The sequence below is a fragment of the Lepidochelys kempii genome, chromosome 1, assembly GCF_965140265.1.
Source record: "Lepidochelys kempii isolate rLepKem1 chromosome 1, rLepKem1.hap2, whole genome shotgun sequence".
In the NCBI taxonomy this organism is placed as follows: domain Eukaryota; kingdom Metazoa; phylum Chordata; order Testudines; family Cheloniidae; genus Lepidochelys; species Lepidochelys kempii.
In genome coordinates, this window is record NC_133256.1 from 19,105,192 (window position 1) to 19,209,688 (window position 104,497).

Below are 104,497 nucleotides of genomic sequence, written 5' to 3' on the forward strand. Positions count from 1 at the left end.
GAGTTACTCGAATGATCTCTCAGCCACTCATGAACCATCAATAGAGAGCAAGGGTGGCCAACCTGAACCTGAGAAGGAGCCAGAATTTACCAATGTACATTGCCAACGAGCCACAGTAATACGCCAGCAGCCCCCCATCAGCTCCCCCACCCTCACCGCTCCCAGCGCCTCCCACCCACCAGCAGCCCCACCGATCAGCGCCTCCCTCTCTCTCCCCAGACCTCCCGATCAGCTGGTTAGTGGCATGCAGGAGGCTCGGGGGGTGGGAGGCGGGAGCGAGGGCACAGCAGGCTCAGGGGAGGAGGCGGGAAAGGGGTAAAGTAGGGGGCAGGGCCCGTGGAGGAGCCAGGGGTTGAGCAGTGAGCACCCCCCGGCACATTGGAAAGTTGGCGCCTGTAGCTCCAGCCCCGGAGTCGGTGCCTAGACAAGGAGCCGCCTATTAACTTCTGAAGAGCCGCATGTGACTCCAGAGCCACAGGTTGGCCACCCGATAGAGAGGCTTCAGCCAATGCCCCCCAGTCTTATACCCCAGAACTGTACCATCTTCACTGGACAGAAGCCTGACCAGTGTAAGTTCATTACTTAGTTCACCAGTTCTTCACAGGAAAGTGGACATGCGCCAGCCTTTGTAACCTGAGCTGAGATTCCCCCAGTCACTTCAACCAATGCACACTGTTCTGGGTAAGATATAAAACAGATTAACTACAGAAAGATCGATTTTAAGTGATTGTAAGTAGCAGGCATAGAGATCAGTTAGAAACAAAAATAAATCTGCAGCCTAAATTTTAACTTTAACAGACTAAGCAAGATTTGAATCAAGCAACGTCTCACCCTAATAGATGGTACAAACAAGTTACAGTTCCTCTGCATACAAACTGGACCACTTTCCATGCTGAGACCAAACTTCCCCAGTTCAAAGTCTTTTCCTTGCAGACGTTCTTCCAGGTGTTGAGATGGACAGGAGAGAAGCCAAATGATGATGTCACTGTCCCTCTTTTATACTTTCTTCCAGCTGCTAGAAAGATCCTTTCTGTGACGTGGGGGACAGGTTGCCCCCATTGGCCAAGAAGTTTCCACTGCGTACATACCTTCTCTAAGGAGTCTCTGGGATAATGGATTCTTTTCTTGGTGGGCCATCAACGCCTGTCTGACCCTCCTTTGTTGCAACTGAAAGGCTGGCCGTGAGGGTTTCCAACCGTAAAACATATTTCAGTGATACACACAGCAATACTTCATAACTTCACATACAATGATAGCACATACAATCCAACAGGACAGTAATGTTCAACCAATCAAGGCTTTTAAAATGATACCTCACAAGGCATACTTTGTGCAAATCACATCATTATAGGACAGTGGTGAATATGGGGGTTCCAGGGTGCTACTTTGAGGTAAAGTGTCACAGCCAGGATAGCTTCTCCTCAAGATGGAGTTTAGATATTTTTGGTAACCTCTCTGACAATGCATGTTTGACTGTATTAGAGATCTAGGTCAGTGGTTTTCAACTTTTTTTCATTTGTGGACCCTTAAAATAATTCAAATGGAAATACAGACCCCTTTGGAAATCTTAGACATAATTTGCAGGACACCCAGAGGTCCGCAGACCACAGGTTGAAAACCACTGGTCTAAGTATTTAACATTTCCCAGGAGCATAATACACTGTAGACAGCAGCTGTTCAAACTTTCGCATTTCAGTCTGCTTAGTCCTATCTAACTTTCACCTTTTGGGACTGTCAATTACTGCCAAGGATACCAGTGGTTTCCATGATGCTTGTCTATCTAGATACTTACATGGCCCTCATATCAGTGTAGAAATGTGAGCAGACATTTGTCTGTTGGGGCCTGGACTGAGACTAACAAAAACCAGCAATCAGATAGCAACTTTCAAATACTACTCACCTAAGCTAGATTCAAACCAGCAGGCTAGAGAAGAAAGGGTTATTTGCCCATTACCAAGCTCCTGAGCCATCAAATCCCCCAAGCACTGAAGAGTTAAAACAGCTTTCTTATTTGAACCAGCATGGGGCATCTGAACACCTGACCCCTTGGATATTACAAAGCAGTGGTAACTTAACAGTGGCATATTTAGCTCACATTCCCCATCTGTGGCTCAAGCATAAAGTAGAAAAACTTACTTACAGAAATGCTAACAGACCCCAACATCTTTCTAATATCAGCAATCTGCTTACTTTAAAAATGAAACAAGCAACTTCCAGAAATTCACATTTATTTATCTTTAATACTTGTTACAGCATATTTTTGTCATACAGATTTCAATTTCAAAATCTTTTAGCTGTAAGATCCATTGTTAGTGGTTTTTGATTCACATGTCATCAGTGCTACACATACAAATTTAAATTTGCTTTATTTTATGCATTTTTCCCCAAAAAGGCAACATATACTTAAAACAAAAGAATTCACAATACACATGAACAAAAGTGTATCTAATGTATCTGGGAATATCTTCTTGAAGGGCATGAAATATGGTCCTATCATGATACAGCTGAGCATAGAAAGTAACAATCCTATCATGGCTCTTGATAGTCTAACATGCATGACATAAGCAGGGAAAGTTACATTTCAAAATGAGGTAGTCGATCTTTGTTGATGGTCATTCCCTAATGGACAAATTCTTGGACCAGGTCTGAAAGATCCTTTAAGGGAAAGTACATAGATGGATCTACAGTTTCAATGATAAGGATGAAGACCTGTAGAAAGCCCTGTTAAACAGAACAGAACACTGGTCACCTTGTTAAAAATCTAGGAAAAGTGGTAAGGGCCTGATCCATACACTGAAGTGTATGGAAAGACTCTCAGTGACTTCGATGGGCTCTTTGAATCAAGCCCTTAGATACTACAAGAATGGTACAGCATGAGTTCGGCCTACAACAGATGGAAGCAATAACCATCTTCTAGAAGTCTGAGCGAGGGACTGGATAGAGCTAATGGAAATATTTTTTTAATATAAAGATTTGGGGAGCGGAGTCAAAAAAGGGCCTTTTCATAAAATTGTGAAAAAAATATTTGAAATATTCCTTTAAAAAATTAAAACAAAAATGCCACAGAAAATGGCAAAAAGCAGAGATGGAGGGGGAGGGGAAAAAAAAGTTTTTTTTAAAGACAGTTGTTTTTGAAAACCGAAGCATTTTCAAGACATTTTAGTTCAATCATCTTTAGATCTGACAAGTGTTCCCTCTGCAGTCAATGAAAGTAGTTGGATTAGGCCCTTATCCTCTCTCTCCTTGATTATGAGTGGTTCGTGCATTCCCAATGTTTAGATTTACTTGGTCAGTTTTCTCCCTTGCCCTTCAATAAAGTATGTTAAAAATAAACCTAGATGCCATCTTAAAATACTATTGATTGTGTCTTCAAGTTTTAACTTTTGTTTGGCAGTGGACGCAGGAAATTTGGTTAGTTTTTATTTGATCTAAAACGTTTTAACACAAAAAAAATAAGGCCACTATTTTATTGTAACGTACACACACACATACCCCCTCCCCAGATTAGGACACATTTACATCATAATGCTAGAAAATTGACCCATTTGAATGGAGATTACTAACACCTGACAGATTTTAGTCCAGTTCTAAAGAGCTCTTCCCCTTGCACTTCGATGCTTCTCTGGTCTCACTCTTTATAGGCTCCAAAGTGATTACCTGCTAAAGACAGAGCATGAAAGGTCCAGACTGCTGAACCTGAACATAAAGGCCTCCTTGTTCAAATCAACCTTTCCTAGAACACTGGAGCAAAAGCAAGGATATGCCAAGAGCTCTGTCAAACAAGAGAACCGGACATACTGGAGTGTATCAAAAAAATTAAAGGTTCAGAATAAGATCCATTTTGTTCCTAGAAAATGCTGGATTGTGTGGGAATGTAAAAAGCTGTCTGGAGTAAGAAGGAATGCTGTATTTTAGGCTGAGAAATACAAACAAAACTGGAATTTTAAGAGACCTTTGGGTCCATTTGTTGCATTGAGACTTTCTGAAATGAAATTATCTAGTCCCATTAGCCTAGAAAGGGGGCCTTTTGGAAGAAGGCTTTCAGTGTGAACAAAGCCAAAGCTGCAAAGTGAGTGGACTCCCTCAGCCATTTATTAATGTCAAATATGCTGTCTGCATGAATTGGGCAGTGTCTCTCTTTTGGAAGCCCTACAGAAAGCCATCTAATGCACCTGCTCTGCTGAGCACTGCCTCACACTTTGGGTTAATGCTGTCGCAACAGTTTAGCTGCATTCTGAATAGTTTGCCCTGCAAACAATTTTTAAAAGGCCTTTATTGAACCACCATCAGCAACCAGACCATGCAGAATCTCATCAATACACAGAAAGGGGAAAAAAAACAAGGTCCAGCCCCAATTATTTGTCACTTAATACCATCTAGCTAGCACAAGTACTGTGTCAGGTTCCCTCTCTAGGAGGAGAGTTTAGAGAAAAAGTTTCCCAGTGATGATTTGAAAAAAAAACAAAAAACAAATGAAATGTTTGTGGGAAAGACAAGGAAGAAAATACCCACATTTCTCTTTGGCAGCAGCAGATAGCCTGGCCCTGGACCTAAGAGAAGCCGTGTGGGAGGGAGAAAAGTGATAAATTGTGCACAGCCAATCAATTAGAGAATTAATCAACAAAAGTGTGTTCAGGGGCCAGTCCTGGTTGTTTCTATTCTCCTCTGCACAGAACAACCATACAGTATACGACAACTTGCTTAAGACGCTGCTGAAAACAAGAAAAATATTGAGCTGATTCCTACTATTCTGCTTTAAAAGTCTTTCCGCCCATGAAATCACATCCCAGTGTGGTTTTGTTCGTACTCTAAAATAACTCCTCCAGCCCTCACCATATCAGAATGGTTTGTATCCCCATGTAACTCTCCAGTACAGAGACGACAACTGTCTGAAGCCAAGGGATCACCCAAACTCAGCTCCCTCTCATGGTTTTGTTTTCAACTGGACGTTGGAAACAATAAAAGTTCTTGCTGGAAAGCCTGGAGAGACTTGCAAGCAGTCTCTAAAGACAAGGGTTTGCCTGTAGGAGGCGATACTCAGCAGGTCTCCCTCTACTTATCAAGTGAACAGATGTGCTTTCTCACTCTTCGGGTTACAGTATTCACTAATTAGTCTGTGTCTGATAGAAGACAGCGTACATGCAGTTTGTGTTGATAAGGGAAAGTCCTAGGGCAGATCTCAGCTGGTGCTCCTGTCGGAGGTATGGCAATTTACACCAGCTGAGAAGCAGCCCCTGCATTGAGATCCAGTTGAAATCAGTGACAGCTTTGCCATGGAGTTCAGCAGTCCCTGCATTTGGTCGAGCACACACTTCGTTAGTAACTTTGGAAACTGATTTTGTGAGGATGTGTGTGCCTTGTAGGAATCAGGCCCCACGCAAGCATGTTGCAAAGAGGATGTAATGCAGCATTTGGTATTAGCGGAACAGGAAAGCAAGCCACCATGGGTGACTCAAGCCATGTACTTTATTGATTGAGGTTTGCTATTGGAGCAGACTCGCAACTGTCAGCCACCTCCTCTATCCCGCAGTGATAGGCACAGTGCTGACAGCCACCATACGTATAGCTAGTAAAGGACGAGAGGAAGCAAGGGCAAAAAACGTTTTGAATAGAACTCTGTAATAAGGGCCTGCTCCTGCTCCCATTGAAGGCAATGGGAGATAATGACCACCATTATTACAGTACCACTTTAGTGCTTATGCCTGTACTTTTCAATCCATTGCTTCATGTACTGAACTTCCAAGGCCCGGGCTTGCAGCACAGATTTGGGGTCACTGGGATTACTGGCACGCAAGTCCAAGTGATGAGCTCCTTCTGGGATCACAATTGCAGTGAGAGAGTCTGTGATGTTCCGAGTCACTCCACCTCCAGACCATGGGTCCAATCCGCCATTGCTATAAGGAAAGTCCATATAGCCCGTTAGATTACAGTTAATATCCTGAGTGACGGTATCTGTGTGATAAAGCTAGGGGTCACTCAGCAGCCACTGTTATGATCAGAGGCTCAGTATTCAGGATAGATCCAAATTCTACAAAGTCCCCCTGCTCTGTGGTGTTCTGCTTCAGCATTCTGCCACCAACTGGGGCGCAGGCTGTCCCCTCCCACACAAAAAAGCCACGGAAGGGAACGTCTCACAAGAACAACTCAGTGAAAAATTCAGTGCAAAGGTTACCTTAGATTGCCACACAAGGAGGGGGGCCTTACTTGTTGATTCCAGGAGGTGACAAGAAGCCATAGGGAATGACAGGATGGCACTATCTGCCCACTCTCCCAGCGGAAGGGCTCCCTTGGGCCTGTACTTTCACAGACTCCCACCAGACAATGGCAGCTCCTGGGGGCTTTGGCTCCCAGTCCGAGGCTGTATTAACTTTCACCGCTAACAGGGCCAGAGGGGAGGACGATCACGTGTCTTATCCTCATGACCCATCCACTCCACATTTTGAAGGTTTTTTTCAGATTCATAGGAGCTAGAAATGCACAGCCCAATCCTGGGCACAGACGATCCTCAGCTGCCAGGGCAACTGGTGAGAGTTAAGCACATTTCCCTCCCTTGGGGACATTCATCTCAGACAACGTGTCCTGCTAATGCTCTTATGCAGTGGTTTTCATCCAGGGAGTATAAAATTTAAAGCACCGTGAGTGTACGGGTCAGATTGTGATACTTATAGCACCTTACTCCATGAACAGTCCTACCGAAGTGAATGGGGCTACTTCTGGAATAACATACCACTCTGTGGGGAGTAAGGGTCTTGCATGCTGGCTCAGTATGATTTGTATGAACTCCTTGGGGATCCATTTCTGCCCCCACTGAAATCCAGCTCCTCATGAGATAAAATGTGGCCGTTTTTTCATAGAGTTCAGCAACAACATGCGACAGCTTAAACAGTAACTGAAGTAGCCTACATTCACTTAAAGTTACTGGGGGAACTGAGCCATCTTCGTTTGCAAATTCACATTCAAATGGGTAAACTTTTCAAACACACAGATTGCCTTTTCCGTACAGAATAAGAGTGACTGTAGCAGAGTGATATGTCAATATACTTCTATCTTCTCTTTTCCCTTCTGCACTTTCAGTACCAAGCTATTCATTTATTTATGCCTTTATTTTAATGCCTTTTCTGCAAAAATCATGGAGTAACTTCCCTGTTCTTACAGATGGGTCAACTGGGAAAGGTCCAGTTTTTCGAAGTGTCCATGAATTTTGGGTGCCCAGCTAGAGACACCATCCAGTGGACACTTCTGAAAATTCAAGCCTCACAGGCAACAATCTAAACCCCAATGAAATCGATGGGAGGCTTTCCATGGGCTTTGGATCAGGTCCAACGTGATTTACCCAAGTCCATACAGCAAATCAGTGGCAGAATCAGGATTAGCATTTAAGAACGTCTAATTCCCAATCCTGGGCTCAGTCCACTAAAACCTATGGTACTTTTTCCCCCATCCCTTCCATTCAACAAGGTTATCTCTAGTGCCATCTCTCCAGATGAAAGGAGAGACCTTGGACAGCACACCAAATAAACGCATAGTCTCTGGGGGTAATCCTTATTTGTTCACTCCCATTTAAATCAGGGGAACTGCTGCAACAAAAAGGATTATAGCCCTGGGCTTTTTTATTTTATTTTATTTAGAATGCTAGTTTTAAGTTAAATCTTTCAGATACTCTTCCTGGGACACAAAAGACATTTCTATTACATCTGTAGTCACGCAGCTAGAAATATGTTAGGTTAGATCTCAGGCTGTTGCTTGGTCAGCATAGAGGCCACTGAACACTTTGTGCACCTTCATGATGATCTGTCCTGAGCCAAATCTGATGCATTATAGAATCGGATGCCTAGAGGGACAGGGGTCTGTTGATGTCACGCAGCCATCGTGTTTCATAAGAATATCAGTCGATTACACTCAAAACATTTGTCTCTGTCTCCAACTTTTGACCTCGAAGAACTACAATAAAAACTGACTGCGTTTGAACTATAATATTACAGTGTTTGTTTTTCCTCAGTGGAAAATAACAGGAAATCTTGCATCTCTCTCTGTACCTCTAATTTCAATAGATCTTAATATGGCTCGGGAGAAAAAAACATTCTGTATTTGCAAAACAAAAACACAGAGAGAACTGCACAATAAGCAAAATGCATTTGATTCAAAAGGTCTCCTGAATCAGCCCAGTGCCTTAGCAACAGTAGGCTGAGTTGCTGAGAGACCCGAAACGTACATGGACTTGGATTTCTTGGTCCCACTCATGTGGAAATTAAAGCGTGCAGCAGGAAACCACCACCAACCCTGGCTTTCATGGGAGAGTCTGGCTGCTCCATCCAAGGTTCTGGCCAACGTGCCAAGTGATGGCATGGCGGCACTGATGGAGATTGAGAAACAATGCTCAGTAGGGGCTTTATCCTGGAAGGTGCTGAGTGCTCGGATCCTGATCCACCAAGGCAGTTAAGCATGTGCTTAACTAAGCATATGAATAGTCCTATTTACTTCAATGCAGACTCAAAGTTAAGCTTAAGTGCTTTGCTGAGCATCTTGCAAGTAAAGAGTCTGAGAATACAAGAGAATAAATTCAAGCAAACACTCATTTTTATCCAAGTGAAATAATATTCAGGAGTCAGCCATTCCTCTCCATTCACTACATGGTTACAAATGCTTCTTGAGGGACAAGTTAAAAGGAAATCATCATTGACAAGGATCCTGGTGAGGCTTTGAAAAAAATCAAGTTTCCAGTGTAAAGTTCCTATCTCCCACCCCCATCATTAGTTCTTTATCCCTGCCATCACTGCCTAGTACGGACAGTACAAACAGAACTTCCTAAGGGGCCTTGACCCTAAAGAAACATCCCTATGAGAAAACTCCCAACCCATTTTCTCAGAACAGGCCCATCTGTCACCCTCACCCCCAGCCCCTCCTAGGGACCAGGAGAAGCAGCTGGGAGGAGCCTTCACAGTCTGACATCATCACTCAGCTCTGAAACTTGCCACTCGCAACAAAAACTCTACAATCCCATGTGTTAATGGGATTAAAGTATGGTTTCCACCATGATGCAAGGTTTCCATGCCATGCCAACTGAAAAACTGAATAGCTTCCAATAAGACTCTCTGGTATGAAAATTGCTGAGAGTGAAATAGTCACTGCGAACACCAAGCTCACAAAAACTCAAGTTGTAATAAAGGTGCACTTTCCCAGAGAGCCATACCACATCGGCCATGGTCTCAGTAGTGTTCACAAGCTGAGAGAGTTTGATGGAAGTTCCAAGGAGCTACAGAAGTGGTGCTGTGGATTTCTCTGAGTCAATGCTGACGCATCAGCATGGTGCTCTAAGACACTGCTGCTAAGGGTGTCATCTTTTGGATGTCAGGGCAGAAGTCATGACAATTTTTGTTTCTTATGTATCTCAGGGCATTTTTTGTAGGAGTAGAGACATCAGTTCCAATATCCTGGCCAAATTCCAATCTGGGTAATTACATTCGGCCTGAAGAAAATCCACCCAACGGTTCCATTCCAATATAGTATGCTTCACTCATTGTCCTAAAACTGTTGTGAGAGTTGCTTTGCAGTTAAACAGATGTTGCATTTTACTCCATGTGGGGCTGCATCTCCATGGTGGGTGTAGGGATTCTTTGTTGCCCGTCAGGATAAAAGGTAAGATATACCATATATATATATATATGGTATATATATGTATATATGGTATATATATGTATATATGGTATATATATGTATGGTATTGATAATATGCCTGTCCGAAGGAAACAGCTCAGCTTGTGGTCCAAAGCATTGTGTGTAAAGCATTTCTTTTTCACTCATTTGGTTGCTTTCATGCTTTTCTGGTTTCAAATGCCCTGAGCTGGCATAAATGCTTAAACATGCTTTAAATATGTTTGTTTGCTCATCTGTCAATTTATAAAGCAGATTCATACTGTACAATTTTATGGAATCTTATTAAGAACAAGCTACAATTTGCAGGAACTAAACTAGATGGGTTGGGGGGGGGTGTTATTTAAATAAAGTTTCCGTCAAAGCACAGTTTCACACTTTGGAGCAGATACCCTGCTGGGGAAGGAACAGCAAGAGACCAATAAGAGAGCTCCAAGGCCTATTGCTTTTCTAAGAGACCAAAGTCACAGGCTGAAATCCTGAGAATAATCCCTGATTCAAGGATGCCTTACTTTTAAAATACACAGCTATTTACTCGGTCCAAAAGACTAATTCTGACTTTTGTTAAAAAAGTTTCTTTTCTAAAAGAACTTGAACAATTTGAACGATAGCACAAGTCGTCTCTCAGGGAGCTGCAAGCTGTAGGCAATCACTGTGTGCTGCACAAGAAGAAAGACTGATCTCCCTATCAGAGTTCCTATCTTTCTCTCTTTAAAAATAAAGGGGGGAAGAAATCTAGAAAGCTGCTTAAGAAACAATGATTAATAGTCGTTTGCTGAAAGAATTGTCTCATGTGTTAGGAAAGGAGGGCCAGTTTGTGGATTTGGAGTCTATACTACAAATTATATTTATACTCCCTACATTTTCTTATTAAAAGGAGGATCATTCCCCATGTTACAGAGACTAGAAGATGGGCTGTAAAAGATTAGGCTACTGGTTTGTATACTGAGAGGAGACTGTGAAAGAAGCAGGAGGCCCCCAGAATCTCCGCTAAAAGGGCCTGAGAACAAAACTGGTGAAAGGGGCCCAGAAGGAGACCTAGTAGACAGACAGAAGGGCAAGGAACACTGGGAAGGGGAAAGTTGATGTTGACTTGGTGACAGAGATGACAGGTAGAGCCAGGGGCAGGCAACAACCAGTATTCCTGAGTACCCCAACAAGGGGGTGTGTGAGGCTGGACAGCCAACATCCCACAGGGAAATTAAGAGACTCAGGCCTTGGCCAAGAGAATAGAGGGCTTGAGACATGACTGGCTTCCATGTTCAGGGCCCCAAGCTAAGGCTTTCAAAAGAGGCTGGGTGGCAGCTCCACTGCATCCAGCTGAGGGAGGGAAGGTTGCTCCAGCCCACAGCAGAGGCTGTGACTCAGGGTGACAGATTGGGCAAAAGACTCCTGGTGCTGGAGTTTGTGTTTTTTAGCCTTCCATTTACAGGGGAAGGCTTGGCGGTCCAGTTTAGCCGGCAAACTAGATGGCCTTACCGTCCTGGGATACTATGGCAATGGCCACGTTTACAGGTGGAGAGACAAGAGCATTTCCTCACAGAAACAAAGCCACACTCCACAAAGCCATAAGCCAAATTCACCTCTCAGAGGTGCACATGCAACTCCCATCAACTGCAGCACAAGCACCTAGGAGAGAATTGGGGAGTGCGGGGGACTCCTGGCTATGGCTACACATTAGATGAAACAAAAAGTGGGAGAGGCTTGTGGTTTTGGTGCTCAAAGCCCCGGATTCTATCCCCACCAGCAACCCATGCTGGTGGAGGGGGATCGTTACAGAAGCTGAAGTAAGCTCACCTGAAGATGATGTTACTGTGTGAACTGATGTTTTTCCCTCCATACACAGAAGGAATCCAGGAAGGGCGAGGCTTCACTTTCCACAGTTTGAAGCATTCTTCAGAGAACACATGGAAGTTCCATTTCCTAGGTTCAAACATGTCATTGACACCATCTGTGCACATGGGCATCACCATTTCTGTGCAAGCCTGGAAGGCAGAGCAGGAAAATGTAATAGTGGCCTCTGTGAGACACTTTAAATATGCTAGTTGTGGCTATAATTGTACTGTAAAGGACTCCTTTCAATGCCTTACATAACAATAGATGTTTGCTACATATTAAAATGCAGACACTGAGCCACAAACTGCTTGCCTTTCCCATTCCAGTTATCCCACTGACCTCAATACCCCTAGCCAGAGGACACATCAGAAGTGGTTCTATCGGAATTAACCAGAATCAATTTACCCTTGTAAATTTATATGGACTCAAATTATGGGGGTTTTTTTTGCGGGAACTTAATGGTTTGCTTCTAATAAAAACGTTGGTGTGAATCTTAAACCAGTCGTCAAAAGCCCAGGAGCCCCGGGTTCCGTTCCCCGTTCTGCCACCATCTTGCAGTGTGACATCGTGCAAGTCACTTCCTCTCTATATAGCTCAGTCTCCCCACCTCTAAAATGGGGATAATGGTACCGACCTTCCATTGTCAAGGGCTTTGTGCCCTAAAGATGAAAAGTGCTGTAAACTTTCATTATTTTAATTCTTGACAATTTTCCCTACTTCACATCTGCAGGTCAGCAAGACATATTACTCATGTCATTAAAAAGGTTCCACCCTATTCACCACCATACATACAAGCTCAAGAGAACGTTCAGGTTCTGTTAATCAATTTCACAGATAAAGACTGAAGTAATGTTTTAAGATCACAGTCTAATTCATAGAGATCATCTAACACAAACTCCTTTGTTGGGAAGGCCAGGACTGTTCACAAAAGCTACTGATAATCCCTTGACACATTCCTATTGAGTTCTAGACCAGCTTGATTTTGAAAAAATGAAGCCTGACACTCAGCTGGTGCAAATGGCACAGCTTGTATTGATTTCTCAGTGAAGGTCTGCTCATTTACATCAACCAAGGATCTGCACCCATATATTAACACAAGTTAAAAGATTCTGACAGCATGAATTGAGAATTCACAAAGTGCTTTGGCACTTTGGACATTCTGGAAAGGGTTTGCGTGTGTACCTGATAGTACCAGCCCATCAGCCCAAGATTTCTTGTGGCACTCTGAGACGTGTTAAGGCACGATGCAGCTCCTGAGTAGTTGTTGTAGACATTTGCTGCCTGGAAAACATTCTGCAGCAATAATTTGTCTGGCAGTTTGGGATTCTTCAAGAACTTGCAAACTACCTATAGCAAGAGAAAGGGGGAAAATGTCTCTAATGATGCCCTTGATGCAAACAGACCAAACCTGAGAACAAGTCAGGTAAGGTGCACTGCTTTCTTTTGAAAGTTGTGTCAGTCTGAACTACAGCATTTCTTGAACATCCTATTTAATTTTATGGTATATATTACGAAGACAATTATATTAAATCAGAAAAACACAAATATAAACTATTACGTTTAGTACAGCTGAGTTAATTTTGCTGTTAGAACCCAACATTTTGAATTTCCTGATTTTATTTCAGCTGTACAATCTTAATATTGCATTAGAGGTTTCTGCATCCAATTCCCTTGCTTTATAAAAATTGCTTATGCTTCATAATTAGTTAGCAAAGTTAATAAATAATTTGGAGTTCCTTTTGGATGAAAAATGTCTCCTAAAAATGTAAATTCATTGCATCTAGCACAATGGGGCTCCAATCCATGGCTGGGGTTTCTAGGTGCTACTGTAACATAAATAATAAATCAACATAAATTGGGAAGTTTCTCATTTTTAAAGTGATACTGTTTTTAAGCACTCTAGCAGTTTTGTTATTTCTTCAGCTCTGGAAAACCTGTTGGAAGGAGGCACTGTACTGCTGGAGAATTAAATCAACGCTGGGTTTGGTTGGTAGCTCAGGGTTAAATCCTGGGCCACATCACACCATGATCTGCCTCCACACATTCCCAAACAGAAGAGGTATGTGGCAGCTGATTCCTGAGCAGAGCTCCCTTCTTATCTCCTGATCTGTGGAGGGCTCTCAGTATGTCTTGGACCTACATGAGGAAGGGCAGAGACTGAGCATCCCAATGGTAAGTGTGGGGAGGGCCAGGGCACATCCATCAGACCCCAGGCTCCAACCCAGTCCATGGGTGGCCATGGGAATCTCTGTTAGTGCGGATCCTGCCAGGGACTGGGGGAGATGCACCAGGACTCTAGAGCCGTTGTGAAGTCACAAGGATGCTGGTGCAAACAGTTCTGGCCACCTGCAGACCTTCTGGGAGCTACATGGTTTGGGGACAGGCTCCATAGCTCATGGTGGGAATAGGTGTGTGCCGGGGGGAGGAGGCAGTGTGCAAATCCTGTCCCTGTCTCCATCTAAAGATAATCAGGAAGAAACTCAGAGGGGATATTTGTGTAACTTTCCTCTCCCCTTAGCCTCCTCCCACAGACTTATGGGGGGCAGAGGTGTGGAGAGTACCTCTAACTCCCCCTGAAGCTGAAGAGAGTTGCTGGTGCTCAGCAGAGTATAGCTCACTTTATGCCTTCACTAGGAGCAAAGATGTGTTCTTGCCTCCTGGTAGCTAACAGAGGGCCTAATACAAGGTCAAATCCAACTGAAGAAGAGGCAGTTACCAGTTTTAGCACAAGTTAGCAGGTTGAAGTAGGGGCTATGGCTAGAGTTGTCTGTGACCTGCAAACTCAGGCAGCTCATAGTTTTAACGTGAGTGAGCAGGTCACAGTCAACTCCAGGCTGCCCCATGGCAGTTTCAACACAAGTTAGCAGGTCGAGGTAGAAGTTAACTCCTGCTTCGTCTCTAGGATTTTACCTTGTGTTAGCTAACAGGAGGCAAGAACATACTAGTAAAGACCAGGCCTAAGTCTAAGATACCAACTGTTCTGCCATCATCATTTCTGCCTAGGCTAGTTCCAGTGCTTAATTTGTGCCAGGGCTTTCCAGGGCTGAGCCCCGACACCCCTAGACTTGGCAGTTCATAGCCCTGGCACCTCTGGGCTTGTTGCATCAGTTATGAATGTAAAAAAAAATTCTTGAGACCCAGCATCTAATTGCTTGACCAATTTCATTACAAAGGAAGCACTGGCTAGTTCACTAACCAGCTCTGCCTCTGAGCAGTTAAAGGCTCTGAAAATTCACTCTCTAGTGCCCTTGTGCACTGCAGAAGGTAAAGATGAGAGTCTAAAGAGCTGTAGACAACCCTACTTCTATAGATCAAGCATCAGGGTGGAGGCTGAGAGACCAATCACTTCTCAAAGGGCACCATCCGCCCACACTAGAGAAAGGATTATGCAGACATATTCACATTCTAAACAGATTTTCTTCCACTAAACTGTCAATACCATTCTCACTCTCACTCAGCTAATCACATTAGTTTTGTCATTAGAGCTCACATTTGATAGACGGTACCTAAACAGCTTAAACCACCCAGAGAGGCCGCATACATTAGAAGTGCCAAGACAAAAAGAAGGAAGGATTTTCTATTTCATATCTTACTGAGTCACTGTGGCTCACTCAAACCTTTGAGCTCCATCTATCAGTAACAGAACAGCAAATTCAGGGATGATAGTGAGATGATAAAGGGTATCCTTCAAGCTGCATTTAGACAGACAAGAGACTGAAATTGAACTGAGGGTATTTATGCTGATGGGAGAGCAGCAAAGGACAGGTGAATTTCCATTCTCCCCCCCTTTCCTTTCTTTTCCCTTCCACCAGTCAAGTCTATGGTTATTTTTGTATGCATGTTTCAGCTTTTGTTAACAAGCCAGAGCAAGTCAAGCCCACCTATGCACACAACATGACAATAAACAGTGCGAGGACATGACAGAAAACCACACTGAAACACAATTCAGCAAATCCCTTACTCACCTCCAGATTCTGCTTTCCTTGCTCACCCAGAGTAGTACCTCATGCTCAAATCCAGGGGAGCATTCCTAAGGGACTACTCAGTATGAGCAGAAGTCCTTGGGTGTGTACTAGTCCAATTCAAATAAGCCACATTGCTCACATTAGCAAGATTTTTCCAACAGGATCAATCCCTTATGTGGCATATAAAACCAAGACTGCTGTCTAAAGGAGATCAACAGTTTGTCTGTTCAGAATTTATGTTTAATGGAAGATAACACTGGTATTGACTTTATTTCTTTTAATTTTACCTACTGTACTTCACTGGTAATTCATGGTATCTCAAAGTGACTCAAAGGAACTCATTGAGGGGCTAACAGAGTAGAGGCAGGCAAGACCAAGAAGAAGTGGCTCAGAGGCAAGAAGCATTCCAAATAAGTGGGCTAGCAAATAAGGCAGAGGATGTGGAGAGCTGCAGGCAGGAGGTCAGAACACAGCTGCAAAAACAGTCTAGTTCCAGCACTTTGAGCTTTTAAAGACCAGAGGGATTTGGTAAGATCATAAGAGGGAAAGGCAACAGCTGAGGTCACAGCAGATGAAGGTATGAATAAGGAGGAGGGCCAAGGGGAAGTAAAGACCGATAGCAACTTTCCAACAAGATGATGAAACAGGTGCAAACTCCCGGCGGCGTTTACCTCAAGCGGCTCTGCATGCTGCCCCGTCCACAGGGGTGGCACTTGGAGCAGGGGCAGCATGCAGAGTGGAGGCCCCTGGCTGCCCCTACGTGTAGGGGCCGGAGATGGGGCCATGCCGCTGCTTCCGGGAGCTGTGTGGAGTGGCCCCTGACCCTGCTCCCCGGCTAGAGCACCGGAGTGGGGCAACCCCCAGACCCCGCTCCCCAGCAGGATATCGATGGGGAAGAATAAAACAGCTAGCAGGCCGGATGCAGCCCGCAGACCGTAGTTTGCCCACCCCTGTCCTAGATCATGTGGATTTTCTTAACTTTTTAAAAGCAGCAATTTGCAGTAAATCAGCTTGTCCCAGCCTAAAGCTGAATCCAGTTATAGAAGATGTAGACATTCATTTACCTGAATAGGCCAAGCTGGCAGGGGCTGTAAGAAGTCAGCTTTGTACGGATAGTTCACCATTGCCAAATTTACCCATGTTTCACTTAGCCAAGCTTTCAACACAGCAACATCTTGCTTGCTTTTTAATGGGCTACATAAGTGAAATGCACTGGAAAGCCACTTCAAACCTTCATCTAAGCAAGAAAACATACAAATTAGGGGTTAATGTCTCTGGAGTCAATCATACATCATAAAGGCTATGGATGGTGAGGACCCGAAACATGCCCCTGTTAGTGCAGCTTCTCTCTTACCCTTTTCCCTTCCCTCAGCATAATTAATCCACTGAAGTTTCTTCACGTGTACACAAGCATTCCTGAGAGCAGAATCTGGTCCAGCAAGTATTTGTATTACTCAGAGGTACATGGATAGTGCATATCAAGCACATTAGGTTAATGTAAATCTGGCTGGTGTTTGGAGAATGTAATGTCTGACATATCATCACGACCACCACACAGCAAGCCTTTCTTCTCTGAAAGGAAACATCAAACCTACTGGTTGAACGTATGAGAGCTGTCACTAGATAACTCACAGGACTCTGCTTGCCCTTCTCTCCCTTGTTTTGCCTGGTTAAGAATCCCTGACTCAGTTTCCCATTTCTACAGACTAACTTAGAATACTGGTATCTCTAGTGGGGTCCTGAACTAGAACACGAAAATAAATTTTAAAATCCCTGTGCTCTAGGTAGGCTGAAATCCCATCTGATCTCTCCCCCCAGTGCTAAATGATAAATAGTGCAACGGCCAATTCAGATTTTCCCTTCCTCCTTTCCTGTTTATTTTTAAGCTAGTTTAAAAACAAAACCAAACAGACTACCTTTAAGATCTGCTTTCCCATCCTCCTCCCTTCACCTTTTCTCATTCCTTCCTAGTTTGCACCAGGATGGAACATGATAGAGATTCCTTAAGTTATGATATGGAACCAACTCCAGATCTGAAGTTTTCCCAGTGGCCAGGGAGGTTTGGACCTGGATTTTAAACCACTCTATAAAACTTGTACAAACCATATGCTACGCCATCAGCAAGGTCTATTTTTAAGTTACCTTCCCCTTTTTGAAAGGTTGATACCAAGGAACTGCAGAAATAGCATTTCAGTCGTAGCTAGCCTCTTTTCTTTTACCCATTCCAGATAGAGGAAATGGCTGAACTCTCTAGATCTAGACTAAGGTCTGCTATTTTGTAGTCATTTTTAAACAACCTAGTTATTTACTTTGAAAAACTAGCTACAGTACTGAGCATGCAGACATATCATGGACTATGTTAGGCCATTGCAAGGTGTGGCCCTGGAAAAAAAGGTAGATAAAGCTAGAACTCAACCAGTGTGGAAATCTGTTGTTGGTTTTTGGGTTTTTTTTGGTCTGTAGTTTATTTTAATGAAGGTCTCCTATTTTCATGTGGTAAGATAGCATCTTCAACCTGTGTTCGATTCCACCTTCAAAGTCAACTCCAAATGGTCTCATTTAAAAAGTTCATTTTTTAAATGTAAAAGCTAATCCATAACAGCTGATGAAGGCTATGTTTAAAAAAAATTAATTATACACGAGACAATCACTCACACTTTGTGCAATTTTAAAATTTACAATGATTCTCTTTAAGCAAATTGCTTGAACTTTGTGATCCTTCGAAAAGCATGATTCCTGAAAGGTCTTGCCAACTGCCTACCTGTGGAGGAGACACGGTTAATGGCCCCCCAGGAATTCAGGATGCTCTCTGAGCAGCACTGCCCGCTCTTTTTGAAATCATTTGTCACAATAGTGTAGAAAGTGCCACAAGGTACCAAATCTTCAAACTGCCAGATTGGGGCAGAGGCTGCAAGAGCTCTGTGGATTGAGACAGAAAGACAAGATCGTTTGGTGAAACATGTGCATCTAGCACCTCTAAAAAAATGAATCTTTGTCCTCATGGCAACACTTTCCTCACAGCTGCTGTCTTCTAATTAAAAACTTCTAAAAATAGGTGTTTATAATTTATCTGTGACATTCTTGACTGAGAATAACATGAACAATACATACATTTGCAAAAATATTCCACAAGATGGAGTGCAAAACAAGTAGATGTTTTAGCCATGTCAGATGCTAGTTCAAACATTTTTAAAAATTTTGCAGCTCTTAGTCCATGTTTATATTTATTTGTACAGTAGTGTCTAGAGATCCCAACTGAGGTCTCTAGACACTACTGTGTACTAGGCACCATACACACACACACACTAAAGAGACAGTCTGTGCCCCAGAGACCTTACTGTCTAAACAAACAAGGCAGACAAAGGGTGGTAGAATTATTATTCCTATATAACAGATGGGACTCTGGGGCACAGAGAGGCTAAGTGACCTGCCCAAGGTCACATGGAAAGTCACCTGTGGAACTGGGACTGAACCCAGAGCTCCCAAGTCATAGCCAGTGCCATAACCATAGGACAATCCTTTGCCAACAGCTATACAGTAATCCTATATAGGGTCTGATACAATACAAAATAGCAGTGGCTGCCTCGGTCATAAAAGCCACAGAAGGCTATGGATGCTGGCTTTGTGGCAGGAGAGCCTCAGATGCTACAAAGCAAAGTCACCAAAATAACTTTCCCATGATGAACTGTGAAGTTGCCCAAGGAAAGAGCATCCAGTAGTCAACCCTTGGGACAGCTGGGCAGTCTGCTTGCCAAGGCAAAGACCACATAAGTTACAAACAACTCTACTAATTCCCTTGCACGTTTGCTGGAGGGTGATAAGGCTGGCTCAGGCATTTGGAGGGCATATAGAGGAGCTTCTCTTTCTTCTAGACACCAAGAAGAGAGCTTATGTTCACAATGACATTGTGGGAAACCCTTACCCTCCAACACCATAGTTTATCCTGGAGCATCTCTCTTTCCTCATGATGAGAAGAGGAATATAAACAGAGGTGTTGAGTTTTCAGCCCAGTGCGACTCTTTGCTCTTCTCTCTACCTGACCTTCAGAAAAAAGGGGGCCGCCAAGTGAAGTGTCCCAAACTTGGCCTGTCCCATATGAAGTCCTAGCCAGCCTAGGAAAGCTTGCCTGCACTTTAAGCCTTCAGGGGCGAGGAGATTCCCACGCTCAACTACATTTGCTGCGTCAAGGAACGAAAACAGCCATTGTAAAACACATTGCTATTGGTCAGATATTCATTGAATAAGACTTTTTGGTTATGCCAAAAATCCCAATCACTTTTTAAGTTTTGTTAATAAATTTTAAAAGTTACCTCACCCCAGAGAGAGACACAATGTTATCACAGATAAATGGTTGACTTTCCGCCACCTGCAACTTTTAAGGACAACGGAGCCTGAAAAGATCAGGAGACTCAAAAAGTCAATTTTCTTAAAAGGGATCATTTAAAAGTAATTATAACTTAATTAACAGGTTTACTTGAAAATCCTCAGAAAAAAGTCAACACTAGCTGCCAGCTTTCATATACGTTGCCTCCGTTGAATCTTTGGAATCTCTTGGAAGGACAGAGTCACCAACACTAAGGTGCTCAAACAGGCCAGCATACCCAGCATGCAAACACTCCTCAAACAGAGATGCCTCCGCTGGCTTGGACGTGTGTGCCGAATGAATGATGGGCACATCCCAAAGGGCATCCTCTATGGTGAAGTGGCATCTGGAAAAAGACCCAAAGGGCGTCCAAAATTGCTTTCAAGGGTCTGTGCAAGCAAGACCTCAAATAAACGGACCTGGATGTGGGAAGATCATACTCAGGACCGCAGCCTTTGGAAACAAGAGCTTAAAGGTCTCCGGAGTTACGAGAGGAAGCCATCCAGCCTAGCAGAGGAGAAAAGAGCTCGCAGAAGGCAGAGCCCAAAGGGTTGAAACATCACCGTCAAATGTGACAGATGCAGCAGAGATGGTCTCTCTCAAGTGGGTGTCTTCAGCTACAGCTGCCATAAAACCAACTGAGTGAATTCTTTACCACTCAGGGGTGCATACCCATGGCCTCTCAAGGCTGAAGGGTGCCTACTACAACCAACTGCTAGATTCTGTTCTGTAAATTTCGGAAGAGATACTTTATTCTTCAGTCAATAACAAAGAAGTTGAATCCCGGTTTTAGATGAAAAATTTAACCCAATCTTAACTCTAAGCCTTCAAGAGTGCCTCCATGATATTCATAGCTATAAATGCAAATTATAAATGCAAAGAAGGATTAGGTCTTCCTAACCAGTCCCTCTATTTCCAAGTCATTTTTTATGTGCCATTACTGATCTGTGTTTAAGCACAGCAACTGCACTTACCCAACCACCACATGAGGGTATTTCATTCTAAACCAGGCTGCAAGCATCCCTCCATAGGATCCCCCTATGGCAATCACAGGAGCATTTAGGGCTCCTGGAATTGTCTCCTTTAGGTGCTGAATTAGTATCGCAAAGTCTGCCAGAGCTTGTTCCGACGTCAGGTAATTCAGATGTTTGGAATCCTGAAACAAGAACACGTTATATAGTATGGGACAGATTTTCAAACACCAATCTTTGTTTTTCCATTTGCAATTTGTGATCTGCTGAGGATCACACCAGAGGTGACTGCATTTGGGCAACAGGTGAATTGATCTCTGCAAGTGTAGCTTGTAATTCTGGAAATCCCTAGAGGCTTTTGAAAGCAACTGTACAGAATCAATAGTTATAGAAAATGTGACTCTCCTGCCGCAAATACTAGTAAACATGGAGCCAAATCCACCTCCCCATACTCATGCAAGTAGTTACTATGTAGTCAACAGGGTTATTCACATGAGTCAAGCCAGCAGAATTTACACTAGCAAAGAAGAATTTTAAGGAGAAAGGAAGCAGCCAGTTCTTCTCAAAAGCCTTGAAACCAGAGGGTGATCAGAGTGGGAAAAGGCACTTACACTGTAAGACTTGTTTCCGAAGGGCAAGGATTCTCCATAGTATCGGTGTTCAGCAAATATTAACATGGCATTAAGCTCTTCTGCCACATCCCACATAAAACCCTGTGGGGGAGGGGGAGGAGCATTTAAAACAATGAGCAGACACTGAATTATTATGCACTTTCATTTAAATATACCCATTAAACTCATACTCTTCAATAGCGAAGATGCCACTGACTCAGTTACTAGTCACTCAACTGTTGTCTAAGGATAGTAAAAGTAAAGAGAACTAGACAGATACAGAATGTAATGGAGGCTTAGTAAATCACTGAAAATATTCACAGGGCCAAATTTCTGCAAGGGGCAAGTGGGTACACAAAAAGAGAAACATCTCAGGTGAGGGGAAGTGGCACTATTGTGCCAGAGCCAGTTCATGAAATGCTGCCATAACTGCTGTAGCAAAAGGGACGTGGCTCATGGGAAATCTATGAATAAAGCTTATACACATCCCAGGATTCTGATTAAGTTACAGGTGACATCAACGTCATTTTGCAGCAAACACTATATAAATAGGGCTTCTAGTTACGGTTTTAACTGATAAAAACCAATAAAAAGAAAAGGAGGACTTGTGGCACCTTAGAGACTATCAAATTTATTTGAGCATAAGCTTTCGTGAGCTACAGCTCACTTCATCGGATGCATTCAGTGGAAAATACAGTGGGGAGATTTATATACACAGAGAACATGAAAAAATGGGTGTTACCATATACACTGTAACAAGAGTGATCAGGAAAGGTGAGCTATTACCAGCAGGAGAGGGAAAAAAACCTTTTGTAGTGATAATCAAGGTGGGCCATTTCCAGCAGTTGATGAACGTGTGTAGCCAGGGATGGAGGGGTGGGGTAGAGAGAAATAAACATGGGGAAATAGTTTTACTTTGTGTAATGACACATCCACTCCCAGTCTTTATTCAAGCCTAGTGTAATGGTGTCCAGTTTGTAAATTAATTCCAATTCAGCAGTCTCTCGTTGGAGTCTGTTTTTGAAGTTTTTTTTATTGAAGAATTGCGACTTTTAGGTCTGTAATCATAATTCTTTTACGTAGAGACTGTCTGGTTTGGCCAGTGTACATGGCAGAGGGGCATTGCTGGCACATGATGGCATATATCACATTGGTAGGTGTGCAGGTGAACGAGCCTCTGACAGTGTGGCTTTGTTGCAAGGATATATCTACCAATGTGATATATGCCATCATGTGCCAGCAATGCCCCCTGCCATGTACACTGGCCAAACCAGACAGTCTCTAGGCAAAAGAATAAATGGACACAAATCAGACGTCAAGAATTATCACATTCAAAAACTGGTGGGAGAACACTTCAATCTCTCTGGTCACTCGATTACAGACCTAAAAGTCGCAATTCGCATCTGATGAAGCAAGCTGTAGCTCACGAAAGCTTATGCTCAAATAAATTGGTTAGTCTCTAAGGTGCCACAAGTACTCCTTTTCTTTTTGCGGATACAGACTAACACGGCTGTTACTCAAAAACCAATAAGACATCCCTGACATAAATAACCCCCTGAAATCAGCATTCATCCAGGGAACACCAGAACAACACCTGAACTGGTTACTTGTATCTAGGAGCTTGTCTACATGGAGCAGTAACGCATACAATAGGGGTGTGATTTATAAAGCACAGGCACATGTTGTGCATTAATTGGTCCATGTAGTCCCTGCTTCTGCGTGCTAAAGATGCTACGGCATATACTACTGTTAAGACAGGTTTCAGAGTAGCAGCTGTGCTAGTCTGTATCCGCAAAAAGAACAGGAGTACTTGTGGCATCTTAGAGACCATAGCCCACGAAAGCTTATGCTCAAATTTCTTAGTCTCTAAGGTGCCACAAGTACTCCTGTTGTTCTTACTACTGTAATGAGTAATGTATATATTGCAGCATACACAAAGAGAAGGTCCCCAACCCTTCCCCCTCCCCCCCACCCAGTTTTTGAATATCTACATAAAACTAAAAAGTTACTAAAAATAAGCCCTGAAAAACAGAATCCCTGTCTATAATCTATATAAGATTCCAAGAACGTTACTCTGAGGTGTGACATACTGAAGTCTAGATTATCTGCTGAGTCAATGTGAAGTGATGGAAATAGCTACAAGCATGGTTGAAAGCTCTTTTTATTCAAAACATCTCCAGGTTCTATCACCACTGGGATTTGAAATCCGTTACCATCCCATTTTTAAGTTCTCAGACATTTTGACTTGAGGAATTATACCCAAGCGGCAGCAAGGCATGTATCTATGCCATGGTGACAGTCCTAGATATTGGTTGAGTTACCTCTGATATATCACAATCACAGCCTAATTCTAAAGTTAATTTACATGCAACAATTTCATTGCTTGTATGGAGTGCACTGAAAGAGGATTACTTCACCCAACTACCATGTCTGTGTGACAGCATGGATGTTCAGTTACTATTATTATGTATAACAGACTTTCCTATGGTGATCATCAACTTACTATCAGACCACGTCCATGAATCTAGACTCAACTCCCCTAGAGGGCAGATGAGGAATCTAAAGCAACATGATGTGAGGTGACTTACCAAAATCTCCTGACAACCAGTCCAGTGTCTCAACCACAATATCATCCTTCCTCTCAGGATCTGATTGACAACCCTTTGAAATCAATGGAAGTATTTCCATTTACTTCAATGGGCTTTGAATCAGGCCCTAAACTCTTATTTTGTTTATTCTTTTAGCTCAGTGTTCCTCAAGGAACACTATTATTTTAATCAAAATTACTGCAGACTTGGATTTTAAATACGTATTCCGATGCGGTCTCCCACTAATATGCCACATTATAAAGTAAGAGCAATATTAAAGAACAAAAATCTATTTTATATACACCGTATTATTGCAAAACCAGGTGATATCGCCTTCATTGCCAGTGTAGAAGAGAATCGATCCATTGTCTTTTCTCCAATGCTGATCTGCTACTAGGTACCGCTGCTGGAATGTAAGATCTTGATCAAATCCAAAATGATCAATCTGTGGGAATGAACAGAAAAAAAAAACAAACAAATAGTTTCAGAAAGGTCTAATAGGGTCAAGGAGTGAAAGTGTTGACATTCAAGATGAGATTCACCAAGGTTGAAAAACATAATTTAACCCAGGATTCTTTGACTCTAACACACTGAAATTGATTTAAAGTTTTTCCTCTCCAAGAGACAGTTAACCAGCGCTGGATGAAGGCTGTACACTCAAGACGGAAGTGAAATTTAATCTCAGTTACAAAAGATACATGCAGTTTTAATAGCATCATATTTAAAGGTGATGCTCTCCAGGAGTATGCTCTCCAAATGCAGTAGAAACACAGTCTTTGTCCCATATTGCTTACAGTCTTGTGTCACGCTCTGGGGTACAACCACTCACTACTTTGGATTGCGTCACAGCCTGCCCTGTCACCCAGGGGGCCTTAAATGCTCTGCTGCTGTGGCTCACAGCCTGAACAGCAACACCCAGCAGACAAACACGCACTGAGCATCTGTGTATTAAGCAACTCTGGCTCTGCACTCTGATGCCAGCCATCTGCTTGTTACAGCCCAGCCACACACTGGTATCTCCCAAGATTGTTACTATTAGCCCAGTGACTCCAACACTCCCAGTCCCAAGATTTCCCAAAACCACATGCTCTTTAATGTCCAGCCCTCTCCTGGACCATTCAGAGGAATAACAAGGTTCGTTCATTCCTCTAAAGAGACAAAATTCACAGTTGTATCACTTTAATTCAAACAGTGGGTTGGTGTAGATTAAAAGTAAAACAAGTTTATTAACAAAAGGAGGTAGGCTTTTAAGTGAGTTCAAGTATTAAGAATACAGTTAGAAATAGTCACAAGCAAATAAAGGTGAAAAATGCTTTCTAGAGACTAAGACTTAACAAAACTACAGTCTTGATTCAAGGTAAGATTCTTACTGCACGCTCAAAGAGCAAGATGGCTGACTCCTCCCACCCAGTCAAAATCTCTCCCCAAAGACAAAATACCCCAAGTTCTTGTATAGACCAATGAAACTTTGAAATGGATTCTTCTGAAGGTTACTCCCCAAAATAAAAGAAAAGGAGTACTTGTGGCACCTTAGAGACTAACCAATTTATTTGAGCATGAGCTTTCGTGAGCTACAGCTCACTTCATCGGATGCATGCCGTGGAAACTGCAGCAGGCTTTATTTATACACAGAGAATATGAAAAAATACCTCCTCCCACCCCACTGTCCTGCTGGTAATAGCTTATCTAAAGTGATCATCAGGTGGGCCATTTCCAGCACAAATCCAGGTTCTCTCACCCTCCACCCCCCCACACAAATTCACTCTCCTGCTGGTGATAGCCCATCCAAAGTGACAACTCTTTACACAATGTGCATGATAATAAAGGTGGGCCATTTCCTGCACAAATCCAGGTTCTCTCACCCCCTCACCCCCCTCCCAAAAACCACACACACAAACTCACTCTCCTGCTGGTAATAGCTCATCCAAAGTGACCATTCTCCCTACAATGTGCATAATTAAGGTGGGCCATTTCCAGCACAAATCCAGGTTCTCACATCCCCCCCACCCCCATACACACACAAACTCACTCTCCTGCTGGTAATACCTCATCCAAACTGACCACTCTCCAAGTTTAAATCCAAGTTAAACCAGAACATCTGGGGGGGGGGGGGGGGAGGAAAAAACAAGAGGAAATAGGCTACCTTCATTATGCAAGGTAGCCTATTTCCTCTTGTTTTTTCCTACCCCCCCCCAGATGTTCTGGTTTAACTTGGATTTAAACTTGGAGAGTGGTCAGTTTGGATGAGGTATTACCAGCAGGAGAGTGAGTTTGTGTGTGTATGGGGGTGGGGGGGGATGTGAGAAAACCTGGATTTGTGCAGGAAATGGCCCACCTGATGATCACTTTAGATAAGCTATTACCAGCAGGACAGTGGGGTGGGAGGAGGTATTTTTTCATATTCTCTGTGTATAAATAAAGCCTGCTGCAGTTTCCACGGCATGCATCCGATGAAGTGAGCTGTAGCTCACGAAAGCTCATGCTCAAATAAATTGGTTAGTCTCTAAGGTGCCACAAGTACTCCTTTTCTTTTTGCGAATACAGACTAACAGGGCTGTTACTCTGAAACCTGATCCCCAAAATAAAGTTCATTCAAACCGTGAGGAAGGAGACATGGGGTCTGGTGATAAAGGAAGTTCCATGCTAGTTTCTTTCCTGATGGTATTTGCTAAAATGTATATTGATCTGTTCCTGCCCCCTCCTGTGCAAATTAATGGCCACCTGATGTGATACTAATTGGCTGATAACACCTGGCTGGAAGTGCTGGCTTATCCTTTGTCTGGGAGAAACCTGTTTACCCAGTCCCCAGACTTGTCCGGTAAACATATTTTAGTTCTGCATTTCCTTCATTATTTGTATGGTCCCTTAGGCATTTACTGTACCTACCCCAGGCAAGACTATTAATGATCAGCATGTTATTAGTTTTTCAATGATACCTTACGTGACACCTATCAGATACAATTTATGACATTAATGAATTGGGGTACACTGGTCAGGCCAGCTGAAACTCACTACCAGATACCAGTAAACCCCTTACCCTCTTGCACTGGGATGCTGTTAGGGTCACGACTAAGACAGGATAGCTGTATGAAATAAACAAATGGGGCAAGATGGAAGGTAGAAGAGTGAGGGGGCAAATGGCAGTGCTGGTCAAAAGTTTTCTGTCAGTTTTTTGTTTTTGTTTTTTTGGAGAGGTGTGGTGGGGAAAATACAAAGTAGTTTTTTCAACTAAATGGAAACATTTTCAAGGAATTATGTTTCCTAGAACATATTTGATGAAATACTGAAAACCCAAAACTGAAGTTTTCCTAGCTAAAATATTTTTGGTTTTCAACAGTATACAGCTGAAAAATGGTAAAGTTTTCATTTCTGATTAAGAGTTGAAATTTTCCACTGAATGTTTTCACTAAAACTTTCCTCCCATTTTTATCTAAATTTTCCATGGGGGTGGGGAGGTGTTTTTCTACATAAAACAGCAGTAATATTAGCTTTATAACTGGGGCCCTACCAAATTCAAATCCACGAAAAACGCATCTCAGATTGTGAAATCTGGTCTTGTGTGTGCTTTTACCCTATACAGATTTCACGGGGGAGACCAGCATTTCTCAAATTGGGGGTCCTGACCCAAAAGAGAGGGACTGCAAAGTTATTTTAGGGGGGGTGTCAGTATTGCCACCCTTACTTCTGCGCTGCCTTCAGAGCAGCACCCCACCAGCAGCAGCAAAGAAGGAAGGGTGGCAATACCATACCATGCCACCGTATTTCTGCGCTGCTGCCTTCAGAGCCAGGTGGACGGAGAGTGGCGGCTGCGGACTGAGGGGCCCAGCTTTGCAGGCAGCAGCACAGAAGTAAGGGAGGCAATCCCATGCCATGCCATCCTTCCTTCTGCGCTGCCGCTCGCAGAGGCTCTGCCTCCAGAGCTGGGCACCCGCCAGTAGCCACCGCTCTCCATCTGCCCAGCTCTGAAGGCAGCGCTACCAACAACAGTGCAGAAGTAAGTCTAACAGTACTGCAACCCCCTCTACAATAACCTTGCGACCGCCCCCGTGCCAATTCCTTTTTGAGTCATGATCCCTACAATGACACCACCATGACATTTCAGATTTAAATAGCTGAAATCATGAAATTTACAATTTTTAAAAACCTATGACCATGAAATTGACCAAAATGGACCCTGAATTTGGTAGGGCCCTATTTGGAACCTTGTTGCAAATTTGCCCTGGATTACAAAGGTGAAATTTTCAGCCTTCATTTATGCTACTTTACACACACAAATGTTTACACACGTCCTTCCCCTTGGCGAGCCTGTCTACACTAGGAAGCAGGGCAATGCTGGGGGAGGGTTTGCAGGGCCCTTATGTCCACCCCCCCCCCGCCCGTAGCCACCCTTCCCAGTGCAAAGGTCAAACGTCACACAGAGGTAAAGGTGGCATGGCAGGGCCTGGCTCTGAAGGCAGAGCAGGGAGTGCGATGGCTGCTGCTGGACACCCAGCTCTGAAGGCAGAGCCACAGCCAGCAGCAGAAGGAGAAGTAAGGGTGACATATCGAGCACATGGTTAAGGCATGGTTAAGGGAATAGGGGGCACAGACTAGGGGTGGAGAGCCCCAAACAGAGGGAGTGTGGGTGGGGGAACGAGTCCCAGATAGGCAGGCATCCTGCAAAGAGGAGATGGCACATGATGAAGCAGCGCATGGTTGGGAGCACAGGGGATGCTGCTGCTGTTGTGAGCAGGGCAGGCAGGAGCCATCAGATGTTGTAAGGGGTCCGGTCCCACTGCCATGGCTGTCCGAGGGCTGCCAGGAACTGCGCAGAGCTGTGCCTCAGGGCGGCAGGCAACGTGAGGTGTGCGGAGCTGACCTTGAGCCCCAGGTCCAGAGCCCAGGGTGGCTCCGGGGCCCTTCCCGTGAAGAGGCAGCGAAGGGCCAGAGCCCTCATGCTCTCCCAAGGCCCAGCTTGGGCACAGGGGAGCCTCAGTGCTCCCATGTGTGCCCACAAAATGTATAGCGCAGCCCCCCCCCCCCCAATTTTCTGTCTAGTCCACCTCAGCGCCCCCACCTGGAAGAGGCTGGCGCCACCCCTGCTGGGAAGTTTACCAAAATAGCTATCCTGGAATATCTCCTTATGTGGACATTCTTATTTTGGTATAAGAGTGTCCCCAGGGGGGCTTATCTCAAGGTAACTATTCTGAAGTAGCTGTTTCAGTAAATTTCCAAATCACAGCCAAGTCTTAAAACATCATCACTTTTGCTTTAGAAACCAGTGTTTGGTGCTTCCACCCTGGGAGTGAGGGTAGCCTGTAGCTGGATATCACTGAATTATTCTAGGAGAGAGCAGCATCTTTGCTTCATCTCTCTCGGTCAGTCTCCCTGCCAGACCAGTAGAACAAAGACATTGGCAGTAGCTTATGGCGTGCTGCTAGTAGAAGCCTGACATCTGCTGGAATGAACATCTGTGCCTGCTGCCTTCTGTCGTTAACATACAGCCTCTACAGTCCCTCATGTGCCCCATAAAACCTGGGCTCTTTTAACACGGCCTTTGTTCTGCAAACATCTGCAAGTGGATTTAGTGCACATGGAAAAGAGGCATCTCAGTACTAGATCAAGCCGTGTGTAGCATGAGCAGCTGCTGTGCAAACTTCCCCATGCAGCTCAAACGCGGAGTCTAATTCCTGACTACCAGAACCCAGATATTCCAATCAAGATAGCAAAACTGCATGGCCTTGTGCGCACACTTTTTAAGAGGTTGGTACGTACAAAGAGGGAATGGGATAAGACTCCAGGCTTTGTTTGGGCCCAAGAACAGGATTTGAACTTAAAAAAAAAAGACATTTTAAAATGGTTTATTTTCAAAACCTAACAAGCTCGCAAAAAGTATTTTGCCGCACTCACTTTTGGGGGTGCTGTTATTACAGATGGGCCTTAGCAGCACTGAACGTAGAGGAAGTTCAGATCCTCTGTGCCTCAGGCACATTCTACTATTCATAATAATGCCATGTGTGTGCATTTTACCTTACAGACATGGAAAACAGAGAGACACGGTCCTTGCCTGAGAGTTTATTAACTAGATTTAGGGTTTTTACTAGTCCAAAAATAACTGGTCAATTGACTGGTCAACCATTGGTCAAATAAAATCAGAAGTGCTCAAGTATTTGATCCTTGTGCTTTCCTTTATTTTTTTTCTCCCTGCACCATTTGTGAATGGTTTTAATTCTGGTATTTAATCTCAATTTGTTTGTTTAGAAGACAAGCAGCTGCCAAAGCCATAGTTTCAGTTTGGGGTCATTATCTCATACGATTAGTCTTGGAGTCTAACAAAGAAGATCAGACATAACTTTAGGATAAGTCTGAGCCATTTAGTGTTCATGAATGTAAATATCAGAAAGCTACACCAAGGAAGCTTATCTTTAAGCTTCTTGAGACGATAAGTGTGAATGTCAGATGGTTTAGCAAACTGCCAATGGGAGTCAAATGTGACCAGATGAAATATATCCCAGGCTGTGAGGGACCACAGGGATTCCTGGTCCAGAACCAGTGCTATGAAAATTTGTTCTGGTCCAAAAAGAACTTGCATTGGTTGAAAGTTTTCTAGCTTTGCCAAGTCATGAAGCATGAAACATTTTAACTATGGTATCACTCATTTAACTGTAAGAGGGATATCAGTTTTTCTTGGCATTGTTGCTGTTCATTATCAGTTGTGTAACACTTGCATAGTTCCACAAAATGTTAACACAAAAAAACAAAATAAGATTGAAGGACAAGGTTCTCTGTTGTTCCAAGTTCTCACTCTGTGAAGATGGGGATGGAAAGACACCAGGAAGCTAGTTACACTCTTCTTGGCCCATTTGGCAAAAGTCCCCAAGGCACCAGAAACCAGACCTGCGCATAGTCAGAGCAGACCTATTTGTGAGTTATTGCCAACTGATGCTGTTTGGCCCTAGCAAAATGAGTTGTTTATTAAATTAATCAATCCAGTTCCTATTGGCCACCTGTCTACATCACAGAAATCTCCATCCGATTAGTCTTTAATTGTTGAGGCTGAGTGGAAAGGCCAAGGACTAAACAGATGTAGCAGCTGAACCAACCTCTCACCTCCTCTGCTGTCACACCTACCAAAAACTTAACAGCAGTTGGGCAGCTGCTCTGCTGTGACCACCGCCTATCATCCAAACCAGTGCTGTCCTTGTCTATTGAAACTACCTGTTGTCTCTTGTCTTATACTTAGATTGTGAACTCTGGGGCAGGGACCATCTTCTTTGTTCTGTGTTTGTTCAATACCTTGCACAACAGGGCCCTGATCCATGGCTAAGAGCCCCCACATAAATTAGACAACTAATTCAGTCCCTAATCTAGTAAACTATTTATGCATGTGCTTAACTTTAAGCACGAGTTCTCCCATTGCAGTCAATGAGACTACTCGAATGCTTGTAGTTAAGCATGCATTTAATGGCTTTGCTGGGTCGCAGCCCTAATGAATGATGACAGATTATCTCATTGTATGCTGATATTTGGCTTGCTACTTTTTGCAGTGCCATTATTTAACATGTAATAAACTTAGTGCTGTAGTTAGAAAGTGATTCCCATGAACCAAGAATAGACTCAGCAGCAGAAAATACTCAAGTTTAGAAGTGTATAGGTTTTGGGGAGGGAATTTAAGCAGGTTTAGAGGGAACATATTTGATAAGTAGTTTCCAAGAACTATTCGAATAATATAGTCTACTAACCTGAATACTCTGTTGGTAGTAATGGAAAATCCATTTTGTACATGCCTGGTTTTAGGAGGAATGAGAAATCTGTTTCCACAAAACTTCCTTCTCTTCTTTCTGACAGAGTAAGATTCTATAGGTGGATGATTAGGACACTGGCCTGGGATGTGAGAGACCAAGATTCAAGTCGCTGCTCTGCTTGATTTGGAGTGATGTGGGATTGAAAATTCTGCTGTCAGGTAGGGCAAGGCCTTAAACCTGGCCAGTACCCTAACCCCCACCCTATGGGGTGTGATACTGATACAAATACATACACATCCCTCCCCTGACAACTCCATCTTTTGCAAAAGATGCCTGAAAAGTTTTGTTGTTGGTCCAATGAGGAACAAAAACAAATTCCAAAACCCTGAAAGTTGCTGTGAAACAGAATTGTCAACCTCCAGCCAGTTCTAGTACAAACATTCATTTGTTTTTTATTTATACATATGCACCATCATTTTTTAAATAGTTCTGTACTAGGAGTTCTATTTTTCCTTGCTAAATGGTGAATTAAAGTGGAAGATCTGGATTAACATTAGGCTAGTACAGAAGTTGGCAGATTCCCAACATTCTGACACAGAAGAGAATCTTTCTACAGAAAATCATGCATCTGATTTTTCCAACAATTTTTAGTATCCTGAGTTTTAAATTGAAATCAGTTCTTTGGTTTGAGGTGCGGGGATTGTTCGGTCATTCCCCCCACTTTTGGCTAACTTTCTTTTTAGAGTTTTGGTTAAGTGGGATTTTCTTTTTTATACAGTTTTATTCTGCTGTCCCTTCTAAACGTAAGGCAGAAGGCCAAACTGCCAGTGCGCTATTGATGGCATATCTTCGATTTTTAGTATTGATAGAGAAAGAAATTCTATTTTTCCTTCCTCTTTCATCACTGCTATTGACCAAGATTTTAATGAGTCAAGCGACATTATGAAAGTTCTGCATCAGGGCTCCTAGTCTGTACTGCTGCAGACTCATTCCTTGGTCGTGGTCACCACCTAGGGTAGGTCTGCACAGCATTTTGGAGCAATGCCCAGATCGACAGAGTCAGGTTAGCTGGGCTCATGCTAGAGCTTTAAGAATAGCTGAACAGACAGAGCTTTTAAGTTGTGGCTCGGGCTGTAGCTCGGACTCTGAAGCCCACACTCTTCCTTTGGTACTAGCATGAGCCCTGCTAACCCAAGTTTGTTGACCTGGGCTGGGACGCTCACTCCAAAAATGCTGCATAGACATGCCCTTAGAGGCTCTATGTCTGTTTCTTCTCTCCTCCCCCAACTCTAAAGTTGTATTAACCCCACTTACCTTCCTCAGAGCACTGCTGAGGGTTAGTTAATAAGCCCAATTCTTCAGTCTTTATTCAAACAAATTCCCTTTGATTTGGCCTGAACACGGTAAACAAACAGTGGCCATATAAACAGAGACATCACATATCTGGCCCCAGAGATCAAATTCCAGACCTTCAGCACCAAAAGCACAAGTACCTCTACTTGTGACAAAATAGTAACTCCTTTAAGCACTAAATAAGTAGCAGGCTCATCCTTGACAGGACCAGTTACTAGGGGCTAAGCCAGTTTATCACAGAAGGACTGCAGGAGAGAATCCAATGTTTGTAAAGTACTTTGAACATGCAAATGCTAAATATTAATATCAAGAAATCAAAACAACTTAGACAATGTATCTGATGGTTTGATTTTTAAATGCTGCAAGGGAGATTTACTGATGCAGTTTCCACTGATTTGAAAGTTGCAACTGTTTGAAAGTTTATATATGTCCAGAGAGACAAGAATCTCTAGTACGGCAGGAGAATGTTAAACAGCAGTTATTAAAGTTAGACATTTTTAAATCAGCAGGTCTAGATAACTTGCACCCAATAATTTTAAAAGAGCTGGCTGAGGACCTTGCTGGACTATTTTAACACGGATTTTCAATAAGTCTTGGAACATTGGGGAAGTTCCAGAAGTCTGGAAGAGAGCTAATGTTGTGCCAATATTTAAAAAGAATAAACAAGACTATCAGGGTAATTATAGGCCTGTCAGTCTGGCATAGATCCCAAGCAAGATAACAGAACAGCTGATATGGGACTTGATTAATGATGAATTGAAGGAGGGTAATATAATTAATGCGAATCAACATGAGTTTATGGAAAATAGATCCTGTCAAACTAACTTGATTTTTTTTTATTATAGTACAAATTGGGTTGATAAAGGTAATAGTGGTGATGTAGCATACTTAGATTTCTGTAAGGGCTTTGAATTGATACTGCACAATACTTTGATTAAGAAACTAGAACAAGGTAAGATGAACATGGCACAGATTAAATGAATTAAAAGCTGGCTAACTGATAGGTCTCAAAATGTAATTGCAAACAGCGAATCAGCAGCAGGTAGGTGTGTTGCTAGTGAGTCCTGTGGGGAACTGTTCTGGACCCTATGCTATTTAACATTTTTATCAACACTGTGCTTAGTGCATAGAAATCTAAAAGTGAAAATGACAAGAAACAAAAACTCACTTTTGTTGTCCAATCAGTGTGGAATGCAAAGGAATAAAACAGAAGCCATGATACAGAAATCACACAGCAGATTTTTAAAATTCAGATTTTAATCATCATCTAAAGTATTATCTGTAACACTGATCAAGAGATGGTCTATTATCTTACACAAATACACAGTGTATGTAAGGATTTTATATAGATAGTGAACCCATAATTACAGTATAGCTACCAGAAGGGATACTACTATTAAAGGCACATGTATGAAGACATTCATTCTGAGTGGCTATATAGGCTTAAAATTTAAGTATGTAGCTTTAGAGAACTTGGCTAGAAACAAGCCTAGCCATCAACAGTACCGGTGCAAACCAGGCCGTCAGAACAGCATTCTATTCTACAGTTGTAGCAGTAATCCATGTGTGACTTCAGCACTTAACCTACAGCCATTGTAACCCACAACACTGAATTTACACTTCTGAAACCGAGTGTTAACACCTGGGATGTAAGAAGTTCCTTGACCTTGCCTTATTATACTCATGTTGCTATCCAAACCAAAATACTCCATTTGCCATACTTCCCCCCTGCCCCTGGGAAGAGGTTGAGAGAAAAAACAAGTGGCAGATGTTAGTCATATTCCTTAATGCACTACAGGAAGGCAATCACATACTACTGTGATAAACATAGTATAACCACCTATATGGAACAGAACAGAGCACTTCGCTATTCAGAAGTCCCATTTGATCTTTAATGACCAAAGTCAGGATCTCAGTTTTAAGTCTCCTCCAGAGGAGATGATACCCATTTTTTACTGTAAATAACTGCAATGTTATTTACCCCCTGGAGATTCTGGCAGGATCATGAGACTCTAAAGCATTGCTGTGATGGCTTATATTTCAGAATTTCTTTATGCAATAACAGCTTTGTTTTACATAGTTGGATATTTCATTTGCAACTGAGTTTACTTTAGTGATTCCATTGGTGAACAGCCAAAAAAGAACTTAAGTAAAAGACACCCTCCAAGAGCTCATCCTGTCTGAATTATTTCCTCACTGTGGAAAGACACAGGAAGGGCAGAGGATATCCTCCTGACTTGAGAAGCAGCATGGTCGTTGACCTGCCTGTGACTCGCAGCACCTGGGTTCTATTCCTAGCTCTGCCACTGACCTGCGGCGTGACCTCAGGCAAGTTACTTTGCTTTTCTGTGCCTGTTTTCCCTACCCAGTTTTTGCTTGTCCTGTCTCTGTAGATCATAAGCCAGTAGTCCCTAAACTTTTCCTCTTGCCCCATCCCCTTACCAGGAGTGGAGTGGGAGCTGGGGCAGGACTGGGGCTGGAGACAGAGCAGGGCTGGGGAGTGATCCCTCCCTATCCCCTTGTGGGAGCTGGCCCAGGCCCCGCTGTGCCCCTCCCCTGATGTTCCTCTGCACCCCTCCAGGGGGTGGGTTCCAGTTTGAGGACCACTGCCATAAACTCTTCAGGGTAGAGACTGTCCCTCACTATGCATACGTACAGCATAAAGCCCAACTCGGCCCCACTCTTGTTTAGGGCTTCTGGGTACTACCATAATACAAATAATAAATACCATCCCCAAGTCTATGCCCACAAGACACACTAGTATTTTACAAAATAAAATGCAATTTACCTTTTATGGGGGGGAAGAGGAGGGAAAGGGAGTAAAAGCTAGGTAGAAATCAAGCTTTTATATTACAATAGCTAGGATTTCACACTGTACTTCCATTTTGAGATTGCTTGTACTTTCATTCTTGTTCACATAAAGGATCAAGCGCCACCTTGTGTCACCTATTGCTGGGTGAAATTCTCTCCCTTCTCAGTGCCAATTTGGTTTTGTTTAAATCTAACCCTAAAACTTCAGTACCGCCAACCTCGAGATCAAAAACCATCATTTAAAAAAAAAAATCAAATTATGGTTTTAATCTGTTTTTTGGACTCCCCTCTATTCCCCTGCCAATGGTGCGCATGTGAGAGAATTTCAGGTTGAAATATCAACCTTTAATGCACACAAACATGTACCTCTCCCTGGCTGCTCAGTTGGAGCCCCTTTACCCTCTCCTCACCCCAAAGAGGGGAACTGCCATCCATTCCCTCAAGCACAGTCCTGATGCAACAGTGACACTTCTCTACCTCCTGCCGCCCTGGGACTTCTCTATGCAGCAGCACTGCTGTCCCGGCTCCCCACTCCCCTTCCTCCTGCTATCCCAGAACCCGCTCTCTGCTACAGGGCCACAGGAAGCCAGGGCAGGTCTGCGTCCTCAGCCCCAAGGCTCTTCCACAGAGTTCTGCCCATGTGCCGAGCCCTGAAAATCATGGGATTGAATCATGGGAGTCTTGTCATGACAGCTCCCAAGGTGGCTCCAAAATCCTGAGACAGGGGACTGGAGATCAATTCATGAGAGTTAGCAACACTGCCCTCCCCTGGCCTGATCAGAGGGGTCTCCCACTTACTCACCCACCTACCCCCTGGCTGAGGGAGTTGCCATTCTATCCCCACCATCTCCCACTCTTACATTGTCCTCTGCATACTCCTCAACCTCCCTCCTGCCTCCACATTCCCCTGAACCCCTAAATAGACCTCCTGCTCCACTCATTCTTCCCCCGTCTACCTTGCACAGAGTCTCTGCTGGCTGCTCCTCACAGTCCCTGTGTCCCGCTCAGCCTCCTAAAGCAGACTGAAGCCAAGTCCATGGGCAAAATGGCTGCCAACTATGGGACTTTATTAGGGACGGCCTCACTTCCAGATGCAGATAGACTTGAGGGAAGTGGTGACGAGACCCATTGGTAATAATATGAGATGGTGGCCACATCGAATAAGGGAAAATTCATGAGTTGGCCACATGTGAACACATCTTCATGAGACAGGTAACGAGACACCCCAAAATTGCTAGAGTCACGATAAAAATCACAAGAGCTGGCAATACTGAAATGCTGCTTTATGAGTTCATTTTCCATTTTAAGTTAGTGGGCTCCAACTTGCGCACCAATTTTTTTTAATGGGTGTTTGTTGTATTCTTTTCAGAACGCTGATACTTGTAGAAGATGCTATAGATTAAATAGCAATAGCTAAATCCCAAGAATGATCGGTTTCAATGAGAAACGTCGGGTGCCATTTATCAGAAGGCGTGATCTGCGATATATTTCCATCTCTTACTGCACTGGATCATGCACTTTTCTAATAACCTTGAAATACTCAAGGACAATTAGATAATGTTAAAGTGCTAAATAAGTGAAAAGTAGTCATGATAAATAACTGAATTTGCCTTTTATTTTTTGGTTTAAAAAATTTCATAAAATCTCAGTGGTTTTAGTGTTTAATTTCCTCCTCTCGGCTTCAATTTTTTTTAAAAAACAAACAGTTTAAAAGGCTGGACTCCTATTGTGTCTGTGCCTAGTCCTGCCTGCAATTAGGCAATAAGGATAAGCTAGAGTCTTATTTTAGACCTTAAATTAATTTTCAAAGGTTAGATTAGGAAATTAAATCATTTTATGAAGTGCCAAAAGGAAATCAGTCTATAATAGCATGACATACAGGAGAGCTGTTAAGATACGACTGTACTTCCTAGCCCAGCTCCTTGACCCAAGACAGGGTTAATGCCTTCTCATATGGCAGGGGCCAGTATTCACTTACCCCAGTGGTTACTCTAACACAGGAGAGGCATGGGAATTTACAACCTAATTTTTTCAGAAAACCCTGAGAACAGGGAGTCAGCGAGGAAGCACCTCTTCAACTGTGACTGTACCATTGCTAGTGTGTCTTCTTCGGGGATAAGAGCAAGTTATTATACTTTCACTTGTTTCACTGGGGCTTGTTTTATTTTGTGATAGCCTTGATACTTGTTCTGAATAGGCGGTCATAGTTTAAATAAATCACCCTGCTTCTAGCACCCATTTGTCTCATTTGTGATTAGAAACACTCAAAAGGGAAATGTTGGAGAGGAACTCTGCTATTGTCCTGTGTCACAGCTTAGACAAACTGCCTGGAAAACAACAGGCTGAAAAATACTCAGATACCCAGAGGAAACTGTAGGAAAGTAGCCAACGCTATTCACATTAGCCTCTGTTAAAAACAGGTCACCCAGTAAGCAGAACATAATACAGTGCTATTTTTATATAAAATCAAAATAAAGAGATAAAATTTAAATGGCAACACAGTGAAGGTCTTAGGGAAGTGAAAGACAATCTTGGTTACACGCTTTGACAAACTCCCCGCTCCTTTGAAACAGCATTGGCTGTCTGATTAAAAGCACAGATATCCGTGCCACATAAGGCAGTGTCAGAATAAAATTGTGTTTTAATTATTTAAGAAAAAAAACCTGTGGAAATCACAGTAAGATCACACTGAGTGTGTCTACACTGCAATAAAATACCCTCATGGGGTTTGAGAGCACAGGTGCCAGCCTGAGCCCAAACACCTCCACTGCAATTTTACAGCCCAGCAGCCCGATCCCCACAAGCCCAAGTCAGTTGACACAAGCCACAGCACAGAAACCCTCTCACTCCCTTCACAGTACTCCCCTCCACATCGATCTGCAAGCAATGGACATGTTTGTCCTGCAGAGAATCAAATAAGAGTGTAAAGCATTGTCCCAATACATGAGCAGTTTTCATGAGCGAGCGAACAGGAGCGGCTAACAGGGGAGTTTTGCAAGGGAGTTCTTCAGGTGAAGGAGGAGCGATTACGTGACCCTTGGGGTAAGTTTGTTGCCTGTAGTGTGTTGTTTGTGTTGTGGTTGCTGCTTGACTTAAATATGTCGCATGTTATATATAACAGGAGCAGCTAACAGGAGTGTGAGGGGGGCTAGATACACTTAACATTCTTTAAACTTAAAGCCAAAAACACCCCCTGATAAAAACAAAACAACAACAAAGGAACGAGCTTCAGGAGTCAAGAGAGAATGCAGGCAGAAGTCCAGCAACAGAGGGGGGCTATCCTGTTTATTGCACCCAGTGCAGCATGTCTGATTACCTGCCTTATGGGCAGGTGGTGTATGTGTGCATTCGGTGCAAGGAGCTCCTGGCCCTCAGAGACTGTGAACAGCCTTTGGAGACCAGAGTGGCTGAACTGGAGGAGCTAAGGGAGACAGAGAGGTACACAGATGAGACTTTCTGGGACACAGTAGAACGGTCCCACGCCCAGTCTGACAGCCTCTGTGCTGCTGAGGAGGATGAGCGTCTCAGGGAAAGAACATCCAACTGGAGCAGAGGGAAACTATCCCATAGTTGGAACCCTCCTTTCAGATGATGTTGTGGATCCTCTCGCACTGAGGATACCTCTCCAGGGGAGTAAACTCCAGTTATCAGGAAGAGACAGGTATTAGTAATGGGCGAGCTGATCGTTAGAAACATAGATAGCTGGGTTTGCGATGACCAGGAGAACCGCATGGTGACTTGCCTGCCTCGTGCGACGGTTGCAGATCTCTCAAGACACCTAGATAGACTTATGTCTAGCGCTGTGGAGGAGCCGTTGGTCGTGGTACATGTAGGTACCAACGACATAGGGAAGGATAGGAGAGAGGTCCTGGTGGCCAAATTTAGGCTGGTAGGTAAGAGATTGAAGTCCAAGACCTCTATGGTAGCATTCTCTGAAATGCTTCCAGTTCTACGCGCAGGGCCAGTTAGACAGGGAGAACTTCAGGGTCTCAATGTGTGGCTGAGAGGATGGTGTAGGGCAGGGGTGGGCAAACTTTTTGGCCCGAGGACCACATTGGGGTTGCAAAACGGTACGGAGGGCCGGGTAGGGAAGGCTGTGCCTCCTCAAACAGCCTGGCCCCCTCCCACTTCCTGTGCCCTGACGGGGACCCCAACCCCATCCAACCCTCCCACTCCTTGTCCTCTGACTGCCCCCTCCCGGGACCCCCCGCCACTAACCACCCTTCCCCCCCCCCCGGGACCCCACTCCCTATCAACCCCCCCACTCCCTGTCCCCTGACTGCCACAACCCCTATCCACCCCCCCCAACAGGTCCTCCAGGGACTCCCACGCCTATTCAACCCCCCCATTCCCTGTTCCCTGACCGCCCCCCCCAGAACCCCCAACCCATCCAAACCCCCTGCTCCTTGTCCCCTGACCACACCCTGCCAGGATCCCCCCCCCAACTGCCCCCGGGACCCTACCCCTTACCCAACCCCGTCCCCTGACTGCCTCAACCCCTATCCACACCCCCGCCCCCTGACAGGTCCTCCGGGATGCCCATGCCTATCCAACCCCCACTGTTCCCCATCCCCTGACCCCCTCCCACCCCCCGAACCTCCACCCCATCCACAAGAGGAAAGGCAATTCTTGGTTTAGTCCTAAGTGGAACATACGATCTGGTCCAAGAGGTGAATATAGCTGGACCACTTGGTAATAGTGACCATAATATAATTGGTTTCAGAGTAACAGCCATGTTAGTCTGTATTCGCAAAAAGAAAAGGAGTACTTATGGCACCTTAGAGACTAACCAATTTATTTGAGCATAAGCTTTCGTGAGCTACAGCTCACTTCATCGATGAAGTGAGCTGTAGCTCACGAAAGCTTATGCTCAAATAAATTGGTTAGTCTCTAAGGTGCCATAAGTACTCCTTTTCTTTTTGCATAATATAATTAAATTTAACATCCCTGTGGTGGGGAAAACACCATAGCAGCGCAGCACTGTGGCATTTAATTTCAGAAAGGGGAACTACACAAAAATGAGGAAGTTAGTTAAACAGAAATTAAAAGGTACAGCACAAAAAGTGAAATCCCTGCAAGCTGCATGGAAACTTTTTAAAAACACCATAATAGAGGCTCAACTTAAATGCATACCCCAAATTAAAAAACATAGTAAGAACAAAAAAAGTGCCACTGGGGCTAAACAACCAAGTAAAAGAAGCAGTGAGAGGCTGTCAAGGTTCCTTCCCCACTTTGAACTCTACAGATGTGGGGACCTGCATGAAAAACCCCCTAAGCTGGTACAAATAAGCTTAGGTTAAAACTTCCCCAAGATACAAACTATTTTACCTTTTGCCCTTGGACTTTATTGCTGCCACCACCAAGCGTCTAACAAATATATAACAGGGAAAGAGCCCGCTTGGAAACGTCTTTCCCCCCAAAATCCTCCCAAACCCTACACCCCCTTTCCTGGGGAAGGCTTGCTAAAAATCCTCACCAATTTGCATTGGTGAACACAGACCCAAACCCTTGGATCTTAAGAACAATGAATAAGCAATCAGGTTCTTAAAAGCAGAATTTAATTGAAGTAAAAGAAAAAGAATCACCTCTGTAAAATCAGGGTGGTAAATACCTTACAGGATAATCAGATTCAAAACAGAGAATCCCTCTAGGCAAAACCTTAAGTTACAAAAAGACACAAAAACAGGAATATACATTCTATTCAGCACAACTTATTTTATCAGCCATTTAAACAAAACAGAATCTAACGCATATCTAGCTAGATTATTTACTAAATTCTAAGACTCCATTCCTGTTCTGTCCCCAGCAAAAGCATCACACAGACAGAGAGGCTTTGTTTCTCCCTCCCCCCAGCTTTTGAAAGTATCTTGTCTCCTCATTGGTCATTTTGGTCAGGTGCCAGCGAGGTTATCCTAGCTTCTTAACCCTTTACACGTGAAAGGATTTTTCCTCTGGCCAGGAGGGATTTTAAAGGTGTTTACCCTTCTTTATATTTATGAGGGGCAAAAAAAGGCATCCTTTAAAAAGTGGAAGTTAAATCCTAGCGAGGAAAATAGAAAGGAGCATAAACTCTGGCAAGTGAAGTGTAAAAATATAATTAGGAAGGCCAAAAAAGAATTTGAAGAACAGCTAGCCAAAGACTCAAAAAGTAATAGCAAAAAATTTTTAAGTATATCAGAAGCAGGAAGCCTGCTAAACAACCTGTGGGATCAATGGATGATCGAGATGCTAAAGAAGCACTCAAGGATAAGGTCATTGCAAAGAATTCATTTAGTTTCTCCGCATCAGTCTTCATGGCTGAGGATGTGAAGGAGATTCCCAAACCTGAGCCATTCTTTTTAGGGGACAAATCTGAGGAACTGTCCCAGATTGAGTTGTCAATAGAGGAGGTTTTGGAACAAATTGATAAAATAAGCAGTAATAAGTCACCAGGACCAGATGGCATTCACCCAAGAGTCCTGAAGGAACTCAAATGTGAAGTTGCAGAACTACTAACTGTGGTCTATAACCTATCATTTAAATCAGCTTCTGTACCAGATGACTGGAGGACAGCTAATGTGACACCAATTTTTACAAAGGGCTCCAGAGGTGATCCCGGCAATTATACACCGGTAAACCTGACTTCAGTTCCAGGCAAACTGGTTGAAAGTATAGTAAAGAACAAACCTGTCAGACACATAGATGAACACAATTTGTTAAGGAAGAGTCAACATGGTTTTTGTAAATGGAAATCATGCCTCACCAATCTACTAGAATTCTCTGAGGGGGTCAACAAGCACGTGGACAAGGGGGATCCAGTGGATATAGTGTACTTAGATTTTCAGAAAGCCTTTGACAAGGTCCCTTACTAAAAGCTCTTAAACAAAGTAAGCTGTCACGGGATAAGAGGGAAGGTCCTCTCATGGATTGCTAACTAGTTAAAAGATAGGAAACAAAGGGTAGGAATAAATAGTTTTCAGAATGGAGACAGGCAAATAGTTGTGTCCCCCAGGGGTCTGTACTGGGTCCAGTCCTGTTCAACATAATCCTAAATGATCTGGAAAAAGGGGTCAACAGTGAGCGGCAAAATTTGCAGATGATACAAAACTACTCAAGATAGTTAAGTCCCAGGCAGACTGCGAAGACCTACAAAAGGATCTCTCAAAACCGGGTGACTGGGTAACAAAATGGCAGATGAAATCCAATGTTGATTTAGACCCCATCATTTTATATGTATATGATAATGCACATTGGAAAACATAATCCCAACTATACATATAAAATGATGGGGTCTAAATTAGCTGTTACCACTCAAGAAAGGGATCTTGGAGTCATTGCAGACAGCTCTCTGAAAACATCCACTCTGTGTAGTGGCAGTCAAAAAAGCAAACAGAATGTTGGGCATCATTAAGAAAGGGATAGATAAGACAGAAAATATCATATTGCCTCTATATAAATCCATGGTACGTCCACATCTTGAATATTGCATGCAGATGTGCTCGCCCCATCTCAAAAAAGATATATTGGACTTGGAAAAGGTTCAGAAAAGGGCAACAAAAATTATTAGGGGTCTGGGACAGCTGCCATATGAGGAGAGATTAATAAAACTAGGACTTTTCAGCTTGGAAAATAGACGACTAAGGGGGATATGATAGAGGTCTATAAAATCATGACGGTGTCGAGAAAGTAAATAAGGAAGTGTTATTTACTCCTTCTCATAACACAGGAATAGGAGTCACCAAATGAAATTAATAGGCAGCAGGTTTAAAACAAACAAAAAAGTATTTCTTCACACAACGCACAGTCAACCTGTGGAACTCCTTGCCAGAAAATGTTATGAAAGCCAGGTGTGACGTTCTGTACCTCAGGGGAACACCCTATACCCCCATGTTCAGCCTTATAAAATGAATGTGTGGTATCCAATGCAAAGTTTGTCATATCAGGTGTCTTTGGAAGACTTATGATCCACTGAGAGTTGTTATAGTAATGTTGTAGGTCAGGAGTGGGCAGATTTTTTGGCCCAACGGCCACATCTGGGTGGGAAAATTGTATGCAGGGCTATGAATTTAGGGTTGGGGCAGGGGGTTGTGGTGCAGAATGGGTGCGGCAGGGGACTCAGGGAAGGGGGTTGAGGGTACAGGAGGGATGTGGAGTGCAGGAATGGGCTCAGGGAAGGGGGTTGAGGTGCAGGTGGTGTTCAGGGTGTGGGATCCAGCCTGTCCCCACTTACCTCGAGCAGCTCTGGGGTGGCAGCAGTGCGCAGCCTCCCTGCCTACCTTAGCCCCGCCCACTCCCAGAAGTGGCCAGCGTGTCCAGCAGTGGCTCTTGGGGGTGGGGTGGCGCGGCGCAGGCAGCTCTCCCACGCGCTGCCCTCACCTGTGGATACCACCCCCAAAGCTCCTATTGGCCATGGTTCCCTGTTCCTGGCCAATGGGAGCCACGGGGAGTGGTGCCTGCAGGTGAGGGCAGCGCATGGAGCCCTCTGTCCCCCCTCCCACAAGGACGTGGTGCCGGCAGCTTCCGGGAGTGGTGCGGGGCCAGGGCAGGCAGGAAGCCTGCCTTAGCCTCACTGTGCCATGGGGCTGGCAATCCCGTGGGCCAGACTGAAAGCCCTGACGGGCCAGATCTGGCCCACAGGCTGCAGTTTGCCCTCCCCATTATACATTGTAATTTCATGTATATAGTTATGAGGCTGAAAATGTGTCCTCATGGCTTAAAACAGGCCCAGGCAAAAACTGTCCAAGAGCACAGGGGCAGTTCACACTTCATCAGGGCATGTATGGGACAAACCCAGCCCAGCCTCACAGGAACAAAGGACACTGGCCCAGGCAGTAACAAAAGATCTGTTGGATTTTCCAGTGAGTCACCCCCCTTACCCAGTTTGGGACTGCAATGAGGTAATGCTCACGTCACTCTGAAGGGGAAGGGGCAAGGACAAGAGGGAAGAAAGAACATGATAAAAGGGAGAGACGTTTGCCATGCTCCTCCTCTCTCTTCCACCTCCATCTACAGACATCACCAACAAGCAACTGAAGCATTGATCAAAGGGGAGAGCCTGCATGAAGAGCAACCAGCCAGCCTGTGACGAGAAGCATCTAAGTTTGTAAGGGCACTGAAAGATCTTAGAAAGTGTTTTGCTTTTATTTCATTTGACCAAATCTGACTTGTACTTTGACTTATCACTTAAAATCTTGGTTTGTTTATTCTACCTTAAGCAGTGCATTTGGTTTGAAGTGTGTCAGAGACTCCCCTTGGGATAACAAGCCTACATATCAATTTCTTTGTTAAACTGACGAACTCACAAAAGCTTGCAATGTCCAGCGGGCATAACTGGACACTGAAAGATGGAGGTTCCTTGGGTTGCGTCTGGGACTGGAGATATTGGCTAGTGTCATTCAGTTGCAGAATCCAAGCAGTTTACATGCCAGAGGTTGTGCGTGAACAGCCCAGGAGTGGGGGTTCTCACAGCAGAGCAGGGCAAGGCTGGCTCCCAGATTCGAGGCTTGGAGTGACCGAGCAGATCACTGGTCCAGATAACACCAGGGGAATGTCACACCAAGACTATAACAGGGTTCAAAAAAGAACTAGATAAACTCATGGAGGATAAGTCCATCAATGGCTATTTGCCAGGATGGGCAGGGATGGTGTCCCTCGCCTCTGTTTGTCAGAAACTGGGAATGGGCAACAGAGGATGGATCACTTGATTACCAGCTCTGTTCACTCCCTCTGGGGCATCTGGCATTGGCTACTGTCAGAAGACAGGATACTGGACTAGGTGGACCTTTGGTCTGACCCTGCATGGCCTTTATGTTCCTTTCTATTCACATCAGTGACACTTTAAATTAGGACATTCTGTCTGAAATACAATAAATATGGCCCCAGAGAGAAGTATTTTTATGAGGAGAAAAAAACCTATCTGCGTCCAAGCTGGATTAATCAAGGTGCATTATTTTGCATCACAAAGGCCTGGTCTACACTGGGGGGGGGAGGATATCGATCTAAGATACGCAACTTCAGCTACGAGAATAGCGTAGCTGAAGTCGACATATCTTAGATCGACTTAAAATCACTTACTTCGTGTCCTCGTGGCGCGGGATCGACAGCCGCCGCTCCCCCGTCAACTCCGCTTCTGCCTCTCGCTGTGGTGGAATTCCAGAGTTACTGCAGAGTGATTGGGGATCGATTTATCGTGTCTACACTAGACACGATAAATCGATTCCCGATAGGTCGATCACTACCCGCCGATCCAGCGGGTAGCGTAGACATGGCCTTAGAGATGTGCTAGGCACTTGGCAACAGGTGGGGAAAAAGTCCAATCCCTACCCCAAACAGTTAATCTGATATTAGACAGGACAAAACAGCCGGGATAACTGATGTGAAGATTGAACAATCAAGATGGAGACACAACCTATCACAAGTATTTTTCTAAGTAGCTAATATTAGGGATGATACACTCCTGTTGTGGGAGTCACAGAAGACGAGAGTCTTAAGGATGGATTTGAATGAGGAAAGTGAACTGGTACCCCTCCCCTCACCCTTGATGTGACATTTGATAAAAGCTGTAATCTTGGTACAGGGATGCGTTGTTTGTTTTGGGAGGCAGTTGGAAGCACTGTTAAATAACAGCATTAGATAGTAATACACACTACATAGTCTCTATTTCAAAACAAACCAGGAAAGAGAAATAGTCTCCCTAAATGCATCTTTTTGATTAGGACATGGTGAAAATATATTGCATAATACATTATTACTTCCAGGCTTTGCTAGAATTTTACAAGTTAGGAATAACACACATAGGTCCAAAAACAAACATAGGCTTAGGGTAGCAAAACACTTCCTTTCAGCTGGATTGTTTCGTAAGTGACTGGGCCATACATTATGAACACACAATGCAATGCTGTCAGTCCTACAAAACCTGAATAGCCAGAATTTTAAATGGCAGATTCCCATATATCCATTAAGTTAACCACTTTGCATCATGAGGAAGCTTTTATTGTATAATCCCAGAACAGGTACTGTGTAATCATAAAAATATAAACCTGGAAGGGAACTCTGAAGGTCAAGCCCACCCCTTTGTGCTGAGGCAAGATTAAGCATAGACCATCCCTGAAAGGTGTTTGACTAATATGTTCTTAAAGACCTCCAGCATTGGGTTTTCCACAACACAACTTTTAGGTCCAGAATCCCAGTTTCTTTAGGGAGGATTTTACAAGTAACAGGTACATCACTTATAAAACAGTTGCTGGTTCTGTCTAGAAACCTAAACTTTCAGAATCGTAAACGTGTAGGAGTAGGCGAGACCTCAAGAGGTCAATTTCAACCTACTTACTTCAGACCATTTCTCCAGTTTGTCGAGATAATTTTGAATTCTAATCCTATCCTCCAAAGCACTTGCAACCCCTCTCAGCTCGGTATCGTCCACTAACTTTATAACTGTACTCTCTATGGCATAATCTAAATCATTGATGAAGACATTGAACAGAACCGGACCCATGACCAATACCTGCGGGACCCCCTCTCAATATGCCCTTCCAGCTTGACTATGAACCACTGGGCAAGTCAGCTAAAATTCAAGCAGCAAGCAGCAATTAGTCATACAGCCACACAATATTAAAAATCACCAGCTGCCACTCTGGCAGTGCTGCAGCATGGCTCTACATTGCTACGTGAATGTCGTAAAGGAGACAACAGCTGCTCAACATGGTAGAGAGAGTTGGAACATTTGGGGCAGTAGTAGACTTGGTCCCCTGTAGTTGGAAATGCCAGAAGCAAAATGCAGAGTGGAAATACTTTTTCCCAGAGATTAAGACAAGACAGCTGGAGGCTTTCATTTTAAAATGAAAAACAAAGGCCCCACAAGATCTGCACTGGTATTCACATGTAAGCAGCAGGTATTCAGGCAGTCTGTTTTCCCCAATGATTTCTATACAGAATGAATTTCTCCCTCGCCTAAACTGTCCTAACTTCTGGGAACATGGCTGCCTCCATGGAGTAATTTAAAAGAGAAAAAAAATTTTTCATGTTAACCGTATTTTTCCCATAAATGCCAACTCTTTGTTGTTTTGCAAAATTAACATTCTGAAATATGACAAAACCTTAATAGAACTTGTACTTTTAAACTCCTTAGGATCATCTTTGGTCTTGGTATTAAAAAAAAAAAGTTATGTCTGTGGCATTACGCCCCATATTCTTCATAGTAATATTATCATATGATTATGGCATAACTATGATGTATTTTAGGCAGGATAGGTCATGTAAGATATCATTGAAAAGGTTATGATTCACTGAATAGGATTATCCTTGTTGTATTCATGTATCATTTTGGTATCTGAAGTTAGGAATATTGTCTATGCATCTATTACAAATGTGTTTACACCTGGGGAATGCCCACTAGGCACCATGCAATCAGTCTAGATGGCTGGTTGGGAAGGGCCATTAGGGAGAACAATAGGTCTTAGAAGAAGCTAATCTCCCATGGGGGAGCCTTCCTGAGGATGCAACAAACAGCCTCTGAGTCATGGCTGCTGTGACCCTACAGGGGCATGTGACCAAGTCACCTGATACTGGACTCCATCTTGGAATACCAAAGTTCTTCCACTGACCAGCTGTGGGAACCAAGTTTAGAGACGAAGGGTTCCCGCCATGTGCAAAAGCTATTTTAAGGAAGGGGCTGACATCATTGTGGTTCTTCACTGACTCCCCGCCCAAAGAGGCTCCTGGAGACACCTGAGGAACAAGGACTGGACTGGGAAAGAAGGGCTGAACCCAGGCTAGAGGGATTTCTAGCCTATGAAAGGAATACCTGGGGTTTTAAAGGGCAAACTGCACTTGCTTGCAGCTTAAGAATCTCTGCAACCTGCTTAAATCATCATTTAGGGTGAGAATTTGCTACTCATATCCAATCTCTTGAGTATATTAAGCTTAGATTACATTTTTGTTTATTTGCAAGGTAATCTGCTTTCATCTGTTTGCTATCCTTATAATCACTTAAAATCTATCTTTTGTAGTTAATAAACTTGTTTTTGTTTGGTCTAAAACCAGTGTGTTTTTGTTTGGTCTAAAACCAGTGTGTTTTTGTTTGGTCTAAAACCAGTGTGTTTTTGTTTGGTCTAAAACCAGTGTGTAACTTGGGGCACAAAGCTGTGTATATTCCTTTCCACATTGAGGGAGGGCAAGAATTTTATGAGCTTATGCTGTACAGTTCCCGGTGCAGCTCAAAACGGTATAATTTTGGGTTAACCCTCCAGAAGGGGTGTGCCTCTGAGAAGCTGATAAGTGCCCTAGCTGTATAGCCTTCCCATGCAGGGGCTGGTCAGAAAGCCTGTCTGCATGTTACTACAGCTGGGTGTGTCCCTACCTGTGTGCTGGTGAAAGTGAGAGACCTGGAGCGTGTCTGCAGCTTGTCAAAGTATTACAGGGTGAGTGAGAGCCCAGGCTGGTGGATCGGGGGGCTCAATGGTACCACAGTTTCAGCCAGCGCCCTGGAAGGAACCCATCACAATGTCCTAAAAAGCTAGCCTACTCTTTTATCTGAAAATCAGCAATAAATTCCAAAGTGGTCCCATTTTAATTTTGGGATTAAATTCATGTTGTGATGAGACAAAGATTATTGCACACCTGTAGTCTGGGAGTGGCGTTAATCAACAGGTAGAGCAGTGTTTGCAGAATCTAGTAATTTAGTGCCTGGTTAAGGGCAGCTGATTATGTAAAATGTACAGGTCAAAGTTTCAGAAGCAAGAGTTAATTTCTGTAAAACTGCAGAGAAGAGCAGACTAACATAGGTATTCCAAGTGACTAAAATTGAATTCCTGCATAGCTAAGATAATTTTTGTCCGGGCTACTAACAGGCTTAGAGTCAATTTTTATTATTTATATCACGGTATAACTGAAGGGCCAGTTGGGATCAGGGGCCTAACTCCGCGAGGCATTACACAAACAGAATGAGACAATCTCTGCCCTGGAGAGTTTACAATTTAAACAGATAAAACAGACAAAAGATTAAGGAGAAAGGGATATAACAAAGAAGGTTTTGCAAACATCCTGTTAGTGCCACCATGTTTTCACCCTTTGTTTGATTTAATTTTTTGGGTGGGGTTTTGTTGAGAGGGGATCAGCTAAACAGGGAGACCAAGGGACGCTAATGGGGAAGAAAAGTTATCAAGCAGAACAAACACTGTTTCAATTATATTCCATCTCTCTCTTTTCATTTTGTATTCCTTCAGGTTTTGAAACAGACTCAAAGACAGTCATGTGGTCCCTAACCTCTTGCCAATTTGGGATGTGCTACACATCATCTACATTTACAACAATGATGTCTCATCACAGACGTGCTTTCAGGCAGTTATATGGTCTTGATCTTTCTCAGCTGGAGAATGAATTCAATGCAGAACATGTTGACATTAAATACCACTTTGAACTGCTAGCAGACTCTGAACCCCTACCATCAGAGGAATTTACAGTTTTGGTTTGACCCATTAAAAAGAGGGCCAGATCCTCAAGTGGTGTAAATCAGAATGACTTCAATAGAATTATTCTGATTTATATCAGCTGAGAATCTAATGTGTGTGTGGAGTTCATGAAAGGCCTCTTTCTACTTCGAAGTTTCATTTATTTCGCCTTTTAAACTTTCTTTAATCAAGACACTGTCATCCACAATTCTCACCCTCTGCTTATTATAGTTTGTTAATGATTAAAACGGCTGGTGCACGAAAGAGGAAGTGTTTATTTTCAAAGAGGTAGTGGTGATTATTGCTGCCTTTTGTAGTTACTGTATTAACTGCTCCCTTGAAGAAAGCGGGTGCAAGTTGTGAGGAAATTAAGTGTTTCCTGCTTACTTTGAAAAGTTGATGTCTGCATTGTGACCCATAGATAAACAGTGTATAAAAATAAAAATTCACTGACAAGCTGTAACAAGTACTTCCGCACTTGCCTATCTGCTGAACAAGATCTATTGTTTTTGCTTATAGCTTGTGTTCACTTATAGCTCCTGGTTTAAATCCCATTATGAAATCACAGCATAGCTGTTGCCAAATACTCCGATACTATTTGATGAATAAAACATATAATCAACACTGTTTGTCACAGACATGAATTATCACTTTTTAACCAATGACACTACTTTTAATTAGCACTAAGTGGGTTTCAAAAACCACTGTTTTTTTTCCTTTCATCCAAAAAATTAAAAAGCTATTGTATTATGTTGTCAGTGATGAAGAAGAGATCCAACTTATTTGTTCTCAACATGTTACTATTCTGAGATGCCATCACTAGTACCAATTAAATATTGCACCATAATTACTGGAATTAAAAGTATTAATCTCAAGAGCATGTGATTTAAGGACACCCTACATCAATTCATTGTTTTACCCAGGCTTAGCCTCTGTGCTTCAGTTTTATCAGTTCAAAAAAGGAGGTATTGTAAAGTGATTTGAAACCTATGGATAAAAAGTGCTACATTTGTGCCAAGTTGCATTATACAGCTCTGTTTAAAAACAAGTCAGACACTAATCCACACAAAAATATCATGCTGCATTGAGAATTCCAGAGTTGGGGCGAAAGGCATTTTTGTTCATAATTATAAACTCCCTTCTTGTGAACACAGTACACAGGCAGGTCAAGAAACTGTTAGACTTAGCGCTCCATAGGAAGGGGGACCGTCTCAAGTAGACATGACTCATGCCATATTGGGCTTGATAGATGGAGTCCATACCTTGTACCCAGAAATTATTAAACAATGCTGTTCTCGAGGAATTGGTGTAATACTGTCTTTGTGGCCAATACAGTATCACATTCTGAACCAGCTGTAACTTCCAAGTGAGCTTCAAATGCAGCCACACTGACAACAGCACTGCAATAATCCAGTCTGGACAACACAAAGGCAGGAGTGACTGTAGTAAGGTCCGGATCTGACAGAAGCTTTCTGTCTCTGACTGAGAATTTGATGACAAAAATGAAGTGAAAGATGTTTTTAGCTACCTTTCAAACAAATAGTTTGAAGGATTACTACATACACTACTCTCTATGCCATATGCAATTCAACTGTGGAATTTACAGGCAACACCTATTAAGCATCACACCCTTTTAATGGCTGATTTCCTGCTTCTCTCCCCACAACAATTTTCCCTCCACTTCAGCTCCACCAGTGGGAAATTTTAGTAGAAATTTCCTAGGGCAGGCACATGCAAAGATAGAAATTTCTAATTTAATAATAAAATCAACTCATACTGTATTCTTTGGCAGGTTTCAGAGGAACAGCCGTGTTAGTCTGTATTCGCAAAAAGAAAAGGAGTACTTGTGGCACCTTAGAGACTAACCAATTTATTTGAGCATGAGCTTTCGTGAGCTACAGCTCACTTCATCAGATGTTTACCGTGGAAACTGCAGCAGACTTTATATACACACAGAAATCATGAAACAATACCTCCTCCCACCCCACTGTCCTGCTGGTAATAGCTTATCTAAAGTGATCAACAGGTGGGCCATTTCCAGCACAAATCCAGGTTTTCTCACCCTCCACCCCCCCACACAAATTCACTCTCCTGCTGGTGCTAGCCCATCCAAAGTGACAACTCTTTACATAATCAAGTCGGGCTATTTCCTGCATAGATCAAGGTTTTCTCACATCCCCCCACCCCCATACACACACAAACTCACTCTCCTGCTGGTAATAGCTCATCTAAACTGACCATTCTCCAGGTTTAAATCCAAGTTAAACCAGAACATCTGGGGGGGGGGGGGGGGGGTTAGGAAAAAACAAGAGAAAACAGGCTACCTTGCATAATGACTTAGCCACTCCCAGTCTCTATTTAAGCCTAAATTAATAGTATCCAATTTGCAAATGAATTCCAATTCAGCAGTTTCTCGCTGGAGTCTGGATTTGAAGTTTTTTTGTTTTAAGATAGCGACCTTCATGTCTGTGATTGCATGACCAGAGAGATTGAAGTGTTCTCCGACTGGTTTATGAATGTTATAATTCTTGACATCTGATTTGTGTCCATTTATTCTTTTACGTAGAGACTGTCCAGTTTGACCAATGTACATGGCAGAGGGGCATTGCTGGTACATGATGGCATATATCACATTGGTGGATGTGCAGGTGAACGAGCCTCTGATAGTGTGGCTGATGTTATTAGGCCCTGTGATGGTGTCCCCTGAATAGATATGTGGGCACAATTGGCAACGGGCTTTGTTGCAAGGATAAGTTCCTGGGTTAGTGGTTCTGTTGTGTGGTATGTGGTTGTTGGTGAGTATTTGCTTCAGGTTGCGGGGCTGTCTGTAGGCAAGGACTGGCCTGTCTCCCAAGACTTGTGAGAGTGTTGGGTCATCCTTTAGGATAGGTTGTAGATCCTTAATAATGCGTTGGAGGGGTTTTAGTTGGGGGCTGAAGGTGACGGCTAGTGGCGTTCTGTTATTTTCTTTGTTAGGCCTCTCCTGTAGTAGGTAACTTCTGGGAACTCTTCTGGCTCTATCAAACTGTTTCTTTACTTCTGCAGGTGGGTATTGTAGTTGTAAGAAAGCTTGACAGAGATCTTGTAGGTGTTTGTCTCTGTCTGAGGGGTTGGAGCAAATGCGGTTGTATCGCAGAGCTTGGCTGTAGACGATGGATCGTGTGGTGTGGTCAGGGTGAAAGCTGGAGGCATGCAGGTAGGAATAGCGGTCAGTAGGTTTACGGTATAGGGTGGTGTTTATGTGGCCATTGTTTATTAGCACTGTAGTGTCCAGGAAGTGGATCTCTTGTGTGGACTGGACCAGGCTGAGGTTGGTGGTGGGATGGAAATTGTTGAAATCATGGTGGAATTCCTCAAGGGCTTCTTTTCCATGGGTCCAGATGATGAAGATGTCATCAATATAGCGCAAGTAGAGTAGGGGCTTTAGGGGACGAGAGCTGAGGAAGCGTTGTTCTAAATCAGCCATAAAAATGTTGGCATACTGTGGGGCCATGCGGGTACCCATAGCAGTGCCGCTGATCTGAAGGTATACATTGTCCCCAAATGTGAAATAGTTATGGGTAAGGACAAAGTCACAAAGTTCAGCCACCAGGTTAGCCGTGACATTATCGGGGATAGTGTTCTTGACGGCTTGTAGTCCATCTTTGTGTGGAATGTTGGTGTAGAGGGCTTCTACATCCATAGTAGCCAGGATGGTGTTATCAGGAAGATCACCGATGGATTGAAGTTTCCTCAGGAAGTCAGTGGTGTCTCGAAGGTAGCTGGGAGTGCTGGTAGCGTAGGGCCTGAGGAGGGAGTCTACATAGCCAGACAATCCTGCTGTCAGGGTGCCAATGCCTGAGATGATGGGGCGCCCAGGATTTCCAGGTTTATGGATCTTGGGTAGTAGATAGAATATCCCAGGTCGGGGTTCCAGGGGTGTGTCTGTGCGGATTTGATCTTGTGCTTTTTCAGGAAGTTTCTTGAGCAAATGCTGTAGTTGCTTTTGGTAACTCTCAGTGGGATCATAGGGTAATGGCTTGTAGAAACTCGTGTTGGAGAGCTGCCGAGCAGCCTCTTGTTCATATTCCGACCTATTCATGATGACAACAGCACCTCCTTTGTCAGCCTTTTTGATTATGATGTCAGAGTTGTTTCTGAGGCTGTGGATGGCATTGCGTTCCGCATGGCTGAGGTTATGGGGCAAGTGATGCTGCTTTTCCACAATTTCAGCCCGTGCACGTCGGCGGAAGCACTCTATGTAGAAGTCCAGTCTGCTGTTTCGACCTTCAGGAGGAGTCCATCTAGAATCCCTCTTTCTGTAGTGTTGGCAGGGAGACCTCTGTGGATTAGTATGTTGTTCAGAGGTATTTTGGAAATATTCCTTGAGACGGAGACGTCGAAAATAGGATTCTAGGTCACCACAGAACTGTATCATGTTCGTGGGGGTGGAGGGGCAGAAGGAGAGGCCCCGAGATAGAACAGCTGCTTCTGCTGGGCTGAGAGTATAGTTGGATAGGTTAACAATATTGCTAGGTGGGGTGAGGGAACCATTGCTGTGGCCCCTTGTAGCATGTAGTAGTTTAGAAAGTTTAGTGTCTTTTTTCTTTTGTAGAGAAGCAAAGTGTGCGTTGTAAATGGCTTGTCTAGTTTTAGTAAAATCCAGCCACGAGGAAGTTTGTGTGGAAGGTTGGTTCTTTATGAGAGTATCCATTTTTGAGAGCTCATTCTTAATCTTTCCCTGTTTGCTGTAGAGGATCTTGATCAGGTGATTCCGCAGTTTCTTTGAGAGCGTGAGGCACAAGCTGTCAGCATAGTCTGTGTGGTATGTAGATTGTAATGGATTTTTGTATGGGGGTGGGGGGATGTGAGAAAACCTTGATCTATGCAGGAAATAGCCCGACTTGATTATGTAAAGAGTTGTCACTTTGGATGGGCTAGCACCAGCAGGAGAGTGAATTTGTGTGGGGGGGTGGAGGGTGAGAAAACCTGGATTTGTGCTGGAAATGGCCCACCTGTTGATCACTTTAGATAAGCTATTACCAGCAGGACAGTGGGGTGGGAGGAGGTATTGTTTCATGATTTCTGTGTGTATATAAAGTCTGCTGCAGTTTCCACGGTAAACATCTGATGAAGTGAGCTGTAGCTCACGAAAGCTCATGCTCAAATAAATTGGTTAGTCTCTAAGGTGCCACAAGTACTCCTTTTCTTTTTGTATTCTTTGGGTCAGGGACAGTTTTCAATACTAGGCTCAACGGGGCCCTGATCTAATATTGGACCTCTAGGCACCATTGTAAAGAAAACAAACAGGCTTAACCCGCTCTCCCTTTCTTCCCCAATAAAACCATAGCAAAAACAAAATTTCCTAGCGCGGACCAGACTTAAGAGCCTTAAACGGCCAGTCACACTTTGACACTGCTTTCTTTATCTAATCATTTGACATGCTCAGCACCATCATATCCCAGCACCCACGGTGGTGGTACAAGAATGCATGGACTTCCCCAAGTGAATGTGAAGGCTTGATAATGAATAATAATCCAGATTATAGCTAGGTCTTGTGCATTGCTGGGAAAGGAACATATTAAGCATGAATGGGTGGGAGTTCCTGATGCATCTCTTGGAGGCAGGGCAACTTCTGTGACTGACAGAAAGAACTACTTCCAAAGGAATATTTTGTCTTCTCTTTCTCTTTTTTCTTTCTTTCCTCCCTACTTTTGCAATTCTGACCTTAAGGTCTTTCTTTCTCCAGCTCTTCTAAGTTTAGCAGCATTTCTGACTGTAATGTAAGCCATGGTACTGAAGGCATCTGATCCAGCTGGGCACTACGTTAGCTGTATTGCTCCCATTGAAAAAAAGCCAAATTTTCGTGTTTCAATGCACTCTTCCCTTTTATGCACACAAACATTTGTTTTTTAAAGCATTACCAATTACACACGCACTGGGTGGCTGTGTGTGTCTATTTTATAGCCTGTACGAATTAGCACTTGAAGCTGCTTGCATGCAAAAAGAGTACATTTTGAAAACTGTCACACAATTTACATGCACACGTTTGAAAATATAAACCCCTTGCTAAAGATAATAGTCTCACGATCTTGATAGAATTTATAGGACCTGATCTTTCAAACCAACGCTGGAAAACAGTTTAAGTTTTAAATAATGCATTATATCAGTACAAGCTGTTGCACAGAGGCTTAATTCTGTGAAACATGGAATCAGAATGAGTGATGGGGGAAAACAGGGCCTATCAGACATATGCATCAAATCCCCCAGAAGCACTATGTATCAAAGACAACTCTGACATACATCTTATTAGCTCTTTTTCTGAAAAAACTGTAAAAGTTATTAAGTACTATACGATCAGACCCATCAGGAAATGCAAAAGTTAAAGTTCTCAGAGTAACATCACCGCAGCCATACGGGCCATACGTAGCATTCTGGATCATCAGTTCAGTTGTTAAATTTGTACTAAAACCAGATGTTTTATAGGGTCTGATGTTCTTCACGCATATGTATAAGAAGCTCCTCCTATGTCCTATCTTAAATTCCTCACCCTCATAATGTTGGAGTGTCCTTATCTTATAGGTTAGTATATTAATTAGTTTAAATGTATTGGCATATACATTGATTGGGTTACTAGGACTACATGCAGTAGACATCTGCAGATGTTCTCCAAAAACACCCTAAACTGGTACAAACTGCCTTCTTGCTGTTACCTGTCTGCAGTTTTCCTTAATTTCAGCACTTGTGATTACTACAAAACAAGCAAAACAAAGTCTTATGCCATCCTGTGGTTTAAGGTCACTAATAGTTTACTTATGCTAACCCTGTGATACTGAGATCAGCCAACTTGGGTATGACCCATAACTTAACAGGAGGCACTGAAATGTGATCAAGACAATCTACTTGTATGTGAATTTCAAAGAAATGTACTAGACCAGCAATCATTAACCCATTTATCTGTAGTAATAGAAATCAGCTTGTAGATGCTAATTCCCTTTCATGTCTTAAGTGCTTTATATTATGCATGCGGATGGTTCAGTTAACCTTAAGATCGAAGATGTAAGATACTGCAGGAAACTAATAATATTATCTATATTATCTTCAACTTAATTATCTATGCCACAATGAAGTAGTGGCAAACTGCCTTATGTGAATGAATGCAACTAGTTTATCTGTAAAAAGAAAAGGAGTACTTGTGGCACCTTAGAGACTAACAAATTTATTTGAGCATAAGCTTTTGTGAGCTACAGCTCACTTCATCGGATGCATTCATGATCTGTGTATGCCTAGGAAATAGAAGATTAGCTTCAAAGCAACTATCTGCACGGCCTCTGCTTCCTCCGGAGAGGTCCTGCTGTGACAAGAGGCTTGCCAGCTTGCTAGGAAACTATAAAGGAAAGCCCTGGGCCTAATCCAGCCATCTCAGGTCTGCTTAAACTCTGAACAGGGAAGGTCTAAACCATAAAACTGAAGTCTCCGGGTTTACCTTGGATTACCCTGGAATTCTCATGGAAGAACTTGAACAGATTCTACACCTGGACTGCCTATTGGACTATAACCTTTGAAACCTATTCCAGAAAGTCTTTTACAACCAGCAGCCTCACCATCTCTGCTATGAAACTGACCTAAGGATTTTACACAGGTTTGTACATATATTGATCTCTTAAAAGTTTTAGTTAATAAGGATTGGCTGTATTTGGGTGAAATCTGGAATATTCACTGGCCTGGTGGGCAATGCAGCCGGTCCTTTGGAATAACTAACACTTTTATGGTGAATAAGGTTTTTAGTAACCCCTCACTACATTAGGGCTTGTCTACACTACTGCGCGGCGTCGATCTAAGATATGCAACTTCAGCTATGTGAATAGCGTAGCTGAAGTTGACGTACTTAAAGCTACTTACCGTGGTGTCTTCACTGCGGTAAGTCAACAGCTGACGCTCTCCCGTCGACTCCGCTTGCGCTTCTTGTTCTGGTGAAGTACTGGAGTCAACGGGAGAGCGCTATACTAGACGCAATAAATCAACCCCCGCTGGATCAATCGCTTCCCACCAATCCAGTGCGTAGTGTAGACAAGCCCTTAGAGTTGGCTGTCTAGATGGGAGCCAAAGGCTGGATTGCCTAAAAGGGGACTGTATTTGGTTTCTGGTTAACCAGTGTGGTATTACAGAAGCTGTTTTGTTACTGGACTGGGGAATCTAATTATAGAATAAATCACCAGTCTTGGTGATTGTATGCCCCATCTCTTGCAGTCTGCCCTGAGCCGGCATTCTCAGCATGGCCCATCCAGGCACCATGATCACAAACCCTTTTAAGCAACTACTCCTACACAGGCTGTTTAACTTAAGCAGTTAGCATGAGTGTAGGGCCATTCTTATAGGTCTAGGCCTATGGGCTCCTTGCATTTCTGCGTCATTTTCCTAGTCCTTTACCTTATAACAATTGTGCGGGCTACAGTCTCCTGCAAGGGCTACAGTACTTTAATACACATTCCACTGTTTCCAATCTAGGATGTGGGATTCCTGGAGGGAGAAAGGTGCCAGACTAGTTTTAGGGGGCAGAAGAGGATCACTGTGGGTCTGGAAAGCTGCATGATTCCAGATTCTCCACCCCTCAGGCCCCTGACACATGGCAAAACTGCTGCCAATCTGCATATAAAACTGGTAAGTGGCTCCTTGAGAGCTACCCACACCTGCCTCTCGTTGCGACCTCTGACATAGCTGGCTGTATAAAAATAGCTCAAGCAAATATGGGTGCAAGCTGCAGATTGTCATCCCCATCTTCCCTTCTCCATTACACTCAGCTCGGCTTCAGACAGCATCAGTGAACACTCCCAATATGTAGCCTTCTAGTGAGTAGGAGAATGGGATCAAAACTACCAAAGAGGGTAAGTTCTTGTCTACACACAAATTGTATTGCATTAATTATATCCATATAGTTAAAGCAGTACATCTCCCCTAGTGGATGCAAGTATACCAGTATAAGAGTGCTTATGCTGATATAGCTTAGCCCTGGTCTACACTAGGACTTTAGGTCGAATTTAGCAGCGTTAAATCGATTTAAACCTGCACCCATCCACACAATGAAGCCCTTTATTTCGACTTAAAGGGCTCTTAAAATCAATTTCCTTACTCCACCCCTGACAAGTGGATTAGCGCTTAAATCGACGTTGCCGGCTCGAATTTGGGGTACTGTGGACACAATTCAATGGTATTGGCCTCCGGGAGCTATCCCAGAGTGCTCCATTCTGACCGCTCTGGACAGCACTCAACTCAGATGCACTGGCCAGGTAGACAGGAAAAGAACCGTGAACTTTTGAATCTCATTTCCTGTTTGGCCAGCGTGGCAAGCTGCAGGTGACCATGCAGAGCTCATCAGCACAGGTGACCATGATGGAGTCCCAGAATCGCAAAAGAGCTCCAGCATGGACCAAACGGGAGGTACGGGATCTGATCGCTGTTTGGGGAGAGGAATCCGTGCTATCAGAACTCCGTTCCAGTTTTCGAAATGCCAAAACCTTTGTCAAAATCTCCCAGGGCATGAAGGACAGAGGCCATAACAGGGACCTGAAGCAGTGCCGCGTGAAACTGAAGGAGCTGAGGCAAGCCTACCAGAAAACCAGAGAGGCGAACAGCCGCTCTGGGTCAGAGCCCCAAACATGCCGCTTCTATGATGAGCTGCATGCCATTTTAGGGGGTTCAGCCACCACTACCCCAGCCGTGTTGTTTGACTCCTTCAATGGAGATGGAGGCAATACGGAAGTAGGTTTTGGGGACGAAGAAGATGAGGAGGAGGAGGAGGTTGTAGATAGCTCACAGCAAGCAAGCGGAGAAACCGGTTTTCCCGACAGCCAGGAACTGTTTCTCACCCTAGACCTGGAGCCAGTACCCCCCGAACCCACCCAAGGCTGCCTCCTAGACCCAGCAGGCGGAGAAGGGACCTCTGGTGAGTGTACCTTTTAAAATGCTATACATGGTTTAAAAGCAAGCATGTGAAAGGATTACTTTGCCCTGGCATTTGCGGTTCTCCTAGATGTAGTCCTAAAGCCTTTGCAAAAGGTTTCTGGGGAGGGCAGCCTTATTTCGTCCTTCATGGTAGGACACTTTACCACTCCAGGCCAGTAACACGTACTCGGGAATCACTGTAGAACAAAGCATTGCAGTGTATGTTTGCTGGCATTCAACCAAAATCCGTTCTTTATCTCTCTGTGTTATCCTCAGGAGACTGAGATATAATTCATGGTCACCTGGTTGAAATAGAGTGCTTTTCTTCAGGGGACACTCAGAGGAGCCCATTCCTGCTGGGCTGTTTGCCTGTGGCTAAACAGAAATGTTCCCCGCTGTTAGCCACAGGGAGGGGGGAAGGTTGAGGGGGTAGTCACGCGGTGGGAGGAGGCAAAATGCGACCTTGTAACGAAAGCACATGTGCTATGTATGTAATGTTAACAGCAAGGTTTACCCTGAAAGAGTGTAGCGACTGTTTTATAAGATGTGTCTTTTTAAATACCGCTGTCCCTTTTTTTTTCTCCACCAGCTGCATGTGTTTCAATGATCACAGGATCTTCTCCTTCCCAGAGGCTAGTGAAGCTTAGAAAGAAAAAAAAAAAAACGCACTCGCGATGAAATGTTCTCCGAGCTCATGCTGTCCTCCCACACTGACAGAGCACAGACGAATGCGTGGAGGCAAATAATGTCAGAGTGCAGGAAAGCACAAAATGACCGGGAGGAGAGGTGGCGGGCTGAAGAGAGGGCTGAAGCTCAAATGTGGCGGCAGTGTGATGAGAGGAGGCAGGATTCAATGCTGAGGCTGCTGCAGGACCAAACCAGTATGCTCCAGTGTATGGTTGAGCTGCAGCAAAGGCAGCTGGAGCACAGACTGCCACTGCTGCCCCTCTGTAACCAACCGCCCTCCTCCCCAAGTTCCATAGCCTCCACACCCAGACGCCCAAGAACGCGGTGGGGGGGCCTCCGGCCAACCAGCCACTCCACCACAGAGGATTGCCCAAAAAAAGAAGGCTGTCATTCAATAAATTTTAAAGTTGTAAACTTTTAAAGTGCTGTGCTTAAAGTGCTGTGTGGCATTTTCCTTCCCTCCTCCACCACCCCTCCTGGGATACCTTGGTAGTCATCTCCCTATTTGTGTGATGAATGAATAACGAATGCATGACTGTGAAGCAGCAATGACTTTATTGCCTCTGCAAGCGGTGATTAAAGGGAGGAGGGGAGGGTGGTTAGCTTACAGGGAAGTAGAGTGAACCAAGGGGCGGGGGTTTCATCAAGGAGAAACAAACAGAACTTTCACACCATAGCCTGGCCAGTCATGAAACTGGTTTTCAAAGCTTCTCTGATGCGTACCGCGCCCTCCTGTGCTCTTCTAACCACCCTGGTGTCTGGCTGCGCGTAACCAGCAGCTAGGCGATTTGCCTCAACCTCCCACCCCGCCATAAACGTCTCCCCCTTACTCTCACAGATATTGTGGAGCACACAGCAAGCAGTAATAACAGTGGGAATATTGGTTTCGCTGAGGTCTAAGCGAGTCAGTAAACTGCGCCAGCGCGCCTTTAAACGTCCAAATGCACATTCTACCACCATTCTGCACTTGCTCAGCCTGTAGTTGAACAGCTCCTGACTACTGTCTAGGCTGCCTGTGTACGGCTTCATGAGCCATGGCATTAAGGGGTAGGCTGGGTCCCCAAGGATACATATAGGCATTTCAACATCCCCAACAGTTATTTTCTGGTCTGGGAATAAAGTCCCTTCCTGCAGCTTTTGAAACAGACCAGAGTTCCTGAAGATGCGAGCGTCATGCACCTTTCCCGGCCATCCCACGTTGATGTTGGTGAAACGTCCCTTGTGATCCACCAGAGCTTGCAGCACCATCGAAAAGTACCCCTTGCGGTTTATGTACTCGCCGGCTTGGTGCTCTGGTGCCAAGATAGGGATATGGGTTCCGTCTATAGCCCCACCACAGTTAGGGAATCCCATTGCAGCAAAGCCATCCACTATGACCTGCACATTTCCCAGGGTCACTACCCTTGATATCAGCAGATCTTTGATTGCGTGAGCTACTTGCATCACAGCAGCCCCCACAGTAGATTTGCCCACTCCAAATTGATTCCCAACTGACCGGTAGCTGTCTGGCGTTGCAAGCTTCCACAGGGCTATCGCCACTCGCTTCTCAACTGTGAGGGCTGCTCTCATCTTGGTATTCATGCGCTTCAGGGCAGGGGAAAGCAAGTCAAAGTTCCATGAAAGTGCCCCTACGCATGCGAAAGTTTCGCAGCCACTGGGAATCGTCCCAGACCTGCAACACTATGCGGTCCCACCAGTCTGTGCTTGTTTCCCGAGCCCAGAATCGGCGTTCCACAGCATGAACCTGCCCCGTTAACACCATGATGCATGCATTGTCAGGGCCCATGCTTTCAGAGAAATCTGTGTCCATGTCCTGATCACTCACGGGACCGTGCTGACGTCGCCTCCTCGCCCGGTATCGTGTTGCCATGTTCTGGTGCTGCATATACTGCTGGATAATGCGTGTGGTGGTTAATGTGCTCCTAATTGCCAAAATGAGCTCAGCGGCCTCCATGCTTGCCTTGGTATGGCGTCCGCACAGAAAAAAGGCGCGGAACGATTGTCTGCCGTTGCTCTGACGGAGGGAGGGGCGACTGACGACACGGCTTACAGGGTTGGCTTCAGGGAGCTAAAATCAACAAAGGGTGTGCCTGTACATCAAGGAGTATTTCAGGCAGGACTGCACGGAGGGTTCCAATAAGAAATGGTGCACCTAAGTTATCGTTGTTATTGGAACAAGGAGGTTAGCCTGGCCTCTGATTGATACATGGCTAGATTTACCTCGCTGCACCTTCTCTGTGAGTGACTGCAGTGTGATCTAGACAGGGGAGGAGGCAAATGAGTACAAAACAAATCTGGTCTATTTCTTGTTCTGACCCACTCCATCTATCTTTTACATCTTTGGCTAGCAGCAGATGGTGCAGAAGGACTGCATGCCATCCACATCTCATGGCTGCTCGGCAGAAGATGGTACAGTACGACTGCTAGCCATCTTCATCTCTTGCCTGCCTGGCAGAAGATGGTACAATACGACTGCTAGCAATCCTCATCTCTTGCCTGCCTGGCAGAAGATGGTACAATACGACTGCTAGCAGTCCGTATCGCCTGCCCGCTCACCATAAGACGGTTCAATAGGACTACAGGACTAAAGAGAATGACCTGGTCAAGTCACTCCAAATTTAGTCCCTGCGCCCATGTCTGCCCAGGCGCTCCTAGCCGACGTGGCCAGGAGCACCTCGGACACGACGAGGACGACTACCAATCGTATTGCACTGTCTGCTGCCAGAAGGCAATGGGTTGCTGCTACTGTGCAGCAAAGCCGTACCGCGTCTGCCAGCACCCAGGAGACATAGGGTGACGGTTACCTGAGCTGGCTCCATGCTTGCCATGGTATGGCATCTGCACAGGTAACTCATGAAAAAAGGCGCGAAATGATTGTCTGCCCTTGCTTTCACGGAGGGAGGGAGGGAACGGGGGCCTAACGACAGGTACCCAGAACCACCCGCGACAATGTTTTAGCCCCATCAGAGTGCTCCATTGTGAGTGCTCTGGACAGCACTCTCAGATGCCTGATTGTTTGCCATTGCTCTGACACTGGGAGGGGCGCTTACAGGGTTGGCTTCAGGGAGCTAAAATCAACAAAAGGGGTGGCTTTACATCAAGGAGTATTTCAGGCAGTACTTCACGGAGGGTTCCAAAAGAAATGGTGCACCTAAGAAGGTTAGCCTGGCCTCTGATTGATACATGGCTAGATTTACCTCGCTGCACCTTCTCTGTAAGTGACTGCAGTGTGATCTAGAAGAATGAGTCCCCTAAACAGGGGAGGGGGGGAAGCAAATGAGTACAAAACAAATCTGGTCTATTTCTTGTTTTGATCCACTCCATCTATCTTTTACATCTTTGGCTGGCAGCAGACGGTGCAGAAGGACTGCATGCCATCCACATCTCATGGCTGCTCGGCAGAAGATGGTACAGTACAACTGCTAGCAGTCCGTATCGCCTGCCCGCTCACCATAAGACGGTTCAATAGGACTGACTGCAGGACTAAAGAGAATGACCTGCTCAAGTCACTCCAAATTTAGTCCCTGCGCCCATGTCTGCCCAGGCGCTCCTGATCGACCTCACAGAGGCGACCAGGAGCACCTCAGACATGACGATGACGGCTACCAGTCGTACTGTACCGTCTGCTGCCACAAGGCAAGGGGTTGCTGCTACTGTGTAGCAATGCCATACCGCGTCTGCCAGCACCCAGGAGACATAGGGTGACGGTTACCTGAGCGGGCTCCATGCTTGCCGTGCCATGGCGTCTGCACAGGTAACTCAGGAAAAAAGGCGCAAAATGATTGTCTGCCCTTGCTTTCACGGGGGGAGGGAGGGAGGGAACGGGGGCCTGACGATATGTACCCAGAACCACCCGCGACAATGTTTTAGCTCCATCAGGCATTGGGATCTCAACCCAGAATTCCAATGGGCAGCGGAGACTGCGGGAACTGTGGGATAGCTACCCACAGTGCAACGCTCCGGAAGTCGACGCTTGCCTCGGTACTGTGGAAGCGCTCCGCCGAGTTAATGCACTTAATGCACTTAGAGCATTTTCTGTGGGGACACACACACTTGAATATATAAAACCGATTTCTAAAAAACCGACTTCTATAAATTCGACCTAATTTCGTAGTGTAGACATAGCTTAATTCCCTTCCATTACAAGAATAAAGGTATCAAGCACCTTCATATTGGTATAAATGTGTGCACACAAAGTGGTACACCACCCCCACACCTCTAACTATTACACTAGAAAAGTCACATACCTAACCCAAATAGTTAAACTGATACAAAATTCTGTGTGAATCAGACTCAGAAGTCAGAAAGAAATATGTATGAGAGCAAAAGTGAATAAGAAAATAAATAAAAGACAAGATGGGAAAAAGGTCAGTAAGGAGAAATAACAGGTAGCAAAAAAAGAGACCTGTGTCAGGACATGGCCATCATTGCACCAGTCCATTCCAAAATTGGTTTTCAACAAATAAGATTGACAGCCACGGATATGCACCATACTGTACAAGCAAAGTAGCAAGTTAAAGGTCTCATAGCAACATTAACTTCTGCATTACTTGATTTGTTTCTCAACATTCTGGACTTCAGCCTCCATCAACATAAGCTTTTTGCATTTAATCTCATTTTAAGTAAGAAAAAATGGGTAAAGAGGAAGTTAATCATTCTACTATGTACTTCCCCAGTTGCACAAAGAGCATATTCAGCAATAGTTGAATCTCAGCAGTGAAGCTTTGATACAAATCCTGCTTCAAACAGTGCTATAAACTGTTTATATGCTTCACAGTCAAACTCAGTTTAAACACAGAAATACTGTTCTGTGCAAAAGTGATTTTCCCCTACAGTCATTTGCAACTTTTTATTTAATACTGTAATCTTCTCCCCTGCACACCCCACACCCAGCAAAAAAAAAATTTACCTAAGAGATTAGTTAGAACTTACAGTATGAAAAGTTCAGACTTTTCAAGGTAATTCTTCTGAAGTTATCCATTTGCAACATGCCATGAAATATTCTTTAAAGCTTAAAGTATCAAGTTTGTTCTCTGGCAGTGGAATTTACCCCCTGTTGAAAGGATTCTGCTCAAACTTTTTAAAGTACCTCTTTGGACAGAGATCTAGTATAGAAAGTTTCAGCCCCAAAGAGAATTTTTGGAAGTGGTGAATATATAGAAATGAGTTAAAAATGAAAGCCTGCTTTGTGATTTACACTATAATGTTTGTTGCGGTATGCACAAATTTAGTTCTCTATTTTTATATAACATTCTAGAAGTCATTATGCCGAACATGTTTTTCTTCTCTCAATCCTGTGTTAGAGACCATTTGAATCAAAATAGGATCTTTGTTGCTGAGAAGCTAAAATAAATAGGGAACAGAAACATAATTCTCTGATGTCCTATAACGTTGTGAAACATTGTTATCCCCATTTGTATGCAGTATTGTTACAGTCGGGTTGGTCCCAGGATATTAGAGACAAGGTGGGTGAGGTAATATCTTTTACTGGACCAACTTCTGTCCATGAAAGAGACAAGCTTTTGAGCTTACACATAGCTCTTCTTCAGGTCTGGGAAACTACAGCTGCACTGCTGTAGCGCTTCAGGTGAGGATGCTCTAAGCCGACAGGAGAGAGCTCTCCTGTCGGCTTAATTATTCCACCTCCCACAAGAGGCGGTAGGTACGTCAGCAAGAGAAGCTCTCCAACCAATACAGCGTGGTCTACACTGGCGCTTAGGTAGGAGTAATTTATGTTGTTCAGGAATATGGATTATTTACACCCCTGAGCGACATAAGGTATACTGAAGTAAGTTCTAGGTAGACAAGGTCTCAGAGTGTCACTGATAAATACAAGATGAACAGATTGTTTAGATATATACTTAACACATATTTAAAGGACCATTCAAGGCGAAGTGGCCCATTAACACCCCTCCAGTCTTAGGGAGGAAAGGAAAGGGGGGGGGAACAGTTGAGGGGGGACTTGTGTGTGGGGAAAGGAGACTAACGTGGCCCCACCCACACTCAGTCCAGAGGTCCCTCCCCTGCAGCTAGTTGGCCCCAACCCAGGGAGGCTGCAACTCTTACAGCAAGGGAAGCCTGCTGGGCCTGGGGATAGAGTAGCTGGGGCTGCCCAGTGCTGAGGGGTCCCTGGCACCGGGGCTGCACAGCCCAATGCTCTGGGGTGGGGGGAGGGCGGGCCGCACACACACCTGGGGGGAGCCACGCACCTGGTGCTCTCAGGTTGGGGGGGGCACACCCCACCTGGTGCTCTGGGGCTGCAGGGGAGCTGGTGGCTGCAGGGGGTGAAATTTGGGCTTGGGGCCTCAAGCAGAAGGGGTGGGCCACGGCAGGGACTAGTCTCCCCGAACCTGTGGTTCACCCACGGAACCATGGTTATGTCTACACTACAGACCTTACAGCAGCAAAGCTGTACCACTGCATCTGTACTGCTGTAAGGTCTCCCACATAGCTGCTCTCCTGCCTGCATAATTAACCCACCCCTAATGAGTGGCAGTAGCTGTGTTGGCAGGAAAGAGTTTCCCTTTTTTTCACACCCCTGACCAACAAAAGTTTTACCGACTAACATGGTAGTGTAGACATAAACTTAGGCTTTATCTATACTACAGTTTATGTTGCTCAGGAGTGCGAATAACCCACCTTCTCTCCCCAAGCGACATAAGTTACTCCAACATAAGCGCTAGTGTAGACATAGCCAGGGTCAGTAGCAGAACAGGGAATAGAATCCAGGATTCCTGGCTCCTAGTACTTCCTATTCCAACCATCAGAGCACATACCACCTAAAGCTTTAAGTTTCTAATGTGAAGGTGGGTGAGGTAATATCTTTTATCAGACCAACTTTTGCTCTTTAGCATTGGCTAGGAAAGGCATGCTGCCTGGATTTCCTCCCCAGTTTATCTTCCTACGGGATCAGGACACTGGTGTAGTATGAGAGGCTTAAAAAAAGAGGTCTGTGTAAGCATGAAAGCTTTTCTCTCTCACCAGTAGAAGTTGGTCCAGTAAAAGATATTACCTCACCTGTCTAATATCCTGGGACCGACACAGCCACAACAACACTGCGTACAATGAAGTTTCTAATGTTTTTCATCATAACTAAGTATCAAGACCTAGAAGGAAATGAAATTTGTAGCTGATACATGAAGGTGCAAAGAAGAAAAAGTAGAACTGTAATTATATTAATTGCAACACAACGATACTCATGCTCAGCACCAGTATCATGAGATTCCTGTGTATTCATCTCAGTTAGTTGGGCACCAGCACTCAACACTAGTATCATGGTAATGAATGATGCACCACATCCCTGTTTGCCCTTATTGCTACACTAGCAAAAGAACCAGTCTGTTCCTCCATATGATTAAGCCTATTGGAGGGTTAGCAAAGCTTCTGTGTTGTTAAGGGTTAGAGCTGTGGGACTTTTAGTTACCAGGCAGAAAGTTGGAATTCCACTTCCAGATTTAAAAAAATATTGCACGTATGTGATTGGAAGAGGCTGTAAGGAGAGTCTTTTTGAAGGGTGGGAAGTGCCCCCTTATGTGGGCAGATAGTTGGAAAAGGAGAGTCCCCAGGGACTACTGGATTATGATCCATAGGAAAGCAGTACTACTTCATGGAATCCTTACTAAACCCGTTCCCCTCCTTTGTCTCTAACATGAGAGAGAGGACTCCAGTCCAGTGCTAGCATCCCAGTAAGGTCATGTGCTTATACATGGGGTGGGGAGGGCATGCTGTCTGACCATCCTGTGGACTTCCTACCCAATTTAACTTCCTACCTCCTATGGGATTAGGACACTGGTGTCAAAAGGGAGGGAGAGAGAGATCCTTTCCCTTCCAGCAGCCCATGTGAGTCAAGTGATTTCAACTGTATCACAATACCTACTACCCAGAGGTCAATATGATTGGGCATAGTTCAAGCACAAGAGTTTGGCAAGAATCTCAATAGCTGAGAGAGAAAGTGGACTAGACACCTCCACAGAGCATTGCCCCGGACTTCATTAGTGGCCTTATTTTGCCTATTGGCCTCCCCTTGCGAATAGGTGTGTAAAGTTTTCCAATCCCTAAACACCGTATTAGCATCACTGCACTGTTTCACTCTTGTACAGCAGTCTCACAGTCACATAGAAGGGTGACAATAAAATTATGCAGCAACCCAGGAGACTTTACAGGGGACATGACTAATTCATTGCCAATCACCATCCTTTGAATGATCAAGAGGAAAAAACAGGGCCATTTATAGCAACTTTGTCTTACCCAGCAAGTCTACTGGCTGGGCAACATTACTCTTAACTGAAAGGTAATATTAAACTATTCATCAGAAATGAAATGTTTTTCCAAATTTTTATAAGTTTTAGATATTAAGCATTCAGAGATAATGCTTTATACATGGAAAGGGAAAGAGTCTGTGCTCAAATAGGATTATCATTCAGACACTTTATGTCCATTTGCGCAATGCTAGGAAATTAGAACAAGTTCCACTGAATAGCATTATCCAGCATTTTATAAGCAATTCTTTCCATTTGCAACAAGACTGCAGGATCCCACAGGCCAGTAGTTTGGGACTGATGATTTCCTGTTCCGAAGTTTAAAGGGAAAAAAAATCCCCTAAATAGCCAGATACAGTCGTGCCCCTAAATTCTAAGCAGACGCCTCCACATTGGATTTCTTTTAAAGCTCTGGTAAGATCTCACACTGGTTTATGCACGACTATTATTATTTTATTGTTTGTATTACCTCAGCATCTAGCAGCACTAGTCAGAGACCAGTGTCCCACCACACGAGGAACTTCACAAATACAGAACAAAAAGATGGTCCCTGCCTCAAGGAGCTTCCACTTTAAGTACAGCTATTCGGGCTGTGTCATAAATAAAAAGGGAAGGATAACCACCTTTCTGTATACAGTGCTATAAAATCCCTCATGGCCAGAGGCAAAGTCCTTTCATCTGTAAAGGGTTAAGAAGCTCAAGTAACCTGGCTGGCACCTGACCCAAAATGACCAATGAGAAGATGACAAGATACTTTCAAATCTGAAGTGGGGGAAAGGCTTGTGTCTGTCTGTGTGATACCTTTGCTGGGAACAGATCAAGGATGCAAGCCCTCGAACTCCTGTAAAGTTAGTAAGTAATCTAGCAAGAAAATGCATTAGGTTTTCTTTGTTTTGGCTTGTGTAATTCACTATGCTGGAGGAAATGTGTATTCCTGTTTGTGTCTTTTTGTAATTTAAGTTTTTGCCTAGAGGGATTCTCTATGTTTTGAATCTGACTGCCTGTAAGATTATCTTCCACTCTGATCTTACAGAGTTGTTCTCTTATCTTTTTTTGTTCTTCTAATAAAGTTCTGTTTTTTAAGAATCTGATTGGGTTCTTGGGGGTCTTAAAAATACAAGGCTGGTCTGTGCTCATCTTGTTTATTCTTAAGCCACCCCAGGAAAGGGGGTGTAAGGGCTTGAGGTGATATGCTGGGGAAATAGGAACTCCAAGTGGTCCTTTCCCTGATCGTTTGTTAAATCACTTGGTAGTGGTAGCGTTTACCTAATCCAAGGGCAAAGACTTTGTGCCTTGGGGAAATTTTAACCTAAGCTGGTACAAATAAGCTTCGGGGGTCTTTCATGCGGGTCCCCACATCTGTACCCTAGAGTTCAGAGTGTGGAAGGAACCCTTCCTGATACCCTAAATGTCTTGTTGAAATATCAGGCTATGTCTACACTGCAATTAAAAATCTGTGGCAGGTCCATGCTAGCTGACTGGAGCTCACAGAACTTGGGCTAAAGGGCTGTTTAATTGCAGTGCAGATGTTCAGGCACAGCTACAGGGCAATCAAACTGCCCCTGAGCCCCAGCCCTGTGAGGCTGAGTCAGCTGGCATGGGCCAGCGGCAGGTGTCTAACTGTAGTATAGAGATACTCTCAAAGGTTCTTTCACAACTGCCTGAGGTCTCCCTTGGCCCAAGTTTTAGACAGCCTCAGAAGCATAAGAGAGAAGACCCTTAACAGACACACCATGAGGAAGGGGCAGACAACATCAGACCCTCGTGCCAGGGAGTGGGTGCTTATCAACAGAAAGAGGGGCCCTACCCAGGCAGCAGTTGGGGGCCCCACAGACACACCAGAGAAGCACCTATGGGATGCAGGTAAGCCCCCAGAGCTATGCCGCACCCCAGAGAAGATGTTGGGGAAGGGAGTCCAAGTTGGCCCCACAGACACCCCTCATGCTGGGAAAGGGGTTGCTCAGTAGGAAGCTCCCCAGCACCAGACACTCACGCTGGAGAAGGGCCTGGGGGGGGCCCAGCGGATGGGGACCCCCCCCCCCGACACTCACGCTGGAGAAGGGCCTGGGGGGGGCCCAGCGGATGGGGACCCCCCCCCGACACTCACGCTGGAGAAGGGCCTGGGGGGGGCCCAGCGGATGGGGACCCCCCCCCGACACTCACGCTGGAGAAGGGCCTGGGGGGGGCCCAGCGGATGGGGACCCCCCCCCGACACTCACGCTGGAGAAGGGCCTGGGGGGGGCCCAGCGGATGGGGACCCCCCCCCGACACTCACGCTGGAGAAGGGCCTGGGGGGGGCCCAGCGGATGGGGACCCCCCCCCGACACTCACGCTGGAGAAGGGCCTGGGGGGGGGCCCAGCGGATGGGGACCCCCCCCAGACACTCACGCTGGAGAAGGGCCTGGGGGGGGGCCCAGCGGATGGGGACCCCCCCCAGACACTCACGCTGGAGAAGGGCCTGGGGGGGGGCCCAGCGGATGGGGACCCCCCCCAGACACTCACGCTGGAGAAGGGCCTGGGGGGCCCCAGCGGATGGGGACCCCCCCCCAGACACTCACGCTGGAGAAGGGCCTGGGGGGGCCCCAGCGGATGGGGACCCCCCCCCAGACACTCACGCTGGAGAAGGGCCTGGGGGGGCCCCAGCGGATGGGGACCCCCCCCAGACACTCACGCTGGAGAAGGGCCTGGGGGGGCCCCAGCGGATGGGGACCCCCCCCAGACACTCACGCTGGAGAAGGGCCTGGGGGGGGCCCAGCGGATGGGGACCCCCCCCCCCCCGACACTCACGCTGGAGAAGGGCCTGGGGGGGGCCCAGCGGATGGGGACCCCCCCCCAGACACTCACGCTGGAGAAGGGCCTGGGGGGGGCCCAGCGGATGGGACCCCCCCCAGACACTGACGCAGGGGTGGCCCTGGGCCCAGCGGAGGGGACCCCCGGGCAGAGGCCGGGGGTGTCTCCGGCGGGGCGAGCGGAGGCGCTTACCTTCTGGGGCAAGTAGCGGGTCTGGTAGAGGGCGGCGCGGGGGGGCTGAGCTCTCCCCGGGGGGCCCCGCCGGGAGCCCAGGGGCAGGCCGGAGAGGACCCCCGGAGGGCAGCAGACGCTGCCCGGGCTGAGCAGCAGGAGCAGCGCCGGCAGCCGCAGCATAGCGCCTCTGAGCGGCGCCGCCTGCGCTCCGCCCGCTTTATACCGGCCCCGGGGCGCGGCCCCGGCCCCGCGTGGGGGGCGGGAGAGGCCGAGGGGCAACCCCGGGGGCGGGGGCGGGGGCCGTGGAAAGCGCGAGCCCGGTGGGGAGGGGCTGCTGGGGGCCTCAGCGCCCCGCCCCCAGGCCGAGCGAGGGTCTGGAAGTTCGGAGCTATCTGCCTAGGGCCTCCAGACCCGTCAGCAACCCAGGGGGCGGGGCCTACCCAGCATGGTGCTCTGATTGGTCTGCGGGCCGGGCATGCCAGGATGTGGTTGGATTTCCGGGAATGGGCAATGAGTCTCTCTTCGGCTTGACTGCAGTGATTGGCTGCAAAGCTGGGGATGGCTAACCCTGATTGGCTGTTGTGTTTGGCAGTGGTGACTGGCTGCCTGATCGCGCTCAGCGGATTCTTTGACTATTCTCTGCGAAGAGCAGGGGTTGGCTACCTGGTCTGATATTGGGAGGCGGCGATTGGCTCCTTGAGGATGCTTCACTCACGTGATCCGTTTCCGTGCTGTTATCCCAGGGGGGTCGAGGAGAAAAGGGCCGTTTTTGTGCACGATTATTGGTGTGTGAGAACGAGGCGGTGCGTGTCACGTCACTTCCCCTTCGGGCTAAGCGAGGCCGGTGCGCGCGGGCGGCGGGAGCGGTGTCTGGGGGGCGGTTCCCGCTCCCTGAGCCGGGCCGCGATTGGGTGAGTCCAGTAACGGCCGCCTCGGCGCGTCCGTCGCTGGCATCGCGCCTCCTGCCCGCCGTTTCCCCCCCCCCCCGGGAGCGCCCCGCCTCCGCCGGGCTGGGCCCAGCAATGGCCTTGCCGCCCCCACCGCCTTCTGGACAGGCGGCCTCGGCCTGTGCTTAGCTCCGGCCTGGGGCTCCCGGCCACCCCCGCGGATTCCCCCCTTCCCCCTCCACCCCCCCCACACCTCTGCAGCGCAGGCGGGCAGGGCATAGGAACGGCCCTGCTGGGTCAGAGCAAAGGTCCATCCAGCCCAGTGTCCTGTCCGCCGACAGTGGCCAACGCCAGGTGCCCCAGCGGGAGCGAACCTAACAGGTAATGATCAAGCGACCCATCCCCTGTTGCCCATTCCCAGCTTCCGACAAACAGAGGCGAGGGACACCATCCCTGCCCACCCTGGCTAATAGCCATTGATTGGAGTGTCCTCCATGAATCTGTCTAGCTTCCTTTTGAACCCAATTATAGTATTGGCATTCGCAACACCCTCTGGCAAGGAGTTCCAGACGTTAACAGTGCATTCCTTGAAAAAATACTTTCTTGTGTTTGTTTTAAACCTGCTACCAGGCGCTGACCATTTGTGTCCAAATTCCCTCCCCCCCCCCCCCCCCGCATCCGTTCACTGACAGTCCCCTCAGACATGGATTAAGTGGCTGTTTCTTCCACCCCTTCGCTGCTCCGGCCCTGGGAAGAGTGCTGGCACGCACCTGGTTTCTCTCCAGAGATCTCCTGCAGAGCAAGAGACCGTCAGCATGGCCACAACATTGGGCAGTCTGGAAGATGGTGCGTCAGAATGACGTACTGCACATTGCTATGGAGATGCCAAATCCTAGCTGTGTGGCTTGCTCACCCAAGTCTTAATTGAGATGACCGATGTTGAGACTGTCGTGACCTAATCAGCATCCACTTCTTTGTGGATGTACCTTCCCCATCAGCATTCACTTTAAAAACAGGGGAACGGATCGGTCAGAAATGCTAACTGCATAGCTAGTGAGCTCCATTTAGGCATCTCAGGATTAGAATGGCAGGAGCACTGCAAGTTACAATTCAGGTGTATTGCTCTTTTCATGAGCAGTGTAAACTCATGGCTGAAGGGGGAAAAAAATAACTGATCCACTAGATTTCAGAGTAACAGCCGTGTTAGTCTGTATTCGCAAAAAGAAAAGGAGTACTTGTGGCACCTTAGAGACTAACCAATTTATTTGAGCATAAGCTTTCGTGAGCTACAGCTCACTTCATCGGATGCATTCCGTGGAAACTGCAGAAGACATTATATACACAGAGACCATGAAACAATACCTCCTCCCACCCCACTCTCCTGCTGGTAATAGCTTATCTAAAATGATCACTCTCCTTACAATGTGCATGATAATCAAGGTGGGCCATTTCCAGCACAAATCCAGGTTTTCTCAGCCCCCCCCCCTTTTTTTTTTCCAAAAACCACACACACAAACTCACTCTCCTGCTGGTAATAGTTCATCCAAAGTGACCACTCTCCCTACAATGTGCATGATAATCAAGGTGGGCCATTTCCAGCACAAATCCAAGTTTAACCAGAACGTCGGCGGGGGGGAGGGGGTAGGAAAAAACAAGGGGAAATAGGCTACCTTGCATAATGACTTAGCCACTCCCAGTCTCTATTTAAGCCTAAATTAATAGTATCCAATTTGCAAATGAATTCCAATTCAGCAGTTTCTCGCTGGAGTCTGGATTTGAAGTTTTTTTGTTTTAAGATAGCAACCTTCATGTCTGTAATTGCGTGACCAGAGAGATTGAAGTGTTCTCCGACTGGTTTATGAATGTTATAATTCTTGACATCTGATTTGTGTCCATTTATTCTTTTACGTAGAGACTGTCCAGTTTGACCAATGTACATGGCAGAGGGGCATTGCTGGTACATGATGGCATATATCACATTGGTGGATGTGCAGGTGAACGAGCCTCTGATAGTGTGGCTGGTGTTATTAGGCCCTGTGATGGTGTCCCCTGAATAGATATGTGGGCACAGTTGGCAACGGGCTTTGTTGCAAGGATAGGTTCCTGGGTTAGTGGTTCTGTTGTGTGGTATGTGGTTGTTGGTGAGTATTTGCTTCAGGTTGGGGGGCTGTCCGTAGGCAAGGACTGGCCTGTCTCCCAAGATTTGTGAGAGTGTTGGGTCATCCTTAATAATGCGTTGGAGGGGTTTTAGTTGGGGGCTGAAGGTGACGGCTAGTGGCGTTCTGTTATTTTCTTTGTTAGGCCTGTCCTGTAGTAGGTGACTTCTGGAAACTCTTCTGGCTCTATCAATCTGTTTCTTCACTTCCGCAGGTGGGTATTGTAGTTGTAAGAATGCTTGATAGAGATCTTGTAGGTGTTTGTCTCTGTCTGAGGGGTTGGAGCAAATGCGGTTGTATCGCAGAGCTTGGCTGTAGACGATGGATCGAGTGGTGTGGTCAGGGTGAAAGCTGGAGGCATGTAGGTAGGAATAGCGGTCAGTAGGTTTCCGGTATAGGGTGGTGTTTATGTGACCATTGTTTATTAGCACTGTAGTGTCCAGGAAGTGGATCTCTTGTGTGGACTGGACCAGGCTGAGGTTGATGGTGGGATGGAAATTGTTGAAATCATGGTGGAATTCCTCAAGGGCTTCTTTTCCATAGGTCCAGATGATGAAGATGTCATCAATATAGCGCAAGTAGAGTAGGGGCTTTAGGGGACGAGAGCTGAGGAAGCGCTGTTCTAAATCAGCCATAAAAATGTTGGCATACTGTGGGGCCATGCGGGTACCCATAGCAGTGCCGCTGATCTGAAGGTATACATTGTCCCCAAATGTAAAATAGTTATGAGTAAGGACAAAGTCACAAAGTTCAGGCACCAGGTTAGCCGTGACATTATCGGGGATAGTGTTCTTGACGGCTTGTAGTCCATCTTTGTGTGGAATGTTGGTGTAGAGGGCTTCTACATCCATAGTGGCCAGGATGGTGTTATCAGGAAGATCACCGATGGATTGAAGTTTCCTCAGGAAGTCAGTGGTGTCTCGAAGGTAGCTGGGAGTGCTGGTAGCGTAGGGCCTGAGGAGGGAGTCTACATAGCGAGACAATCCTGCTGTCAGGGTGCCAATGCCTGAGATGATGGGGCGCCCAGGATTTCCAGGTTCATGGATCTTAGGTAGTAGAAAGAATATCCCAGGTCGGGGTTCCAGGGGTGTGTCTGTGCGGATTTGATCTTGTGCTTTTTCAGGAAGTTTCTTGAGCAAATGCTGTAGTTGCTTTTGGTAACTCTCAGTGGGATCATAGGGTAATGGCTTGTAGAAAGTGGTGTTGGAGAGCTGCCGAGCAGCCTCTTGTTCATATTCCGACCTATTCATGATGACAACAGCACCTCCTTTGTCAGCCTTTTTGATTATGATGTCAGAGTTGTTTCTGAAGCTGTGGATGGCATTGTGTTCTGCACGGCTGAGGTTATGGGGCAAGTGATGCTGCTTTTCCACTATTTCAGCCTGTGCACGTCGGCGGAAGCATTCTATTTAGAAGTCCAGTCTGCTGTTTTGACCTTCAGGAGGAGTCCACCTAGAATCCTTCTTTTTGTAATGTTGGTAGGGAGGCCTCTGTGGATTAGTATGTTATTCAGAGGTATTTTGGAAATATTCCTTGAGTCGGAGACGTCGAAAATAGGATTCTAGGTCACCACAGAACTGTATCATGTTCGTGGGGGTGGAGGGGCAGAAGGAGAGGCCCCGAGATAGGACAGCTTCTTCTGCTGGGCTGAGAGTATAGTTGGATAGGTTAACAATATTGCTGGGTGGGTTGAGGGAACCATTGCTGTGGCCCCTTGTAGCATGTAGTAGTTTAGAAAGTTTAATGTCCTTTTTCATTTGTAGAGAAGCAAAGTGTGCGTTGTAAATGGCTTGTCTAGTTTTAGTAAATTCCAGCCACGAGGAAGTTTGTGTGGAAGGTTGGTTTTTTATGAGAGTATCCAGTTCTGAGAGCTCATTCTTAATCTTTCCCTGTTTGCTGTAGAGGATGTTGATCAGGTGATTCCGCAGTTTCTTTGAGAGCGTGTGGCACAAGCTGTCAGCATAGTCTGTGTGGTATGTAGATTGTAATGGATTTTTTACCTTCAGTCCTTTTGGTACGATGTCCATCTGTTTGCATTTGGAAAGGAGGGCACCAAACACTGATTTATAGGGTTTGAGGGGGACAACATACCTGGAGAACAGGGATGCTTATTGAAGCCTGTCTGTGGTAACCAATCAAAGAGTTGTGTGACACAGCCCTGTCTCCAGGGCTGCGCCTTTCGATACACAGCACTCTGAGACAAAAATTATATTCAGGTAACTAAAGCTGACTCTGTCTCTCACATGTTTATTACTGAGTGGCCTTAATATTTCCACCATGCAGGAACTGAACTATTGATTGCATGTTTTTCTATATAAACTGCACCTGAGGGGTTAACAACAAAACCTGTAAAATACAAACATTACATGTCTCACCCTGTCTCTGTTTCAGAATGTGCATTTGTGTTTATTTCCTAGCTGACTGAAAATGCATAGGTAACAGGGTGTTTTGACAGTACGGTGCCAATCCTTCCAATTTCTCTGCATGAAACTCCTATTGATTTCTATCTGAATTTCATATTTGGAGCAGTTTAAGATCAGACTCATTCTTTATCAACTCTCAAATTTATTCCCTGTCCAAACTTATTTTCTTGGTCCTGTTGTGTGATTCTGTAGCTCGCTTGTGTGCTTATTCTTGAAATCAAGATTGTTATGCAGTTTTGGTAGCTCTTACAGAATACAATGTGTATACAGTCAAATCTTTCTCCGGTTCATTAATGCTATGGATAATATCTGTCCTCTCACTTGATGTCCCAATGTATTTTGTCTCTGTGTCTGTTTTCTAAACTTTAAACTGTCTGGGGCTGGGTCCATCTTGATATCTGCACAGCACTGAACAGGTTAACTTTGTTTTTGTTATGCACAGACAACAAGTCTTGTAACCTGAATATGACCACTGTGCTTGTTCCAAATCTTGTTTTACTTTTCCAAAATGATAGATAGCCCTGCCTGCTCTGGCCAAGGCCAGAGGACATGTCCTCAATTATTTAGATACTTTGCCTTAAATAATTACAAAATAGATATCCTTTTGAAGTATTTTAATATAGCTATATCTACAAACTACAAATGCTGCCCTTGAAGTCATACACACATGCATACCAGAAGGAGCTGTAGGCTGATGCTGTGGATAATGTAGGACCTGGGAATTCAGTTTCCGTTGAAATTATTAAAACATGTTTTCTCTAACTTGTAAGTTTGGGGGGGGGGGGCATGGCTAGTGTATCTTGAAAAGGGATATATAGGTTTGGATAGTACAATGACAGTGAATCTTCCATAAAGAAGTTTTAGGGCCTCTCCTGATGCAGTTGTAAAGCTCTGTGTAGTCCTTTAAAAAAGCTTGATTTCCACATATTGCACTGCTCAAAAGTAGCTTGTCTGTGACTTGATTTGAAGGCGCAAGACCAAATTGTCTTACCCTTCTGTGGAGGAGAATACCCTTGGATATTCCTTTTGATTTTAATTAGACTATTTAAGGTGAAGGGTATTGCTCATTGTGAGCAATTGTGCCTAAACATTGCCATTATCAATGGTTTGCTTAAAAATGGCACCTTTGGAGCTTATGGGGGATACCTAAATGGTTGAATGCACAAATGCTTATGTCAGTTATACGAACACTTCAGTTTGTCAGTTTCAGAAATCCACAGTCTGTTCTCCATTCTACGAACTTTAACAATCTGAAGAACTACACATCACCTTAAATAAGGCCCTTTAACAAAGTCCTCCACTTCTATTTGACAGCTTTGGAACCACATCTTTCATATTGATTAGTAGAAGATATTTCTACTATATAGTAACCCACAGCTGAGACAAATGGGTAATTCAGTGAAGAAAACTGAAAGAGCTGGGTATTTTTAATTAAAACTGTAAACAGTATAAGGTGCTAGCTCTTAAAAAAAAAAAAAAATCCTCAGATATATTTTAGGGTAGGTAACATTTGAATATAGTTGAGGGTACAAAGTTTTAATTTGGAATTTTAACGTTGTCTGGGTAAAAAGCAGGTGTTCATGACACCATATGATTAAAAGGGCTCTTTTTCTCTCTGTGCCAGTATAGTGAGGAGGTTGATTTACAAAAGCAACATTAAAATTCCAAGTGTTGCCCTGTTGGATTAAAAATGTTTATCATGAAACATTTTAAAGAGACGCTTCAACTTTTTTTTTTTAACTTGATTTGATTTCATGTTAAAATACCTTGAGGGACTTCATCTGTATGAATCCTTCTGATAACTTTTAGTTTTACAGTCACTTTTTCCTATTCTTAAACTTGTTTTTCTCTCCTCCATTGCTGTTTGAAAGACCCACACAAATGAAGAAACAGAGTTGTTGCTGTCAAATACATAAGAAATATTTTGGTAAATTGACTGTCTCACTAAAATAGAGTGTTCTGCAGTTTCAGAATTGAAGTCTTGTGTTAGTCTTATATTTTAAAAAAGCCTGAAGAGCAAGAAGCATATATGAATGGCTAAATGACTCCTTGAGAAAACAGCAGCTTTCAGAGTAAAGCAGAGGTCGGCAACCTGCGGCATGCGTGCCAAAGACAGCAGGCAAGCCGATTTTTACTGGCACGCTGCTGCCAGCCAGGGTCCCAGCCACCAGCCCCGCTCAGGCCACTGCCTGCCTGGGTGAACGGAACCCCAGGCCGGCAGCAGGCCGAGCGGGGTCAGCAACCGGGACCCCAGCTGGCAGGAGCCGGCGGACGAAACCCCAGACCGGCGGCAGGCTGAGCCACTCAGCCCGCTGCTGGTCTGGGGTTCTGTCCGCCGGCCCCGCTCAGCCCGCTGACGGTCTGGAGTTCCGGCCGCCAGCCCCTTGCCAGCCAGGGTCTCGGCCGCCAGCCTCGCTCAGCCCGCTGCAAGCCTGAGTGAATGGAACCCCCAGCCAACAGCGGGCTGAGCAGTGCCAGCAGCCAGGACCACGGCTGGCAGAACCCAAGACCGGCAGCGAGTCAGCCAGACTGCTGACAGTCTGGGGTTCCAGCCGCTGGCCCCTTGCCAGCCGGAGTCCCAGCCATCTGCCCCACTCAGCCTGCTGCTGGCCTGGGATACCAGCCGCCGGCCCTGTTCACCTCGCTACTGGTCTGGGGTTCCAGCCGCCTGGCCCTGCTCAGCCCTCCTGCCATCTTGGGGTACCAGCATCCAGCCCAGGGCGCTGCTCCTGGCCTGGGCCCAGCGCTGTACAGCCCTTATAAAAAATTACACTACAGTTAGCTTAAAAACTTAAAAACTTTGTATATTACAGTAATCGTTTAAAAATGTATGTTAATAAATACATAGGTTTGATGAAACAAAGTAGTTGTACTTACGTGCCTGTGCTTAATTTGTGTTTTCGATGATTTACTTTCTAAAAAAACTCGCATGTCTCGCACCCCCAGAAAGGGCATCTCGCACCTGCAGGGGGTGCATGCACCCCAGGTTAAGAACCACTGCACTAAACTGATAAGATCTTCATTTTAATTTACTTTTAAATGAAGCTGCTTAAACATTTTAAAAACCTTGTTTACTTTACATACAACAATAGTTTAGTTATATAATACAGACTCAGAGAGAGAGACCTTCTAAAAACATTAAAATGAATTACAGGCACGTGAAACCTTAAATTAGAGTGAATAAATGAAGATTTGGCACACCACTTCTGAAAGGTTGCCGACCCCTGGAGTAAAGTGTGCCCGAGCAAAAATGTATTAATTCAAACCAGATGACTTGCATTTTTTAATTTTGGTGAAACATAAGACTAAAACCACATGAGCCAAATGTCTCCTCAAAAGAATGATTTAACTATAGCAGGAGTGGGCAAACTACGGCTCATGAGCCACACCACGCAGCTTGGCCCTGTTCCGGCCAGGGCACTGAGTTCAAGGCCGCACCATGCGGCTTGACCCTGCTCCAGCTGGGGCGCTGGGTTGGAGGCTGCACCATGCAACTCCCAGAAGCCATGGCATGGCCCCGCTCTGGCTCCTATACGTTCCAATGGGAGCTGCAGGGGCGGTGCCCGCGGATGGGACAGAGTGCAGAGCCACCTAGTCGTGCCTCCACGTAGGAGTCAGAGAAGGGATATGCCACTGCTTCCAGGAGCCGCTTGCGGTAAGCGCCGCTTGGAAGCTTGCACCACCTGGGCCTCTCCCCATACCCCTGCCCCAGCCCTGATCCCCCTCCAGGTCTCCAAACCCCTTGATCCCAGCCCGGAGCACCCTCCTGCATCCCAAACCTCTCATCCCCAGCCAGAACCTGCACCCTTTCCTGCACCTCTGCCCCAGCCCTTATTCCCCTCCCGCCCTCCAAACCCCTCAGTCCCAGCCCAGAGCACCCTCCTACTCCCCAAACTCCTCATCCTCAGCCCCACCCCAGAGCCTGCACCCCAACCCCAATTTTGTGAGCATTCATGGCCGGCCATACAATTTCTATTCCCCAATGTGGCCCTCAGGCCAAAAAGTTTGCCCACCCCTTAACTATAGAGTACATTGGTAATTCTGCAGAGAAAATTAAGACTAGTTTGGAAACTATTTAGCTCCTCATACTGCTATCCGATACACATGGGCAGACCTGTGCCTCATTGAAGTTAGTTGCGCACTTTGCTGGTCTGCACTGTTGGATCAAAAGGCAGAATTATGGTCTTCATTCTCAATTGAAAGGACAACCTAATGATTTTCTGAGTGCCTCGAGTGCCCAGCATCCGCTTGTCCCCTCATCGTTGAATCATAAAATATCAGGTTTGGAAGGGACCTCAGGAGGTCATCTAGTCCAACCCCCTGCTCAAAGCAGGACCAATCCCCAACTAAATCATCCTAGCCAGGGCTTTGACAAGCCTGACCTTAAAAACTTCTAAGGAAGGAGATTCCACCACCTCCCTAGGTAACACATGCCAGTGTTTCACCACCCTCCTAGTGAAAAAGTTTTTTCTGATATCCAACCTAAACCTCCCCCACTGCAACTTGAGACCATTACTCCTTGTTCTGTCAATTGCTACCACTGAGAACAGTCTAGAGCCATCCTCTTTGGAACCCCCTTTCAGGTAGTTGAAAGCAGCTATCAAATCCCCCCTCATTCTTCTCTTCCGCAGACTAAACAATCCCAGTTCCCTCAGCCTCTCCTCATAAGTCATGTGTTCCAGTGCCCTAATCATTTTTGTTGCCCTCTGCTGGACGTTTTCCAATTTTTCCACATCCTTGTAGTGTGGGGCCCAAAACTGGACACAGTACTCCAGATGAGGCCTCACCAAAGTCGACTAGAGGGGAACGATCACGTCCCTCAATCTGCTGGCAATGCCCCTATTTATACATCCCAAAATGCCATTGGCCTTCTTGGCAACAATGGCACACTGTTGACTCATATCCAGCTTCCCGTCCACTGTAACCCCTAGGTCCTTTTCTGCAGAACTGCTGCCTAGCCATCCGGTCCCTAGTCTGTAGTGGTGCATGGGATTCTTCCATCCTACATGCAGGACTCTGCACTTGTCCTTGTTGAACCTCATCAGATTTGTTTTGGCCCAGTCCTCCAATTTGTCTAGGGCCCTCTGTATCCTATCCCTACCCTCTAGCGTATCTACATCTCCTCCCAGTTTAGTGTCATCTGCAAACTTGCTGAGGGTGCAATCCACACCATCCTCCAGATCATTAATGAAGATATTGAACAAAACCGGCCCCAGGACCGACCCTTGGGGCACTCCACTTGATACCGGCTGCCAACTAGACATGAAGCCACTGATCACTGCCCATTGAGCCCGACAGTCTAGCCAGCTTTCTATCCACCTTATAGTCCATTCATCCAGCCCATACTTCTTTAACTTGCTGGCAAGAATACTGTGGGAGACCGTGTCAAAAGCTTTGCTAAAGTCAAGGAACAACATGTCCACTGCTTTCCCCTCATCCACAGAGCCAGTTATCTTGTCATAGAAGGCAATTAGATTAGTCAGGCATGACTTGCCCTTGGTGAATCCATGCTGACTGTTCCTGATCACTTTCCTCTCCTCTAAGTGCTTCAGAATTGATTTCTTGAGGACCTGCTCCATGATTTTTCCGGGGACTGAGGTGAGGCTGACTGGCCTGTAGTTCCCAGGATCCTCCTCCTTTCCTTTTTTTAAAGATGGGCACTACATTAGCCTTTTTCCAGTCTTCGGGACCTCCCCCTATCACCATGAGTTTTCAAAGATAATGGCCAATGGCTCTGCAATTACATCCACCAACTCCTTTTAGCACTCTCGGATGCAGCGCATCTGGCCCCATGGACTTATGCTTGTCCAGCTTTTCTAAATAGTCCCGAACCACTTCTTTCTCCACAGAGGGCTGGTCACCTCCTCCCCATGCTGTGCTGCCCAGTGCAGCAGTCTGGGTGCTGACCTTGTTTGTGGAGACAGAGGCAAAAAAAGCATTGAGTACATTCGCTTTTTCCACATCTCTGTCACTAGGTTGTCTCCCTCATTCATGAACTCATTGAAGTTCAACACAATAATGCGAACACCATCATGTAGGTGTCTCAGGTTTTTAACCCCATATTGTGACTCCAGCTTAAATAAAAAGAGTCCAGAACAATTATGCTTTAAAGCTGGGATGAAGCATAGTTATAATACCACCTTAAATAGTACCGTATTTTGCAGTACTTATTTGAAAAACTATTAAATGTTTCTCTTTAACACAACTTCAAGTAGCCGTTGTCTTCTGTTTCACAAGGAGCAGTAAATAATATGCTGAGGTTAACCGGGATACAGACTACTCTTTTTAAAAAAGCTAAAGTTTTATTTTTAAGAAAAAAAGAAGTTTGTGTTAAAATTTTATACATGATAATCTCATCAGATCATTCTGTGTTTGTCTTTTCAGGTGACACTGTGAACACATGAATGGCAGGAGAAGACTGTTAGCTGCCTCTGTAATTTCTGTCCAAAACTCTAGCTTTGTGTACCCTTCTTGTCAAAACTGCTTTTCTAAGCTGATACTAGATTCTTATAGGTAGGTCCATGTTGGGGCATTGCTAATTGTTTATTTGGAAAGCACCTACCACACTTTGGGTGCTATATATATAAGTGGCCTGTAGAAAGTTGTATTAGAACTATTATGTTAGTGCCTGAGAGCCCTAGTCATGGACCAGGATCTGATTGATCTTGGCCCCATACAAAAACAGTCCTTATCCCAAAGAGTTTACAGATGTAATTATAAGATGACACAGCAGGTGAGACAAAAGACAGAAGGGGAGCACAATGAGAAAATCCTCATGATCGTCAATGACGGTGGTCTCAGCACACTAGCAACCTAAGTGTTGTAAAGTTTCTTGTAGGCATTATGGCAATGGAGAGTTTTAAGAGGGGATTTGAAAGAGGGCGATATGGTGGCAGAATACGGGGCACTGAGCACAGAATACGTTTACTTTCCCATAGATTCCTTGAAATCTAGATTCACTAGCTCCTGCTTTCTTATGCCAGTAGGAACTATGGGCTCATTCTTGCATCTATAGACACTTTCTCCCGGATGTCTTAACTTCAGTTTAACATGACTAAAACTGAGCTGGTTTCTTGAACTTCATGAACCTTTTGACTTTCCTCATTCTTTGACTGTAGACAACCCCATCCTTCCTCTCATAACGTAGGGTCCACCTGTGTGATTTCTCCTCCCCATCTCACATCTAGACAGTGCCCAAATTTTGCCCTTTCCTACTCCACAGCATTTGGCAATCACATAGTGCCATTGTTCTGTAAAATCAAGAAACTCCCACAAATGTGTGGAACATCCAGATTGATGCCCTGTCAAATCCTGGGCACTGACTCTGAAGCACACAAAAAGAATGAATTCCATAAATACTAAATCAAGACATCCAGCTTTACAAAGCTTGGTATCTCCATAGTGTCAGATATTGAAGAGAAGATAGATGGTGGAGGTTTCTAATGTCTGAGGGGGTTTTGTTATCTTTTTGATTTATCCAAAGCTCTAGGCAAATAAAATAAAAGAAATCCGAAATACAAAAATTACTGTGCTAGGAGTTTCAAAGTGAAGTCAGACATCCCTCAAACCCCCCCCATCCCCCCAAAAAAACATTAAAGTAACCCCAACTTCCCCATAGCCTATATTAGGCTTATGTTTACTAACTGTGTAAAAGAGCTTCACTGAAGTTCATGTGGCTTTGCATGATCACAGGAATCTGCTTTTGTTGAGCTTATTGCATGATTGGGGCCATAAAGAGCAAAGAATAAGAAAAAAACTACATTTCTGATTTGGTACAAGGTGCATTATGCTGGTAGTGTTTATTGATGGATAGAAATTCTTACTACACCATCAATTAACAAAAATGTGTGCTCATTTTTCTTACTGTCTTACCAGGTTTAACTGTCTAAAATGTGGCTGCACGGGTGAAGCTAAGGATGCAAACTACAGGTATAAGCTGTCCCTAAAAGTTGCTGGCACTAGTGATTTATTTGCCATTACCGTGTTTGGAAGCTCTTTAGATCCATTCTTTGGGGTCACAGCAGGAAGTCTGCAGAGGTAAAGGATTACTTTTTTAAAAATTATATAGCTGCCTCCCCTCACTCAACCTAGCAGAATCGGGGGAGGAGGAGGAATGAGTGTGTGGCTACATTCATGGCTCTAAATATTTTCTTAGAACTGTTTGCCAATTTGGTATCTGAGCAGTATTTCTCCATAAACTGGTAAAAATTAGATCTGAGTAGATGTGATTTATTTGTAAGGGTGAAATCAGGAAAATACCTACTTGTTACAAGCATTTATTTGGCACCTATCACCGTGTTATCTGGACACTTTAAAAGACTTAAGTTGAGACATTAAAGATGTTCGTAAGAGACAAAACCCCATTAGCCCTACTGCCTGCAGCTTAATCCATCTACTAGGAAACCAGGGGTTAACATTTGAGAAGATCTTGTCAAAGAGGTGCACCTCACAATTTCATTTCACTAACAATATATTGGTATGACAGCTGTACAAGTGTTGCCAAAGTGCAGGAGAGAGACCTGAAGGATCTCTATCAAAGGTAGATATTACCTGCCCTTTGAGTTTCACGCTGCATTGGGAGCTTGGTCCCTTATGTCCCTTTGTCATTAGTGATCATTCCTGGTCTGATGGCAAGTTGCTAAATAGCATAGCTTCCCTCAGGTTTAGACACACTTTTCCATGTCATTTAGGTGCCTCATTGGGGACATCTCTCTCTTGCACTACCTTGTGTTTTGGACATTGAGGTAGAAAATGTGTCTTATAGCTCGTCACTGAAGCGGTCAGGTTGCAGTAGCAAGGAGTGAATTCCCAGGCATGCTACTGAGAACTCAACCACCAGTCCTACAAGCTTCACCCTTTGGCCATAAAAAATCCTGACTATAAAAATCTGAGTGGGATTTGACTTCAGTGAGAATTTTATGCATGTGATCAGTAGGAGCAGAATTGAACCTAAGCCAAGCATTTCTGAAAACACCACCTTAATAGCTTCCCTAGGTAGGGAATACATTCTCACCCATCTGATTTGTATTATCCTTTGCTAACTCTCTAATAACACATAGTTACAGCTTGTTCCTCCGCTTCAAGACCATCACCATGACTTCTCCCTCTCTCAAATTTCACACACAGGCTGTGGTGGATAGACAAAGAAGCTTGCTTTGTCTTACATTCTGAATAGTTAGGATAATATTCTTGCTTTTTATCCCAGTCTAGCACCTGCTACTCCTGGGAGAATTGTGCACTATTGCATGTGCACATAATTAATGAGCCCCGCAGATTTCTAATTTTTTGCACAGAAAAAAATGTTGCTGCTGTTCCGCCTTTTGCCCACAAGAGGGCACTGTGGCACAAGAACAGCAGCAGCTCCCAGCAGAAAATAACTTTTGCAATTCTGTCTTTTGCCCACCAGAGGGCACTATGGCAATAAAACAAAGCTACAGCTCGTGGCCAGCGAGGGAAGAGAGAGAGCTGCCTTCTTCACAGAGCTTGTCAGGCCAGGTCAGGAGACAGGGGTTATGGGGACACAAACAGCATGGGGTGCTGGGGTTGGCGGGGTCAGACAGGGGTTCCTAAGGGCTAGTGGGGGAGGACAGACTGGGGCAGGGGCTGAATGGGAGTGGAGGCACAGGGCCACGGGGGAGGGAGGTGCAGAGACATGTAGGGAAAGGGGAGTGGCTGGGTGGGGGAACAGACACACGGGGACAGGGGAGTGGCTGGGTGGGGGAACAGAGACACATGGGGACAGGGGCAGATGTGCCTGACTGAATAGGAGAGGATAGGGGTCAGCCAGGGTCTGCATGGGGGAAGGTCTCTAACAATCCCTCCCCGCCCCGCAAAAAACCTGTTCCATACTTTTCCCACTCATACCCAACAACCCTCCAAGTTCACACCCAGGCTCCTTCCCAGCAATATATTTCCCTCTCCCTCAGCTCCTCCGTTACCTTTGACTCCCCTAAACCTTTGCACTGCTTCTGAGGGGTGTGGGGAAAATGGTTCTGTGGTGTAGTTTAAGAGAATTATTACTCAGATTCCTTACTAGACATATTAATACAGAACTCTATTTGTTGAAAAACATTTCTTGAATCTTTTTTGTTGTCTGTATTGTTACAGACATACTTGCTGACAGGTATTTTGAAATAAATGACCAAAAATAATTGTGGTGTGTTTGACAAATAAAATATGCAGAATTTTAAAATATTGTGCACAGAATTTTTAATTTTTTGGTGCAGAATTCCACCAGGAGTAAGCTGTCCATCAGGTACGCCCCATCATTAGAGTAATATGTAGTACCACCTTCTTACCAACTGACATTCTCATGCTTCAATTCCATGTTTTCCAGTTCCTTTAGCAGCTGTAGATGATAGGAATAGGGAGTGTATAGTGTCTCAGGGCTTGTCTATGTTCACAGTGCTGCAATGGCACTTCCTGCACCAACGGGAGAACTTCTCCCATTGGCGTAGGTACTCCACCTCCCCGAGCAGCGATGGTTATTTTGACAGGAGAAGCCCTCCCGTCACCATCGCACTGTCTATACCGGGGGTTAAGTCTGTATAACTATATCACTTAGTGGTGTGGATTTTCCACACCCTGAGCAACATAGTTATGCTGACAAGTTTGTAGTGTAGACCAGGGCTCAGTTTGTGTGCATACATGCTTCTGTAAATTTTTATTACTTTATAGCAGAAGAATGTATCATGAATACTTTGTTTTAAAAAAACCCACCCAGTGTAGTGTGAATTTACTGCTATACTTCAAGCTTCGTGCTAGCTTTAATTTTTGGCCTTGTCTACAATAAAACATTGTACTGGTTTTACTATATCATTATACGTGAAATGGCAGACCTCTCACCTCCTCTTAGTGTGGACAAAGTTATATTGTTATAAGCGTGCTTAGTACCAGTATAGCTATTCCCATACCAGAAGGGGAACAAGTTACTCTGGTACTCACCTTTATACCAGTATAACTGCATCCACACTGTGGGTGGTACCGGTCAAACTATCAATAAAAACACACCCTTAACAGAAATACTGATACTGCTATAAAAATTGCGTGCAGACCAGTCCTAAAGCAAATTATGTAGTTGTCTGCTTACTCCATTATTTCTCTGTTTGATTTTTTTTCCAGTTGTATGTATGTGTCCTTACTTCTCTTCTATATAATAAAGTTGATTCTCTACAGATCACTGCTTTGTCACTGCTAACTTCCTACTCTGATTTCATCTTTTCATTCCATGTGTAGCTCAACAACCTAACCCAATACCCCATCTTTAGTGTGGGTGCCCTAATCATTACAATTTAAATACCATGTAAAGCTTTCTCTGCCCATGTCAATACTTAACATTTAACTTTCTTCATTCAAGGTATATTCAAGATTTTAACCAAGTATCAGGAGAGCTGGACAGAGATGCATCTCCAAGTGTGTTAATTCAAGCAGTCAAAACTTGTTTCATTGGGAGAAGATTTATATTTGGAGTGAAGGTAACTTTCCACTTTTGATCCATTAGTTTCCAGTTGAATCATGCAAATTTTACTAGGCAGGCTTGAGAGTCTAATGTACCGTGTTCCCACACTGACAGTAGCAGAGCAGCATGTATGATTTCTTCTAGGGACTGAAATATCCAGCAAAGAAGGCAGTGGGGCTAGGCCATAAGATGAGGAATCAGACCTGTGTTCCACTCTCAATTCTGCTATTAACTTCCTATGTAACTCAATAAGGCCCAGATCTGCAAAGGTACTTAGCAGCCTAAACCCCAGATTTAGGCTTCTACGTCACAATCTTAGGCACCACTGCCATCCGCAAAACCCTCACACAGCTGTTTTGTGTAGGACCTAAGGCCATTTGGCACCTACATTTTCAGGGTAAAGGTTCTCCTTGACACCTACATTTCTGCCTCTGGGCACATGCATTGTTGCCTCCCTCTAGGCATTCAGATGTTTCTCTCTTGCCTAAGGCCCAGTACAATCCACAAACTGGGAGAAGTTAGGTGAGAGGCCACCTATCTCACCTGTGGGATCTGATCCAATAGGCATGGCATGCTCGGAGCAAGCCTACTGAATCGGGCTCCATTCAAAACTTGCCAGGAGGTGCCCACCTTTGTAACTTTTAGTCTAGTGGCTAGAGAATTCGCCCAGGATGTAGGAGACCCAGGTTCAATTCCCCCCCGCCTTGGTTGATTCTCCATTACTGACCATCCAAGATTAGATGTTTTTCTAAAATACCTGCTTTAGGAATTATTTTGCAGAAGTTCTCAGGCCTGTGCTATTCAGGAGGTCAGACTAGATGATCACAATGGTCCCTTCTGGCCTTGGAATCTGTGAATCGTTCTGCAGTCTGTACCTTCCACCAGTTGCTCAGCTCTGGCATTGCATTTCCTCTAGACACTACAGGTGTTTTAATCACTCCATGAGCTACATGCTTTAGGCCTTTCTTTTTCCAAGAATGCCTCTAAATTTGCACTTGCAGTTTCAATTCAGTGAGTGATAAACGGGGGTGCAAATAGAGTTCCAGATGAGGCCCCTCTGAAGATCTGGCCATACAGCTCCAGCACTATCTAGACCTAACCAAGGGGGTCCAGGTAATATTCCTCTCCAATCCCTGCTCCTGGGTATCAGGGTGCCCTGCTTCGAACATTGCTCAGTACGTCATTGTTCAAAGGAAGGTATCTGCTGTCTAGTGGCCACCTAGTCAATTATGCAGTACGTCCCTCTTCACAAGGTGGCCTTCTCTAGTGATGTAGTTTTTCTTCTGCCCAGGTTTTGTCTTTTCTCCTCAGAATTCCTACTGAGTTTTCACCCAGCGCTCTGAAAATTCTTTGCATCATTGCCACAAAGGCCTTCTGACTGGGATGTCCTTTATAGCTTTCAGTAGCACTCATTTGCTAGGGTGTGCTGCTGTGAAACAGCAGGTTTTCCTCTCTTTCCCCAAAGACCCTGATGAAAAGAGAAGGTCTTTAAAATGAACTGTGGACTGGACTTGTTTAGACCTTTCTTGCTCTCAGTCCCCATAAAATTTTGCTCTGTATACAGACAAATCATTACACTAATAAACATAATTAATTCTTTTACAGAGCTCTGAAAACCATGATGGAGGGCACTCTGTTTCTGACAACATTTTGCAAAACTGCTACAGAATTAATAGACTTACAAGAGATCTTACAGCCTGCCAGATTTTCCTGCCAAACACGGCTGTTGCCGGCTTTACTGTTATCAGCTACTTCCGTCAGCTCCTGCAATCAGCTAATTTCAGGAGCAGTCACAGTAGCTCACAGCGACCTGGTTGTCCTTTCATTGCAATAGATCAGCCTAGCAGTGAGCTCAGCAGCTTGTGTAGCTCTGGCAGCAACTCATGTTTTGTTCAGTCAAGTGGTCGAGAGAGTTTTTCAGGACCCTGGCAGCAGTCCTTTGGCCTGACTTCTTCATCTGTTGATTGGGTAACAACAGAAGACTTTTCGTCTTTAGAACTGGGCAAGGCTGCTGGTGAACAGTGTAAACTACAGGAGAGGCGTTTCTCTGCAGAACTATGCAACCTAAGCCCCAGCAACCAAGCCATTCAAGATTTACAGCTCTGTACCCCTATGAATGAGAGAAATGAACAGGAAGATAATGAATTCAGTTCACTATCTAGTCAGTCAAACACGATCACTGCAACTGAAAAACCAGAGAGCTTCTCTTCTTTAAAGAGAGAATGGTCACCTGATAGGAACAGGTCCAGGTTGTTACAAAGCCCATTGGATTTAAAATACTCTTGCCCAGAGATTATCAGCAGACATGATTACTTTCAAGAAAACTCTTTTAACTCCTTGCTTTACCAGAGAAAAGATTATTCATTTTGCAACTCAGCAGTGTCTCCTAATCATGGAATTGCAGCTGGAACTTCTCAGGATGACCCTATGATTTGGGACGAGTTGCCGTTCTCTGAAAGTCTAAATGAATTCATAGCCAGAATTGAAAACAACAAGAGCACCATATCCCCAGTAGGTCTCAATGCTCATAAATGTTCCCTGCATGAAAGAAGTGAGTTGGATGAAAATCATAGCAAAACATCATGTAGGCAAGGCATTGTACATACTTCCTGCAAATCAACCACCACAACAGGGAGGTTCCCACAACTAGCAGAGAATGTGAATACTTGCAAAGAGCATATTACCTCCTGCCATCAATCAAACCTCACTCCTGTAAATGGCCAAGTATCACAGAGTGAGCCTTTGACCAGCGTTTTATCTACAAGTACTAAGAGAGGCAGAGAGTCTGACTTTATACCTAACCCACCTCTGCTAGTGCTGTCACAGTCCTCAGCAGTTAGAGCAACTTTTGCTCTTTCAGCGGGCAGTTTTCTACCATCTGAGGAAGCAAATGTTAATATTTCAAACAATGCCCATTCTTTCACCAACCTTCAGTGTACTATGAAAGATGCAGAAAGCCCGTATTTACAAAGGAGAGAGAAACCTGCCCACTTACATTCTCTATATGATGGCTGTGTAGCTGATTGGGAAAATAAAGAAAATTGTAGTTATCCACCAGACCCAAGAACAGATTTTACAAGTTCTCAAGAACTGGGCTTTGATTCAGCAGCTCCCTACAAAGCTAAAAATATGTGTAAGAGCGAATTAGAACCATTAACTGAATTGCAAGAAAATACTGTTAGAGCTATAAACCAGAGTGACTTGCTACAGAACAACTCCAATCACCCCAAAAGCAGCTACAATGCTTCTGCTGACCTCTTCGATGCTAGTGCCAGAGAGATAGAAACCATGGCAGAATTTTCAGATAAGTCTCACAACTCTTCAGCACAGGAAGATGTTTTGACTGAAAAGTACACAGCATCTGAATTAGTGTGTAGTCCATTAGATGTTGACTGCAGCTATTCGAAGTGCAGATCCTCACTTAGTTTACCACCTCCTTTTGGTATACACAGTACACCCATAACTTACTCACTTTATGATTCAGAACTTGATCTGGTAGATACCAAGAACTTTGTTCCTTATTCACAGTCAACTCCTGTTGCAAGACCTTTTCAAAAATTCAGATCCCAGAGGGGGAGAGAATCAGTTCTCCCTAAATTGACATCTAAAAGTCCTACTAAAATCCACTGCAAATGTAAACTGTCTAGGCCTTCTTTTAAAAATACTTTATTAAGACAATTTACCAGCAAATTCCTGAAACACAAAAGTTCAAGTAACACAGCCATCAATAAGTCTGTTTCACAGCAGTCGTTTATCAACAGCGAGGTGCCAGAGAATGACTCTAAAGAATGGATCCCTCCATCAGCAACAAAATTGTTACAGCCAGTTGCATTTTCTAATTTAAAAACAGTTGGATTGCAAGCTAGGAGCCCAGCTATCTGCAAACCCATTGACAAAAAAACTATTTCTGAAGACAAAGCCAACAGTGGAAAGTCAAGAACTGATACATGTTTAAGAAGCAGAAAATTAAATCCTATGAATAGAGCTGGAATTCCAGCAACTCCTAAACCTGCAAATGCTGCTAAGGCCTGGCTTCTAGAAGATGCGGTCTCTGGAACTTGTGCCTGCTCAGAAACCCAGAAGAGCCATTCATGTGCAACTTATTTAGTGGGTGGACTGGATGAGGCAGTTAGCTGGTCTCCTGAACTGTTTACAGAAAAATACTATTTCTAAGTATGTGGCTTTTGGGGAAAAAAGCCTCATCTTGAAACATGACTCCACCTCATTCTGTTTAATTTTTGGAAGGGTGCCAGCCTTACCAGAGAAGGAAAAGCGCTGTTCTAAAAAAAATTTAATTATTCATATGTCTCTTGGCATCTGTCTTGTTTAAGATGAATTATGCCTACCTGCAAAGCCTTTTGTCCTGCACGGAGGTTGGGGAACACAGAACCCTGCTGTCACTTTATTTTCTTGTGGATGAAATGACTAAGCTAAAAAAACTGTGAAATAAAAGTTTAACATTAATAGACCGGCTATGCAACCTTACTTTTGAAGCCTATTCAAGCAGAGGCTTGTTTAGCCAATAATTGTATCTTCCCCAGAGAGTGGTGCATTCCTAGGGCTCTCTCTCCTGCTTTGTTCAAAACACAGGCCCTGGATTCTGCTTTCAGTGAAATCCTTTTGTGGAAGGCTGACTTCGCTGTTTTAGGACCTGTTAGGAAATATGTCACAGGAGGGAATAAATTCTATTCTAACACATTGGGTACTGTGACTGGAACTAGGCATCAGATGAACTGCATTCAGTTCCATCTCTGCTACCCATTTAGCTTTGTCTTTGAGGGAGGTCATTATGATATTTCTAATGCACCTGTCTTGGCACCAGGAACCATAGAATCATAGAATATCAGGGTTGGAAGGGACCTCAGGAGGTCATCTAATCCAACACCCTGCTCAAAGCAGGACCAATCCCCAACTAAATCATCCCAGCAAGGGCTTTGTCAAGCCTGACCTTAAAAACTTCTAAGGAAGGAGATTCCACCACCTCCCTAGGTAACGCATTCCAGTGTTTTACCACACTCCTGGTGAAAAAGTTTTTCATAATATCCAACCTAAACCTCCCCCACTGCAACTTGAGACCATTACTCCTTGTTCTGTCATCAGCTACCACTGAGAACAGTCTAGATCCATCCTCTTTGGAACTCCCTTTCAGGTAGCTGAAAGCAGCTATCAAATCCCCCCCTCATTCTTCTCTTCCGCAGACTAAACAATCCCAGTTCCTTCAGCCTCTCCTCATAAGTCACGTGTTCCAGTCCCCTAATCATTTTTGTTGCCCTCTGCTAGACTCTTTCCAGTTTTTCCACATCCTTCTTATAGTGTGGGGCCCAAAACTGGACACAGTACTCCAGATGAGGCCTCACCAATGTCGACTAGAGGGGAACGATCACATCCCTCGATCTGCTGGCAATGCCCCTACTTATACATCCTAAAATGCCATTGGCCTTCTTGGCATATTCAGTCCCTAGTCAGAGGAGTCAGTAGGAGACTTTTCATTATTTCATGGGCTAGTGGAATGGGCTCCAAGGCATCCACTGTCTCTGGGCCTTAATGGGTTTTTCAATCCTCAAAAGAAAACTAAGCCACTGAGAGCTGCTCGAAAGCAGTGTGTAAATGCAGATCTATTCCTGTTCCAAATCTGCCTGAACAGCAGCTTTCCTTTATTTTCAGCATGGACTTTCCATCTGCCCTATGGAGCTCTGATAATCTCTCTCCCATTTCTCTACCCTACCTCATGGCCCCCCACATTGTAGCCACTCATCTCCTAACCAAAGACTTTGAAGCCCCTCGCTGTTTCTCTGTAATTGGCGAGAAGGGTCACTCAGTTAGCATGAGGTGCTTCCTCCCTCTTAGCAGCTCAGCATATTAGCACTGCAGTGTTTCTGAAAGCCAAAAAAGAAAAGTCATTAGTGGACACGTACCAAGGCTCCCTAATATCCCAAAACAAATCCACTTTAAAAGAAGCTTTTCAGTTTTGCTCAGTGATATACAATGTCAGGACCTCACACCCATTCACAGTCTGATCTTCAGCAGCCCATGAGGCAGAGCAGAGTCATTCTCCATCTGTACAGTAATGGGTAGTGAGGCACAGAGAGGTTCAGAGACTTGCCGGAAGTCTGTGGTAGACAGACAGACATAGAACCCAGGTTGCCTCAGTCCCAGAGTGGAATCTTAACCACAGACATACCATCTTTCCACTCAACCTTCTACGACTCACTGTGATACTCTGACACCAAGAGTTCTTCCCACTTCTGGGGATCCTACACCACTAGGTGGTGAAGGGAAATGGCTGGGCCATAGTGAGGCGCCTGCAGGGATGTTCTGACAGCCCTGTCCCATCTGTGGATCCTAGACAGACATATGAGAGGAACAAAACACATAGGCTCAGCTACACCGTAAAGCACAAAATAGAATTAAAAAAAAAAAAAACTTAAATGAACAGAAAAAAAAAAATCAAGGTCTTTAACTACTTGAACAGTGCCACCTAAAAACTGGTGATCCTCATCACAGGCTCTGGGCAGCCGGCCCAAGAGTCCAACCAGCTGCCTCATGAGTAAGTGTCTAGTGATCCTCCACACTGCATAAGTGTAATCTCTGCCCCTCATGCTGAGACGCACAGGACAGAACTATTCAACACAGCTGGTGAGTGGAACACACCAATAATGTGAGCAGGTACATAGATGTAAAAGCCATCTTTTTGCCACATATTGGCACCAAGTCTTAGGAATGTCCAACTGCAACACATCTGCTGGATGGCAGAACATGCAAGGTAAGACCTAAAAGATGGTATGCCCCTGCAGCAGCGAGCAGTGTCTTTCCCTGTGGGACCGATGCACCAGCCCAGAGGCCTTGCAGCACTCAGGGTGGGGATGGAGGGGGAAGGGACATGCTGCCGTTGGAGTACCAGAAGCCGGCAGGGTAGTGTGGATGCTTTGCACTGGTTCAGTCATGCAAGTGCAATTCTCAATTGCAGATGAGAGAGTGCGATACTAAGTTTTGGCTCCCTGAACTTATGCCCATGTGGTCTATTCACACTGAGCCGCCTCACAAGTTGTTTGGCATATTTGACTAAGTCCTATTTGCCAGCTGGCATCTACCCATCATCAGCCACTCAGTGCAGTTGGGTGTGACCATCAGGCATGGGTGCCTGGAAATACATATTAGCATGGCTATTGTATGTAGAAGATGGACCCACACTTTCTGTAAGGGAAGTATCCAGCTGGCACAGAAATAAACAGTTCAACTTCAGAGACCTCTCCATTCCAGTTGATGTAGTGTTCTTACATGATGTTCATTGTGGGAAAACATCTACATAAGGATACAGTGTCCGTGCTAGGTCAGAACAGTAGCCATCCCACTTCACAGCTACAGTACACTTGATGTCAGCAGGGTTTTGCCTCTCTAATAGAGGAAAAATTGGCCCTTAGGTCCTGAAAGGTGTCTTGCTCTGCAACATCTGAGCTGTGGAATCTAAAGCCACGGGAGTGTGAGATTTTGCCACATATTGGCACCAAGTCTTAGGAATGTCCAACTGCAACACATCTGCTGGATGGCAGAACATGCAAGGTAAGACCTAATCTTCCATGGTGTTTAGCTAAATGTAAACAGGTGAGGGTAACAATGCAGAGCCCAACAGCAAAAAGCTTAAATAAATAAATTACACACCAGTGCAAAGCACAATTAAAGCAAATACTTGCCCTAAACCCCCTTTGCTCTTGCAGACAAGCCATTCATTTATAAAGAAACTCCCTGGCACCTCTTATGTAGAGATCTGAGTGTCTCATGTTAATGAATTAAACTGAGAGCCCTTAAGGGAGAGAAGGGGGCGGGGGGAGATTCATTGGTTTTACTCTTATGACCCCATCGTGATGGTTTCTAGTCCCCGCCTCACTTGGTCCCTTTTCTTCCTGGGGCGCTCTGCGCCCTGTTGAGTTGCTCGCTGTCTCAGCTGGGATGTGAGGCCTGTAGCAGAAGAGACTTCCTGAAAACACAATGCTTATGCCCCATGCAGCAACCAAAACCTAGCTGCTGGCAGAAGGTTGCACAAGAATTTGTCACCCCCCAGGCAGCAGAGAGACACATCTTACTCAAAGCATTTGCTACCTTGTGCAGCAGGAACAGCCCTGCTGAAAGGCAATTATATGATGGGGGTAAAGAACCCCCATTCTGCATGCTGCTGAACCAGCCTGGAGTGCTCAGCACCCCCTGCTGTTACACAGTCCTGGTCTGGTGCCCTTCACACAGCCCTTTTATCATCCATGCAAATACAGAGAGGGGGACCAAGACTGGTTCTAACCTCCTTCCTCTTCCTCCTCCCCCCATACCAAGCAGGAGTCACTAATGCCAGTGCTCTTGCAGGGAGCATTTTCTGTGTGCCTCACTCCAGTGCCAGATGTTTTCCTTGGGAGTAGGATGTTTCCCTCCCACTCCTCTCTGTGATGCTCTGTACCTCGGGGGAGCACCCAGAACCCCCATGTTCATCCTTGTAAAATGATTGTGCGGTATCCAATGCAAAGTTTGTCATGTTGGGTGTCTTTGGAAAGCTCATGATGCACTGAGCATGGTTGTTATAGAGATATAGTAATTGTTACAGCAAAAAGAATGAGGAGTACTTGTGGCACCTTCGAGACAAAGTTATTTGATCAGAAGCTTTTGTGGGCTAAAACCCACTTCATCGGATGCATTCAGTGGAAAATACAGTAGGAAGATATACACACACACACAGAGAGAGAACATGAAAAAATGGGTGTTGCCGTACCCACTATAACAAGAGTGATCAGTTAAGGTGAGCTATTATCAGCAGGAGCGAAAAAAAACCTTTTGTAGTGATAATCAGGATGGCCCGTTTCCAACAGTTGTCAAGAAGGTGTGAGTAACAGTGTGTGGGGGGGGGGGAAATAAGCATGGGGAAATAGTTTAATTTGTGTAATAACCCATCCACTTCCAGTCTTTATTCAAGCCTAATTTAATGGTGTCCAGTTTGCAAATAAATTCCAATTCAGCAGTTTCTCTTTGGAATCTGTTTTTGATGGTTTTTTGTTGTAGTATTGCAACATTTAGGTCTGTAATTGAGTGACAGGGTGACTGAAGTGTTCTCCTATTGGTTTTTGAATGTTGTAGTTCTTAACATCTAATTTGTGTCCATTTATTCTTTTACGTAGAGACTGTCCAGTTGGCCAATGTACATGGCAGAGAGGCATTACTGGCACATGATGGCATATATCACATTGGTAGATGTGCAGGTGAACGAGCCTCTGATAGTGTGGCTGATGTGATTAGGCCCTGTGATGGTGTCCCCTGAATAGATATGTGCGCAGTGTTGGCAATGGACTTTGTTGCAAGGATAGGTTCCTGGGTTAGTGTTTTTGTTGTGTGGTGGGTGGGTGCTGGTGAGTATTTGTTTCAGGTTGGGGGGGCTGTCTGTAAGCAAGGACTGGCCTGTCTCCCAAAATCTGAGAGTGAAGGATTGTCCTTCAGGATAGGTTGTAAATCCTTGATGATGCGTTGGAGAGGTTTTAGTTGGGGACTGAAGGTGACAGCTAGTGGCGTTCTGTTATTTTCTTGTTTGGGCCTGTCCTGTAGCAGGTGACTTCTGGGTACTCTTCTGGCTCTGTCAATCTGTTTCTTCACTTCAGCAGGTGAGTACTGTAGTTGTAAGAACGCTTGATAGAGATCTTGTTACAGTAATGTTATAGGGTATAATTTCATGTATATAGTTATGAGGCTGAAAATATATCCTCATGGCTTAAAGCAAGCCCAGACAAAATCTCTCCAGAAGCAGAGGAGCAATCACGCCTCATCAGGGCGTGGATGGGACTAACCCAGCCCAGCCTCACAGGAACAAAGGGCACTGGCCTAGGCAGCAACAAAAGAATCTGTTGAGATTCAAAAGAATCTCGAGGGAGTCAACCCCCCTTCCTTTGGTCAGTTTGGAAGTGCGATGAGGTAATGCTCACTTGATTCTGAAGGGGAGGAGGGGCAAAGCCAAGAGGGAGGAAAGGACATGATAAAAGAAAGAGATGTTTGCCATGCCCTTCCTCTCTCTTCCACCTACATCTACAGACACCACACCAAGTGACTGAAGTGCTGATCAAAGGGGAAGAGCCTGGCTGAAAAACAACCCACCAGCCTGTGGTGAGAAGCATCTAAATTTGTAAAGGCACAAAGTGTTAAGATCAGCTTAGAATTAGCAAATCTGACTTGTTATGCTTTGATTTATAATCACTTAAAATATATCTTTGTAGTTAACAAATCAGTTTGTTTATTCTACCTGAAGCAGTGTGTTTGGTTTGAAGCGTCAGATTCCCCTTGGGATAACAAGCATCAATTTCTTTGTTAAACTGACCAACTCATATAAGCTTGCAGATCCAGCGGGCATAACTGGGCACTGCAAGATGGAGGTTCCTAGGGTTGTGTCTGGGACTGGAGATATTGGCTAGTGTCATTCAGTTGCACAATCCAAGGAGCAGCTTACATGCCAGAGGCTGTGTGTGAACAGCCCAGGAGTGGGGGTTCTCACAGCAGAGCAGGGTAAGGCTGGCTCCCAGAGTCAATGATTGGAGTGACCTAACGGATCATCGGTCCAGATAACACCAGAAGAGAACATCACACTCTCCGTATCCCAGAGTTGGACCCAGCTGCTTCCCTCTCCAACACTCATCCTTTAATAATGCCACTGATTCAAACAGCAGCTTAAGGCACATGGAGGCCCTTCCACACAGCTGTCTGCATCTCCTGTCAGGGGGCACGAGTGCTGGTGTGCACACTAATGTGACCACGGACAGCTGCTGGTGAGTCTGGTGCCCACCCCAGTGGGCGGGGCTAGGGGTGGTATAGCCACACCAGAGGAGCTGCCAGCATGGGCTCCTGGGAGCAGCGGCATCACGTTCTGCTCTTTTCACCGCTGCAGTTCCTGGGAGAGCCCTGCAGCTCCATGGATACCGATTTATATATGCAGCTATACATTTGTATCCAGGCAGGGCTCTACACATTAAGGTTGGAAGTTATTCAAAGGCTTAAATTTTATGTAATCTAGAGCCTGAATTTGAAGCCTTAAATCAGCTAGACAAGTAGAAGTCTCTTTTTAAAGTGCACACAAGTATTAGAAAAGTTATGTTTTAGAGACCTACAGTCCTCCTAATTATAACATGAAAATACCAAGATCCTAGAGCTGGTCCCAAGCCAAAAGCACTGGATGAAAAAAAATCAAACCCATACCAATTTCAGCTCTGATCCAAACTTGGGCCTATCTTCACCAGGGTGGAATTATTTAAATCAAGTGATTAAATCACCAATTTACTTTGCTGTAATTTTGTAATATGAGCAATAATATACAAACCAGAAAATATTTATACTGTAAAGTGGTTTTCAAATGGATGATCATTATGACAAGGTGATATGGAAAATAAACATTGTATTGATAAAAAGTTCTCTGTTAGGTTTATGTAAAAACAGTTCATTTTTGAATATTTCTCTTGTTCTGTCCACTAAACCAAGGGTTATTAACTCTGGTCTTCAAGGGCTCTCTAACCATCCAGGTGGTTGTTCCAACCAGCAATTGATTGTTTTAAAATTAAAATCCACTGGTTTGAATTAGGACATAGCGTTTCATATGCAATATTAAGCAGTGTACATTTTAAAACAAACTGTTAAGTGCTTGTTGGATTAAAAACCTGGACTAGGACCAAAGATGGGTATCTATGACTTAAGCAATAACCTAACACACCACATGGAAAATCTCACTCTTTGGGGCTGTAAATCTCACTCTTAAGGACAGCCCACCTTTTGGCATCTGTGCAACTTCATTTTATCAATTTTGATTAAACAAACTAAGCAACCATTACAAACCATTTATTTACATACAGAGACAAGTGTAAGCAATTTTTCACAGAGTACAAAAATTAAGTTATAAACACACTGTGGAGCTTTATACATTCGTTCATCCTCGTCACACAAAAGACATTCCTTATACTGTTCTTAACACCTTTTAGCTGTCTTAGCAATAGAAACTTGAATACCATAGAAAAGCCAAATACTTGTGGTAATTTATGATTTGCAGTTTGGCAATTTGATATCTTTCCTTTCAAAATAGGACATTACCCCATAAAACTCAAAGGAAGATAGTCTTAGAAAACAATGCATTTTCTATGATGAAATGGCTAAATAAGTATTTCACTATTTGTACCTGATCAACAACCAATGCATCATCCTGTCATCCTTGTGGCTGTGAGATTCAAACATTTAAACAAGAGGGTCTCGCCTAAAATTCTGTATGTTGTGCTAAGTCCACAATCAGTGGAAAAACCAAGATGCCACACAGCAGGTATTTACAGAGCCATTTAGATTAGAAAAAAAAATATTTCCACTTGGGAAATTCCTTCAACATTATTGGCAGGGACGCCTTCAGCAAAATGTTGCTATTTGCTTTTAAGAGGCTTTTTAAGCACAAGTTGAACTGTAGCTGATGGTACTTGGTTCATGCTTAAAAATTATCTACTTCAGTTTTGATTTAATACTGATCAGAACTGATGATAGTTAGTTTCTTTTTTTAAATAAAAGAACCAATGATCTTTAAAGAAAACTTGATAGTAGACTATAGACACTTTAGAAGAAAACAAGCTTATGCAAAAACTATAGACCCCTCAAATCTGAACTTGCAACATGTGAAGTACAAACAACAACATGCTGGTTAGGCAATATTACAAAGGGAAACAGACAAAATATTAATGAATTCAAATATTAGCAGCAAAAGGGTTTCCTCACAAATTAAAGTAAGTAGGAAAGCCTACTCAAGCTACAATTTCACAGGTGATCTGTGAAGCAAAATAAGATGGAAGCATAAATAAGAGGAGCAGAAAGGGTGTTTCTGCAGATTGACAGGAATGACTGGAGCTGCTCCCGTTGAAGCTTTTCTTTGTCAATAGCTGTGAAAAATGAAATGGAAACACAACATCTGTAATGCAACTTACTGTGCTAGAAATCCATGGCAGGTATTAAAATATTTCTGGTTTCATGATCAGAGAGATGCCTGTGGTTCAAAATGAATATTAACAAGATCCATGCCTTCTGGCTGACCTTATCAGCTGACATCTTTCTGCCCCAAATTGTTGAAGAAAAATGAAATCTTAGTAAACTCTAACTGTTTGCTAAGAAGGTCAGTTATAAGGAATCTCTGAAATATTCTGCAAGTGTAGAGCAATGGGTAATGCATGAGTTCACTAAGGGCCCCCCACACACACACTTTAATAAACAATAAGTTTAGCTGTCACTCTATTGAAATGCAAAAAAAAAAAAAAAAAACATTTCCCCCTCAAAGGCTCTCCTGGTGTGGAAGCTACATTTTATTTATTTATTAAATCTGTTGCCAACAGTATCTCATTGGACTTTAAACATATTCTTAACACTGCAGAAGTTATGGCACAAATGCCAACTCCACAGGTGTTTGTCAATCTGAATTGAGAGATTTATGGAAACTATTACATCTGCATATTAATGATTCATCTCACCGTGCAAAATAAACCCTCGAAAGTTTGAGTAGATTATGTTGGCCCAATACAAATAAAAGGCATCATTCCTTACTGTCTACATCTGCTGGAACACACCTACTCAGGAGGTTCTGCTTATTCCCATCTCAGTCACCAGTTTGCTTTTTTGCTGTCCACGGGGCTTCAATTTCTCCATCTGTAGAAGATCGCATAAAGACTACTTCACATTGCTTAGGCCACTGCAGGGAGGAGCAGCTGGTGTTGCAAGGAATAATTAGTGTTCTGAGAAGCTCAAATTCCCTAGTGAAAGGTGCTATATAAGATTAGGAGTTCTTTACTGTGTGTCCATGCAACACCTAGCACAATGCAGGCCTAAGTCCTTGATTGGTGCCTCTAACATCAGACCTTGAGCAGTGCAGATACTTTCAGAAGTTCTCCCACCACTGGCCTCGCACTGGTAACAAGGCCAGCAATTGTTGATGCAGACGAGATGCAGGAGTTTTTGGTACCATATCATGTAACCCTACACCAGTGCTAGAATTTTGGAAGATGCTCAGTGTAGACATGACCTTACTGCAAAGACTCTGTCAAATCCATGTTATTTTTCTCACAGGACATGCAGAAGTGGAGGGGAAAGAACCCATTGTTGATCAATGTTATTGCATTTACTTCATCAGACATAAAGGCGGCATCAAATAATGTGAAGCCCGAGATTCAGAGCCTCATTTCATTAACTACTGCAAACAGAGCACAAGTTTATTTCCTAATCTGGCTAGAAAAGGGATTCTTTGGAACTAATTGATTAATTTTCAGTCACACCTGTGGTACAGACAGATTTTTTTATTTCAATAACTTGTCATTAAAGCAAGTGCAGAGAAAAACTAAGAAAAGGCATTGTTTGCAAAAGGAAGTTTGTACTTCCAAATGCCACAAGAGGGGTGGGTTTTTGGTCTGCAGCTCCCATCCCTTGGGACATTTAACTAACCTAAAAGTGAAAAATATTCCGGGTGAGCCAGCCTCCTACCAGGGTAGACAGACTTGCACTAGTGGGCTCAAATATCTGGGTGGACATTGCAGCCTTTGGCAGAAGTGCAGGCTAAGCCTAAAAAGCAAGAGAAGCCTTGGAAGTCTAAAACTGGAGGAGCTTAAATAAAGTGGTGAGAGAGCCAGACACAAGGGTGTTTTAGCCAGGCCAGGAGAGAGTTGATGAGGAATTTGTAAAGACTAATCCCTAGAAGAGCCAAGGTTCATAGGCTGGATTAGAATTTGGAAGAGGTGTGGATTTGTTGATGTTACATAAAGAATCACCTCAAGAAGGGGAATTGTTAGACTAAACAGGTCACAGAGTTGTCTCTGAAGTAGTACAGAAATTCAAGGAACGGAGGTGTGACCCTCCTGTAGTTGGCCCACCTGCCACCAGAGGGCGCCATAACTGTGGATCCTCTTTAATATTTTAGGGAACAACCCTGTGCTGCTATGTGGAGACACTAGACCAGGAGTAGGCAACCTAGGGCACGCATGCCAAAGGCAGCATGCGAGCTGACTTTCAGTGGCACTCACGCTGGCCGGGTCCTGGCCCCTGGTGCTCTGCTGCTGGCCTGGGGTACTGGCCGCCGGCCCCCTGCCAGCTGGGGTTCTGTCCACCAGCCTCACTCAGCCCGCTGCCAGCCCCGGGTCCCGGCCACGAGTCCGGGGGGGCTCTGCTGCCGGCCTGGGGTCCCGGCCGCCAGCCCGGGGTTCTGCAGCCAACCCCAGCTGTGGCCCACTGGCCCCCACCTGGGGCAGTGAGGGGTGCCAACAGCAGCAAGAGGGGGCACAGCTCAGAACCCCCACCTTAAAAATTGTTCCAGCACCACTATACTGGGATATTTTTAAGTCCTAATTTGCTGCTTACATCACCATCGTACCACGTGGAACAGCACACTGTGTTTGACGTTGAGATTAGAATGTACATGCAAGGACTGGA

General features: G+C 44.7%; 2 protein-coding genes across 5 annotated transcripts; one reads left to right on the forward strand and one right to left on the reverse strand.

Moving 5' to 3' along the window:
* Positions 1-2,220: 2,220 nt before the first annotated feature.
* On the reverse strand, positions 2,221-72,397 carry PRCP (prolylcarboxypeptidase). Its single transcript, XM_073335818.1, has 9 exons — positions 72,148-72,397; positions 24,290-24,430; positions 21,398-21,499; positions 20,790-20,971; positions 18,214-18,371; positions 16,517-16,689; positions 12,670-12,834; positions 11,449-11,636; positions 2,221-5,894 (listed from the first exon to the last, which is right to left on the reverse strand). Exons 1-9 carry the CDS (start codon positions 72,307-72,309, stop codon positions 5,690-5,692), a joined length of 1,476 nt encoding a protein of 491 aa, XP_073191919.1. The 5' UTR covers positions 72,310-72,397; the 3' UTR covers positions 2,221-5,689.
* Positions 72,398-72,954: 557 nt separating this feature from the next.
* On the forward strand, positions 72,955-93,517 carry DDIAS (DNA damage induced apoptosis suppressor). 4 transcript variants are annotated; one of them, XM_073335840.1, is made up of 5 exons: positions 72,955-73,040; positions 83,980-84,108; positions 85,471-85,632; positions 88,952-89,069; positions 90,659-93,517. In XM_073335840.1, the coding sequence occupies exons 2-5, from the start codon at positions 83,996-83,998 to the stop codon at positions 93,224-93,226; spliced, it is 2,961 nt and encodes a 986-aa protein (XP_073191941.1). In that variant the 5' UTR covers positions 72,955-73,040; positions 83,980-83,995; the 3' UTR covers positions 93,227-93,517. The 4 variants fall into 4 exon arrangements, with proteins under 4 accessions (XP_073191941.1, XP_073191934.1, XP_073191963.1 ...); XM_073335833.1 differs by lacking the exon at positions 72,955-73,040 and adding an exon at positions 73,311-73,397; XM_073335862.1 differs by lacking the exon at positions 72,955-73,040 and adding an exon at positions 73,311-73,397 and having other exon boundaries at positions 85,471-85,524.
* The last annotated feature ends 10,980 nt before the right edge of the window (positions 93,518-104,497 follow it).

Excerpts from the sequence above, each read along its gene's own strand:
- PRCP (XM_073335818.1), bottom strand. The coding sequence starts at position 72,309 with ATGCTGCGGCTGCCGGCGCTGCTCCTGCTGCTCAGCCCGGGCAGCGTC. Across the intron at positions 24,431-72,147 it reads CCCGCTACTTGCCCCAGAAG|ATTGATCATTTTGGATTTGA; the intron begins GTAAGCGCCTCC and ends TCATTCCCACAG. Across the intron at positions 12,835-16,516 it reads TGCCAGCTTGGCCTATTCAG|GTAGTTTGCAAGTTCTTGAA; the intron begins GTAAATGAATGT and ends CTCTTGCTATAG.
- DDIAS (XM_073335840.1), top strand. The coding sequence starts at position 83,996 with ATGAATGGCAGGAGAAGACTGTTAGCTGCCTCTGTAATTTCTGTCCAA. Across the intron at positions 85,633-88,951 it reads ACAGCAGGAAGTCTGCAGAG|GTATATTCAAGATTTTAACC; the intron begins GTAAAGGATTAC and ends TCTTCATTCAAG. Across the intron at positions 89,070-90,658 it reads GATTTATATTTGGAGTGAAG|AGCTCTGAAAACCATGATGG; the intron begins GTAACTTTCCAC and ends ATTCTTTTACAG.